The sequence below is a fragment of the Cornus florida genome, unplaced genomic scaffold (assembly GCF_030987335.1).
Source record: "Cornus florida cultivar Cherokee Brave unplaced genomic scaffold, ASM3098733v1 CherokeeBrave_3.0.0_Hap2_Chr11, whole genome shotgun sequence".
Lineage (NCBI taxonomy): Eukaryota > Viridiplantae > Streptophyta > Magnoliopsida > Cornales > Cornaceae > Cornus > Cornus florida.
In genome coordinates, this window is record NW_026775581.1 from 114469356 (window position 1) to 114612565 (window position 143210).

The window sequence follows — 143210 nt, forward strand, 5'->3', positions numbered from 1 at the left end:
TAGAAAATGTAATGGGTGTGCAAGAAGCAATGGATGCCAATTTAGTGGGTAGGCAGCACCTTGATGAATTAGTGTTGGCATGGAGTCAAGAGTTGGATGATTCTAGAAATGAAAATTTTGAAATGGATGTACTTTGCAAGCTACAACCACATAGAAACCTAAAAAAGCTCAAAGTTGAGTTCTACGGTGGCATGAGTTTTCCAAGGTGGATAGGAGATCCAACGTTCTCTAAAATGGTGAATCTAAGTCTCAGTTGTTGTTCAAGATGCAAATCTTTACCACCAGTCGGACAACTACCCTTGCTCAAAGACTTATTTGTTGGAGGCATGCACGGAGTTAAAAGTATCGGGGCAGAGTTCTGCAAATACGATTGTCCATCAGAATTTCCAGCTTTTCAATCACTGGAGAGGCTAACGTTTGAAGATATGCCGGAATGGGAAGAATGGTGTTTCTTTAATAATGGGCCGGAAGAAGAAGCTACAGGAGAATTCCCTCATCTCCGAGTGCTTACTATACGGAAATGTCCCAAGTTGAGGAGGGTTTCAATTTTAAAGCTTCCCTCTCTTTGCAAATTACACCTGCAAGAATGTGATGAGGTGGTGTTAAAAAGTTTTACTGATTTGAACTCACTTATTACTTTTAAAGTCACGAGTGTTGCAGGGCTATCTAAACTCCCGGAAGAACTGATGCAATTTTTGGCGGCACTTGATTTTCTTGAATTTAATAAATGTGAGCAACTGGTTACTTTGTGGGAGAACGGTTTTACATTGGATGACGAAGATATATCCCCAGTGCCCTTTTGTAAACTTCGGACATTGAAAATACTTCACTGTGCCAATCTGGAGAAGCTACCAAGTGGGTTGAACAACCTGACGTCTCTTGAGTGGTTGACTGTGATTGGGTGTCCAAAACTTGTGTGCTTTCCAGAAAATGGTGTTCCATCCAAGCTTTCGGGCCTTTGGCTGGAAGTGTGCGAGGGTTTGAAGTCCATCCCTGATGGCATCTCTCATCTTGAATTTTTGTTTGTCCTAAATTGTTCGTCTTTGAGTTCATGGCCGACAAACATGTTTCCCACCATACTCAAGCATATTATTATTGATAATTGCATGCAATTGGGGTGGGTTTCAGAAACAATGGTATGCGAGAGCAGCAGCAGCAGCAGCATGTCAGCACTTGAAACTATAATCATAAAGAATTGGACAAATATGGGAAGGTTAGTTGGGTACCTGAACCATTTCGCAAATCTCAAACTTCTGTCCATACACAATTGCGATAGTTTAGAGTGTTTCCCAGAAAGAGGTTTATCCATTCCCAACCTCAGAAAACTAATAATCCACAACTGTGTGAATCTGAGGTCCTTGCCACCATTCGACCAGATTCAAAACCTCTCAATCCTCCTATTACGTCATTGTCCAAATGTTGAGTTGTTTGGAAATGGGAATTTGCCCCCAAAACTTGTTGAAATTTTAGTTGATGGTGATTATGGAAAGCCATCCCTGTCAGAGTGGGGCCTGCACAGACTCACCTCTCTGGAAAAATTCTGCATCTTTGGTGGGCTTTCAGAGATGGTTCGCTTTCCTGATAATGATGAAGAAGAGTACTTGTGTGTGTTTCCTCCAAGTCTAACCCAGTTATTTATTGGCAATCTCCCAAATGTGGAATCCATATCGTCAAAGGGGCTCCGGAACCTCACCTCTCTTCAACATCTAATATTGCTCAACTGCCCTAAGCTCGAGTCCTTGTCTAAGGAGGGGCTGCCTTCCACGCTTCAAAGGCTGGAAATAGTTTTATGTCCAAAACTAAAAGACAGGTGTAAGAAGGGCAGAGGGGATTATGAGCACATCATCGCCGACATCCCCTGCGTGGAGATAGACAATCGTTACATTTATGAAGAAGAATAAGAGATCCCCTGATCGAACAGAGTTCGTTCTTTCTATCAGCTAAGGTAAGGTAAGGTCACTTCACTCACATCCAACTCTTTTTCAATTCCAATTTCCTGCATTGCCAAACCCAAACAATCCTCCTTTCCATCATTTGATGCTTCTCTTGCCTAATGAACTAGCACAAACTCTGTAATTCACCACATCTCTGAAAGTACTTACAAATAAAGAATATATACTTTTCTTTCTTCTATTTTTTTTCCTTTTAATATCTCAAGACATGGATGTTCAGGAAAGTTTTTCATGCATTATTTTCATTCAGTTGTAAAATTGTCTTTCAGCACTTTCTGATTAAAATGATCCATAGGGAGTGTTCGGCATACTGGGCACACCGTCTATTATGCTTAGTTGCCCTAAAATGGCGTATATGTGTTCTTATATTCATACTCTGCATTCTGTTTTGCTAATGCTTCAATATACTTCTTATATTATTGATTTACTCTATGTGTTAATGTGTATGAACTGTTCTTCTTTTTTCTTTTCTTTTCGTTTTTTTTTTTTTTTTTTTTTTTTCATAAATATGCTCCATGGTGACTCTTATGCCTAGTTTTAGGTATTCTTTGTTCTGCACTGTGTGTCCAATATCCCTAGTTGCTGTAAAACGCTATAGGTGTGTTCTTTTGTTAATGTTCTACAAATGTTTGAATATTGTCCATTTCAAATTTTCTTGTTAGTATGGTCTTACTATTTAATATTGGTTTGCCCAAAACCATGGCCTTGAGTAGAAAGGAATGAAAAAATAGAAATTCATGTAGCCCAAAGTGGATCCGATATAGACAGTTTTAAAATGAATACAATCAAAAGGTAAAATTGTGACCTCTTTTTTCTTTAGTCTTTGTGGTTTGATAGTGTAGACCTTTTTAGCATCCATGTTTGGTGGATTTATCTGTGTTAATGGTAGAAATTGTTGTCTCTTGCTCGTATTAGGTTTTTAACAAACCCTTTTTTTTTTTCTTTTTTTTTTTTTTCTTTTTTTAATGGGATTATCATTAGTCATGATCTATGTGGCGTTTATGTGGAGAGATCTTACGGCAAACAATTAGGTTGTGTGAAGAGAAATCCTTGGCTTGTTAAAGTCAACTTTTTTCATTTCTTCTAATATTGCATTTTGATGTCTTGGGTGCTGATTATATTCTTGATTAGTATATATGTTCATTATCTCTTTCAACAGTTTGGCTGTAACAAATCTAACCTTCGGTTACACGGTGAATCATTTAACGAAGCATATGTTAAGAGTTACTGTTTTGCCTTACCAATATTAAATCTGCATATAACAAATAGAGTTGAAAATGAGCTTCTGGTTCAATTTGCAGCTCTCTGTCAGAAGACCAAGTTCCACGAAGATCTGTGTGCGTTTTCGGATTAGAGTCTTCTCAGGTGCTTTGAAAATTTTGACTTTTCCGTTATAATTATTCATCTTTATGCGAATTGATGTATCAGCTTGGCTCTCTATTTGAGATCTCTGTGCCTGGTAAAATGCAGGTCAACCTGAATTTATCACACGAAATATAGGTTACAGATTATCAAGCCGTATCGGTCGATACGCGACGTATTAGCCGGTTCATAACATCTTTTCAGTAGTTCGTTACCATTACACACTTCTATGAACTGGTTGGTTTGGCCGGTTTATATCGATATTCGTCTGAGTTCGTTACATTGCGGCCGCGACTACGAACCATGGTTACGAGTGAGAGGTTTTTTTTTTTTTGAATGAATTGTACTGCAAAACAGTTAAGGTTGATGGTATTATTATTTGATGCTATGGAATGAACCAAATACAACCACAAATCACCCACATAAATTCAAATTGATGTAAATTTTATGAGATCAATATGGAATGTTTTGTTTAACTCAGAGGAGTCAAAGAAATGTCTCTTCTCCACAGCAATTAACACTTGACTCTTCTGATCCTGTTGTTTTGCAAAATTTCAAGACATAGAAAGTTTTCTTTCGCAATATCTAAATTTGTCTGTCAAATTGTAAGGATTTGGTGGCTGTTGCCTATGATTTTCTTCCAAAAAAAATAATCCATTGAAACTGTTCTGTGTAGTTTCTGTAATATTAAATGTTTTGCATATATGGCAGTGTGTCTTGATGTAATTCGATGCTGTACAATGATTCACATCGCTATACATAACTTCTTTTCTTTTTTCTCCGGATTTCTTTCTTCTTCTTTTATTATTATTATTATTCAAAGCCACGCTCTCTCTATCCATCCTTCACGCCTCTTTACATTTTGAATTAATAAATTTGACGAGGCTTAATGATCTAGTAATCAAACTTTGTTGTTTTATAAACTTTAAAATTTACTCTTTCTTAATTGTAGTGCAAATTTCATTGTAAAGTGTGTTTTTTTTAAGGGCACAGTACAAAAAGTTCCCCTCAACTTATAATATTTTTCCAATAAACTCCCTTGTCCAATTTTTTTTATCAAAGAACTCTCCTCAACTATCTGAAAGGAGTAAACGAGTTAATATTTGGACCAAAATGTTCTTTTATTTAAATTTTAATTCTTCCGAACTTCAAAAATTCATATATCACAAAACATATATTTAAAAATTGTAAATAATATATGCACAAAAAACTTTTGAAATAAGAATTCCAGAAATATAAGATTTGTGTAACAAACCTTCATAACCAGAGGAAATAGGAAATATAAAAATTTACTCCAACAATCTTATTTTATTTTAAAAATACTCGAGATATTTGTAAAAAAAATTTCACGAATTATTCATTTACATATGGAAATGAATATATAAAAAATTTAGCCCCAACAGAGATTGATTTAATGAGATATCATATTTTGCCTCAAAATATTTTCATTCTTTTATAGACTCGCCATTTAAAAAAAAAAAAAAAATGAATAAGATTATTAAAGTCTATTTCTCTTTGGTTATGAAGTTTAGATAAATAAATCTTATATTTCTAAAATCTTTGTTTTATAAACTTTTCGTACATAAGTTATTTGTAATATTTGGATGTACAGTTTGTTTATGATATATGAATTTTTAAAGTTCGAGAAAATTAAGATTTAAATAAAATGACATTTTGGTTTAAATATAAACTCTTTTACTCCAAAATAGTTGAGGGGATTCTTTGGTAAAAAATTAAACAAAAGAGATTTATTGAAAAAATGCTACAGATGGAAGTTTTTGATAAAAAAAATTAGACGAGAAATTTTACTAAAAAAGTTATAAGCTGAAGAGAGTGTTTTTGTAATTTGTCCTTTTTTTAATTAGATTTTTTATTTATAAATTTGTCTAGTAATAAATATGAATCTCAATTTGAACTAAAAACGAAAAAAGAAAAAGAAAATGTATTAAGTTGATTAGTCATACCATCCATTGAAAATAATATATTAAGAAAAAAAATTGAATTCATGCCCTAACAATCCTCACACACCCCTATATATAGAATACCCTATCCTTTCAAAACCCTGCGCCGCGTGCGCCGTGGTCGAGTCATTACTCCACCAGCACGCCCCAGACTAGACGCGACGGTTCTTCTCTTTCACTTTCCCAACCCTAATTTGCAAAAACCTTCGGCTTCCACGAGTCACTAGCTCAGACATCCCAGTCTCCGAAGGATGGATCCATATCGGAACTCGCAGGTAGGGTTTTCAACCTCCTCACTCTGAATTATGTATTGATATCTTCGATTTTTATCATTGATCGGCTTTCGCTATTTAAATGACATAACAAATCTATTTTTTCTCTTTTTGTGTTTGTATAGTCTCGTGATTATTGATCCTTTTAGTATATTTGTGTGTTTTTAATGTGTTTGAAAATTGCCTAAACATATGTATGTTGTTTCACTTTGATATTTTGATATAGTCTCTACCTGATTTATTAGTCAGATCCGGAAATTTATTTCTAGTTAAACTAATACGTGGAATCTGAAAATCTATGTGTAATCTAATTTTTATTATTTTTTATTTTTATGTAAATGTATAATCTCTCTAAATCAGAAATCAAGCTAATATTTGGAATCTAAATATATATTATGTAATTGGACCATCTGAATATTCAGTTCTTACCTTTTAAATATATGAGATGGCTCAACCCTTATTGTTCGAGCTCTCTCATTCTCTCATTCACACTTCTTTTTCTTTTTTGTTTTACTGCTTTTTAGTGTGCTTTCTTTGCTTTTGAATACTCTGCATAAAGTTGGGAAGCTCAACAGTCTGTGTACATATGATAGCAGTTCATTTCATGGTAGACACGAATGAAATTTTATAAGTGGCATGGACAAGTTTCTTTCGACAGAGTTCAATCTCTTGTAGTTGGGAAATAGTTTTACTCCTTGCCAACCTTGGATTTGTTAGTTGCATTTTTTGACGACGGGGGATTCATTTTCTAAAAAGCTGAATGTGTTTACTCTTTGTACAAGTTTATAGTATTCTGCCATATGTTTTCTAGATTTTAGATTATATTTTTTTTATAACCTTGTCTTATATTGTACTGCTCTTATTACCAAAGCCTTTGTAGCCTAAACTAGTAGCATTTTTTAGAGCAGAGAAGTTTCTATTTTATATATATATATATATATATATAATATCAGAATTTAACAATTAAGAGACGTACAAGATTAATGCTAGTAAAATTCAAATTCGCATTTGATTACCAAAGTTCAACACTTTCATTATTTGAAATTATTAATTATTTTATATATATTTAAGAAAGTATTTTGTATACAGGAGCAACTCAGCACTAGGACATTCAACTTTTGGGGACAAAGCCCTTTGGAATGGTTTACACTTTATACTAACATTTAAAACATGTTACACATATATTCTTAATTAGTTATTTATTTATGTTTATGTCTTTGTGTGTATGAGTAAAACTATCTCTAGCATAATCTTCTTTGGTTATGCTAAAACATATTTGTTTTATACTAATTATTTTATATATATTTAAGAAAGTATTTTGTATACAGGAGCAACTCAGCACTAGGACATTCAACTTTTGGGGACAAAGCCCTTTGGAATGGTTTACACTTTATACTAACATTTAAAACATATTACACATATATTCTTAATTAGTTATTTATTTATGTGTATGTCTTTGTGTGTATGAGTAAAACTATCTCTAGCATAATCTTCTTTGGTTATGCTAAAACATCTTTGTTTTATACTACAGGCCCTAGTCAATGAAAAGCTTAAAAGTGCTGAGATCGATGGATCTCATTTACCTGTCACTTCATCATCATCCAAACTACTTCTTCCATTGTATCACAATAAAAAATTTCCGAAGTTTGAAAGTTTGGCATTCAAACTAGCCATGTTAGATCCTTTAACTGCTCGGATTCAAATTTTCACAAGGTCTTGAGATTCCTTAGAGATGATGATGGCCACGGGGTGGGAATCATCAGGATATACGGAATGGCGGGAGTAGGAAAGACAACCATCTTGAAGAAACTCGACAATGAACTTGCAAATCAGTCATATGGCAAATTTGATGAGGTGATATGGGTTGTGTTGTCCAAAGGTCAAAATAGTGTGGAGAGCATTCAAGATAAAATTGAAAAAAAGCTAAGTTTTCAAGTGGACAAATGGAGGGATTCAAGCCAAGATGAGAACAAACAAGAAATCTTTAGAATTTTTAAAATGAAGATATTTGTGTTACTTTTGGATGACATAAGGAAGCAGATTAATCCTCCTGAAGTGGGAATTCCACTTCAATACAATCAAAACAAGGCCAAGCTAGTATTCACCACTCGTTCTAAGAAAATGTGTCGTCTTATGGAAGCTAAGATTAAAGCAGAATGTTTGGCACGGCAGGAAGCTTGGGATTTGCTAAAGATAGGTGGGAGAAGAGACCCTATCACAGAAGATGTTTGCAAAGAGTACGGCGGTTTTCAATCGGTGCTGGTTACAATTGGATTAGTTCCAATGGAAAACAAATAATATTTTGTACACAGGAGCAATGAGCAAGAGGACATTCAACTTTTGGAGACGAAGCTCTTTGGAATGGTTCACACTTTATACTACCATTTAAAACATATTACATATATATTCTTAATTACTTATTTATCTATGTGTATATCTTTGTGTGTGTAAGAGTAAAAACTTTCTTTAGCATATTCTTCTTTGGTTATTCTAAACATCTCTGTTTTATACTACAGGCCCTAGTCAATGATGAAAAGCTTCAAAGTGCAAAAGCTTCATAGTGTTGAGATTGATGAGTACATGTACCATGAATCTCGTTTAGCCAACACTTCTTCATCATCTTTTATTACTTCTTCCATTGCATTACGATAAAAAAAATTCAGAAGTTTGAAGGTTTGACACGCGAACTAGCCATGTTAGATCCTTCAGCTGTGACCAATTGTAACTACTGCCAATGGAAAACCGTCACATTCTTTGCAAACATCTTCTGCGAGCTTCAGTAGTAGAGGATCTAAATTGAGGGTCTCTTCTCCAACCTATCTTTAAACAAATCCCAGGCTTCCTGTCATGCCAAACATTTTGTTTTAATCTTCTTTTTGCTTCCATAGGACCACACACTTCCTTGGATCGGGTGGTGAATACTACCTTGGTCTTGTTTTGATTGTTTGAAAATGGAATTCCCATTTCAAGAAGATCAATCCGCTTCCATATGTCATCCAAAAGTAATACAAATCTCTTCATTTTCAAAAGCCTTGTTTTTTCTCATCTTGGCTTTGATCCCTCCATTTGTCCTCTGAAAACCTAGTTTTTTTCCAATTTTATCTTGAATGCTCTCCACACTGTTTTGACCTTTAGACACCACAACCCATATCACCTCATCAAATTTGCCACGTGATTGATTTGCAAGCTCATTGTTGAGTTTCTTCAAGAAGGTTGTCTTTCCTACTCCCGCCATTCCGTATATCCCGATGATTCCCACCCCATGGCCATCATCATCTCTAAGGAAGCTCAAGACCACCTGAAAATTTGAAGGCTAGTTTGCGCGCCAAACTTTCGAACTTTGTAAATTTCTGATTGTGATGCAATGGAAGAAGTAATAAAAGATGCGGATTGCAGTACTGATGATCATATTGGTAGGGAAGGAAGCATATTGGTAGGGAAGGAAGTTTTGAGTGTATTCGCAAAGCTACATAGATTCTGCTTCACCTACGAAAGCTAAAGAGCACCTACGGTCATCCATTGCCCTTACCTACCTTCTATGATTGAAGTCGAACTAAATTACTGTCTGAAGCTTAACAAACTTCCTTTTCACTCAATCACTCCAATAGCAGTGTTTGGTGGCTGTTGCCTATAATTTTCTACCAAAAAATGCTCCATTGAAACTGTTGTGTAGTTTCTTCAATCTTAAATTTTCGCCTACTTATGTCTGATGGTTGGATGTTTTGTACAAACAGTTTCCGTAATCTTAAATTCTTTCATCCTGGCTGTATGTCTTGTGCTTAGATGTTTGTACAAACAGTACAATGTTGTAAATGTATTCCTTTTATTAATGCTCTATGTTCCATTTGCTACTATCTGAACATTATTAATTTTAACTCTTCATGGTTTGTTAAAATGTTACTTTTGGCTTAACATATTTTAAATTTTATTTTATCATCTCCTTGGCTTTTGAATATCCTATTGGTACCTTGATACTGCAATTGATACATGAGGTGGAATTTTCTGAAACTTGGTTGGACTTAATTTTGGTTGGTAAGACTGATTTGTCTTTGAAATTACAATTGTTGAACTTCAGCAAGTTTTAGACTCTATTTTGAACTTGTGCAAGTTGCATTAAATTATTATTATTATTTTGTAACTGCAAATTCTAGTATTTTTCAAACACAGCACGCACAAAGTAATTTATCTTGTCCCAACATACTTAGGTAATTTATTGGGAATGTTATTGTATATTGACGAAGATAATTGTTGAAAAATTATGTCGGGTGGTTTGTGGATCTCATTGCATAACAAAAATAGTTCGTGGATCTCATTATAACCACTTTATTTGTAACAGACCATCATTGGGTTGGGTGTCATCAGTTATCACCTCATCAATGCTACTGATATTATGCACCCCCCCATTACTGGTATGCCTTTTGTTTTGTATGACAGCTTTTCTATTGGGATCTATATTCCTACTACTGATTTGGCTTATTATCAATCTGCACATGGCAAAGAGAATTGAAACTGAGTTTCTCGTCATCAATTTGCAATTTGCAGCTCTTTGTTGAAAATTTTCTTTCATAACCTTCCAGGAAAAATAAGAATTTAAAAATCGTATCATAATTGATAAGAATTTAAAAATCGTATCATAATTGTTCATATTTTATCGCAAGTCATCTGTTTTATGTGTATTTGGTGTATTGGCGCTTATTTTTAGATCTCAGATTTGCCTAATAAATGTTTGTCCGGGCGGTGTTGGTTGCTTTGGCTGCTCATATTGTTTCCGGTTAGAGTGATTGAACTTTGTCATTGAGCTGCATTGCCCACAGGTAACAAGTGACTAGTTTTTGCTTTCAATGAACTGTTTTCTGCTACTCGACAAATGCAACCGTAGACCATCTGTATGAGTTGCAATTGTGGTAAAAGATATAAAAATGACCAAATACTTGTGTGGTTCTATTTTTAATGTCAGTGACCTATTATAGATGTTGGGTGCGGGCGCGACATGTTATTAGTGTATTAGTCAATCATAATGCATTACGTAGTATTTTTTAAATAATTGATCCACCTATTTATAAAATTAGTGATAACGAAATAATATGTGCATTCCAATATCATGATTAACAATATTTAAGAGTGTTAATATTTAAGAATGCATTACCTAGTATTTTTGAAAAAATTGATCCACCTATTTATAAAATTAGTAATAGCAAATTAATATGTACATGGTAATTGGATGAGTACATTAATGGCATGTTAATATTTAAGAATAGCATTACGTAGTTTTTTAAAAAAAATTGATCTACCTATTTATAAAATTAGTGATAACGAAATAATGTATGTGGTAATTGAACGAGTACATTAATGACATGTCGCAACTGGCACATCATATCATGGTTATATTTATAAAAGTGTTAATGTTTAAGAATGTTTTGGTGTACCAATCAATGTATGTAGTTTGTCAATTTTTCGGTGCAACACGCTGCCCGCCCCATTCCTGAGTTCCAATGTAAGTCCATTTTATCATATGGAGTACATTAATTGGGTGCATTATCAGGAAACAATTACACTAAAAAAATCATGTCAAGACTTTCTTTTAATTTAATTAATTTAAATTAAGCCATTTAAATTTCGGATGCTTGCTTGAACAAATAATTAAATTCATCATGTAAAAATAATAATAATGAGACAAAAAAAAAAAAGAAGAAGCAAACAAACAAATTTTACTCACATCACGATTGGAGATCATATCTAATAGCTTCTCCAGCTCTCAAAGGTTTTAGACCTACCACATAATTTAAATTTAATTAATTATTTTGTTTTCTATGAAACAGCTTGATCTCTCACATTCGGGCATAATGGTTGTGAATTGAGTTTTCATTAATTAAATCTGAATCATATTATAAGAATTGATACAAGAATTGTGCCACGAGTCATATCTAAGTCAATTACTGGACCAAGGGTCGGCCTCAGGTTAGGAAAAGAAACCAAGTCCATATTAGCAAATATCCCATATACAGACACAGCTCACTCCCGCCCTTTCAAGAAGTTGAGAAGCAGGGGAAATGGAGCCGTGGGAAGCATTGGACATTGACGATTCTGACCTCCCTTCTCTCCTCCCTCCGAAGTCCGTCCTTGCAAGCGTCAAAACCATTCCCTCAATCAAACAACCCAGAATCTCTCTCTATCATACTAGAATAAAGAATAACTGAAATTTATTCAATTTCTTGTTAATTACCTTAATTGAATGAATTATAAAATAATATATTTAAAATAATAATAATAATAAATCTCTCCACATGGTCTCCATAACTAAATGGACAAAATCTGTACGCGTTCAAAATTTGTGATATTGGAAGATCCTAAAACTACGCACGAGGAATTGGTGATCGAAATGGAGAGATCCTAAAATATATCTCTCCATAATATTATGTATGGCAATGCTGGATGAGAAAGCAACATAATGGATGTATATGACCAGTACTGACGTAGTATTGACCGATAATTAAAACAAATTTTTTTTATTTGCATGGGAAAGCAGAACTCGTGGTTGTGATTTTAGTGATGTGTGTTTTTTGGGATGATGATAATCGTCCTCATCTAACATTTCCCTCTGCATCTGAACAATGAGGTTGGGCCTTCACACCAAAATGATGTGTGTCATAATTAACCCAACAAACAGCGTATAAAGCCAGTACTCTGTTTCACTAAACCCTAATTTGATCATTTTAAGTTTGAATTTGAAAATTTGTCCAGATTCGGTAAAGTGAGTCCTGGATCTAATAGGATCTCCGGTCATACATTATGGTCCATTTTTCGGCAGGTGAGATTGAGAAGCATACACATGCACTCTTTATTTATTTTCAGTGAACCATTGAGTTGGGTCATCAGCTAAGAAACAAATATACTTAAAGGTGATGTGTCCGTAGGTGAATACAGCTTAGACATATATGAAATAAATAATTTTCAAATTAAATATTTTATTTTCAAATTGAATGACACGCAAATAAAAAAAATAATAATGATAATTAATACACCCAACAAGCATTATATAAACCTAGTACTCGATCTTATCTTACTACCAAAACTCATCACAACACTAGCACTTCCTAGACAGGTTTAATTAGGCCTTTCATTTTCATGGAACCCTCATTCCCTTCCCAAAGAACCTCATTGGACAAAGAGGAGGAATCATCTCCAAATGGCCATGAAAGCAGATACAGAGACATCATCTCTACTCTCCCTAAAGATGATAGTTGGAAACCCTTAGGCTTTCATTACCAATATCAAGGCTTTTGGTATTTTCCGGCCACCTTCTTAGAAGGAATCATGTCTGCTCAAGAACAATTCGAGGCTCAGCCTAGTGACATACTGGTGAGCAGTGTCCCAAAATCCGGCACCACCTGGCTTAAAGCCTTGACTTATGCTATCGTTACTCGAGCTCGTTTTGATCCCTCCACCACCAGCCCTTTACTCACCACCATGCCACATGAATGCATCCCAACGGTGGAGGGTGACCTCTTTCACAACTCAACAAACCGAGACCCTCAACTTCCACTCGTGGCCACACACATTCCCTATACATCCTTACCAAAGTCCATTATGGATTCGGGTTGTAAAATTGTTTACATTTTTCGGGATCCCAAGGATGCATTTGTTTCACTATGGCATTTTGCTGGTAGGTATATTGCTCCAAAGGACCATAGAGAAGAATATTGTCCTTTAGAGGAGGCTTTTAAGTTGTTCTGCAAAGGAATGTCTTTCTATGGACCCTATTGGGATCATGTTATAGGGTACTGGAAAGCGAGCTTGGAATGGCCCGGGAGGGTACTCATCCTGAAATATGAAGATGTTATGAGAGACACCGAATTTCATGTGAAAAGATTGGCCGAGTTCATGGGGTATGGTTTCTCATTAGAGGAAGAAAAGGAAGGTATGGTGCAAAAAATCATAAACTTGTGTAGTTTTGAAAATTTGAGCAACTTGAGTGTTAACAAGACCGGAATGCATCGCTTACGTAGCTCTAGCTTGCTGGAGATAGAAAAGAGTTCATTCTTTAGGAAAGGGAAGGTCGGGGACTGGAAGAATCATTTGAGTGCAGAAATGGCGGAGGAGATGGATCGGATCACTGACCACAAGTTTGGCAGCGTAGGCTTGCGTTGAAACGATGAGTGCAGAGTTGGCTGAAGAGAAGATTGGCAATTGTGGCTTGACATGCCGTTAATTCATCGATGGCATAACCATGAGCTCATTTAGCTTTGGGTTCTTGCGTGTATATCAACCATTTTTCATTATTATGCTGCATTTATTTTTTATTTGTAATGTTCTCCAATCTGCTTTAATTATGTAACCAAAACAATTGGTATTTTGATGTTTACAAGTGTTGCTTTGCGTGTTGATTCAATTACCTAAGCTGCTTTGATCCGTATTACGCAACTGGTATTTTGATTTGTATTGTCCCAGCTGCTTTGACCAGGTGCTCGAACCTCTCACCTTCCATGTGAGAGAAGTTGTTATTATACCGAGTTAATATCCCGATGATAGCTGTTTTGATCTTATTAGACTATTAAAGGGGTGAATGCAAACGTGAGAAGATCTTTTCACAATGACAATTTGTGCCGAAGGGTGATAGAATTAAGAGTAGGTAAATATCTGGAATTAATTTGCCCGGCAATTCTTATTATTTTCACATTATAAACTGGAAAATGCTTCTCAAACACCAAAGCAAGGGTTGTTACCTTAGTGATATTGATGTCATTGGCACGAGTTCAAGGGGTTTATTTCGATGTAAAATATTTTTTTAAAAAAATATTATTTTATTTTTTGATGTTTAATTATCGTAATTTTACGATATAAAAAATATTAAAACTTAACAAAAGTAACTTACTCATTAATTTTCAACAAATTATTTTATACGTCATGTCTGATGGACTCGACCTGAACTTCTACCTACACTTTTAACAAATACCCAAAAAAAACATAAATAAAGAAAATATTTTACCTATATAAAAAAATCTTATCTAAAAAAATATTTATTTCGAAACAAAACCAAATCTCAAATCATTTCTCACTCCAACACCCTGTTGAAACAGATAATTGCCTTTTCTTCATTACCAAAACATAAGCCTACTAGTTAACAACAAAGTGAGATTGGGAACGGGAGCGGGCACACAGTGTGGAATGGAAATGAGAGCAGCAACACATTTTTAAGAGAATTGTGAGACTTAAGTTAATATAGAAAATGGATATGCTTTTTTTAAAATTAAAGCAAAATGGATATTAATATATATATTATTTACAAATAGAGGGGTTGGGACATATATTAGGGAGTACCTCTTTTGAGTTCTGCCATGTCTCATCCGTAAAGCCATTTTCAATTTTACCCTGTGCACGTACCATAATTCTAATAGGTCGACAAACCAGAATTACCCATGAAATAACAGAACTTTTTTTCAAAATCACAAGACATTGATAAATGCACAAAACTTTATTACTTTACATTTAAAAATAAATATTTGATTTTTTTTTTTCTTTTTCTTTCAACGAATTAGTTTCGGTTTAAACACCCCACTCAAAAGAGTGATGATACCATCATAGCTAAAATTAAAAATATAAATAAATATATATTTTTTTAAATTCTATTGGACCATGTTAGTAGACTTGATAGGTGTTATAAGTGTGAACTTGTCATGTTAAATCTGGATGAAAAGTAAAATTAATATAAATAATTGGGTTATTGGGTATGCAACACGACTTTTTGAATAAACGGGTAAACTATCAAAGTCCAGACACACGGTCACACACCTGTGACCTGATGACAATGAAGGCTTACGAGTTCGGGTGGACAGTGGATACCGCCCAGTAACTTCAAATTTTTTTTAATCAAAAGAAGCCAATTCCATATGAGCAAAATCCCATATACGGGAGCTCACTCCCGCGCTTTCAAGAGGTTGAAAAGGAGGGGAAATGGAGCCGTGGGAAGCATTGGACATTGACGATTCTGACCTCCCCTCTCTCCTCCGTCCTTGCAAGCGTCAAAACCAATCCCTCAATCAAACCAATCACAATCACACTTCTCACTCTCAATCAGTTCTCCAACCCTGTTCTCGCTCTCAACCCACTCCCAAAACCCAATCTCAAACCCTAGGCTCTCAACATTCTCTCCCCCACTTCGACCTCCCGCCGTCTCCGCCACCCTCCACCTCCCGTCGCATCATTCCCGGACCCGCAGGCGCTGTTCAGGCCGCCATGCTCCGTAAGACCCGTGACAATCAGAACCGCGGCGGGGAAAATCCTCCGATCCCTACCCAGGAATACATAAGGAGGGCGGTGGAAGAGGGAAATGAGGATGATGGTGATTTCAAGTGCAATCCGTGGCTTTGCGCTCTTGAATTTCTTCGTCGTGATGGTACTATCAATGCTTTTTCATTTTGAATATTATACATATTGTTTTGGAATTTCTATTGTTGATTAATTTTCTTTTCTTCTTTATTTTTGGGGAAAAGTAGACGGTGTCCTTCCTATTACACCTCTGAGCTCTATCAAGAAATGCCTAGACATTTCTAGGGTTGATCAGGTACTTTAAATGCTGAATTTGATATGTATTTGTGTGCACCATATGAGTGTGTGTGTTTTTTAATGGTTGGTGTATTGTTAGGTTGTTGCTGTTATCAAGTCCTGCACATCAAATGGTCTTGGTGATCTTATAGTAACCCTGAAGGTATAACTATGATGATATGGACAATACTATAGTGGATATTTGGTTATAATTGTGATTAATTTGGTTAAATTTCTGTTTTAGGATCCTACGGGAACAATTGGGGCCAGCATTCATCGCAAAGTTCTTACAGAGGGTGAGTTCGGAAAGGACATATCTGTTGGCTCGGTTTTGATACTACAGAAGGTCTCTTTTCATTCCTCTACGGATTGCTAAAATATTACAATCTAATGCTTTAGGTGTCTTCTTGTGATTGGTACCATATACATGTTCTAGTTCATATTTTGATCTCAAATTGAAGTTTATGACATTGTTTCCTAAATTTGATGATTAATAATAACATGGTACTTTCAGGTTGCTGTTTTTGTTCCTTCACGGGCAGCACATTATCTCAACATAACAAAGGGGAACATGGTCAAGGTGCATATTTTCCCCAATATTATGATTAGAGATTTCTAGTATGCCAATGCATTCTAATCCAGACTGCCTTGGGCATTTAAACATTTGATTTATAACCATGTTTATGAGAAAAAACTGTTCCAGTATTTCTTAGTGGTTGATATATATATATATATATATATATATTTGTTTCACCGATATAATAATATGTGAAAGAATACAAGCATTTGATAAGTATGAAAATATATACTTAATTAATGGAGGATTCTTAAAATTAAGGTCATGAATGGCTCATCTCAATAATCAATTAAACCCTTGAATAGTTCCATTGGTCGAGAGAACACCCCCATGCTCTCATGTTGGTGATTGGAAATTTTAATTGAAGTGTCCATCTTGAACTTGAAAAGAAATTTATTGATATTATCTTATGCCAAACCCCAAACACCACTACATCTTCACTGTCATGAAATAAAGTCTGCTCTAGTGAAGAATACGATCTCAATACATAATTGGGAAAGGTGGCCTAAAACCAATAAATGTACATTTTAGCACAAGCTCCATGAGAATGAGATGGCATCATGGCAACAAATAAAATTTGATAGAGACACCTCTGCCTAAATGATAAATTCATCAAAAAATGCACTAATTTCATGATGTCAGTATAACAATCATATATCAACACTCTCGGCCATAAGCTATGTGTCTGGAGCAAGAGGAAAAAAAAACCACAAAATGACACCAACATGCAAAATAATGGCAAGAAAATTTTCAAATATTTGCCTTAATTCTTGGAATAAATTGGAGCTCAATCAATATGAAACTGTTTGGAGCAACAAAAAAAATAAAAAAAAAATGAAATGAGACCAATGTGCAAAATATTGGCGAGAAAATTTTCAAATGTTTTCCTTAATTTTTGGAATAAAAATAATATGAAACTAGCAGAAGAAAAAATTATGACATGATTTGATTATCCCTCTCATATACCATGATATCAACATCTTCTCTAAAAGCTTACGTTTTATATAAGTTGGATTTGACTTTGTATAAGAGGGGGTCAATCGGTCCTAAATCTAAATCTCATCAACACCTTCATAAGTATGTTTAATGACATGTTTGACACCTCATGGTCAGAATTTTGGTCACACTTGAATGGCATATGATTACTTAGTTACATCCTCTCTTACATGTCAAGCTTTTAGAGCAGATGGATGTGAAGACCAGAGTACCTAAAAATATGACTTCAATTGTTGCCAGACGTTGAACTTCAAGTTTAGGTCGAATTTTGGTAACTAAGCAAGCATAATTAATTTGTTTAGGCTTAATAGGAGAGAATTGATTATCATTGAAAGTCCAAACAGTGGTTCTAGTTCTGTAAAATATTGAAACTTCTAACTTGAGCTAAATTTAGTATGGCTATCAATGTTTCAGAGTTGCTACACTATTTCTTGGTTAAGTTTAATTCATATTGGCGCTGGTTGACTCCTGAATTATGCAAAAGTTTATTGTTGATCTAAAAGTTCATCTCAAGATGGAAGTTCAGCGGAGCTCCATTCAAGGTGATGAGAGAGGCCATTCAAAGTAGCAATAGGGGAGAAAGATCAAATTGTCTTATTTTTTTTTCCCTTTTGAATTCTAGGCCTACAATGTTCTTGGCAAGCATCAACTTTGTAGGTTTATACCACCATAATGTAATTCATATGCACAGATAACCTACTAGCCATTCAATATCCACCCAAATATCCAATTAGATGACTATCACCCTGTCATCCTTTGGCTGCCTCTTTGGACCACACCCTTTATGTTTTGCATAGGTCATACTTGACCCAGCCAGGTCAGGCCAGCCTTTGGTTCACGTAGTAATGAGAGGACAAGATGCAAAATACAATATTTTTCCTGAAAAACTCGAAATAATTGGGAAACTACAAGCAATCATATTCACAGATGTCCAATTTTGTGATTGCGGTAGCAGTTTATTGTAACATTTTCCAGAAATGCTCTGAATAACCACTTTGCTGTTTCTGATATAAATTGTGATTTGATTCATAGGTAATCTGTAAGGACACTGGACCTCTTTTGAAACAAAGTCATCCTGCATTGGCAGTCAAACATGGTGTTCCTGGTAATGGTGGGTCACCAATCTCTTTTCTCAATTACCATGCATTGTAGACAAGTCAAGTTTTAGTATGGCAATCCCTCTAAAGCAAAAATTGTCATGCACTAGTCCCGTGTGTGGCTTCTCATGCAATTAGATTACAAGACACACTTCAATTCAAATATTGCATTGTTGAAAATGAATATATTGGTTTATCCTGTTGCTGATATCCTTCTGCATCATCAGAGTGCAGGGGACAAACAGGGATGCCACAGAATGCATTTTCTGTGGAGCTGGAAACAACTGTCATGGATGAGGTCAGCCAATGTACTAATTTGAGAGGGAGAACACAAATCGATAAACAAATGGAAAAAGAAAATCTATTTTCAGAAAGCAGCCGCTGCAATGGTGGAAGTAATAGAAACCATAATGTATCTGTTGGGAAGGAGCCCATGTCAATGAGACAAGATGTAGCCAAAAATATCATAGAAAAGACGTCCAGAAATGATGTCAATGCTAATAACCAAGTGACTTTGAATGACTTTGGCAAACAGCTGAAAGGAGATGACACATCGAGCAGCATTCAACCCAACAGTGTGGTAGTAAACTTGGTTGAGAACCATAATGATCTAGATAGTCAGAGAATAATTGGAGTTCAGAAGGAAAGACAACCACCAATGCCGAAAGCCGAGCTCCCACTGTGGACAGATGAGCAGTTACATGAACTTTTTGCCACTGATTTTGAAGATGATGGCTCTCTATTCTGATATGGCATTTAGTTGATTGTTTTCTTTATATGGTAAAAATGATCCATGGCAAAAAATTATACAGTGGAGTTCTGTTTTGACGTGTTAGCTTGTATAGACAGGTTGTTATGCTTGGCAAAACTGAAATATACAGGTCTCTAGTGTACAAGAGAGATCAATGAACTTAAAGAAAATGGTTGATTTTTGGTGAGTTCTTAAATGCTTTAACAAAATGACTTTTTATGATGGGTAGAATGCATCAATCAATGTTCAGGAATTTGGCAGAATTTGATAGAGCAAAGGAGCATATTTAGTTCACATGTTATATGAGTACCACTTTCTCCTGCAAAATTACTTATGCCCTCATGTATATTTTATAATTCGATTTTTCTTACTGTCAAAATAGTCTCCATTATTATCACTACATAATCTTTTAGTTCAATTTTTCATATCGAAATGAGGGCTAAGGTTGGGTTACAAAGGAACCAAACGGATTATTTTCTTTCTATTCTTTTTGCTATGAAATGGGTGACTTGACAAGATATTTTTGTTTGTACAAAGAGCACAAACACAAACGCACGATGACCCACCTGGAGACTTGGAGCCAGATGAGCCACTAGAGGGAACTGATTCCCCTTGTACCTTTATCTGTCAATATCAATCACCAATCTTGTGCTCGGGAAGGTTCCACATTGCCAAATAAAATAAAATAATAATATTAATATTAATAAATGTGCTAATTGGGACTTTTCATAAAGAAAGACGTTATAAATATACAATTTCTTTTAACAAGTATTTACATCTTTCTGTGTACACAATTACTATCAAATTCAAGGATTTTTAAAATATTTTGTAGCGTAAAAATCAATAATATTAATGTTTGTATAAAATTAGTATCTTAAAATTAAAATTGAGGAAAAAAAAAAAAAAAAAACTTGAATTTTAAATTAAATTTGATTTAGTGTTAATTCTAAAAGGTGACCAAGGCAGAGCATAAAAGTGGCATGCCTTGAAGGGTTGGGTCAACATTTACGAATGTGTCTATAGAAAAAGTGGCATGCCTTTGAAAGGGTTGGGTCAACATTTAGCCGAGCCAAGGAAGACTAAAAGTCAGGCCCTAAAACCCTCCGGTTCGGTGTGTATAGTTTTCTTAATCGACATAAACCCTTCCAAGCTCGAGGTAATTCCAGCAGCACGGCACGGCATTTAGAGAGAGAAACAGAGATCTGAACAATTCTCTCATTTATTTAATATCATACCATGAGAAGAGCTTCGACTCTCGCTTCCTCCGCTTTTTCCCGAGCTCTCCTCCCATGGCACGACGGTTGTGCGGCCGTCCAACACAGGCTCATCCAGGCGGCGTTGTACGGAACCGCCTCTTCTTCCTCCCGGAGGCAGTGGTTCTCGAAGACCGGCAGCTCGGCCAAACACGCGTCTCTCGGACTCGCCGGAGCTCTTGTCTCCCTCGCTGGAGCCACCTCATTCTTCCAGGAGGCGTACGCCAAAGAGCCTCCCTCCCCAGAGCTCATCCCCAAGGAAGTTGTTCTCTATCAGTATGAAGCTTGCCCTTTCTGTAACAAGGTTAAAGGTAATTTTTTTGAGGTAAAGATGTATCAGAAAGCGTTCAAAAGGATAATTAAATTTTTATTACTGAAAAAGAAATGATGCTCTTGTTGAATTCTATAAAATGTAGTTTTTGGTTTTTTTTAATGATATGTCTTAGCCTTTTTTTTTTTTTTCCTTTATATATATTTTTCTTTTCTTTCTTTTTTTTTTTTTTAAAAGGAGAATTGTATAAACGTGTGCCTTTTACAGTCAACTTCATTAAGTGATTAACATTGTTTCAGTTGATTAGTGAGACAGTTGTAACATAAGAATTGTGCAAGTATTTGAATGGATGCTTTTATTACTTTCAAATTAAGTTAAATGTTATATCTGTTTATTTTAATTAGGAGCAATGATTAATTTTAATTGTTTTACTGTTTATATATATATATATTGATAGATAGATAGATAGATAGATTTGTCAGAGGTAGTAGATATGCACTCTAGCTTGGATGCATTGTTTGATTTCCATGAAAGGAAAATGAGCAATTTAACAGATGAATTTTCTTGGCCAAATCCAGGTCTATTTGAATCCATTGGTTAAAAAAAAACTGTCTGATGCAACATTGATACATTGATAAGACCAGGATAAAGAAAGGAACATCTATTTTTAAAATTTCTATCATCTATTAGAAACCAAATAGGTCGGGTATACTTTTTGGATCCAAGTTGATGTGGGGAATTGTCTGCCTGATTCGGTTGCCAATAGGGTTTGCTTTTGTGTTTGGCTCCTAAAATGCCCACCCAAACTCAGCTAAATTAGTTTCTATAATTGATTATCAATTTTGAAATACTACTTTATAATAAATTTTGTTTTTATCATTTGATTTCAAAGATAAAGATGTTGGAAGTTGAACTTTGGCCCAACAACAAATGTGTTGGACTAGGTTTGAATTTTTAATCTGATTTAAACTTGACTTTACTAACCCATTGCTAGACCTAATAAGAATTTGTCAACATTTGAACCTATTATGGATTGAATTTTGACTTGAGTTTTGCCCATGTAGTTGGATATGCACATGTATCTGTGGATGTGTAGCATACTCCACAAATTTGAGGGAAACAAGAGAAGAATGCCTGACTAATGGTTCAGGTTGATACAATTAAGCAAGTTTTACATTATTTACATTTGGGACGGAACATTTCAGTTTTATGTTTTAGGTTATCATTAGGATAATATGTGTGCGGGTGTGTGTGTGTATCGATAAGCAAGTATGCTCACATGCACATGGCCCACTGGGGCTTGAGCCATCAACCTTCCCTTTTAAGGGAGGTGGAGGAAATACTGCTCAAGCCAATGCATTGGTATCATTAGGATAATAATTGCAATAAGAGTCTAGACTATCTAGTGAACATATACACAACAATGTTGATGGTGTTAATATATGAATAGAGGATAGTTGGATGTCCTTCTATTGGAAAGGATAATAAAACTATGGTTTAAAATTCAATATGTTGAACATATATATATATATATATATATTTATATATATATATATATATATATATATTTATATATATAAATTGACCAAATCAAAATTTGTACTGAGATACCTGATACTTGCGTGTTGGATTTTTTATATTTGGTTTGGAAGAGGGGGTGGGGGGCTCACTTTTCCAATTCTTGTTGGAAAATGGGCTGAAATGAAAATTATAGGTTTTTGAGCGAGGTAAAGAAATCAATAAATAAACTTCTTATCTAATGAACTTAATGCATGAAGTTTTGTATATAAGTGATAGAGTGAAGATAAAGAAAATACATTGGACTATAAATTCTTAGTTTTTCTTCAAACCCACCAAATAATAGTTCCCTTCGCTCGTATAAAATAGTCTTGAATATGGATCCAAGCTACTATCAATGTGACTTTCAAAATAATGGGTTGGGGCCCTTTTGGTTTTGCTTTATAATACAATAAGCACTTTTTTATGCAGAGTTGTCAAAAAGGTGTTGTCTCTGGAAGATCAAATAGTGTTTTTGGTAATGTAGTATGGAAAACAGATTTTATAAATACTCTTTTTTCAGAAATAGACTCTTTCTATATATTTTTTTACTTCCACTTGCAAAAAGTGTCAATTTCTAATTTCAACTAAAAGCGCTACTATATCTACAACTAAAAAAAGTTTTTTTCTTTTTTTTACCAAACACATCTAAAAGAGAATTTTGAAATTAAAAGCACTTTAAGTCTCTCCAACAGCAATGCCAAACGGATAATTGCTATTATGGTTATTGGGTTAGATTAAAAATATATATATATATATATATATATTTTGATAAGTGATTAAAAATATATATATTACCCAATATGTTCCACAATGATTGAGAGTGCTGGGGGAGACCAATCATTCGGCATTATTTGCATAAATTGGAGTTGAACCCGTGTAATTTTTTTTTTTTTGGATAAATAGAATTGAACCCATGTACTCAAGCTTGGCAATCCAAGTTTGTGCCACCAAATCACCTAAAGATGACGGCTATTGATTTATTTTTGAATGTATTATCTTTTATTATGATATATTTGCAGTTGGTTTGCTCAACATTTAGATTTGTCAACAAGCCAGGGGGTAGCTAAGTTAGATTATGTTTCACATGGACTGTTTCTTTCCTTTGCATACCCGTGTTGACAAGAATGAAAATATGAGTATGAGATATGTGTCCAACACGTGTACCCATATCGGACACTATGAATCCCCAAATGCTATAATGGAAGAAGAAGAAAAAGTTTCCAAATTGTGAGATTGAAGGAAACCTCATTTTTTCACCACGTTCTATTTGAGTTAAATTCAACAATCACATCATTCATAAGAATATGTGTAGCATGTATTGCACATGCAGAGAATGTTTCCTTGTACTGATAGCCAATTTGTTGGACACATTTCTTCGTATCCTAAGATCTGAGATCTAACTGACACTTAAACACACATTTGCACTCGATAATTGTGTTCAACTCATGGGAACCCTAAGTTTTTTCAATTCCAGTGTCTTAGGGTGATTGCGAGTAACCGAAAGGATTAGTCCTTCCTCAGGGGTGGCACCTTCTGTTACCAAAAGGGGAAAAACTAAGGATATTTCAACAAGTTATGCAACTAACTTGCTTGCTTGCCATCACACATTCAAATGGTCCAAACATAAATCCATGCTAGATGAAGTTGTACCTTCTTTTCTTGCATATGGGCAAAAAAATGCTGCAACTTGAAATTGTCTTCGAAGCCAATAAAAAAGCGCAGTTTATAAAATTCATATTGACTGGTTTCTCCAGCAAGCCAACAAAGACTTAGGCTTTTTTGTCTCAACTTAAAGTTGTTCATAATAAAATATTTAACAACAACATCTACGTAAAGATCTGTTGATCTTGATGGATTTTGTGGTGAAGCATAGGGTAATGTCCCGTCTCCTTTGTTGGATTGAATACATTTATGTAATTGAAATAGTGATGAGCATTTGGTTGTATAACTTGTTAATTTTGTTAGTTCTTCTTTATTTTTTATGTATTTTTATCTCATTCGGTTTGATATCTTGATATTATTGATATAATCTGGGTAAAATAATTTGGCACAAGAGATTGATTCATGGGCAAGTTTAATAGATCATTATTATGCTATTGCTACTTCACTTTTTATGCTGTTTTTGTTAAGTAGTCTTTTCTTGCCATCTCAGCATTTTTGGACTATTATGATATACCGTACAAAGTTGTGGAGGTCAACCCAATTAGTAAAAAGGAAATCAAATGGTCTGATTACAAGAAGGTGCCAATATTGATGGTTGATGGTGAGCAGCTGGTCGATTCATCAGGTTCTTACAATCACCATTCTAATTAAATTGTTTTTCTTTTTCTATATTATAATAGTAATTCTAAGATGCTGCATGATGTCAAGCAGGATATGATTTTTTTCTCAGTCAGTAAGATCATTGCAATTAACTAAATTAGCATGTCGACTTTTTGCAGCTATTATTGATAAGTTGGGCGGCAGGATTCATCCTCAGAAATCTATTGATTCAGTCCCAGATGATAATGAAGAGAAAAAGTGGCGCCAGTATGTTTTTTTAATTTCCTTTGTACCTAATGTTCAATTTTCAGACTCTGATATTTTACCAAAAGATCATTCTTCTTAGCAGTTGATCTATTTCACAACAAATGATTACTTAGAAATCTGAGAGGGGTGCAGAATTTCTTTTACCTTGATAGTTTAGCATGCTGGGACCGGATCGTACCTTGATCAATTGATTTCTCTCTCTCTCTCTCTCTCTCTCTATTTATTCCAGTTCGGTATCTGTGGCTTAAACTTTTTGTAGTTCAGTTTGCATATTCTCCCACATGTTAGCTGCTAACCGTTCAATACTCCAATGGATTTTAGATTGCTGCAGTTGGACCATTTTTTTTCTTTAGAAAATTAAGTTGGACCTTGGCATCGAAAGTTAGTTTGGTTTTTCATGTTGCTAGATGAATAACAATCTTAAAAAGGTTTAAGTAGTGAGCTGTAGGTAGTTGGTAAAAGATTTTTAAAATTTGGGAAGAGTATTATACTTTAAAGAGCAAAAATGATTTCAACTTTATCAATAAAAGATGCATTACCAGTTTATATCCCATCTATGCTGGGTGCTGGAAGAGGAAAACTGGAGACAGGCCTCAGCTTTAGCATAATTTTACACAGAATGGTTAAGTTTTTACTACTGCACCAGGTAATAACCCCTAATTTTTTTTTTTCCCTAGTTGGTAATCACACACGTCTCTACTGAGACTTGAACCCCTGACCTTCCTTTGAGAAGTAAGAGGCTAATACCGCTAGGCCACTGCCCGTTGGTAATAACCCCTATTTCAACTTTATCAATATGATTAAATAATTTTTATTGGCAACACAGTTAAATTTTATTGATATGTGATTTTATATGTAAGAACTAGATAAGACAAATGCTTTATGAAGAAATGATGCTACATGTTACCGGTATTCATTTGGCAAATTCAATATTTTTACAGTTATTAACTAGGACTGTTGTAGTGAAACTGCATCGTATCATTGACAGTAAAATAAATTAATATTCAAATACATGCATACAAAAACGTTTCTGTGATGTACGTCTTGTTATTGGTACGGGTATCTGCAATTGATTATAGGAAGGTTGAATTTATGGAACCACCTGTAGATTTATAATCTAAAAAGGAGAAATAAGGTATTTGGCCTAACAAGTACATGAGATTTTGAGAAGTGTGTTGGGTTTTAAAATGGGAAACAAGAACAGCGAATTGGATGTTAAGATGGATGGTAGGAAGTGTGAGGGAGAAATTCGTAGTGATGCCTATAAGTGATAAAGTAGGATAAAGTAGATTTAAGTGGTATGAACATATACCAAAGATGCACCAGTAAGAAGAGGAAGATTAATTTGTATAAAGGGTAAGAGAGAGGGTGGCTGAAATTAACATGAGAAAGTTAAATATTATAGGAGAGATGGCTTGTAATAGAAAATAATGGAAAAAGAGAATTCATGTGGCCAACCCTATTCATATAGGATTAAGGCAGGGATGGTAACGATGAGGTAAAAATAGATGAGATTTTGATTAGGCTAGGATTTGAGAAATAAATAGTCAGAATCTCAGAGTATTGTGGGGCAATAGCATATGCTTAGATTCTAACTCTGTCAGGAATTTTTATGGCCATTTATTAATATCATTTACTCTATTATGTTTTATGTTATCATTGCTATTAAGACTGCTGTAATATTTTACTGGAATCGAGTTTCTGAAACATTCATTGGTTTATGATTTATGTTTTCGTGATACAGGTGGGTTGATAATCATTTGGTGCATATGTTATCACCAAACATCTACCGAAATACTTCTGAGGCCCTGGAATCCTTTGATTATATCACCAGCAACGGTAAGATATATGTGAATCTTATACTTGTATATGATAAGCATTTGTGTAAATCTTATCACCAAGCCACTACAGAGATATAGTTCCAAGGTTTTAGAGTTCATGTGGATTTATATATAAACATGTATTTTAAGAGTTATTTTCAGTGAGTTTCTTCTCTTAATCAAGATAGAGCAAGACACGGGAGACATTTGTTAATTTTCCTTTTGCCTTTTTCATTTTGTTGATTTCAGTATCTGACACTATAAGTAATGTCTTGAGATTCAAGTTTTGAGCTTCTTCTTACAACTTTGACTCTGGAGAAGCAAGAAACATTTATCGTGTATCATTTCATCTGTTGAAATCTGTATTTGGTGCACCTTCTGTAATGTCTTGATATGCAATTCACACTATCTTGGAGAATATTACTCATTGTCGCCTTCCTTGTACATGTATTATGTGTTTCTTGCATATATGTGAATTTTATTGTGTATATATTGTATAATGTTATCCTTCAGTTAGTTGTGAGACGTAATTCTGGTTAAATTTTGGTATGAGTCTTGATTCTCATTTTACCTTATGGACTTGTAGGTAATTTCGGCTTCACAGAAAAACTTACAGTGAAATATGCTGGGGCTGCAGCTATGTATTTTGTTTCAAAGAACTTGAAGAAGAAATACAACATTACTGATGAACGTGCAGCCTTGTATGAAGCTGCAGAAACCTGGGTGGATGCACTAAATGGGCGGGAGTTTCTTGGTTTGTACTCTTGATATCATCTTGCCACTTGGATATTTCATAAGTATGGCATACACAGCTGACAATGCACGCTAACACACACAGTGATGGGCCTGATGGCAAAATGTCTGCATCATCTATGGTTTTGTTGTTCGCTATGAACTTATATATTGTCCTCGGCTATTGCATCAACTAATTCTGTCAAATCCCTGCAACCATCATAATGATTTTACTTATTGAATTCAGTTCACTCAAATCACCACAGCCCTAAACTGTTTAATGATTTAGTGAGCCACAACGGTATTTTAAGTCCACATAAAAAAATATTATTGAACTACCAAAGCTAGACTTCTTCCTGGTCCATGAGGTGAACGTAATAAGTATGAAATACAAATTTTGAATGTTTAGAAATACGACATTATAAAATGTACGTAGATTATGAATGATATTAATGAAAGATTAAAGGGGGGAAAAATGAATTTATTAAACTTGAACGGAATACTGCAGCACTTAGGTTTATCTTTGATAACTTTCGTTTGCCTTCTTAATGTGATCGTGACCTCATAGTTACAGTTAGACCAACATAAGAATTTGCCTTGGTTTGCTGATATTGTGAATTATCTCGCAATAGGCAAAATTTCTTTATCTTGGTCAAAGTAGGAAAAAGATCAGTTGAAAAACTGTCTTGCAAATTTTTTGGGGGTTTAAAAGGGAGATTTGATTATTAACTTATCCGAAAAAAAAAAAAAGAAAAAAAAAAAGGGAGATTTTATTATTAAATTGTACTGTAAATTGGATTATAAACCTTTGTGACAATTCTTGAATAAATCGTTCAGTTCTCTATATTTTGTGTAAAATTTTTGTGGAGAACAAAACCCAATTATTTCTTTCATTCAATAATTAGTTATTCTTCACAAATATTCCAGAGATTTGAGCCCCCAAATTTCCGAAATCAGCTAGCAGTAGTGATCTTTTAATAATTTATATTAGGGTAATTACACTTACCTTCCTTGACGTTTGTCATAATTAGAGGGACCTCCCCTTTAATTTGAAAAATAACATTGACCTCCCGTGCCAGTAGCTTCCATTACTTGCCATTAACTGAACTTGTAAATTTACAATTTTGACCTAATTTGTTTTAATATTTTTTTAATGAAAAATTAACATAAAGAAGAAAGACTATTATGCTACCTTTAGTTTCTTATTTTCTTTTCAATGCCCATCTACTCTCTCTCTCTGCAATTATCTCTTCCCTGTCTCTAAATCTCTCTAAACAGTAGATAAACATTTGGTACTTCTAACTATCCACAATCGGAGCCCTCACACCAACATGACCACTTTGATGGTGTTCAAACAATTTACCAGGCTTCTGTAATTTGGGACATGAGAGAAATAAACTAAGGGATCTCTGTGTGAAAATATCCACCATGATCTGGTTTGGACCGCTGCTCAATAACGTTGCAACCTTTGAAGCCTGTGCGACGTGGGGAATCAAGCTTCCCTTAGCACTCTCATCACCAAGCACCACATCTGCCGGAAACTCCCTATCAATAGTTGACGGTGAAGATCAACAACGTGTGTTTACAGCTATGTACAGATTAGGACAAGGATTTCCAGCACGGAGAGAAAGAGGTGTGAAAAAACTTTAGGGTTTGTGAAAAGTACTTCAATCTTGGCTTGTGTGTCATGCAAAGGGGAGCTTTATGTTACGTTCGGTAGGAAGGAAGGAAGGAAGGAAGAAAGAGGGGTGGAAGGAAAATAAGAAGGAAGGAACAAACTTCCTTCGTTCGGTAGAGATGATATAAGGAAAGAAAGGATAATAAGATGGATGAGTCATCCTTCCTCTTTTACAAATTTTCATCCGTCCCAATATGGGCGTAAGATAGGAGAGAAGACGAGTGGACCTATTATAGAAGTTTTAAATTTTTGCATCATCCTATATAAATATTTAATGAATCCCATAAATAAGGTAAGTGATGTGTTTAATGGTAAAAACAACTTAAATATCTATCTTTCCTTTTATCTTACCGATCAAAGTAAATTGTCAATTTCTTCTCCTCTTCCATCCAACCGAACAAAAAGAGGGAATAACATAATCTCTTCTCTAGGGATGTCTCATTTATCCTTTCTTCTCTCCCTCCCTACCGAACAAAGCATTAAGTAGCGAAACTTTTGTTTGATGACTTAACTTGGCTTTTGGTTTATGAACTTGCTTTGTTTGATGATCTAACTTGGCTTTTGGTTTATGAGCCTCAAGAACATGACTTTGCTCAATCTTTGCTGGTATATTATGCAAAAGGTAGCTTTAATTTGTGAAACTTGTGTTTTGATGAGTTTAGTTGGCTTTTGCTGTGTTCAAGAATACGACCTTACTTGAGTAGAGTTGTAACTACTAAGGCATAAGCCCACACATCCTAGGACTGCAGCTGTGTGACAACTCTTCTAGTCATTTTGCTGTTGTGACCAAATTTCTGACTTTCCCTTGTTGTCCATTGCTTCAGGGGGCTCTAAGCCTAACTTAGCTGACCTTGCTGTTTTTGGGGTGTTAAGACCTATCCGTTATCTGCGATCCGGCAAAGATATGGTGGAGCACACCCGCATTGGTGAATGGTACACAAGAATGGAGAGTTCTGTGGGGGAGCCTTCAAGGATGAAGGCCTAGTAGACTGGTATACTCTGCTTGATATTGAACTTGAAGGTTGTCACCATCCAAAGTATTTCTTTTTAAAAAAAGGAGGAGAAAATGGAAACTGTTCTGTTCTTTTGATCCTTGAAGATATTGTTGCATCAAATGGATGATTATAAATTTTATTATGCATAATATTGCTTTTGCAAAACATTGTTTCTCGATCAAATTGTGATTACAATTATAGGTAGAAATTTTTGAGCAAAAATTGATGAATAAAGAAATTTCAGATGCAAGTTTTGATATGTCAGGAGGATCTGTATTGTCATTGTGTTGGAGTTATTAATATTGAAAAAAAACTTCAGACAACTTCTGAAAGGTTGATTTTCTGGAATTGTGATTCCTGTAGCTGTTGAATACTATATTTTTTCCGCCTTAATTACAATCATTGCAAAGTCCTCTAGATGTAGTTTTGTATTTTTTGTTTATTTTCCTCTGGTAATCCAGTCTGGAGATTTTGAGTGTTCTCATGTCTAGTAGTGCTTATGTTTTTACAATGGCTCTAAAAGAAAGCTTCCAATTCTTTCTCATGTGGCTTAACCTCATCTTGATTTAAGCTTAATTCTATGATAGTGGCAAAAGATCGAACAAAACATTGTAAGCTGTAACACATTGAGTTCTACGGAGTAAAAGTTTTGGGTGTGCATATAGGTCCTTTATGATGTAGGCTCAATTTCTGTCTGATATATAGTTATTATTGACATATGATATTTCCTCACGAGCTTTATGAGACGTTTGCTTGTGAAGATTGGTGGTACTATAGTTCTAAAAGTGTTGGTACTGATGTTGGCTTAATTTCTGGAGAAATTTTTAGATGATCCTGACCAATCACCTATTGGACACGGAAGCATAAAGTTGAACAAAAATTTACACATTTCCGACTAATTTGTCGGATGGTAATGGGCCTGGTATATACTTAATATTGACATGTATCCTCGTGAGCTTCACGGATAAATTGTTTGTGAAGATTGGTGGTAGTATAGATCAGGGTGTTCAACTCTGATCATTGCTATAAAAAAACACTAGCAAGTTTCATGAGAGCCAACTGCTTTGATTATTGAGAATTAGCCTGTGCCACCGATGTGCTTAGGTTCTTGTTTTGTAAAAAATTGTAATAATATAAGTCACGAATATGAATATTAAATAAAATAAACGATATATGGTAGGGAATCTAAACTTGTGAAGTTACCAACTATGTATTTACTTTTTCATTTTTAAAAGTGAGTACATCTTAATGGAATATAGTCGTAGCATCAATTTAATCTTAAAATTTATCAAAAATAGTTAATTTTTCTCAACTTATTATTCTTACTGTGCTATTGCGAATCCAAACGGATGATAGACATCTAATGTTGATTTTGGACGTAATTTTTAAATTTCGTAGCCTTTTGACTTAAATTGATCAAGTAAGTATCATCTATCCACTTACATTTCCAAACATAACTAAGGTTATTTTTGTAATTCGATAGACATGAATGCCAAACGATTTATATAATATATATATACATTATCTCGATTTGAGGTAATCGTTATCCATGTTTTTGGTGTCAACAATGTGAAAACGCTTTCTTAAATGGTAACTTTTAATAATTTCAAGAATATTTTAACCAAAAATTTTGATAAATATTTATTACCACAATAAGAAGTGCCACTAAAATTTCAATAATCAATTAAGAGTTAATCCTCTCAATAATCTTCCAAAAAAAACCCTCTCAATAATCTTCCAAAAAAAACTAAAGCATGATTGAATACATATTAGAAATCAACTAGTATAGTTTATTAAATTCTATAATTATATATAAAAATTATTTCTGAGTTTAGGATAAATTTAAAGAAAGAATATCTAACATTACTTACTTCTCCACAAACTTTTAATTTCTATACAATTTAAAACCATAATCAAACTATTTATCTCTACGATATTACATTTATAAAAATTATTTTAAATTAAAAAAATTAAAAAATAATATAAAAAATGATGTATTTACGGAGTATATCGCACGGCTAAGCCAAATCTCACGTGCTCTAAAGATAGTCCGCCAAGCTCCGAAAGCTACCTAAATATTCCTTCCAGTTAGGTTTCCTCCATGCTGCTGCTGCCCGCTGTGTTATCCTCTCTGTCTCTCTCTACTCTCAAAACTCTCTCTCTATCTATAGAATCCTTGATCATATTCTAGGGTTTCAGAAGACGCCCTCTGTTCTTCTTCTGCTTCAGAGATGGCGTCTTCGTCAGCCAATTTGTGGGTGTTACTGGGTTTGGGATTGGCTGGAATACTCCTGATGACCAGAAAGCTGAAGAAAGTGGTCAAAGAGGACTTTGGCGCTTTTATAGAGAGGTTTGAGCTTTTACCACCGCCTCAACCCGCTCCTCCCAAAGCTCCTCATCCTCTCACCGGTCTATCCTTCGCTGTCTCCGATGTGTAAGCGAACGTATTTTCTATTTTTCATTCTCTGTTTGGATTATGAGAAACCGTTGAAGTGAAAAGAAATTTGAATTTTCAATTTCCAGTTTTTCCGTATTGGAGACCTGATAGAATAACTCCTCCACCTAACTGTCCCAACACAATTATTTGGCTTTACCTAAATTTGAAAAAAGGGGTTGTACGATTGTATCTGTTAATATTTTTGATTTGATTTGGTGATGTAAATTTTTTTTTCCTTTTTTTATTTATGGTCTTTTTTGTTCAGAGTTTGTCTTGATGGTATGAGGAACTATGCTTCTTTTGTATGTTTGTTCTTTTTAGAGGATTGGGTTTTAATACTGAATAACTTTAATTGTGTAGTATTGGTCAGTACTACTATGAACCTTACATATACTGCAAAAATGGGCTTCATTAGATGCACACGTTAAAACCAGTTCCATTTAGCAGACATAACTGATTGTACTATTTACTCTAAAACCAGACTTTTTCGTACTTGACATTTGGTTGCTATTTTATATGATTTTCTCTGTAACCCCATTTAACCCTCAATGATTTTTCTTAGAAAAGGCAAGAAAATCCTAAATTTGCATTTAGTCAAATTCAAAGTTATTGAGTAGCGTGTTTGGTTTTAGAGTAGATAGTACAATCAGTTATGTCGGACATTTGGTTGCTATTTTTTTTATGATTTTCTCTATAACACTATTTAATCCCGGCAAAAAAAAAAAAAGTTTAGAATTCAAAGTTATTTCCTCCTCTCTTTTCAATGAAGTTTTGCAACTCTTTTGGCAACACATGTTGCTTGCTTGTTGTACTGCACCACACGTGATCTCAACCTGCCTGCCTTTTATTCTTTGTAGAATTCCAATTTGTAACCAGTTCATATGGGTTCATAGGGGTTGCTAATTATTTTATGCAACATAGGTAGATAGCTATGGTAGGCTCATTTCTTAGGCTTCTTGTCTGGCGATGAAGGTAAAAGGTTTTGGAATTTTTATTTACAGATTTGATATTGATGGATTTGTAACCGGATTTGGCAATCCAGACTGGGCAAAGACACATGAATCTGCTTCTCGGACATCTGCTGTTGTTTCAGCTCTTATTGAAGGAGGTGCTACATGCATTGGCAAAACAGTTGTTGATGAAATGGCATACAGGTTTGTGTATCATTCTTTAATTTCTGCAATTAACTTGTATGAATTTGGGATATAAATTCTTGCACAATGGACAAATGATGAATCAACACCTCTGACTTAAAGTACCCTTATGAAAATTCTTTTGATACATTCCATGTGGGGATTATAATGTTCTGACAAGATATAATCTAAATTTCTGTTCTTCTGATCTTAGTGTGTCATTGCACAAATTCCATTGTGTTGCTGTTTGAATTTTCTTATTATCTTTTGTTTCTGGCATGTTTTATTTCAGTATTAGTGGAGAAAATAAGCATTATGACACACCCACCAATCCTGCTGCTCCTGCACGAGTGCCAGGAGGATCCTCTAGTGGAGCTGCTGTAGCTGTTGCTGCAAACCTTGTTGACTTCTCCCTCGGTGAGTCCTCTTTTTATCTTGGACCTTCATGTAAGGTTATTGAATCAGTCTTATCATGGCATTGAACTTTGGATATTCTTTCCATTTCTCTTTCCCATATTGACTAAAATGCTCACCTCAGAGGCATATTTTGGTAAACTTCAAGAACAGCTTTTGGATGAAAAGATGTCTCTTGTAGCTATACTGACTTGTATTGGAAAGAAAAATATATACATTGTGTACAAATAATTGAGGAAGTTTATCTTTTTGGTGCATCATATTGTCAACCATTTATTTTCTATCATAGAACTCCCTATCGGGGTTTAGTTCCTATTTGCAAACATTTCATAATATTTTAAGTTGGTGGTGATACCCTATGATTCCGGTAAAGGAGTGTTATGATTTTTATTAAATCTTATTATTATGTGATACATGTATAAAATTTCTTTTCCTTTTAAGCTACATATGCACTTCTTAACGTCCAAAATAACATTGGGGAACTTGAAATAACTTTTTACTTGGCAGTTGCACTTGAAATTTGTCTTTCTTTTATTTTATTTTATTATATTCTAAAGGACAAGTTTTACCTGGAATATTTTCATCAAAACTAAAGAAGCCTTTGTCATTAGGTCCTTAATTTTTATTTGGCCATTGGATTTGCTAGAATGGTGACTGATTTTATCTTTACAGGTGGATGAGGAGCGGTTATTTTTTGGGTTAATAAAGATGGGTGTTTTCACTTCAATGTTTATAATTTTAACCCCTGCAAAATAATTTCTCGTTTTGGTTCTTTTAATTCCTATGCTGCTGGATGTCTCTGTCCCTGCAATTTTCTTTTTTTCCCTTTGCCTGGGAAGAGTATAATGTTTCCATTAGGTAAAATTTTTTCCATGTTAGTTCTTCTGTTACCTGGCAAAAGGGGAGAGCATATCCAACGGGCCATGTAGTGTAAGTGTATTCGGGCTCATTGTAGCCTTGTTTTGTCTACAAATTCTTTTAAATTGAACGAACTTATGTATCGTGGCATTGGGAATCCAAAAATGATAGCAAGAGAGAGACTTTTTTGTGGAGGCTTGCTTTTGGTTCAAAATTGTGCAACCCTACTTTTTGACTGGTTGCTAATCCCAAACCTGAACCCAATCTCATGCCAAGTGCCATTCAAAACCTAAGGCACTCACCAATTTGTATAATAATTAAAAGTTAAAACCAATAAAGTACCAAGTGCAGTATATTTAATTGCAAACTTGGAGGCAATATGCACTCGATGGGATGGTTTGATGATTGAGCTTAGGTGGGAGTGGACAGCCTAGTGTTACTGTTAAGGAATAATTGTAGTGAGTTTATACCAAAGGCTTTACGTTGTCTGGCTTGTGAATACATCATTAAAATGAGCAGACTACTTGGGTTTGTGTTAAATAGGCCTTATTCTAGCTTGTTTTTGAATTAGTCAAACCAAGTCTAATTGTTAATATTTCATTTATTTCCCAAGGTCAGCCTGAGAGAGAGAGAGAGAGAGAGAGAGATTGGACGTGCCTTCTGGAGAGAATACTTGGGTTTGTGTTAAATAGGCCTTATTCTAGCTCATTTTTGTGAGGTCTTTTTACCTATAGGAACTGACACAAACATACAAGCTGTCCTAGTTTTCCGAAATCATTAGAAGGAAATGGTTGTGGAGGGTCATTTTTAAAGAAACCCAATTAGTACCTCAGAAGCTTGTTTCTTGTAACAAGCTAAACTGGAACTTGCGCTAATTTTATCTCAATTTGAGTCTAGCTTGAGCATGTCTTCTGCCCAATTGAGCTGAGTCGTCAGTTTAGTTGGCTCACTAACACCTCCACTTATAGAAGTGGAGCTAGTTGTCCTTTCAACGACAGCCGTGGATGATAATTATGGAAATCGTCCAAGTCTTGCAACCTATGATTTGGCATGGTTGCATGGCTTGCAACCTTAATTCCCAATGGATGTGGAACAAGTGGTACATGACAGGCAAGCGATCTTTGTCTCACTTAGTTTCGGCAATATGCATAGCATTGTTCTCAAGAAGGTCAAGGGCGTGGACCACTTGGGCTAGTTAATAATGAATAACCTAACGTTGATGACAAGTGCAGAACTGAAGGAGCTTTTTCGGCCTTGTTGACTTAGATACGCATCAAACACCAGAGTTCCATGCTTAGAGCACATTCGAGGGGTAGTTGAGGACATATCATCAGTGAGCATGCCACCTCAGCAACTATCCCTGCGGTTGGTTCCACACTCGTGGGCATTTGTCATGGGGGACAGGTACCAGCTGTTGCTTGATTATGGCTAAGGTAGGGCTTATGCCACTTAGATTGCGGCTGCAATTTAGAGAATCTGGACAATGAAAAGGCGGAACAATGTGTTGGCTCTTGCGAGCTGCCACATAGCACCCAAGCACGCCTAGTTGACAAGCAAAATTTGTCCAAGTTGATCCCTGATGGATGGGTTGGTGTGATGTATACAATACATAAATCCAGAATAGTTTAGAAATACCAAAGGTAGTGTTTCGACTAGGTAGGATTATGACTTTTTCCTGTATCCGTTTTGCTTAGCTGGGTTGGATTTGCATCTACGTGAGATCTACCTGTTTATCAGGCCTTTACAAGCATAGTTGTTAAAGGCGCGCCTAGGCTCCAAAAAAGCCCCAGGCTCGTCAAGGCTCAGCTAGAGCGCCTCAACCTACTACAGGCCAGGCTCCTTCAATCAGACTCACATAAAGCCCTCGGGCTCACACTTTTTAGTAGGCTCCGGGCTCAAAAAAGGCGCCTTGTATTTTTTAATCATTTCATATCATTTTCTTATTTACTTATTGACTACTAAATTAAAAGGTTCTATATCATATACCGTATTGTTTATCCTTACGAAATATTTGACAAAATTCATAAATTTATGGTTCACTACTTACATTAACTGCAATTACAACTTGATTATGAATATATATAATAATATATGCATTATTATATACATGCGCCTTACTTCAATTAGGCTCACGCCTTATACTGCGCCTTGCGCTTAGGCTCCAGAAGGCCTTTGGCGCCTTAGTGCGCCTTGAGCCTTTAACAACTATGTTTACAAGTGAGCAGGTTAATTCTGAGAATGTTGGCCAATAGGATGTAGTAGGAAGTTCTGAGATGCATTGCTTGTGACAAATCAATCGTGTTATCCATCACTTAGTTTGAGGCGTTGATAGTGGTGCGATTGCCAGGGGTTTCTTAGTTGGTACATCATACATGAAGTGTGGAGCCATTGGAATAAGTGTTCAAGTAAAATTTTGTCAGTGGGGTGCATTGGCTGAATTGAGCTAGGGTTACAATTCCTTTTTTTTGGTGTCTATTTTTTATAAAACGATTTCAATTTCATTCTATTGGTAATTTTCATGTCAATAGAATATCTCATGTTGTGATTGTTATAACTCTTACTTATAAAACGAGCATACTTATTGTTGATGAATTATATTTTGCATTCCATTCTTTCTGTACTTAGCTGGTGACTATTATGTCTTTATTGTCTCTGGATCATACCTATTGTTGATAAATTATAACTTGCATTCCATTCTTTCTGTGCTCTGAGAGCTGGTGACTATTATGTTATTATTGTCTCTGGATCATTCCATGCGTGCTGTTTTGTAGTTTAGAAGTATCTATTTCATTACTAACAGTCTATGGCAGGTATTGATACTGTTGGTGGTGTGAGAGTACCTGCTGGATATTGTGGAATAATAGGGTTTCGACCCTCATACGGAGCTGTTTCTCACATGGGGATTGTTCCCGTTTCAACAAGTCTTGACACTGTTGGTATGTATTGTTATATTAATTGTTTATTTGTATTAAAAATATGTTAATTTGTATATGCATGACTTCACGTCTATGTTTATGGTTTTGGAATTTTGTTTATCTTTATTGTTTATTAATTTGTTTTTCTAATTAATATCAATTAAGCATCTCAAATTATGGAGAAAATGGTATTGATTTTACCATAACACACTCTATTTTGATGCTTTGTAGTTTGTATGATTCAATGAGTGATAACTGTTGCATGGAACTTCTTATAATATTTGCTCTCGGGGAGAATATACAAGTTGTTTGTAACAACCCACTCCACCACATGGTATGATATTGTCTGTTTTGGGCCTGGGCCCGCACAGTTTTTGCTCTTGGTTTTACCCCAAAAGGCCTCATACCAATTGGAGATGACACCACCACATATAAGCACTTCACCTTTCCATTACCCAGGCGATGTGGGATTTTGCACATGTAGCTCGCCCAATGTGGTAGCCTACCAGTGCCTCACACCGGCCCACAAGGTTGCCACATTGTATTCCAACTTTTTTGACTTGTACATATCGAGTGTGTTATTGTACCATATCCTAGTTTTTAATCTAAGAATAGGTAATTGTGCTATTCACCGAGAAACTCCTAATGGTGCTTGCTTCAAAGAGGTGTATATGTGCTATCAGCCCGATTGGAGTAAGAAAAAATGAAATGTGAAGAGAGAAGTTGTGCTCTCAAACCTGTGACTAGAGAACTTTTCACTAGTAATTTAATTAATTACCTGTTGCAATTAATGTACTTACCAATAATTGTTGCATTTAAAAGTACAATATTGACATCATGAATTTGTAGTACAAGAAAAAGAACATGAAGATTAATTAAATCAATCTGAAATGATAAAGATTTTTCAAGGAAATACATATAATTTTCCTTCTCAGAAAAATAGTTTCGTTCTGTAAAATGTAAATACTGGACTTATCATTATGTAAATACTGTGTGCAAGTTATCCATTATTATTTTTTATTTATGACATTAGTTGAACAACTTGTTGCATCATGAGATTAATTTTCCTTCACAGGAAAAAAAATTATTCTTACATTTACCCGTAATTTATGCTTTTATTTCAATTGTAGCCTTCCTCTTTATTTATTTTTTAATGCTTACCATGTGCTATTTAAAGGACTATTTGGCAGTTCATCCGTGTCCATGTATCCTATATTTTAGGGATTAGAATGATCTGATGCTTAGACATGCACTTGTACCCGACACCCGCACCGAAGGAGAAAATTAATTAACCTGATTCGAGATAAGAGAAGATAAGAATGGAAAAGCCAAAAATACCTTGTGTTAAGATGGTAAGGAAATATATGATAGAGTATTGTTTATTAAAATTATGACATTAAAAAATAGAGTGGTGAAATAAGATTTAGAGTGCTGACTCCAAATAGTAGGGGCAAGGCTCTTTTGAGTTTATTTGAGTTTTCTGTATAGAGTAGATTCATGGAGGAGATCCATGTGGCTTATCCAAGTTGGGAATGGCTTGTTAATTGAGCTATTTTCCCCATTTCGATCTTTGCTTTCTTGCATTTCTTTGTTGATTGAGTTTGTTACAATGAGCTTCTCCAGAATAGTTAGCTTTGAGTTCTAGGTATAATTTGTCCTTGCTAGTTTATATTATTATACTTTGAAAATTAAATTTCTTGATTCTGACACATTAAGTTAATGCCATTAATTTCCTAGTTTTTAATGAGTAAATTTAAGTTTTGGAGTGTGTAAAGTTGGTTTTATTTAAAATTTTCAGAGGGATCTACTTTCTAACTAATATTAATGTTTGGTTTTAGGCGTAGAGAAGCTTCATTTTTGTTTAACTAGAATGTCATTAGTATGTTATGCAACGTTCTTTTAATCTTTGTGTTTGGCCTCTAAAATCACTCTCACAGGATGGTTTGCAAAGGATCCTAATATACTACGTCGTGTTGGGCATGTGCTGCTGCAAGTTCCATTTGCAGTTCAACGCAATCCTAGGAATATAATAATAGCCGATGACTGTTTTCAATTGCTAAAGATTCCTGTTGATCGGGTCGCTCAGGTGGTCATCAAATCTACAGAAAAGCAATTTGGAAGTATGTTCTTTTGCTGTTTATATTTAGTTCGTTTTAAAAAATTTCAAGCATTTTCCCGCTTCCAACTATGAAATATTTTTTAATAACTTAAAGTGCCACTTTCCAGGACAAGTTTTGAAGCATGAGAACCTTGGAGCCTATCTTGATTCTAAAGTTCCAAGCTTGAAAACTTTTCATAGCAAGAAATCTAATGGTGAAGTAAAATCTTCTTCATTGAGATTGCTCGCAAATGTTATGCAGTTAATGAAAAGGTGAGGTTGCTAATGTGAAATCGTTATATAATAAAGCTAATAGAACTTCGGAAATTATTGATTTAATTCCTCTTATAATTGCAACTCGTTTTCTGATGTGTGGGTTGTGTTGAGGACATAGGTTTTTATTGTGGGGCTTGATTTACATCTAAAAAACATGAACACTTCCCTGAAGGTGCTGCATGTGACCATGTCTATGTCAGGCACAGTTATTATGTTAAAATAAATTTTATTAGTTCCGACACTAGGCTGACACATACCGAACAGTTGAGGCCGATACCTTCTATGCACTCCCCAACACAAGCCTTATTCATTGCAAGTGAAGCATGCAATGTAACTTTACATATATGATAAATATATTTGGTAAAGCGAGGAAGTGTTATCATATCTAATACAATAATCTTTACAGTATTCACATATCTTTATCTTGTAAATTTTGTAACTTTTTAATTATAGAAATCAAATATTAATTAAAGTTTTATAATTGTCTTACTCAATAAATGTATATAAATAAATAAATAATTGTTATATATAGCCATGTCCACGTTTCGTTTCCATGTTTGTGCTAGTTGCGTTTGCATGCTAAGATAGATAGATTTTGTAAAGAGGTGGGGGTAATGGGAAGTTCATATGGGGAGCTCCTATGCAGAGTAAAAACATTAGAATATACATAATGCATAGGAAGTCCCATATAAATTACAAGAAGCAAAATTAACCCACCCACCCCCCAAACCACCACCCCCACCCCACACACACCACCCCCCAAAAGAGAGAACCTCACACATGGAAATAATTATGTTTCCCTCTTCCTATATTTGGATGTGCCATAATAGATGTACCCTTTGAAAAGCCAACACAATTCATTTTATATCATTTTTTATATTCCCTTTTTATAATTAAAAAGTTGATATGCTACACACAAATCAATATAACATTAACCAGTCAAGTCCTTTCCGTCTTTGTTGTTGTTGTCCCAGTCATAATCCTTTAGAAAGCTATGACATGGTGTGATGTTTTTGCTGCGGCATTTGATTTTAGTGAGAAGTTTGTCCTGCCATATAATTCGATTGTGGTGTTTGATAATGTAATATTATGACAAGAGCAATCTCTACTTATTCCATTATTTGATAAACTACCCTTTACGATGTGTAAAAAGCTAAGTTATTTTCTCTATTTGACAATACAGGCATGAGTTCAAACATAATCATGAGGAATGGATCAACTCAGTGAAGCCTACTCTGGATCCTGTTATCTCAGCACAAATACGTGAAACGCTGGAGATTGTTGATGCGGAGATTGAGAATTTCCATGCAATTAGGAATGAGATGCGTTCAGCTCTGAACTCTCTTCTGAAGGTACTCCTTCCCTCTGTTTGCCAATTATAATTAGACCCAACCTATGCTCTTCTTCTTTGATGCCATACCAGTATTTTTAGACATGGTGATTCCAATTTTTCACCTTTTTTTTTCTTGCAACAATAACCTTTGTTTGGTTACAACTTCTAACTTCTGTGCAGCGTTGTTTAATTTTTTGTAGTTCGAGTGTTGATTTTTCAGTATATCTTAAACAATGTTCCCTTAGAACTGTCATGTGAGTACTTCTTGGTTGACATAATGTGCATCAAGTTTTTGAGATTATGTTCTGTTGTTCAATTTCTCGTATGTTACACATCTAGAAGTTTTTCTCCCTCCCTCCTCTCTTATGTTGGCTGGTTTCTTGAAATTTTTATTATTCTCGAAATATATACTTGCATAAGTTCAATTTTTATCTTTAACAAAATATGTGTTCCTTGTCTCCTTTGAATGCTAAGTTATGTGGGCCTAACTACCAATTGTTTTAGCTAACAGCCAAATGACACATCAGCTACTACCAATATGTAGGGCACTTCTCTCAGTTGACTATTAGTGTAATGGATATTTTTTTTGGCACTACACCTGTTTTAGAATTGAGTGTCCAACTCTATTAACTTAAAAGTTCCATAGGAAGTGTGTTGTCGTTATGCTGTGGAATTTCTTACATACTAGATAATTTTTTTCATTATTTCTCTCTGTGATTTGGACAGGATGACGGAATTTTAGCAATCCCTACAATTGCCGATCCTCCTCCAAAACTTGGTGGGAAGGAGATCTCCTCAGAGGACTATCTGATCCGTGCATCTAGTCTGTTGAGTTTAGCTAGCATATCAGGTTGCTGTCAGGTGATCTCCTCTCTCTGGTGCAGTAAGGCGAAATAAATTTACATATCCTACATTATTATTATTTTTTTATTTTTTATTTTTTTAAATCTTTGGTCTATTTCTTGTGGAACAATAAACTCATACTGCTCTTTATTTTCTATGTTCTTTTATCATTTCACTGTAGGTCACTGTACCGCTGGGATCACATGATAGGTGCCCTGTTTCCTTGTCCCTCATTGCAAGGCATGGGGGTGACAGGTTTTTATTAGATACTTTGCAGACCATGTATGCAAATCTACAGGAGCAGGCTGATATAGCGGCAAAGTCCAAATTATCTAGTAAAAGTTTCAGCCAAGAAACATCTGCAGAGACTGCTAAAGAAAAGGTTGACTACTTTCTTCTTTTTTTTTCTGTAAATATTTATATCTTTGTAGCTTGTTTGGATAATTTTTGTAATATGGCTTGTATTGGATCTACTACATAGTTTTGTTTAGTTTCTGTAATTCACTTGAGGTATCGTTCTTTTATAATTCTGATGTTATTCGTGAGACAAAATTTCTCATTTTCTCGATTTTGGATTCAACATGACCAATTAAAATTTCCATTTAGAAAATGTTGCCTTCTAGAAGTATCTGCAACAAATTCTTTCTGTTAACATCATCAGCAATAGGAGGTGATCAATGATGCAGGAGCAATAACAAGGGGATAGCAATTCTCTAGCTATTGCACACATAAAAATTTTTATGATACATTAGTAATTTTAAAGGATAGGAGTGTTTGAGTTCTAGGTATAGTAATTTTTTTTTTTTTTTTTTGCTAGGTTTTGTTATTTCCTATTCTCAATCAGGATTAATTGCATCATTCTGAGAGTTATGATATGAGTTGGGTGTGCACATATGTGGTCAAACTCAAATATGAGAATGGCATTTCATGTACCTGTTATCATTATAGTCTACAATTTTTATTTATTTTTTCCTTCCGTTTTTGGTTGGGAACAAATTGGCATCATTTCCTTTTTCTTTTGGCTTCTAGTATTTTTTTAATGCCAATCTGACGTGCTCTTCTGTTTTTCGGCTCATGTTCTGTAAGAGAAACACGAGATAGGATATAGGAGATACCCTAAGAAGAAAAGGGGAAAAAATGTTCAATCTGTTATGGAAAGAAAATTAGAAAATGCCAGTAAAGCCTGAGTTCAAGTGCTGTGTGTTTTTCCTTGTATATACACTTCATGCATTTTCTCATTATTATCTTCTGTTTACTGATTCTTTAAATTAGGGTAACCAAGCATACAAAGATAAACAGTGGCAGAAGGCCATCAGCTTCTATACAGAAGCTATTAAACTCAGGGGCAACAATGCAACATACTATAGTAACAGGGCTGCGGCATATCTAGAATTGGGAAGGTACTGTTTACTTTCTTGGGAGTTTACTGCCTCAAATAATGTGTAACGTGTTTGACAGGTTTTCTTTTGTTCATCCAGCTTCCACCAAGCTGAAGCAGATTGTACTAAAGCCATCGATCTTGATAAGAAGGTGATTTCATTCTCAATAAGCAATTCTGTTATATATTGACTTCTGTTTGGTGCTAATTTTAGGCCACTGCAAGGGTCTATAGATCTAATATCACACATTATATTTGTTTTTAGTCAAATTGGAAAAATCAAAATAATCTGAAACCAAGTAAAGTAAGACTACCATTTTTTTGAAGTTCTGGAGCTTTTGATCCAAAATGGAGGCTCGAATTTTGTTTGTGCCACAGGATAGGTCTATATCAGTCTTTTCCTTGCAGCTCCTTGCTTAGGCAGGATTGACACTGGATAATGGCTTAACTATAAACTTATTTTCTGTGATTCTAAAGCCTGCAAAGAGCATGTGTTTTCTAGAATAAGTTGCCAATTTGTTTACTTGTGATTCCAACTACCATGTTCACTAGTTGCACAATGGTAATTTCTGTTGGGTTAATTTAATTTTCTTACAACAACAAACAAAGCCTTTTTTCCCAACTACTTGGGAAAAAAATTGTTCTGAATGTTTAGAACTTTCTAGAGAGTATATGCATGTGCAATTTTCAGGCGCATTTGCAATCCACTTGATTTCATGTCAATAAAACTATTGGAGAAAGAGTGTCTAATGTCTTGAGCAAATAGTCTTGTGCCTGATACTAGTCTTATTTTTGCTAGGAGTTACTTTTTAGATTCTAGTATAAATCTGTTATCAGTGCACACTTCTTATTCTGTGCTGTGATTAACCATTCATATTAAAAACAATTTTGTTTCTGCTTTCCAACCCACAACAGAATGTCAAGGCATATTTAAGAAGAGGCACTGCTCGAGAGATGCTTGGCTATTACAGAGAGGCAATTGAAGGTGAGGCTAAAAGTTGTATGTTTACTAATTTAATAATGTACTGTCTGTTTTTGTGCCATGTGTCTTCCACATTTGGCATATAAGAAAAAGAGTGCTAATTTTTCTGAGTTCAGATTGATTTGAAAATTATAGTGTACTTGAAATAGTTTTACAATAACTTCTAATAGGAAGTGGGGAAAAATATTAACATGTACAGGTTGAGATTTAGTTTTTCTATTTTCCTTCATTTTAGGGGAGAAATTTGTGAGGTTTCTTTAGGAATAGGTCTAGTCACTTAACATGTCAAGCTAATATTGGGCAGTAAGCTGCTTAGGCATGTTGCTAGTAAAACTGCATGCTTGCATTTGTTTCCAAGGGAAGCTAGAATGCCGTTTTCATCCCCCATCCCCAGTTGCCTATTCCAAGGAAACTGTATTGGTCATCGTGTCAAGGGCACGTCTTGCTTTTATCTGGTCCCATTTTCTTAAGTTAATGGAGTGATGGTTGTTTGATCCTACAGATTTCAGATACGCACTTGTTCTCGAGCCAACAAACAAAAGAGCATCTCTTTCTGCCGACAGGTTAAGAAAGCTGTTTCAATAGGCGATTGAAGTGTAAGCACGCTTCAGCATGGCTGGACCACAGAAACATTTCTTTCTTTCAAGCCGTTCTTAGTTTCTCTACATGGGAAGGGCCCATTTTGAAATTTTAAAGCATGCCCTATGCCTCCAAAGTCTCAAAGACAACAATGCCTTCCTTTTGTCAGAGGGCATCCTGAGGTGGATTTGAGGAGAAATTCTTGCGACCTGGTAACGATTTTAGCTGCTATGGTTTATATTCATTGCAAGAGTTTGTACGTATAGTCCGATTTTGTTCCTCTTATGTGTATTTACGCTCGAATTGTAACTCAAGCATTGAGTTGAAGTTTTGTGCTCCTTTTTCTTTTGACATTAATTTTTCGCATTGATAATTATTTTGAGACATTGAACCTTCTGTTCCTTGGTTTACGGTGCTGAGTATTGCAGTCGTACCATCTTTGTAAAAAAAGATACTCCATGAAAGAGTAGTAGAAGAGATCAAACACGAAAGTCTGAAATGAGGTCGAATTGGCTCGACCTTTCTAGTGCGTTAATTACATTTTTCAATGTGTTGGCCCTGATATACAACTCTATGTATATGTATGTGCATATATATTATCACATGCATTCTAATATTGTTGGGTAAAACCTAAGGAGGTCTATTAGTCTAGCAGCTTGAATTAAGCTCAATTAAGCAGCACGTTATTGCTTAATTCATAAGTCATTACCATGACTTGTGCACGTCATGTTAGGGAGGGTTGGATCTTGAATGGATGCTGATTCATGTTTCAATAAATAAATCATGTCTTTTTTTTTTTTTTTTGGTTAGTTGGTAGTTGGTACACTCATGCCTTCACTAGTTCACTGAGGTAAAGTAACCGGTAAGTGCTGGCCCATTGGTATAAATCATGTCATCTTATTTGGATAAGTTTTTCTTTATTTTTTTAATGAATAATGAATGACAAACAAATTTCAATGAACTTTCCTCAGCCCCAACAGTTTGGTTGATGAGAGCATTGGTGCCTTGGGAATTTTTTGTGGAAATTGTCCTGTCATTAAATACATATATACTATTTCTTAGTTGGAAGCATGTAATAATCGGTAACTTAGTAAATACACTCAATCTTATTGTCTTGTTTTTGAAGTTTGGGATGATAATGTCAAACTAACGAGTGCTAACATTCATTCATGCCAACAGTAAAATGGAAAGGCTACACTTGAAATTGATTTTGATACCTTTCAAGGTCGATGGTGGCTATCTCAGTGGAACCGGATGCTTAGGAAATGAGTGAAAATGCAGAAGATATTTGTTAGCTTTTTGGTTTGCAAATGGAGAAAGCCAGAAATGCATGGGTTCTTTCTTAATCATAACCATTGAAGTTCTTGTGATACTGTTCGTCAAGCTGTTGATCAAGCAAGTTTCAGGCCGCCCAATTTGCTTTATTGAATCCTCGTGGTTGAGGGAGTTTGTAAATTTGTTCAACTTAGACCTCAATCCCTCTTGTCAACTGCAGTGGTGGCAGGCATCAAGCAATGGTGAACCTCCCTCATTTTGAATTCTCCGTGTGCTCAGCTATCTCACACCTTTTTTATCGTCTATCTCGTAGGTGTGACCGTGACGGTAAATTTTGGTAAATATTTTTATTATTTTTAATTTATTTGTTTTTTGCACCGCTTCAAATTTATGAGTAAACACAATTATAAAACAAAGAAACCATTTTTCAAAAAAATTCAAAATAAGGTAAGTCTGTACTTGAACGAGGAGAGTAAAATTAGTCACTATTCTTATAATTGTGATTACATCTCTCAATATAAATAATCTCTTAAAATTTTCACATTACCGAAAACATGCAAGTTTATAATCTATGCCTTGTCTTTAAATTTTAAGTTCACTGTTGTGATAACTCTACACACACAAATGATACCTTCACCTATTTATAAACCTTTATGCCTTACAATCAATGAGTATGCCTTACAATCAATTAGTATGATTTAATCTCTAGAATATCCCTACAAAACTGTCATAAAAATATTTAATACACTACAAATCTCTGCAATCTCTGTAATATTCTAAAATGTTATTACAATATAATATTTGAGAATATTTTAACACTCTACAACCTCTCCATTTTTTAGAAGATTATAAGAAGTCAACTCTATTACGTAAGCCAACGCAATTACAGTTTGCACTGTGTTTGAAGGAAAGAAATAAATAAATATATATATATATATAAATGAATTTACTTCTACAACTTTCGTATTTAATAAATAAATATACAAATAAGAAATAAAGACAAAACATAAAGTAAGTGTCATATTTAATGATTAAATATTCAAGTAAAATATAAAAAATGTGCTAAGCATCATCATTCAAATCGAAGTAAAATCTTATGATATATACTTCATCATCTTTTAAAGTAGAAATTAATACTTTAACTCATGGGTGCAAAAAGTGAATGTGTGAGTGTTTCTATAATTAAAAAAATAAATAAATAAAGAAATAAAAATAAAAAATAAATAATCATTAAGCTCTATTTGTTTCGACATAAAATATTTTTTTTGAAAAATATTTTTTTTTAGTTAAAATATATTTTTTTATTTTTCCTTCTTCGATATTTGATAAAGGTTTTGGTTGAGGTTAAGGACGAGTCCATCGAATTGGGCATGTAAAATAATTTGTCAAAAATTGATATGTAAGTTTTTTTTTTTTTTCTTAAATATTTTACAACAATCAAATATTAAAAAATAATAATATATTTTACATTCAAAGTCCAAACAAACGGAGCCCAAAATAAATGTGATATTTTGAAGCTTTCCAAATCCCTTAAAATAGAAGCCAAGGCTAAGGATGGATGGTAATAAATAAACATTACAATAAACTTTTTTCAATAAAAAATGCGACTTGCTAGGTGCAAACAGGTTTCCTTGGTATTAAAATTAAAAAGAACTTAAAATCTTTTATTTGTACAATTTTGTTTCTTTTAACTAAAATTCAATTAATATGTTGTTACTTTAAAATTTTTAAAGTGTGTCAAAATTAGTTTAATATCTATGATATTATAAATCATGTAATTTTTATTTTACACAAATAATATAAAATTATAAATTTGTCTTGTACTTCTACTTCTTATAATTAATAAAAACTTTATTCAAACAGAAGTCCTTCTTGGTGTGCTTAGCTCTCTCACACCGTGGGAGTGGGAGAGTAGAAGAAGGAGGAGTCGATGTCAATATTGCAGTAAATTTTGGTAAATATTTTTATTTTATTTATTATTATTATTATTATTTTGGTACCAATTTCAAATCTATGAGTAAACACAATTATATAACAAAGAAACCACTTTTAAAAAAATTCAAAATAAGGTAGGTCTATACTCGAAATCAAGATTAACCGACGTGGAGTTCTTAGTTGGGAGAGTAACATTAACAAATGATTAATAAATATATTATACCTAAAACATTTATGCCCCGCCTTTAAATTTTAAATGCACTTTTGTGATTAACACAAATGATACTTCACCTATTTATAAACATTATGTTTTACAATCAATGAATATGATTTAATGTCAATAATCTCCCTACAAAAGTCTCTAACTCTTATAAAAATATCTAAGACACTACAAATCTCCGCAATCTCTGCAATATTCTAAAATGTTGTTATAATACAATATTTGAGAATCTCTTAACACTCTACAACCTCCCCAATAATTTAAAAGATTATGAAAAGTCGACTCTACTATGTGGCCAACGCAAATGCAGCAAGCACTTAATCATGTATGAAGGAAAGAAAATATATATATATATGTATTTAAATAAATTTACCCCTAGAGAACCTTTCATATTTAATGATTAAATATACAAAAAAGAAATAAAGACAAAATATAAAGAAAGTGTCATATTTAATGATTAAATATCATATCTAATGATTAAATATTCAAGTAAGAAAGAAAGACAAAATATAAAGAATGTGCTAAGCATCATCATTCAAATCAAAGTAAAATCTTATGATCTACAGTAACTAATCATCTTTTAAAGTAGAAAATTAATACTTCTAAGTCTCATGGGTGTAAAAAGTGAATGTATAAGTGTTTCTTGTAATTAAAAAAAAAAAAAAATCATTAAGGCTTCATTTATTTTGACATCAAATATTTTTTTGGAAAATATATTTTTTTTAGGTAAAATGTTTTTATTTTTATTTTTTCTATGTTTCGTAAAGGTTTAAGTTGAGGTTAAAGACTAATCCATTGGACGAGGTATATAAAATAACTTGTCGAAAATAGTTACGTAAGTTTTTTTTTTTTTTTAAACCAATCAAACACTGAAAGATAAAAATTTATTTTACATCCAAATAAACAGAAACCTAAAACAAAAGTGATATTTTAAAGCTTTCCAAATCCCTTAAAAAAGAAGCCATATAATAAATAAACATTACAAAATACTTCTTTCAATAAAAGTGTGACTTGCTAAGTTGCTAGGTGCTGACAGGTTTCCTTGGTATTAAAATTAAAAAGAACTGAAAATCTTTTATTTTTACAAATTTGTTTTTTTAACTAAAATTCAATTAATATGTTGTTACTTTAAAATTTTAAAGTGTGTCAAAATTAGTTTAATATCATATTATAAATCATCTAATTTTTATTTTGTACAAATAATATAAAATTATAAATTTTTCTTGTACTTCTTCTTCCAATTAATAAAAACTTTAACTCAAATTCCGTCCAAAACTAAACCCCCCAATCCAGTAGATCGTCTCAAATATCCCTCGCTTGTTTCTCATGACACTTTCGGGCGGGTCTTAGTTGCTCGGTTAAGTACCCCCAACTCGCACCCCAAATTTGTACCCTTGCCCTCTACCAAATTACCAAATGTGCCCCTAGATATATACTCGTAATAGGTAAGTATACAGATCTGCTAGGGTTACTATAAACCAGTACACACGCCGCTCCCTATTCACGATCCTCCAGTCCTCCCAAACCCTCATCGCCGCCCTCAACCACACTCTACTGCCAATATCAGACAATTAAGAGCTGACGATCTTCAACGGCCAAGAGCCGGCATATTTACGATCGTTCGCCGTTGAATATATGTATATATAGATATATCTGGAAGTTTGAAAATCGAATGGAAGAAGGAGGAGAGACGAAAGAAGGGAGGCCTACGCCGATCTTCAGAGATATAAGGCGGTACAACTGCGACTATTGTGGTATCTCTCGCTCTAAGAAGTCCCTTATTACCTCTCACATACTTTCCGTTCACCAGGTCAATTTTCCTTTCCTTTTCCATTCCATCTCTCGCTCTCTTTTCTTCATCAATTCTTTTGCTTTTCTCTATTATTTTATTTATTAATTTATGTGATTGTTTTATCAATTAGGATGAAATGAAAGCGCGAGTAGCAGATGAAGAAGGTGAAAGCGAGGGAGCAAAGTCAAATACGTGTGAAGATTGTGGTGCCAGTTTTCAGAAACCTGCTCATTTGAAGCAGCATATGCAAAGCCACTCACTTGAGGTAATTTTATTTTTCTAAGCGTTTATTTATTTATTTTCATTTTATTCTTTGTTTTGTTCAATATATTTTGAGGTAATATTTATTTAGTTCAACATTTGGAATTCTATAAGGTTGAGTCTGGACTAAACTGGGTTTTGTACCGTTCAAGTTTTATGGCCAGGTGCTTTTTTTTTTTTTTTTTTTTTTTTTTTCATTACTATGTTATTTCTGTGTTCACTCATTTTTTTGTTGGATGGTTTCTAGAAGATCCTCGGCTGTAGAGTTCATATATAAGCTTTTATATAATGGATGTAGTTTATGAAAAAAGTAGTAGTTTTTGCAAAAAGGTCTGTGTTGTATGCTTCGGATTCTCTATCTATGGCATTTTGTTCTGCACTTAATGGAGGAAATCTCATTATGTATTCAATTTAGAACAGAAAGGATTTGCTGTAGATTATAACCGATTACAAATAGGGTTATGATTTTATTTTTATTAGTTTTCAGATAAGCAAATACAATATGTACAAACATGTTCCAAAAGATAGTATAGGAGAAAACCTTAATACTGTAACATGTTTGATTTTCAGAATACTATCTACGGCCCCTTCGTCTATGGAGTAGTCTGCGTTAAACATGATAGAAACGTTTTTAACTGTATCATATAGTTTTTAAACTGTTAGATCTATCTTAACATAGACATAGTATTGGTAAAAGAACCATAGGCTTTTGGGGTTCCTTTGCTTATCTCATGAATGATGAGATTTGGAATGTTATAATTTTCTTTGAAGTTCTAGGCTGAAGTTTTTCAATATATAGTTATTAGTTCTTTTAATCACTACTTGCAGCAATTGAAACTATATGATCTTGCAGGTCTGAAGGTATTTTGAATGATTAAAATAATTTTTCAAAATCAACGGATGTAGTCGTGTGAAGCATTGGATCCCATGTAATGAACTCCAAAATGCGAGAGGCAGCAATATCTACCTTGAATGGATCAGTACCAGGTAGGGGGACCTCCTGAGAAGCTCCATCAAGTGAGCCTCAATCACGCTTATTTCAGTCTGGAGGTTTGAAGGTTTTTTATTTTTTTTCATCTGTGTGTTGGAATTTAGTTCTGATATCGTCATTTACTGTATGTTATACTCTTATCGTGTCACAGAGGCCATTTATTTGCCAAGTGGAGGATTGCCATTCCAGTTACCGAAGAAAAGATCACTTGACCCGTCATCTTCTTCAGCACCAGGGGAAACTGTTTCAGTGTCCTGCTAAGAGCTGCAACCGTAGATTCACTTTCCAAGGCAACATGAAGAGGCATGTGAAGGAATTTCACGATGAGGAGTCTCCCTCCAGCAATGTTGAAGGTCAGAAAGAGTACATCTGCCAAGAAATTGGGTGTGGCAAGGTGTTCAAATATGCATCAAAGTTGCGAACACATGAAAATTCACATGGCAAGTTGCTGTCCTCACCAATTCTTTTATATTCTTTTTTCAATAACTTAAGAGATGTAAATTGATATACGCTATCTACACTCCTTATATGAGAGTGGTGGACTCCATTTGAAAGCTCCGATGACAACCATTGCTCTTGCAGTTAAGTTGGATACAGTGGAGGTATTCTGTTCAGAACCAGGCTGTATGAAACATTTTAGTAACGAAGAATGCCTCAAGGCCCATCTCCAGTCTTGCCACGTCCATATAACCTGCGAGGTATGCGGGACCAAGCAGCTGAAGAAGAACATCAAGCGGCACCTTCGCATGCATGAATCAGGGGGGTCATCTGAGAGAATGAAATGCAACTTCAAGGGCTGCCAACACACATTTTCAACTGTAAGACACAAATACCCTTGCAAGAATTTTAATAGTAACCTATGTAATAATTTATAGTTAATATATTTATAATTGTTTTTCTTGCTTTTATGTGAAACCAGATAAATTTCTACCTCAAAAGCAAGAAATGTTTTTCTAATTTGTTAGCCAAATGGTGCTAACTATACAAGTATATGAGATGAAAGCCGAGTTGTGTTATATGGTTGTCAGAAGAAGAAATTGCAGTTAAATATCAATTTGCTTTTACTGATATTTTTTTCACTTAATATATGTGTGCAGAAATCAAATCTCCGTCAACACGTCAAAGCTGTACACTTTGAACTCAAACCTTTTGCCTGCAGCATTCCTGGGTGTGGCATGAGATTTCCATTCAAGCACGTGAGAGATAACCATGAGAAATCTGCGTTACATGTCTATACTCGTGTAAGTTGCTCGAATCTATCGGTCACTTTAATGCTGTTACATGACAGATTTTGCGTCTCTATAAGGGTAACATTCTTTTTCCAAACCTGGTGAGAAAATGAAATGATGTTTGGGATGTGCAATTGCCTTTGGTTCAGGGGGACTTTGACGAGTCTGATGAACAATTCCGACTGAGGCCAAGGGGTGGACGGAAGAGGAAGTGCCCGACTATAGAGAGTCTTACAAGGAAGAGGGTTATTCCACCAAGTAATTCTGATTCTATTCTGAATCAGGGGTCCGAGTACCTCTCTTGGCTGCTATCCGATGTTGAGGACGACTATCCTTGAGTTATGATGGATTTGGCATGTAAATTTGATATTTTTTAGTCTGATATATGACTTTTCCAAGGGATCTCCTTCCTAATTATATTGTTAGTAGGTAGATGTATTGTAAAAAATGATCATGAGAAATGCATGATATTGTATGTATAAAATATATATTGTGGTTGTGTTCATTAGACATCGACGACAAAAGCCTTGTAACTACAAAAAAATATATCATACCCAGTAGTTTAAATCATTAGGTCCTTTACACGGTTTCTCTCAATGAAGATAAGTGATTTTGGGGATCAAGCTCCTCCCTGAACAGTTTGAAGTTCCAATGCAATATTTTTGAAATGTTAATGCAACAACTTTAAAATAACAACACAATTATAAATCTTTAATGCAACAGCTTTAATTTTACAATTTATGTTGCATGACGATGTGATGTAGTGTGTTGCGTGAGTGATATACGATGATGAACTGATGCTTTAATGGTGCATTAGATGGTAATGGTTAGGATGAGCTAAAAGAGAATTTCGGTGACTTGGGTACATGATTTGATGAACTGATGATTTAATAGTGCATTAGACGGTAATGGTTAGGATGAGCTAAAAGAGAAGGTAATGGTTAGGATGAGCTAAAAGAGAAAATTCCAGTGACTTGGGTACATGATTTGAATGTGGCGAAGTTGGCCCAGAGTTTAAATGAGTAAGTAGTGAATATAAAAATTTTAAATTAGTAAATAGTGCTGTGGGTCATTACTAAATTCATTCTTACCTAAACTCGCTTTAAATTTTTAATTATTTTCCTGTACTAATCGCAAACCCATTTAGGGGCCACTGATGGCTTTCAAATATTTCGAAATTAAAATTGTTCGAAACATGTAATAACGGGTTATTGTTTCTCAACATTCTAAAGGGACGAACACGATATCCAACTCACCTTTTTCCATACATAATTTTTTTTTCCATGCATAAATTTTGTTGCAGAAAATATGGTTTAATCAAAGGGGTCATATGATGACGTGGCGACTTCTAATTGGCAAAAGTGGGCTACACTTGACGTGGCCAATAAACATGTAATAACACTCTATAACACCTCTTTCTATCTCTTGCTCAAACATTGGTTAATTCACGGTCAGGTCACCAAAGCCGAACAAGAGAGAGTCAGATGGTAGATATACATATACGTATACAATATACACACCTGTTAGAGAGAGAAAGAAAAATGCGACACCCACAACGAAGAATTAGCAAACTCTGCTACGCCCTTCTGATCTTCTCTCTCCTCCCTCTCTCTGCATTCGCCCGCCCATTCGTCCTCGTCCTAACCCAGGACGACCTCACCGACGCCGCCGCCTCAGCCGCCGACGGCGACCCCACCGGCGCCAATGACTCCGCCGAGTGGGACGAGTTCGGCGACTCCGACGCCGTGCCCGAGGACGAGCTCGACCCGGGCTCGTGGCGCCCGATCTTCGAGCCGGAGCCCGAGACGGCCGATCCGACAACCGAAGACGAGGCGCTTTACTACTCGGGCGTGAGGAAGATGGTGGACGCCGTGAGTTCCGGTGACCCGATGATGATGGAGGCGGCGGCAGCGGAGATCGAGGCTGCGGCGGCCGCAGGGCACACACACGCGCAGTCTGTGTTGGGGTTTCTGTATGATATGGGGATGATGAGAGAACGCAACGGAGCTAAGGCGTTTGCGTATCATTACTTTGCGGCCGATGGTGGTAATATGCAGTCGAAGATGGTCAGCGCGTATACTTACTCCCGGCAGAATGTACGGTGAATTTATTTCTTGTTGGTTTATTATATGTATGTATACGTGCTTAGGTCTATGAACCCTAAATCTGAAATTGTTAAAAAGTTTAGTTCGATTTCTTTTGATGTATGTATGTTATAACTGTGGATATCTTTTTGTTGTTCTTGTTTCTTTTTCTTTTTCTTTTTCTTTCTCTCTCTCTCTCTCTTTTTTTCCCTGATGGTGGTGAATTTAGATCTACAAATTATTGGAAGGAGGTCAAATTTTTAAATGTTTGGGAACACTATTTCTAGATATTAATTTTTTGCGACGTATGGGAACACTAGATTGTGGAATTGTATGATAAATTCGAACGTGTTTAGAAACTTATGAAAAAGAAAAAAGGCCAAATTATTCTTCATGATGTATGGATGCTTGGTGTTGATACTTCCTTTAATTCAGTTTCTGAGAAACTGGGAATGAAAGTTGATAGATTTATGAACTTTTGTTTTATATTCAATTGGTTTCCAGAAGTTAAAATTTTAACTGCTGTATAGCTAAATAATTGCATTAGATATATTTCCATGGAGCAAATAATGAATCTTAGATCAATTTGTTTTTGTTCCTTCTATTACTTAAACAATGTGGCAGAAGGTTCTTGTAGAAATTTCAAAATTTCTGGTTTATGGAAATTTAAATGTGCAAAAACGAAGCCCATTCTTTGATTAATATAAATCCCTACATATAGAAAGATTGTGGAAGTTACCAGTTTCCTATTATTGTTCTTCTTTTATGTAGGTTATAGTTTGATAAATGGCCATATGTTGTTCGACTGCAGATGTATGAAAAAGCAGTTAAGCTGTATGCTGAATTAGCGGAAATAGCAGTTAATAGTTTCTTGATTTCTAAGGACTCACCAGTGATTGAACCGGTTAGGATCCACAGTGGTGCAGAGGAGAATAAGGACGCTCTAAGAAAATCACGAGGGGAGGAGGATGAGGACTTCCAGATCTTGGAATATCAGGCACAGAAAGGGAATGCCGCAGCAATGTACAAAATTGGAATATTTTACTACTTTGGATTGAGAGGAGTGAGGCGTGATCATGCAAAGGCATTGTCCTGGTTTTCGAAGGCTGTGGAGAAGGGCGAGCCGAGGTCAATGGAGCTTCTCGGGGAGATATATGCAAGAGGAGCTGGAGTTAAGAGAAATCACACTAAGGCATTTGAGTGGTTCAAACTTGCCTCCAGACAACATCTTTATTCAGCTTATAACGGGATGGGGTATATGTATGTCAAGGGCTATGGAGTGGAGAAGAACAACACCAAGGCAAGATCATTTTAATTCTTTGCATATATATATATATGTATGTTGCCGTTTTGCATGTTTCTTCATATTATATGTTATGTGTTGGCTTTCTTATGCTTGCTTGATTTAGTCTACTTGTGTTTTCTTTATTATTTACATCTTTTTAATCTCCTTAATTTTCCTCCCCCTCTTCCTATATTACTGGCCGTAATGATTAGAGCTACTCCTCCTGATTAGTTAATTATGGATACCTGTTTCCATATATTCAGATGAACTTATTAGTGTGTGTGTACTTATAAATAATAATAATAATAATAATAAAACTTATCAGTGTGTGTGTGTGTGTTTAGATGTAAAAACTTCCACACTAATTATCTATTTAATTTTTTTTATTATTATTACTTGGGAATATTGCGATGTAATTAATGGTAGAAAAAAGAATATTGAACTTGTAAATTTGATTTGTTAACCCCTTCAACAGGTTTTAATCTCAATATTCTTATTCTTTGCCTTAACAATACTTAAACAGCAAAATTGTTCCTGAATACTGAAAGATGAACGACAGTATATTTCTTAAAAAAGCTTGGTGTTAAACACAGTGTGATGCTGCAATCCATGAAACATTTTAATGTGTTGGAGACGACATTACCCGGCTCTTTTTTGGCTAATGGGGAGGAAGTGAAAAGAAGAAATTGGTCCAACCAAAGTAAGGGGCACAATGGATGAATCTTAGAAATAGAAGCATAGAAAATAGTGGCCTGCATTTGTCACCAAAGCCCTTAAAAGAGAACCAACATCTGGGTCTCATAGAAATGCTTACCAGTACAGAGTTCCATAGTCAGGGAGGCTTGATGAGGCTCTTAATGAAGCATTTTTAGGCTGTTCCTGAAAACAAGTAACATATCGTTTTAGCAAATCACTGAATGATTTAAATTTGTGGATTGTTTGCTTTGCAACTCCAATTCTTGTCATCACTCTTTCATTCTGGATTTCTCCCGTCATCTTTCCATTTGTTCTTCCTCCCTTCTTAAAGGTAAAACATGGCTGGCTGGTTACTATAAAAGAAATGTCAGGGTGAGCTGGGGCTGTATTTTTCATTTTTATTTGTGTGGTGGTATGATTTGTATCTTATCATTTGGACTAATAATATAATCAATTATTAAGAAGAAAGGTAAAATTATGGGAGATGGTATTAATCATCATTCTTGTAGGATGCTATATTTAAAGTAAAAACACGTAACTTAACTTTGTGCTTCTTGTTTCTTAATGTTCAGTAAAAATTTACAATATCATGATCACAAGATCAAAAGGATTATGATAACAAATTCATATTCCCCAACTCGTGTTTTTCAATCAATGATAAATTGTATACCGTATATAAAAGCAGGGAATAGATTACGATGTTAGTTCAAATGTTTACAATGTATATACATCAACTGCTTGAGAGGGTTACGGTGTTAAATCATTTATAAGGATTGATATAGGGTAATTGGGATGGCTTCATTTATGGTTAGCAGCATTTCTGCTGCCAGATCTTGTTCTTCAATAGTTTGATTATTGTTCTTGTTGTTATTATTATTATATTCTTGGAGGGTGGACCTTCTGCTCACCTCTCATTCATATATTCTCTCTTTTTCTTTTTCCTTTTTTTTTTTTTTTTTTCACAAGCTTGGGGTCATTGCTTAGTGCACTGTTAAATTGCTTGAGTTGTTAAGCTTGAGAATGCGGGTTTACATTGTAAGAGCAGCTTTGTGTATTTAATCCCAAATGTTAGGTTTGTATTCAGTCTACCCTACCAATGCCCTCTATTAACAGGGATTTCACTGGGTAATGACCCTTTTTTTACAATTTTCTTTTCTCATTATCATTGTAAAGAGCATAGAAAAAGATTTGTTGAGGACTTTAGCTAGATTTCCTTAGGCATCATCATGGCAAATTATCATATTCTCTTGTCCTCCAAGAGCTTTAATTATCACTGAAGAAATATGGAACATTCTAAGGAGTGTCTGTTCTGGACATTGACATTTATTGGTCACTCCATACATGTGTATTACACATCTTTGATTTTTCTATAGTTTTAGAAATAAACTTCTTAAATATTATAACTTCTCTCTAGAATTGTTAAAAGTATAATTGTATTGAAAAATTAAATTAAAGATTTATTGAAAAATTACAAAAATTTTGATCATATTTTAAAAGAAAAGTAAGATATAAGAAGGTTATATCAAATGACTTGGCATGGGAAGAGAAAATAGAGTAGTATACTTATGTTTACTTACACATATGCTTATCTATGTAGATGAACATGCAATTATGGATAGAGATGTCAGTTTTATGTTGTTTCCATGTGACACAAGTGTTTATTGATTATTATGTTCCACTAGTTACAAATTTGTTGTCATAACTAGGCAAATTTTATTTTACTCTATATCATATAATCTTTAAGTATTGAGAAATCTAGGGACTGAACCCTAGGCACTCTGCACAAGATCGTGACTTGTGATCTAGACCTAGAGGGAGGGTGAATAGGTCAATAGTTTTCCTGAAAACTAATTTAGTATTTTTATTATTATTATTATTATTATTATTATTATTTTAATTTAGACAAATATAACATAAATTCAAAAGTTATCTAACTAGAAAGTAAGTAAATAAAGCCATTCCTCATGATTATATGCTTGTGAAGGCACAAGAGTAAAGCAATCAACCAAAAGATGCAACCACAGATTTTTACCTGGAAACGCCAAGGAGAAAAATCTCATGACCTAGTCCTAGCGGATTGAATCCTCTACGAGAAATAACTTAGAACTAGGCTACAAGATTCCTAAACCTAACAAATTTCCTAGTTACCCTTGAGCCAACTTACGCAATACTCTACAGTCAAGCCCTTGCCGTTTTCATCCATTTCTCCTTCAGAATTTTGATCTCCATGGCTAGTCATTCAAGCTTGTTTTCTTTATGTGGTTGAACCCTGGGTGTTGAATCTTCTGATAGCATAGAAAATTAGATGCCCAGCACATGCGACCTACACTCACCATCTAATACAATAATGATGTATGAAAGAAATAAGAACTAGCAATATGAATTTGCTAGCTTGCACTCCTTATGCTCTCATTTATTGCCTTAATATGCTCTTCTGAGGTTTTCTGGAGACAAAGGGGTCTTTATATAGTACTTAGAGATCCATAAAGATTAGGTTCAAAAGAGATTCAGTTTTATTTGGAAATCAATTTCGCTGGTCTCCATCATTGAGAGATGTGTTAATTGACTGACATATGGCCATTGGCCTTCAATGGATCCTTCAATAAATTGAAGAGCCCTGTCCTTGTAGAATTAGGATTTTTTAAGGAAAATTCCCAAAACTCTTGTACATGCACTTGAAAGGATTTTTATACATCAAATCATGAAATTTTAGAAGCCCTAATTGTATAAATGCATATTTCAATTTTGCTGGTATCCATTGTTGAGAGATGTGTTTATTGACTGACATATGGCCATTGATCTTCGATGGGTCCTCCAATAAATTGAAGAGCTCTGTCCTTGTAGCATTATGATTTTTTGAGGAAAATTCCAAAAACTTGTTCATGCACTTCAAAAAGGATTTTTATACATATAAATTATAATCATGAAATTTTAGAAGCGTAATTGAATAAATGCATGAAAACATGAACCCTAATTGGTGAGTGCAATAATGGGAGTTTCAATTACATTTTTTCCGTTGTATGTAGCTTTGACTTCCAAATCTTCCCTTGGATTGAGGTAACACAACAAACTAAACTAATTATTGAGAATTCTAATCGAAAGCTAAAATAAAAATATAGATTGCAATTTTTGAACGAAATTTGCGAAAATAAGTCCTATGAACCTAACATGTATAAGATGCACTTTGTTGCTGTGCGCTCATCATGCATACGTCTTAATTTTTAAAGATAATGTCTGTTCACTTTTCTATTTTGTCCTGAACCTATGTCCATGCTTCATAGATTGTTACAGATGGAAAATTCTTATACCGGTATCCTTTGATTTACAGCAAGAACATGGATTAATGCAGGTTCTTGGTATTCCCTTAGTATGTTTGTACTAGGTTTTAGAATAAGGATTATGTATTTGAGGTTTGAATTTTCAGTGCAATGGAAAGAAAGTAATGTGACACATGTTACATGTAGGCATTGAGGTTGGTTTCTTTCATAGTGTTGTTCAGCAAGTCTTTTAGTCTCTTCTTGTCAAGCGTGTCGTTGTACTGATAACAAATAAGTAGAATTAGGTTTTTTGAGTCATGTATGATTATTCATTCAAAGCAATATGCATGCACAGATTTCTTGATTGATTGATCCAGCTTCTAACATAATTCCTTGTGAGCAGGCTTCTTATTAAGTTGGATCAGTAACAGCATAATTGAAAAGTTGCTACTTGAGATATTGCTTAGTTTGTATGAAGATTTTTGCTATTGCTTTTCACCTCTGTGGTACTTGTGTTGTTTTAGATATATCTAATAGGTTAGTTTTAGGGTGCATACAATAACCTGATTACTTTTTGTTACAGGCAAAAGAATACTTTGAGAAAGCTGCTGATAATGAGGAACCTGGCGGGTATTACAATCTAGGAGTAATGTATCTCAAAAGGATTGGGGTAAAGAGGGATGTGAAGCAAGCATGTAAATACTTTATAAAAGCTGCTAATGTAGGTCAACCTAAGGCTTTTTATCAGTTGGCGAAGATGTTCCATACCGGTGTGGGGCTCAAGAAGGACCTTCATATGGTAAGTCTAGTTGGATCATTTTCCCCCGTTCCTGTTTGTTATGCTTTTACTTATTGAAATAACTTATGTTATTAATTGATCCTACATACTTTTTCCCTGTTGCTATACCTTTTATCTGCATCTCCTTATAATTTGGTATTCTTGGACATGTTCCTTTCGGATTATTAGACCTCGTTTCTTGGGTGCAACAGATTCTAGACTTAATGCATGTAGCATGTGGATTCTAGGATTTGAAGTGGATTGCTAGGGCCTATATGAAAACCAGACATTGAAAATTTATGACAATGTCAAATGAAGCTTCCTTATGTTTTGGTCCATATAGGCTTTAGTTTGAAATGGAGGAAATGGAAAAAGAATATATTATGCGTTTATCCATCGTGGTGAATGGTGCTCTATTGGGTATTTTACGAGTTCTTGGGGTTGCACAGGGTGATGCCCTCTCTTCTTTCCTTTCATTATGATGATGAAGGTTTTGAGTAGGTTGAGTCGCAAATAGCCAAATAGTTGAAAAGAGGTTTCATGTGGGGGTTTGAGGTGGGCAATGTGGCATGGAATCCTTCAGTGGTTTCTCATCTACTGTTTATCAATGACATTTGTGAGGAGATGATGTAGCTTGAGACAACTGTGGCGTGTTCTCATGTATTTCGAGATATTTATCTCTTACAAGAGTCTAGTTTGGTGGTAGAAATTTCAAATGGAAGTGATCAAAGTGAAAGTATGGTAACAAACCACCTCAACCTATTCACATGTTGCCTGCTCCAGTGAAAGATAGTGAGACTAGTTGTAACTTTAAAAAAAAAAAAAAAATGTTTCACCATTGCTGTTTAGTTTGAGCTGATCATATTAGTATTACTTGACATTTTTTGCTTTTAATATACCCATTGTACATTCTCTCCTTTGAATCTTTAAAAGAAATTATATATTATTAAATAAAGAAAGAAACTAATTCAGTTAAAATTGTTCAAATATGTATACAGGGTCTCGATGCCTCTACCATGGTTCTTCTCCTCTTTCTATACGTGTGTGTGTGTGTGTGAAAGCCTTTTGTTTTCTCTCTACAAAAGTGAATATAGGTCTTCCTTGCATTCATGATCTACCAGAATTTCATGGCTGAATTATTGTCTAGTATTCTTCAATTTTACTACTGTAGCAAGTGTACAAATTGCATGTACGTAAGTGGGATGATGAAACGAAAATTTAGAAATTCACTTGACCTCAGTTTTGTGTTTTTACTCCTTGCAAGTGTTCCACAAATAACAAACACTTTCTATTGATTGAATAATTAATATAACATTCCTATGGGTGGAAGCTTTTAGTTCTCCTATGGATCATAAATTGATTCGTGAAGCTGACTTGAAATAGTTGGGATTAAGGTGTGCTGGTTTTTGGTTTAACATGTAGTATTTAGTAATTTTATATCTGTTGGTTTTGTGCATATTCTTAAAGTGATTAATATCTACGCATCTGATCATGGTTGAGTCCTGGTGGGTTGCAGGCAACTGCGTTGTACAAACTAGTTGCAGAGCGCGGGCCATGGAGCTCCTTGTCTAGATGGGCACTAGAATCGTACTTAAAAGGTGATCTGGGCAAGGCATTCTTCTTGTACTCGAGGATGGCAGAGTTGGGCTATGAGGTGGCACAAAGTAATGCTGCATGGATTCTTGACAAGTATGCTGAACATAGTATGTGTATGGGAGAATCAGGATTTTGCACGGATGTAGAAAGGCATCAGCGTGCACATTCCTTGTGGTGGCAAGCTTCTGAGCAGGGTAATGAACATGCTGCTTTACTGATTGGGGATGCATATTACTATGGTCGGGTATGTTTATCTAAATGAAGTTATGTGGATGCTTTGGGTTCAAAATATATGGCTTTTGAGACACACTTGAATCTCTCTCATGTAGAATTCCATGTAGTCCTCATCTTGTTTTATTCTGTTCCATTTCTCAGGGTACTGAGATCGATTATGATCGGGCAGCAGAGGCTTATATGCATGCTAAATCACAGTCCAATGCACAAGCCATGTTCAATCTTGGATACATGCATGAGCATGGTCAAGGACTTCCATTTGATCTTCATCTTGCCAAGCGTTACTATGATCAGGCGGTAGAAATTGATCCTGCAGCAAAGTTGCCCGTAACACTGGCCCTTGGTAGCTTGTGGGTACGAAAGAACTATGCCAACAGTTTCCTGGTGAGTTTCTTTGTTTAGCCTATCTGCCTGATTCCTACAAGAATAATGCAGAAATGAGATGGAAAAATATTGCAAATTTTCAAACCAGATATACTGTTCTATCCAGTGTGAAAATGCCACATATGCATGTCAAGAGATGGCCTGCTGGTTTCATATTTCCTCATAAATCCCATTGTTCTCTGGTTGGATGTACTTCACGATTCTTGTTTTTGAAAGAGTTGGACTTTTAAGGTTGTTGCCACTACCAACTTCCCAACGCAGCTATTGGAATGTTCAATCAAAATCCAGTTTGTTAAACCAGCACCTGCCAAATTATTATAATGGTGGACATCCAAATCAATTTCTAATGTCACCGAAAAAAAAAAAAAAAAAAAAAATTAGAAATCAAGTAACCTTAAACTTATTAGACAGAAGATCTGGAGTAAAGCCGATGTAAAGACCGAATGTGTCAAGTGACCCAAACTGTGGCCAAAAGACTTAATAAAATGCATTCTGGCCTATTTCTAGTAACATTACTTTTTTAAAGCATGCTAACACTCTTAGATATTGTGAAAATATAGTTTCCCAAGGCTACTTGGGAATTGGATTAATAATTTGATCTCTCTTGACTGCTCCTTGGACTTTTAAAGTTTGTTTCACTTTTTTTATTCACTCATCACATGTGCAGAAGTGCTTGATGACTCTCCTAGTCCTAGATTTTAGTGGTTGAAGAATTATCACATCTTCTAGCCCCACAAATTTTCATGATATCCTTACAAAGAAGAAATTCATGGCTAGTTTCATTTGGTGGGATAATAATTCTTACAACAAATGAGGTTTGGGGTCTGCATTTTCAGACTTCTTGGACCTACACTATTTTCTTGCCATGCAGAGGACTTGTGTGGTTAATGTTAATTGCCATGTCTTCTGTGTCCTGTTACAAACAGTTTATTTATTCATTTTCATAGGCAAGACCTTGACACGCCCAACTTGCGCATACCCAATATTGCCCCTAATGGAAATTTAAACCCTCAACCTCCTATGTGAGAGGAGGAGGAGATACCACTTGAGCTGAAGGCTCAGTGGTCAGTGGTCCCTGTTACAACCATGTTGCTTCCCTCATCTGATGTCTCTGACTTCAAAAGATTGATCTGAATGATGGAAGGGAACAATAAAAAAAATTGAAGTTGCTTTCCAACAGAGGGAAGAAGAAACTGAAAGTTAAATAGCTATTTTTTCCCTCGTCAGGGACTCCATGTAGTTGAAAGCCTGTAGATTCGCTGCCCTTTGAAGAACAGTTAGTCTTGCAGATTGTTTGGAAAAGCATGCCTCGGTTTACCCATAGATTGCTGATTATGGAAGTTTTATTCTGGTTATGCAAATGTCCATTATGTTATGAGTGGTTTAAATTTTAGAAATGACCGTCTCTTTCTTTCTGTAGTTCATACTTGATATTATGGAAGGAAATGTATTTTGGCTGTCATTATTCATAAAGTGTCGTGCCTTTTATATATTTTGGATTTTGTTCTAGGTTGATATGATCGATTCATTGCCTGAAGTATATCCAAAGGTGGAAGCATGGGTAGAGAATGTTCTTATGGAAGAAGGAAATGCAACAATACTCACTCTATTTGTCTGCCTTCTAACAGTTCTTTACCTTCGTGAGCGGCAACGTAGAAATGCTGCCGCCCCTGTGGGGGAGATGGTCCCCCCACACCAGCCTAATGTGCATGTCGCTCCTGCAGCAAATTAATCGGTGCCATCTATATTTGTGAAAGGGTGAGCTTTGTATCAAATCATGTAAAGTTGTTTCTGCTTTCCTTTAGGTTGGTGAGAAAGGGGCAGCAGCCTCTTTTGTTTTTGGTTACTTTATAGAATAGAGAGGCCTAGGGCATGAAACGAGAAAGGGGCCGTATTTAACATATTAGCAGATGTCATTTTCTGTCGTCAAATTCACCATGAGATTAATGTTCTCTTTTTATTAATTATGTACACGACGCAGTGAAGAGTCGAGACATTCTTGTGATAATAAGTGATTTTTACGGGCATGCGACATATCACAGTAGAGGAATTGTGGGTAGCTAGCACCCCTTAACTTGGATTTTAGATTCAGAGGATGTTTTAAATTTTGAAGCCTCTTCTTTTTAACTTGTACAAAAGATGTTATGTAACGGGTTCAAATCTTTGTGGACTTGTGATGCATCTCTCATCATTATATTTGTTTTTGGAAATCAAAGTAATTACACACACTTTACCTCCACCGATGTTCGAACTCCCGACCTCCCTTTGGCAGAGGAAGGGGTGATACGGACCTGAGGTGATACCGCTGGGCCAATTGATCGTTTTGGTCATAATTATATTTTCTTCTTCAAATCTTTTAGTAAATACATGTATGTGTGTGTTGTTGCTATAATGGATTAAATCCATGATCCTAGTGAGTAATCGAAGCCTAGAAGTATGGACCATAAAAGGAACAAGAGAGCATTCGATTTGTAGCATTTTAGAATTGGACCACTCCATATTGGAGAGGTTGGTTGTCAAATGAGAGTGGATAGATTGATGTTGAATTATATAATACTTGTGATTTAAATTAAGAAACCTAAATTTGGCAAGTATAATAACAATTCCTATCAACTGAACAAAAATCTAAATACAAGCCGTGCACATCTTATAATGAAATTTCAAGATTGCAGTTTTTTCCTCTCGACCTTTTTTTTTTTTTTTTTCACATCACATATGTGGATTCTTTGGTATCTTTCTGTCTTTTCTAAAAGTGAACGCGAGTACATCACGGTTATAAATTCATTCCGATACCGTGGAATTGGACTGTAAATTGACCAAAGTCTATGGTGAGAGCATTTTCAGTAAACACAAAAATGTTGATTACCCTTCAAATTGCATCCTAAAATTTTAGAAATTCTAGGTGTATCTATTTTAATTAAAAATATTAGTGAAATATAATATGTCATAAAGGTCCGTTTGACATGCGTTTTGTTTTTGTTATTTTTGTTTTTGGATTGTTACAATATGGATGTTGGCAACAAAAGCAAGTTTGGTGGGGAAAACACAAAAAAATTTTTTTTCTTATTTTGACAATTGTTCAAGGCCCATAACAGTAGACAACTGTTCATTTCCAAACGTGTTTTTGATTTTTTTTTCCAAAATACCAAAAACAAAAAGCATGCCAAACAAACCTTTAGTGATCCTTTTGTTTTTGTTTCTGAGCCAAACAAAAGCACTCGGCACTTTGCTTGGAGACACGGGGATTTCCGAATGCCATTAACCAACCGAACTTCCCTTCTGTTGTTGTTGTTCAACCGGGTGAGAAGTACAAGCACAGCATGTTATACGAATTTTCGGTTGAGTGAGTTACTAGACTCTGAAGGAGTATATAAATGAATAAAGTCTTGCCTCATGTTGTTTTCAAGGTTTATGGGTTTATCTGAAGATGGATGATGATACAAACCTAAAATAATAATATGAATCTTAGACAAGGTTTTTTGAGATTGTTTTTGTGATCCAAGTGTAGAGGATTTATTCTTCGTATGAAAGGTAGCATATTGACCGGTATAGTGCACCTATCTCAAACTTTACTGGTTTCTTGAAGTTCTTCACAAGCATGTTACCCTTTTTCGTACAATATCTTCAACTTTTCAAATTACAAAAGGAAATTGAATTTGATATACAAGCAAATCCCAATGTGGCACTGTGGGCAGAACTTAATGGGATTGAGTCATGAGTTGACTAGTATTTGAACTTGAATGATTTTATCAAACTATGTTAAATTTGGACTCGTTTGCTTAGAAAACTTGTGTAATTAATAACGCAAACTTGATAGAAGTTCGTGTATCTGTGTCATTTGTAATGATTTATCATTCAATGAAGGAAGAATACCCAACGTTCTCCAATAATTATAACAACTGAGGCAATCAAATTACTATCTATCATACCCCTTTCAAATGGAATAACATACATCTTTACAGTTTCCACTACCATCCTTTCCCAACATCGCGCGCGCACACCCCCTCCAACCCCACTGTCTTTCCACCATCCTATTCCTCCCTATCTGTACTTCCTTCCCATCCACACGCTGCTTTATCCCCCTACCTAATCCTTCGTGGATTTTACCCGACAACCCTCTTTGCATTTTGTGCAAAACCAAATCCCTGGCCCAGAGACCATTTTTCACGTCTCGGGTCAAAATTTTGCACTTTATTTGGGTTGGGCGCGCCAGGCCAAGGTCATACCACGACGCCAATGCCTCTGAGCTGACCCCCCCCCCTACCGCATTTTGGTCAGCAGTTGGCCCAGATACAATTTTTACGTCTCTGGCCCAAAATTTTGCACTAGATTTGGGTGGGGGTGCGCCTGGCCTATTTGGGTTGGGTGCTCCACGCCAAGGTCATACTACGACGCCGACGCCACTCATCTGACCCCCTTCCGCATTTTGGGCAGGACTGGCCCAGATACAATTTCACGTCTCTGGCCCAAAATTTTGCACTAGATTTGGGTAGGGTGAGCCAGGCCAAGGTAATAGTGCAACACCAAGGCGACGCCCGAGAACCCCAGCAGCAAGCTACTGTGATGGGCCCTCCCCCTCAAAAAATAAATTTAATATCGTGTGGGCCATTGGCCCACGTATCAGATATTAAACTGATAAGAACAGATACTACACTTGATCTTAGCCAAAAGGCCGAGAAAGGTATGAATTGCTTTGAGCTGGGCCTTCCATTTTATAACCAGCTCCTCTCTCTCCCTTTTTATTCATAAGCGATGTGGGACAAACATATTTAGTAAACAAAACTCCCTGTCTATTTGTCTTCAGAACTCAAAAAGTGCTGTGCCGAACATACCGTGAATTCACTCACCATCATTTGCTCTCTCTAAACATCTCTGAAGGCAAGAGTTGGAGACAATCCAAGCTGCACATGGCAGACTTCGACGGTAGCAAAGGATGTGATTCGATGGAGAGAATTGGGGATGGATTTTGGCGTGAACTGATTGGAAGATGGTGCCCAACCTCATGGGGTTTCTGATCGTGAAATTGAAATTGGAATTCCATGCTCCCAAACTAACATTAATCTAAAATCCAATAATTTCTATACCTAAAATCTGGGCTGTAGGCTGCAGCTTGTATTCTGATTGATGAATTATGGTTCACATACAAGTCAATGTGTACATATGTGTGTGTGTGTGTGTAGACGGGTATGAGAGTTTAAAAGCCAGATAATAGAACCAGACGGACGGGCAGTCTAAAGTTGCCATTGATAAAGAAGAAAGGTCTTTCCATCCAACAAGATTCATCAGAAAGGGTCTGAGCAAATGCACAGCAACACAATTTCCTTATCGAAGTGTATATATATATATATACATATATATTCACAAATAAGATAAAATGAGTTCAATTCCATCTCTTGCAAACCTTCTTTTTCCATATTGTTTACTGGAGCATTACATGATAAAGAAAGAACTTGTCACGGGCTTACCATAATATGTAAGCCTATAAATAGTCTCTCTGTATTTTTCTTTTTCTTCGGTTTTTTTTTTTTTTTTTTACCAATCTCAGCATCAAGCCTTGCAGCTACCGGTAATGGTGAGAGATAGAGGTTACACGTTTGAGGATATACAAACACAATATTGAAAAGGAATAAATAATTCTCATCCCATTGCTTAAAGTGACAAATTGCATAACTAATGCACATCAAAGTAATCGCCATTGTCCTATTCGAACAGGTGTTGTGGCTAAATTCATGTGCAAGAGTTTTTATCCGATTTTCCGATCTTCAGGTAGGAGAAGTTTGAGGAGATGGTATCACTTTGTTCGAACCAATTCCAGTGGTACACTTTCCATTGCCAGCTGAAATGTGATGATAAACTATTTTAGATACCACACATAGATGCATTATGAGTGACTACAGAAACTGATGCTTACCCACTGTCTGGGAGTTCTAGGATCGGATTTAGGATGCAATTTGGACAGCTCTGACTGAAAGGTAATGACTAGCGAAAGTTTGAACTCGACGGAGAAGGGACTGCAAAAATTTAAGTAAACCATTACACATTCATTATTGCCCTTGTGGACTGACCAAATTCTATGATAAAAAGCAAACCATCCACATTATAGCCATAACAAGTGAGAGTTCATGTTATTTAAAGAACTGGTAAAGTAAAAACTATTCGCTTATAATAGTACTTAAAAAGAAAAAGAAAAACGGGGGAAAATGTCGAAGTGTTCCATCTAATGACTGGCATACACAGAAAAGTCCTGTAAATAGATATTCCATTTAGAAGACAAAGCCACCAATTTGGAGCCAGGTGAAATAATACAAAAAGGGTCAAATACTTGCACAAATAAAATTAATTACCAGCAAGCCTTTCACCAATAGCAAGATAATCGTTCTTTGTGAGTGATCTCTTAGATAAAATGGTAACCAAAACTGAGAGATCTTGTGTCAGACCACAAGTCCATGTGAAAAAGAAAGATTCAACAATTTCATGAATATAGCAATCGAGAGTTCAAGAAGTATCGAGGCCTTAGTAAGGAGTTCAATTATAATACTCCCTGTTTAATTAGGGACTGCAGATGAATGCTTCTCTTAACTTATTTTTGGCGCTTTCTATGATCCAATAATCTTGGAACCCTCCCCAATTGACAGACTGAAATTGAACTTTAATGATTCTTCACTTAGAAACCAAGGCACCATTGTGATTGATGGCAACTTTGGAGATCATATATCCCACATTATTCTAGTTTATTCTGTGCCCCATAATTGGGGCAACATGGTTGAAGTGAATATTTGGAGCCTTTTGACCAGTACAATGGATGCTAAACATCTCAATTGTAGAGATATTTCATATTTGGTCAAAGGCATCTCCCAACCATTATCTCTTGCACAAAGACAGCGAGTGAGTTGGGTTTATGTCCATGGATGAAATGAAGGAAACTGAGCTATATCACTAGGTACGCTGCCTAAATCCTTCCATCGACGCTGTTACAATTTTTTTTCTTCATCAATGACTCTTTTTAAAATCATTCTCACTTTCCAATCATGCATGAAACTAGTAATCTAAAGAAAATACAGAGGTTGTACGCATGCTTATGAGAAACAACTGACAAATTTTTAATAAAATAGGACGGTAGTGACGGAGAATCTCACCCAGCAAAAATGGTCGGACAAGTCAATATACGCTACCTAAATCCTTCCATCGACAGTGTTACAACTTCTATTCATAAATGACTGTTTTTTAAATCATTCTCACTTTCCAATCATGCATGAAACTAGTAATCTAAAGAAAATACAGAGGTTGTACGCATGCTTATGAAAAACAACTGCCAAATTATTAATAAAATAGGACAGGAGTGAAGGAGAATCTCACCCAGCAAAAATGGTCGGACAAGTCAAAAGCCGGGGAATTATGATATAGATAGGTAGACTCATGTTACGGCAAACATCACCATCTGCTATCTAATAAATAAAGCATTAATAAAGAAATTAAATGATATATAATAGAGACTAAAAATGTTTGAAAAGATATAAAACATTACATGCCTGAGTAGTCTGAATTAAAGAGGTCTCAGTTACAATCTTCTCTCCAACCAGTATTGACTCCATACGGAGCAAGTGGATGTCGATGGAGTGAATAGGAACTGCCGATGATTCAACCGTAAGCTCACCACTAATAGGATCTGACAATGAACATTGCGTGCAGATTTTGCCGGTTACACGGAAACCACCTACCCAGCAATAAATAAGTCAAGAAGGCCACAACTGAATGCATAACAATGATATTCTGTGTTTTGCTAAAATGTAATAGTCCCTTTTACTACTAATTGTAATATAATAATCTCCATGCTTATGGGAAAAAAAAAATGAAAAACCATATAAATATGAGAATTTGTTAGAAAAGACTAAAACATCATGAAATGTGGAAATATTGTAGTTTGACTTAAGATAAAAATAAAAAATAAAAATTAGAGAAGGGCGAGGAAGAAGGAGCACAGGAAGCCACCGGATCTTAGTTCAGGAAGTAATGGATGTCTTTGTGTGTCCTGAGTAATATAAAAGATGACCCTTTCAGGAGAAACTGCTTGCTCCGGAAGATTAGCTGAAGAAAATATAATAAAATATAGGAGGCTGTTCACCGAATTTATAAAAGAAATTAGAAAACAAAGCATAGACTCCTACCTTTTTCAGTTTCAATTATGAACTCCACTGTAGCAGATAATGATTTATGGAGATATCCTCTCAGTATATCTACAGTTACCAGATACTATTATGGAATTTATTAGACATCAAGCACGAGATCAATGTTAAAGGGAAACTAACACCGCATTAAAGGGCAGAAATCCGGTAAAATAAAGAAAGATCAAGTTGTAAAGAAAATAAATACCTGGATGCTGATATTTGCTCCATGGTAGGTTTCATAAATTTTTTCCAAATTATCATCTCCTGGATGTCTGAGAATCATGGAAAATGGTATCTGTCACAATAATAAAAGAACTTATGAAATTACAGAATGAACATTAGAATATTGCAGTCAGGTAGAGAAAAATCAATATTAGAAGGTAACTTAAAGAATGATAACCAAGGCAAAGTTGCACAGCAATTTTATGGAACTTTTTAAATATTTTATCAATGCTCCATATGCAAATTAGATGCTATTGTTTCAATTGAAAAAATTCCTATGTATGCTTTTTAATTAGTACTCCTCTTGTTAAGGAACCCTCCTTTTGTGGCTGCTAGTCTTTAAACTTTGTTGAACAAGGATCTCCATAGCTCACTCGAGTCCTGTGGAGGGTAAACTGAGCTGGTACTATTCATTAAAAAAATCTACTTTTTCATGCTGTTAACGGTTTCTTTTGTCATGATCAAACAGTTCTTTGTCCTTGTTGGCCTTTTTTTATCATCCAGTTGATGGATTGGAAGCTTTGCCTGCCAATGTTTCCATGATCAGCCCACCTTCATAACACTTATTATTATTATTTTTTAAATCTAATATGTGAAATACTTGCTGGATTAAAAGAAAAATTATGACAGAACAAGGGTAACTATGACACATAAAAAAAAAAAAAAAAAAAAAAAAAAGAGAAAGAAAGAAAGAATAAAAATATGATGAAATGCCAAGACTTGCGTATGAACAAACAGCACATAAGTGAAGCCACGGATACAAAATCCTATGGCAAAGACTTGCATATGCTTAGGGTAAAGTTCAATTCCTGTACACATAGGACCTGTCGTGTTATCCAATATCCAAGACCCATCAATTACAATAAATTTCATTCATACTCTTAAGTATCATTAAGTTGTAAACCATTCTATTCTTATATCATACCTCTGTTGTACCTGAACCTATCCTGCCAGAAGATGCAACCTGAATACTCTTCTTCCTATAGTCAAGTGAAGAAAATAATCAAATAAGGAGGAATAGGAACAGAAATGAGTAAGAGTAAAGGTTCATTCATACAAATAGCCAACAAGCCTAACATTTATAGATTAAAAGGATATTGGAAGCAGATAGTGACTCCAAATTTGGAAGAATTTCAACTTACAAGAGATGACCTCTAAATTTTGAGATGATGCCTCAACCATTGTAGAAAACCTTACATTTTGATTATCTTTGTCACTCCCAAAGTCAGAGAAGTCATAAACATTATAGTTGGAAAATTATGAAGAAGCCTTATTCTTGAACAATATATAGAGGAGAGCTGCAGAACTCTTTAAAGGAAAAGTGACACAATTGAATAGATCACAACTCCTGCAGAGTTAATAAAATAATCACTAACAAAAATCTTGGGCTGTCAAGCATGAACACGGTTTCAAGTTTGAGGACAATCATTTTGTGCATATAATGTCCAAATTTAGGTCCATACTTAATCTGCCCCTTCCAATGCTCTAGATTAGTGAGGCCTAGACTATGAGGCATGGAAATAAATGTGGGATACGAACATGACACAAACACGCTGACATGAAAAAGTCTTGAAATATATGATATGGTACGGGCACGGACACGTCTATATATATGTACACACACATATTTATAAAAAAGTATGTATAAAAATTATGATATATGCATTCATATATAAATTAGAATAATTTATTGTTTCTCATGGGGTGGGTGTGTGTGTGTGTGTGTATTTCTATCCTTTCTATATAATTTTTGGTATATATATTTCACTATCCTTTTTATTATGAAAAATTATAACAAACAAACTAAGAGTTCTATTGCATAAACATAATTTTGGACTTCTAATTATATCCCAATTCTTCCTTTTCTTAAAAAATTCTAAATATTTGAAACCCTTATTTTAAAAATATCTAAGAAGTATTGGACACGAGTTTGAAATAAAATATACATATGTATTCAATTATGAATAATTTATTAAGTATCAGACATGTTATTTTTGAAGGTCATGGGTTCAAAACGGTAAACGGTCTCCGTGCATGCAGATGTAAGGTTGCATACCCCTAACCCTCCTCAGACCCTACAATGACAGAAGCCTCGTGCAATGGGCTGCCTCTTTTTTTCTTTTTCTTTGTTTTTAATATTTTATTTTAATATTATTGACTATCCCAAAAAAAATTGTAATTATCATACTCTTTTTCAAAAGCCACATTGATCACAACATTTCAAATGAAGTACTTCCAATGCGCTTGCTGAGGAAATTGGGGCTAAGGAAAAAGAAACATGATTCCAAATCTCATGCTTTATGTTGTTTTGTAAGATAATTTCTCTTGTACCAAGGAGCCAAAGACGATACTATTTTATCTAAACGTGAGGTTTGAACTGTTAAGTGACTTTTACATTCCAGATAAACAAGAAAAAATGTCACTTTAGTCAGAACCAAAAGCAATGAAAATAACATACATGAACCAAAAATTACAGACCAAATAGCAATTAGAAGTCTACTTTATATTATCAGGCTTAGTTCAATTGCCAATTGTTTCAGTTTCTCAAGCCCTCCTAGATCATCATCATTATCATCATCATTATCATTGTCATCTTTGCCTTTATCCCATATGGATGGGGTCGGCCACATGAATTCTCCTTTTCCATTCTTTTTTATTGTCTTATCTTCAAATTAAAGTTTTTTAGGTCGTTTTCAATTACTTCATCCCACATAAGCTTTGGTTGGTCTCTTTGTTGCTTACTTTCTAAACAAACAATTTTTCCTCTTTTAATAGGTGCATTGTCAAGACTACGTTGAGTATGACCATACCATCTAAGTCTACTTTTCTTAATTTGATCATTTATAGACGTTATACCTAATGTTCCCCTTATACGTTCATTATTTATCTTGATTTCTATCATCCAATGTAGCATCCTCAAAATATAAGATTCAAAGTACAGATTTTTTTCTTTTCTCTGTTTCCTACATTGTCTTGGTGGTAGTGTTCACATTATGAAATAAAGGGTACCAATAAGTACACCACTCAATCACCCAAATTATAATGAAAACAATTCTTGTTCATTTCCTCTTCAAGTCTAAATCCCAATTAATTTCCATCATATATGTTCAATTTGTCCCAATTACATAGAAGTAGAATGGAGAGAGACTTACACAATAGGGATAGGCTTGACAACACCATAAAGAGACTCTACCACTCCTGCCGATCCTCCACGTACCTAAATAACAAGAAGGAATTATCGTATTTAATTTGCAAGCAAAGATGAATTATGCGGATCAGCTTAAGCTGTGTGTGATTGCTTCATTAGAAAATGAAAATATACATATGTTCATGAGAAAATGAAAACATATACACAATATATATATCAAAGAAACCAAAATTTGGAAAATTTTAAACTAGGGCTACAGAAAACATAAACAACAATACACAAAAGAATCAGACTTCTACTAATCTCCTTACTTATTTCTTATTTACTTATTTTTATCTAAAAGCAAACAGAGTACAAACCAAAACCTGTAAGTTGACTGATCCATTGACAGTGAGGCGAATTCCCTGGTGGGAGATTGAAGAAGAAAGTTTTGTGATGATTTTGCCTTCAAGAGCTTCCTGAAATCAATTAATAATTACAAACAAGGCAGATCATTTTAGAGATGTATATCATACAATACACATAAACATTTATGTGTGTGTGTAAGTTGTTGGGAAAGAGAGAGATTACATTAGGGCGATAGATACGGTTTGGTCGGGAAAGTTTGAGCTCTACAGACATGGCGATGAGCCGATGGCAACTTCTTCTCGGCTCAAGAAGCACCACAGTCGAAGCTAGGGAATTGACCCGAAGACAATAACCGGTTTTAATCGGTTAACCCGTAGTGTTTTTTTTTTATTTGTTTATTTATTTATTTTTTATGCCTAGTTTATCCGTTTTTGCTGGGTGAGATTCTCCGTCACTACCGTCCTATTTTATTAAAAATTTGTCAGTTGTTTCTCATAAGCATGCGTACAACCTCTTTATTTTTCTTTAGATTACTAGTTTCATGCATGATTGGAAAGTGAGAATGATTTTAAAAAGAGTCATTTATGAAGAAAAAAAATTGTAACAGCGTCGATGGAAGGATTTAGGCAGCGTACCTAGTGATATAGCTCAGTTTCCTTCATTTCATCCATGGACATAAACCCAACTCACTCGCTGTCTTTGTGCAAGAGATAATGGTTGGGAGATGCCTTTGACCAAATATGAAATATCTCTACAATTGAGATGTTTAGCATCCATTGTACTGGTCAAAAGGCTCAAAATATTCACTTCAACCATGTTGCCCCAATTATGGGGCACAGAATAAACTAGAATAATGTGGGATATATGATCTCCAAAGTTGCCATCAATCACAATGGTGCCTTGGTTTCTAAGTGAAGAATCATTAAAGTTCAATTTCAGTCTGTCAATTGGGGAGGGTTCCAAGATTATTGGATCATAGAAAGCGCCAAAAATAAGTTAAGAGAAGCATTCATCTGCAGTCCCTAATTAAACAGGGAGTATTATAATTGAACTCCTTACTAAGGCCTCGATACTTCTTGAACTCTCGATTGCTATATTCATGAAATTGTTGAATCTTTCTTTTTCACGTGGACTTGTGGTCTGACACAAGATCTCTCAGTTTTGGTTACCATTTTATGTAAGAGATCACTCACAAAGAACGATTATCTTGCTATTGGTGAAAGGCTTGCTGGTAATTAATTTCATTTGTGCAAGTATTTGACCCTTTTTGTATTATTTCACCTGGCTCCAAATTGGTGGCTTTGTCTTCTAAATGGAATATCTATTTACAGGACTTTTCTGTGTATGCCAGTCATTAGATGGAACTCTTCCACATTTTCCCCCGTTTTTCTTTTTCTTTTTAAGTACTATTATAAGCGAATAGTTTTCACTTTACCAGTTCTTTAAATAACATGAACTCTCACTTGTTATGGCTATAATGTGGATGGTTTGCTTTTTATCATAGAATTTGGTCAGTCCACAAGGGCAATAATGAATGTGTAATGGTTTACTTAAATTTTTGCAGTCCCTTCTCCGTCGAGTTCAAACTTTCGCTAGTCATTACCTTTCAGTCAGAGCTGTCCAAATTGCATCCTAAATCCGATCCTAGAACTCCCAGACAGTGGGTAAGCATCAGTTTCTGTAGTCACTCATAATGCATCTATGTGTGGTATCTAAAATAGTTTATTATCACATTTCAGCTGGCAATGGAAAGTGTACCACTGGAATTGGTTCGAACAAAGTGATACCATCTCCTCAAACTTCTCCTACCTGAAGATCGGAAAATCGGATAAAAACTCTTGCACATGAATTTAGCCACAACACCTGTTCGAATAGGACAATGGCGATTACTTTGATGTGCATTAGTTATGCAATTTGTCACTTTAAGCAATGGGATGAGAATTATTTATTCCTTTTCAATATTGTGTTTGTATATCCTCAAACGTGTAACCTCTATCTCTCACCATTACCGGTAGCTGCAAGGCTTGATGCTGAGATTGGTAAAAAAAAAACCGAAGAAAAAGAAAAATACAGAGAGACTATTTATAGGCTTACATATTATGGTAAGCCCGTGACAAGTTCTTTCTTTATCATGTAATGCTCCAGTAAACAATATGGAAAAAGAAGGTTTGCAAGAGATGGAATTGAACTCATTTTATCTTATTTGTGAATATATATGTATATATATATATATACACTTCGATAAGGAAATTGTGTTGCTGTGCATTTGCTCAGACCCTTTCTGATGAATCTTGTTGGATGGAAAGACCTTTCTTCTTTATCAATGGCAACTTTAGACTGCCCGTCCATCTGGTTCTATTATCTGGCTTTTAAACTCTCATACCCGTCTACACACACACACACACACATATGTACACATTGACTTGTATGTGAACCATAATTCATCAATCAGAATACAAGCTGCAGCCTACAGCCCAGATTTTAGGTATAGAAATTATTGGATTTTAGATTAATGTTAGTTTGGGAGCATGGAATTCCAATTTCAATTTCAAGATCAGAAACCCCATGAGGTTGGGCACCATCTTCCAATCAGTTCACGCCAAAATCCATCCCCAATTCTCTCCATCGAATCACATCCTTTGCTACCGTCGAAGTCTGCCATGTGCAGCTTGGATTGTCTCCAACTCTTGCCTTCAGAGATGTTTAGAGAGAGCAAATGATGGTGAGTGAATTCACGGTATGTTCGGCACAGCACTTTTTGAGTTCTGAAGACAAATAGACAGGGAGTTTTGTTTACTAAATATGTTTGTCCCACATCGCTTATGAATAAAGAGGGAGAGAGAGGAGCTGGTTATAAAATGGAAGGCCCAGCTCAAAGCAATTTATACCTTTCTCGGCCTTTTGGCTAAGATCAAGTGTAGTATCTGTTCTTATCAGTTTAATATCTGATACATGGGCCAATGGCCCACACGATATTAAATTTATTTTTTGAGGGGGAGGGCCCATTACAGTAGCTTGCTGCTGGGGTTCTCGGGCGTCGCCTTGGTGTTGCACTATTACCTGGGCCTGGCGCACCCCACCCAAATCTAGTGCAAAATTTTGGGCAAGAGACGTGAAATTGTATCTGGGCCAGTCCTGCCCAAAAATGCGGAAGGGGGGTCGGATGAGTGTCGTCGGCGTTGTAGTATGACCTTGGCCTGGAGCACCCAACCCAAATAGGCCGGGCGCACCCCACCCAAAGCTAGTGCAAAAGTTTGGGCTAGAGACGTAAAAATTGTATCTGGGCCAACTGCTGACCAAAATGCGGTAGGGGGGTCAGCTCAGGGGCATTGGTGTCGTGGTATGACCTTGGCCTGGCGAGCCCAACCCAAATAAAGTGCAAAATTTTGATCCAGGACGTGAAAAATGTTCTCTGGGCCAGGGATTTTGGTTTGCACAAAATGCAAGAGAGGGTAGTCGGGTAAAATCCACAAAGGATTAGGTGGGGATAAGCAGCGTGTGGATGGGAAGGAAGTACAGATGGGGAGGAAGAGGATGGTGGAAAGACAGTGGGGTTGGAGGGGGTGTGTGTGCGCGATGTTGGGAAAGGATGGTAGTGGAAACTGTAAAGATAGGAGTATGTTATTCCATTTGAAAGGGGTATGATAGATAGTAATTTGATTGCCTCAGTTGTTATAATTATTGGAGAACGTTGGGTATTCTTCCTTCATTGAATGATAAATCATTACAAATGACACAGATACACGAACTTCTATCAAGTTTGCGTTATTAATTACAAAAGTTTTCTAAGCAAACGAGTCCAAATTTAACATAGTTTGATAAAATCATTCAAGTTCAAATACTAGTCAACTCATGACTCAATCCCATTAAGTTCTGCCCACAGTGCCACATTGGGATTTGCTTGTATATCAAATTAAAATTTCCTTTTGTAATTTGAAAAGTTGAAGATATTGTACGAAGAAGGGTAACATGCTTGTGAAGAACTTCAAGAAACCAGTAAAGTTTGAGATAGGTGCACTACACCGGTCAATATGCTACCTTTCATACGAAGAATAAATCCTCTACACTTGGATCACAAAAACAATCTCAAAAAACCTTGTCTAAGATTCATATTATTATTTTAGGTTTGTATCATCATCCATCTTCAGATAAACCCATAAACCTTGAAAACAACATGAGGCAGACTTTATTCATTTATATACTCCTTCAGAGTCTAGTAACTCACTCAACCGAAAATTCGTATAACATGCTGTGCTTGTACTTCTCACCCGGTTGAACAACAACAGAAGGGAAGTTCGGTTGGTTAATGGCATTCGGAAATCCCTGTGTCTCCAAGCAAAGCGCTGAGTGCTTTCCATATTCGGCACCACCCTTACCAAAGACTCCATTCACATAGTTAGCGGTGTAAAACTGCATACCAGGGGCATTGGTCCATAAGTTCAGAACCCTTGAGCTTGATGGGTCCTTCATTTTTGCAGCATGTTTCAAGCCTAATTTCTCGTCCCCGCAGTCTAGCACATAATTGTGGTCATAACCTAAGCCAACCTCATGGATAGAGCTACCAATCTTCTTTTCCGTAGTGAAATCAAAGGGGGTGCCTTTAACTGGCATGATTTCACCAGTTGGGACTGTGTTCTGATCCACAGGAGTTACATGCATAGCCCATATCTGAATTGAATGGTCAAGAATGTTGCCGGAGTTGTGGCCAGCTAAGTTCCAGTAGGTATGCTGAGCTAAATTGATCGGGGTGGGCTTATTTTTAGGCACAGCTTCCATGTCAAGCCTCATTGTTGTCTTTGAAGTAAGCGTATACATCGCAGTTACTGAGACATCGCCTGGGTAACCTGCTTCCAAGAGAAACAAAGTTTTAGCTCTGTATGACGGTGTGTGCACATGCGCGAGAGAGCGCAAGCACGAGAAAGAGAGAGAATACCTTCCTCGCCATCACGACTGTGATATCTGAAGGTGATTGATGGATTTTCACCCTTTTTATGTTCAACGACTTCCCAAACCACCTTGTCAAAACCCTTGAACCCACCTATATCAAAAGAATAGTTCAGAAGTTCAAAGTAAATGGTAACAGAATATATTTTCCAGGTAAGCTGCAATTGTTTGCACAGCTTCAACAAGCTGGTTACAAACGCCAAACAACCACTTGGGCAGGTACTTGGTACCCATGGACAGGTACTTACCATTTCCTAAATCTCATCAATTATTGCCAAGACAGGCAGAGATGGTATAAGCACTTCCCGCTGGAGGTCATCCAATTATAAACTTTATTTCTTTTCTTTCATATTTTAAGCATCTCAAAAAAAAAAAAAAAAAAAAATTACAAATCCACTTTGTATAGCCATTTAGCCTACATGAAGAGTACACTGATAAAAGGGAGGCTTCTTCACTAATTCATAAGGGCAAGTAAGAGTGAACAATTTGATTACTACAAGTCTACAACTACTACTGCTGCAGCTACTATAATGTTTTTTCCCTTCATGCAAGCAGCTCTAAGGTAAACTAGGAAGCATAGCACCTACCCAAAACCTTAACATGATGCATCCTGATCTATGTTCATTACTTCATTCCATAAAGTGGCACGCGCAGAGACAATTTTCTTGTTCATCTGAAACGAGAGAGATCCTGAAGAAATCTTTTCCTCTTCTCTTTATATTCTCACTTTCCTTTTCTTTTAAATAACCATATCGATGAGCATTACTTTTCACATGAAAGACTGCAAAAAAAATCTAAACCAATCGAGATAACTATTTTTACTTGATTTTATTTTATTTTGTTATCATGAAGGCAATCATTTTAGTTATGTATAAACAATTAAAAGGAGAGGTGAAAAAAAAAAGGATTTGTATAACAAACCAGAAATAAATGAATCTAGATGGCTGAATTTTTCAAAAACATGATTGAATCACAAAAATAAATGAAATATTCTCTCATTTTCCTTAGTGGTAAGAACCTTAAACACCATTCCTTCCTTCTATATGCCATAACTGTTGTACCAAATCTTTGGCATGAAGCACGCTAGTTAGTTGGCTGAATCTAGTTAGCCTATGACACTATGTAACAATAAACTTTAGTATAGAATTCGCCAACATGACATACAATAAGAAGTAATATAGATGACATTATGATGACTGACAGTTATCTGATGGAGAGGTCAATGGTTCTGTCATTTTGATGTCAATGGCTACAAAATAAAAGGTGGGCACTGCCAATGCGTAGAACTTTACCGTCATGGGGGAGTCAATGATTCCATGTCACTCTTTCTTGGCATAAGTTTCCAAATAAAGATCCACAGGAAAATTTTAGTCTTGGAGCACAATCTTACAACATAATAGTTACTTATGACTTACGATGACAATTCGCACTCGAACCGGGAACCGATGGGAACCACTCCATTTATGACAAGAACTCAGTAAGGGAGATATCTGCTATGCAGCAGCATCAGTCAACAGTCTGGGCTAGTTGTATGATAGTAGTAGGTTGGCTAGCCTTACCCAATTCCTTCCCTTTCCAGGGCTGGTGGGGTGACTCTGTCTATATAAAGGACAGTCTTCAGAACTCAACCTCTACTTGCAACCTTCGTGAAGACGCAGGATTGCTTTGATTGTAGCCATGGGATGGAAGCAAGGAATTTAGCCTAGCAGACTAAGAATTTTCTCCTACATCAAGTTTGACAGAAAGTGCAGTTTTATTCATTTGATTATACAAATACAATATTTCTCTTCACATCAGTTGGTTACTTGCTTGAGGAGCTGGATTTCTTTGGCCTGTGCGGCCCTTTCTCAATCGATCTTTTTAGTGGGGGCTTGGTGTTACTTATGAGTTACGATGACAATTCTCACTCGAACCGGGAACCGATGGGAACCATCATCCACATAAATAAATACAATATGATTGCCAGATATTTGACACAATAATGTAGTATGTAAACAACCCAACTTTCACAACTAATCATCAATCTTTTATACCATGCCAACATTGTTCCAGGGACTACTATTAACCTAACATGCCCCTACAAGGTTGCACATGTGAAACCATTACCAGCTTTAGTCTCCACAGAACATTCATAGTAGAATGAACCATCCCCCGATATGACCAGGCACGGGCGCATTAATAGCCCAGTGGGGGCAATTGCCCCCACTGAACTTTTTTTTTTTTTAGTATTATACCCTATCATATTTCTCATTTTGCTATATATATCTATAAAATCACACTATTGTCCACACTGAAATTACTAAAAAGCACCCCCCCCCCCCCCCCCCCCCCCCCCCCCACATTAATGTGGGTCCATCCCTGGATATGACAGACTTTTTACTCATGGGTAGCTTACATAAACTTCACTACAACTCAAAGCTGCAGCAATCATTGCAAAACAACAAAGCTAGAAGCACACAGATGCAGTTAATTCAAACATTAAAAGCTCAAGCCAAGGGATCTTCAAAGATAAATCCTGTTTAAAGGAAGATTTGAAGTTTAATTTTTTTAGTGGTGGGGCAGATATCGGGTAAAACTCTTATTTATTTCTAACTTTAGTATCTCAGGTTCAAAAAAGTTGTCAGGGCTTTGTACTTTCAATTCTATATAGTAGAACCAAGGCCAGTGCTGCCTCATTAAGGATTAAGTGGAATTAGGGATCCTTAGCTTGGTTGACTATTTTATATTTATCACTTTACCTCGTGAACTTAGGCATCCTTAGCTTCGTTATCCATTTTGCATGCTCATTTGTTAACTTTATTTTTTCAGACTTCAAAGTTCACTTTATTTTCATGCAAGGGGGATAGCTTAAGTTACGTAAACTTAAATGTGTTTCTTGAATGCAGATATATGTCTTATCAATATAAGACCGCACTTAAATATTCAAATTCTTTATAAAAAATTTGCGATAAAGGCAAGGAAGATGATGATTCTTCAAAAAAAATTATATAGTGAATTTTATGCAACGTAGATTGTTTAACATGAACACTTCACTCTTTTTAAAATTATAATGCAACTAAAGGAGCATAATGCTAGAGTTTATCTACAATTATATAGTAAATTTGAATTATTAGTATGCATGCTTGGTGCATGTCCAACAAGCACATCCAACAAAATCTCATACCGGAACCTAGGTGCTGTGTATCTAGCATGGCATATGCTTAAGAAGGGAATTTTGTATAATTGAGCAATGCCAAAACACAAAGTCAACACCAACTCCTTCAAAACTAGTGATTTTCTCCTACCGAGTTAATTACTGGATCAAGAAGTCTCCAAAGTTCTTTCTCCTACCGAGTTAATTGCTGGATCAAGAAGTCTCCATTCTCCTACCGAGTTAAATGACATGCACCAGCATAATGAACAAAAAAAATCAGTTTTTCATCTTGCTCGTCAATTAATTCAAAAATGGCTGGAAGAAACCAAAATGTGAATGTTGGCAAGAGTGTTTTGGTGCCAGTAGGGGAGGTGCCTGAGTTAGCTTCGCTTGCGGGCATTCTTGGTTGTCGTACTGGCTCTTTTCCTATCTCCTGTTTAGGGCTCCCTCTGGGAACTCCTTCGAGGTGTGTGGGGGTTTGGGATCCTGTTGTGGACAGATTTGAGAGGAGATTGGCGGGTTGGAAGAAGCAATATCTCTCTAAAGGGGGGCGGGTTACTCTGATTAAAAGTACCCTTTCTTTTCTTCCTACTTATTTCATCTCACTTTTTCAGATTCCTCTCTCTGTTGCCGAGAGAATTGAACAGTTGCAACGCAATTTTCTTTTGGGGGGAAGAGGGGAGGAGTTTAAGTTTCATTTGGTTCGGTGGGAGCAAGTGTGCAAGCTGATTTGTTATGGTGGGTTGGGCCTTCGTAAATTGGTGCCTTTCAATAAAGCTCTCCTTGGAAAATGGTTGTGGAGGTTTGGGGTGGAGAGGCACTGGCTCTAGCGGAAGGTTGTTGCTAGTAGATATGGGGAAGGTAGAGGAGGGTGGTGCTCTCTTGAGGTGCGTCGCCCGAGGGGTGTGGGAGTTTGGAAGTCTATTCGGAAGGGGTGGACCGTCTTTTCCACTCATGTTCGTTTCAGACTTAGGGATGGCAGGCGGATCAGTTTTTAGGAGGATGTTTGGTGCGGGGAGGTTTCTCTTGCCCTCGCTTTCCCTCGGTTGTTTAGGATGGCTTCGGATAAACAAGCCAAGGTGGTTGACTGTTATTGTCTTAATAATGGGAGACTGGTTTGGGATGTTCGATTCAGGCGTCCTTTTCAAGATTGGGAGGTCGAGGATGTCACTCTTTTGCTGGAGGCGTTGTATCGTCAGAGCGTTATGGCTGGTGATTCTGATTGTTGGATTTGGAAGCCAAATCCACAAGGTCGCTTTGAGGTTCGTTCCTTCTTCAGGTGTCTTACAGCTGAGCCTGGAGGATCCTTCCCGTGGAAGTCTATTTGGCGCTCTAAGGCTCCTCTCAAGGTGGCTTTTTTTGCTTGGACCTCTGTTTTGGGTAAGATTTTGACCCAAGACAATTTGAGAAGGAGGAATCAGGTAGTGGTTAATCGGTGCTACATGTGTCTTCAGGATAATGAGACAGTGGATCATCTTCTTCTTCATTGCCCCGTGACTAAGGAATGTTGGGACTTGATGCTTTGTTTGTTTGGGTTCTATTAGGTTATGCCTCGCTCTTCTAGACAGATGGTTGAGGCTTGGAGAGGGTTCTCTGTAGGGGCCCATGCTCGTGATGCTTGGAGGGCTACGCCTCTTTGGAGGAATAAAAGATATTTTGAGGGAAAGGAGAGGCCTATTTCTTTTCTTAAGTTCTCTATTCTTTCCCCTCTTTTTTGTTGTGTTTCGGGTAGAGATTTTAGATCTTCTGAGGATATTGTTGTTTTCTTGGCCTCTTTGAAGGCTTAAAGGGTTGTTTTGGCCCTGTGTTTGTTCTCTTGGGATGCGTTCCCCTTTTGAACGCTTTCAATGCGTTTTTACTTATCAAAAAAAAAAAGTAAAGTCAATTTGTGGAAATTTATCAAAATTTAAGGACAAACATGATTATCATATCAAGAAAATAATTTTAGATTCAGGAAAGTAACTACATCATACCATGAAGACTATTTGGGGGCTTGTTGATGGGCAAAGAGTATTCAGTCCCATTCAGAGTAAACTTCCCATCTTTGATCCTGTTCGCAACCCGACCGACAATGCAGCCAAAATAAGGTGCAGCACCTTTCTGATCAATCCCAGATTACCCAAAAACACAGATTTTGAATAAAAATCAGAACAAAATTCATCATCGCCCCAGTCCAGTATTCAACAGTGATTTTGTAACAAATTATCAAATGGGTCATTTTGTTTTCACTAAGAAAAATATATATATATAAATCCATGGAATTTCAACAATACCCATGATCAATTTCTTGACAAAATCACAACAAGAAGAAGAGAAATCAAATGAGGTTCCAGTAAAAGCTGAAAGAACCCACCAGATATGGTTCAAGAGAGTCGAATCCAAGAACAACATCAGCTAATTTTCCTTCAAAATTAAGAGAATCCAAACTATTAGTAAATCGATTGAGGGAAAAGTAAAGAAGGATTGTAAAGAAAGAAATGGTGTACCATCTTTGTCGGGTACAGACAAGGAGGTGATGATGCAACCATAGTTGGTGACCTTGACCTGCATGGTCCCATTGTTGAGTTCGAAGAGCTCTGGCTGTTGCTGTTGATGATCGGCCATTGAAGTGATCTGTGTCCTTCGAGAAAGATTGGATCAATCAAACAGAAGTTTAGACAGATACGGGTTTATGAGAGAGAGTTTGGATTGTGTGTGTGTTTGGTTATGTAGAGGACTCTTATCATGGTAGAGTGACATCATCCTCCGAGTTTAACTTTGCGTGCGTACGGTCAACTTATTCCAAATAATTGTGTTAGTGGCCTATATTGTTGCCACCCGGCATAAGGGCTCAGATGGTAAAAGTACAACCCAAATATTTGGGTCGGGCCATTGAAGAATTCGGAGGAAATCACCCTCTGGATTCGAAGTCAAAAAACTGTATTAGTTTAAACTTGATTTAAGCGTGTTTTTGAGTCTTTTTAGTTTGTTAAAAATGTTTTTTTTAATTGTTTTTTTATTTTTCTATATATAGTATTTTTGGGTTAATTTAATTTTTGACAATTTATTGGCAAATAACTCAAGTGTAGAATTAATGTATTTGTAATTACTCTTTCTATATTATGTTTTGGAAATTATTTACCAATAATTTGTCAAAAGTAAATTAACCCATAATTCAAACCAAAAACTCAAAGTCAGTCGATAAATAATTCAATCCAAAGATAACCTAGTACTTTTAGCTTTTGGAATTAAAATTAGAGGAATTTCATAATAAGCTTTGAACTAAATTTCATTTAATTCTAAATTATGACACTGATTCAATACTCTCAAACATATCATTCAATTTATAGTGCAAAAAAGAGTTATATAAGAACAGGTTTTAGAAAATTCAGAAAACAACCCAAAGTTATTCTCTAAAAATCTGAACTCATTTAACTCATATCTCTAAGAACAGTTTTTAAAATACAGAACCCAAGTGGACCAATTTAGGAGTTTTCATTTTTTTGCAACCAGCACTAATCCAGGCAGGGCCATGGAAAAAATAGTTATATTATCCAGCTTATTTGGGTAAATGATAGGGCTTGAGTAATGATAATAGAGATGACAAACGTACCTGCATTTTTTGTGTTGAATTTGATAGAGATGTTTGTCAATAGCAGAGGTGAATTATTAAACCTTATGACTTTATCCACTGCAAAGGTTTTTTTTTTTTTTTTCGATCTGATACTTTATGAGACACCATAGTTAAGTGACTTACCACTTGAACCAACCCCTTGGGTTAGCTGTAAAAATTCTCTTGATAAAAGTTTAACTTTCTTATCTTCCTTTTTTAAGAAAGGTCAAAGTGGATTCGCGAATCCAAAAGGGGAAAAAGCATAATAGGATCTAGCATCATATTTGCCCAAAAAAAAAAAAAAAAAAAAAAAAGTTGAAGATATCAATCAAGTCAAAAGGAAAAGAAAGAATAAAACAACATATAATTACATAATTTTAGGTTGAATGGGTACTTGTTTACATATCACAGATACAATATATTCTCATAAGGGAAAAAGCAATATGCCAGCATGATTTGGTTGCTTCCCTATGGTTTTAAGTTGCAACTTCCGCAGCAGTCTTTTCCTTTTACGAAGTGACTAGCAAAGAACATTCAACATGATTTTCCGGATGAGCCAAAAAGGCGCATCTTCTCTGCAACCACAGCTTTCATGGCTTTCTTTGCAGATTCCATAACAGGGACAATGTCTTTCTCAGGGTTTCTCAGTGAATCCATGTAAGCCTTCCGGACCTCTGTGTTTACGTTGAACTTCCTTACACCCAGCTTTATGCATTCCTGTTAAAAGCAGTCGAGCAGTTAATGTATCTAGGAGGGTCTATGAACATTAAAAAAAAAAAAAAAAAAAAATATTGACGACATTTGAAATTCAATATCATTAAGAATTGATGATATTTGAAATTCAATAGCACTGTCTTGTGAATAGATATACCTTGATAAGTTCCTCGGACAATCCAGAAGCTCCATGAAGAACAATATAAACTTCTTTCTTCGAACTCAATGCATACAGATCCTGGACACAGAACAAAGACTGTAATGGGCAACATGACTGATATGGATGCATCAACACTTTTATCGAAATGACTTTATCCAAGGCAAATTTTTTTCAAAGAAAAAGACAAATTCCTATTCTAGAGGACAAATTTTAAATGTGTGTTAAGAACTTCATAATTGAGAATAATAAGTTTGTGAGAGTGTTGTCGTAGAAAATGAAAAGATGTATGTCAGTGATCATTCATCTTAGCCAAAGTGGGGAAGAGTTAAAATTTTCTGCAATTCATTTCCATTGTACAATTAAACGTAATTTTTAAACATTATGTGTACTGGATATGTCCATCAACCAAGCTGTCTAACAGTAATCAGGTGATAATTGATGCACATAAATCAAATAATAGAAATCTCAAATTTAATAAAAGGTTTATAAGAAGAAATACAAGTATGACTATCTGTATCAGACCTTAAGCAAATCAAGTCGAAGATTCGGGCCACTTGCAGGGTATTTTCCATGGACATTTCCAATACAGACTGCCAAAGCATCTATCCATGTCTCATCAATAAATTCTTGAGCCTGGAAAACATAGGGAACCAAATATGATGATATTGTCAATGCAAGAACGTGAATGGAGATCTGATATTAGTTAAGTGACAAAAAGAACCTGATTAACATCAGTTAGCCTTGCTTCATAATCTTCCACAGTCAAGTCATCTTCTGTTCCTGACAATCTCCCTAATTCAGCTTCCACTAGCATATCTTTTAAGTGTGCCAAGGATGAAATATGTTTCGTGTATGAGATATTGTCCTTGAAAGGAAGGTGTGAACCATCTACCATGACTGAATCAAATCCCTGCATGTTTCAACACAGGAATAAACAAAAGCTAATACATTAAAAACTCTGAAGATACGATTTGAACATCAGCAACTGTTAATCACGAGATGAGACAAATATATATGTCCCTTAAATAAATTAAACAAGCTAACATACCAACTCAAGAACTTCTTCTAACTCTTGCTTGGAATTTCCATGATCAAAATGAACCGTGATGGGAACCTGTCATGAATGCATGGGTATTTAAATTTAAAAGTTAACTAGCAGGTAAACAGTGCATAAAATGACGGTTAATTACCTACTATATTTTAAATACATTGAATTGAACAAAGTAAGAGACATGGTTAAACAATCTTCTGTAGATTTGGCTCAAACATCTAATTATCCCAATATTATATAAAACTATGCAATGTGTGAACAGAAAAGAACATTTGCAAAATGCAAACTAAGAAGTGGGACGTTGACAATTAGACTATAGATTTTTCATTGGTCCAACTTGCAGGTAGACCAACGGGCTAGTGGCCTAGCGGTATCAGCCTCTTACTTCCCAAAGGGAGGTCAGGGGTGGTTAGGGGTTTAAGCCTCAATGGAGGCATGTGTGTGTGAGTACCAACTACACAAAAAAATAAATAAATAAATGTCTTGCAGGCAAATAAGCGGGCAGAGTCGCAAGCTAGCTTTGTAGAAGCAAACATTTGGAAGTCACACATGGCCTTCAAAATTTGAGCACATCAACTTCGTTTACAGAAATTCTGCATTAAGCATTCTTGGCCACTGAACCTCTTCACAGTGAATTATTTGTTCACTAGGAGACCAAATTATCACCTTGCTATTCTTCCTGTAACATTCTAATTTGCCCACAGTTCAACTTGAACAATTTCAAATGCATCTATTGTAAAGGGAACAGCCTTGTCCTATACCAAACATTTCACTGATGCTTCATACCGGTATAGCTACTAATACAAAATGCATGATTAAAAATATAAAGATTTTTCGTTTCTTCTTCTTCTTCTTCATTTTTCTTTTTTTTTTTTGGTTATAACTTCTAGAATATTTCTAGTGCCACTTACACTTGCTTGTTCAGCAGCAGAGATGCAACATGCAACCAACGGAATTCCTCCTTGCTTCAAAGCACTAGGATGGATCTGGAAAACAGAGTGTTTTAGTAAATTTGCTAAAAATATTCGATCTATGAAGATTAAGAGATCAAGTTGTCACAGTTTCAATAATCAAGAGAATGAAATTTCAGGATTATCTTTGACATAACAAGTGAAAATATGTTGCAACTGTAAAAGGTAGAATACTTTTGCAGTGTATTTACATGAGACTAAAGTTTTGAGAATCAGCTGCTTTTAGACTATTCATATATTTCTGAATTGATTGCTTCAAACCTGTAAAATAGCAGGACTTTGTTCCTCCTCTGCCGCAGTGACAACTGCCTCAACCCCTTCCAAATTATAAACATTGAAAGCTCCAACAGCGTATCCACCTTTTTCTGCATTCTGTATATAGAATAATAGTCACTCTCTGAGTATGGGTAAAGTCTAAAATTTTGATTTAAGAGTACTTACAATAAGGAGCTCCTTTGTTGATGAAAATTTGACTGGACGAGCCCAACATTTCACCACTTCTGCCACAGCTTTGTTGTCGCCAACATTCCCTAAGAAAGGCATATTTATACGTGAAACATCCACAGGTCGATTCCTACTAGATTTTAAAAATATTAAGATGAGATAAGACCTGAATTGTACCTGGGAAAACAATGTATGGAACTCCTGGATGTCTACTTTCAGGACCTAGCTGCCACAAGGGAACACCGGCCAAGGCTTGTCCAACTACTTTTGCACATTTTGCTTCTAGAGCTTTTGTAGCAAGGTCAGATGAGGTGATTCCACCCTGAGATAAGAAAAGGTTAGATAATGGTCAAAATGTACATGTCTTTTTTATTTGCATGGGGGTTACTGAAAATGACAAAAACAAATTAAACACAAACAAGAAAATATTTGCAACATATATATATATATATATATAGATTCACTATTCCTAATTTCCACCCATCCTCACCCCCTCTTGCCCCATATAGACCCATTTATTAAAATTGTATGGTTTGTAATTCAGCATATTTAAGCAAACCTATATGGCTATACGTCTATAAATCAAAAGCAAAGGACTTTAGACCTGTTAGTTTGACTAGTACCTAAAGTTCTAGCATTGCATTTGAGAGGTGTCATTGATGGTGTGATTTTCAGAATGCCATTGTTGGAGGTCGCCAAATTCTGGATTCTGTTTTGGTTGCTAGTGAGTGTGTGGACTCTACGCTGACTAGTGAAGCGCCAGGTGTGATTTGTAAGCTGGATGTGGAAAAGGCTTATGACCATGTGAACTGGAGTTTCCTGGTGTATGTTTTGGAGAGGATGGGTTTTGGGACGACACAGAGGAGATGGATATGGTTCTACATTTCTACAGTGAGATTCTCAGTCCTAGTTAACAGGTCCTTAATTGGGTTCTTTGGCAGCTCGAGAGGTTTGAGGCAAGGGACCATTTGTACCGTTACTATTCATTATGGTGATGGAAGCTCTTAGCAGATTGATGAGGAGACCTGTGGAGATGGGATTCATCAGAGGATTCAGAATGGAGAGAGAGTCATTGAATCAGATAGAGGTATCCCACCTCTTGTTTGCGAATAATACTATTGTGGTTTGCGATGTGGACAAGACACAACTGAGGCTTTTGAGGTGTGTTCTGACGTGTTCAAGACGGTTTCGTGGTTGAAGGTGAATCTTGGAAAGAGTGAGTTACTCTTGGTGGGAGTTGTGGTCGAGATAGACACTTTGGTAGACATTCTAGTGTGTAGAGTGGGGTGATTTCCGATTTCTTATTTGGGTCTCCCATTGATAGCTCCTTCAAGGAGGGTGTCCATTTGGGATCCTGTGGTGGAGCACTTTGAGAGAAGGTTGGGAGGTTGGAAAAGGAAATATGGATAGACAGATTCTTTAGAGGACGGTAATTTGCAGAAAGTTTGGTGAAGACACAGAAGGGTGGTGTTTGACAGAGGTGAGATCGCTGGTAGGAGTGGGTGTTTGGAAATTCATCTAAAGGGGCAGGATGAATTTTCAAAGCATATTTGTTTCAGGGTGAATAGGAGATGTGTTGGCTTCTGGAAAGATGTGTGTTGTTGGAGTCTACCTTTTCGAGGCTCTTTCAGATTGCGGTGGATAAGGAGATCTTGGTAGCTCAATGTTATCGTCTTGATAGCAGGAGGTTGTTGTGGGATGTGCAGTTTGAGAGATCCTTCCAAGATTCAGAGCTTGGAGATGTGTGTGAGTTTCAGGCTCTGTTGTATAGGCAGTAGGTGATGGGTTTGGCTGATGATAAGTGGTGTTGGATGGAATCCAACCATGGGAGGCTTATGGACAGATCAATTTATCGGTGCTTGGTGGATGCTCGCAAACCTTTTTTCCTTAGAAGGCGGTGTGACATACTAGGGTACCCCTTAATATGGCCTTTTTTTGGACGGACAATGGTGCTGGGGAGGACTCTGACTATTGATAATCTGAGGAGGTGGTGACAGACTATCGTCAATTAGAGTTGTAAATGCAAGGGTGGGGAGGAGCCAGTAGGTCACCTTTTGCACTGCCCAGTGGTGAGGGATAGATAGGCCATGTTGTTGCCTTATTCGGAGTCTAGTTGGTTATGCCGGAGTCCCCAAAGAGCATGCTTGAGGCTTGGAGGGGCTGTATAGTGATGAGGCAAGCCCATGATGCTTGGAGTGTGGCGCTCTTTGTTTATGGTGGGGCTGCTGGCGGGAGTGGAAGAGGCGGTCTTTTGATGGGGAAAAGGTTCCGATTTGGGTGTTGAAATTCTCTATACTTAGTTCTTTATTCTTTTGGGTACAGGGGTCAAATAGTAAATCCGTGGGAGATATAGTAGATTTTGTGGCCGTGTTGCTTATATAGTGGGTGTCTTTGCCCTTGCGTAGTTCTTGGGATGCACTTCCCTTTTGAAAGGGGATTCCTACATCTTCCACTATGAACACAAAATTTGCACCCTTTCTTTCTAAAATCTTCGTACATTACATCAAAACAAATAAAACATTCAGCCTTAAGTTGGTAAACAAAATAACAGATACAAGGACAAAATTGACTGAAGAAGAACTTCCACTAGACGTAAAAATCATGAGGAACAAAAGATGGAGAGTAAGAAATTGATATGAGAATGCAAAGGATATAAAGATGAGGCGACATGCAGGTGAACTGTTCAGGTCTGCAAATTCCTAGTTTTACTTTAAAAATTGGGTAAATGATCTCAACTTCCCCAAGGTTTGGCATGAATAGAACTTTGAAAAAAGACAAAGTCAACTGCCCCCTGAGATTTCATTAACTTTCAGATACCTACCCTACTGGTAAAGAACCGTTAAATCCATTAAAGAAATTTTAGGAAATGCCAATTTTTCCCTTCAGTTGGTTAAAAATATTTTATGTATAAGGGCATTTTCATTTAATATACATTTCATCACAATTTCATTTAAAATTGATATAATTTATTCTATTAAATTAACGTAATGAAATTAATTATACATAATTTGTTTCCCTAAGTATTATACATGCTTAATACATATAACAGATTTTACATAAAATAAATTACACATTATATACATATATTACATAGCAACAAATGGTGATAAAAAAAACCCATTAATCCCAAATAACAAATTAATTCCAAACCCATTCTTGTATGAAATATTTCTTTGTTCATCATCTCTTTCACCAAGAGAAGAAAAAATTGCAAAGAACAGAATCAACAAATAATCTCTCTCTCTCTCTCTCTCTCTCTTCATTGCCACTCCCTCCTCTTCCTCTCTATCTCTCTCTCTCTCCATAGCAATTCAATGTAGAGAGACAACAATAACACTTAGGTGTGAAAACACCACTTTCTTGTAGAAACAAAAAGGAAATTGAAACAATGTAATTAATTGATTTTTACACTTTTTTATTACTTAGTAAACATATTCCAAGATTTTTATATTTCCATAAACTAAACAATAACAACCATGACAAAGAGTATAGAGCAAACGAGTACATGATAAAACAAAATGAAGATCATTATTTTCCTTGTTGAGTAAACCGGGGAACAAATGACAACTAGAAGTACCTTTGCAAGAATATAACGAGGTTTTGTAGTTATCCTCCTAACAATTTCCACCAGTGCAGAGCTCACTTTAAAATTGATCTCCAAACTCTCAGAAGGAGCTGTCAGTGGAAAAATGGGATGAGATATTAGAATAAGAAGAAGAATATTTCTCAAGTATTAACTATGTTCTTGGATTCAGTTCTGCAATTTTTTTCATATTGAGGGGTTTTGGAGAAGATAATTTTTTATCCTGAAAATTATATATGAATAGGCAGCTCGGAAAAAATACAGCAAAAATATAAGAGAAAACTCACTTTTTCCAGTGATGAGCTCTCGACTGGTCACTATTAGAGTGTCTTTACAAGCCCTAAGGAAAACATCTGCCATCTTAGATGTTCGATTGATTTCCTCCTCCCTCTCTTCTAATGACTTCATGGCAAGTTTATCAACAGAAATCTGTTCATACGACAGGCAAATATGTTCCTTAAACTTTGTGTAAAAAAAAAAAATTCAAATTGTTTTGCAACAATCTCATTTTTTTCGTGAAAAGATCCATTATCAGGTCATTCCTAATATAAAGAAATGTTTAGCATCTGAATCACCTCAATAATTCTTAAGATATGGCCACATTGTAATTTCAGTTCTTCCACCTATGGAGTACAAAAATTTTAGTTATGACTTCAACAAATAAACATACAGAAATATTAGGTGAGAAAAGAATTACAAGAAACTTTTAGAACAATTTTCACCTGTTTCGTTGTTTTTGGAACATATGAACCCACAACAATAAGTCCACCACTCCTCCCTTTATTTATCCCAAGATCCTTGGGCAATATTGGAGATTTTGGAATGATTCCAATCCGCGCAGAAACAAAACTAGCAGCAGTGCGGCATAAGAAATTCTTTCCCTTCAGTTCTGCCTGCATATTGAATTAAAAAAAGAACTTTTCAGTTCTGTCAGAGACATGACAGAGTATAAGAACTACAACAGTGAAATATAAAAGAGAGAGGAAACCTGGATCATTCCAGCTGCAAATACAGCCATGTCTCTTTCACTGGCTGCATTAACTATACATGTTGTCCCCTGTTTCACCCAATAAATTAAAACAAAAGTAGAAACTTAATGTTCTGACGTGAAGCATGTAATAGAATACAAACTGATAGTAAGGACCCCAAGGATCTGAAAGAGTCGCACAAAGCCCGTGATCAAGACCCAGAGGGGGTAAATAGGTCTTGTAGAATGCATATCTAGCTTTCATAACCCTTTAATTATGACTATTTCCGCGTGTGCAATGTGTTACATGTAAGTATATTTAGGAAAATGACCAGAAAACATCAACATCACAAATTCAAATAGATAGGCAAGCAATCAGTTGACTGCACAATGTGTTGTACTAGATTATATGTGTCCACAATTCAACTAAGCAAAGACTTAAATTTCAACTATCTAGTTCCTACTGAGATATATGTTTCCATTTGAGGTAGTGTGCATGTGTATGTGTGCATAAGCCTGACATGTAAGCTTAAATAGGAAAATAACCAGAATGAACTACCAACTGCAGCAATAGACATAAAATGCTAGCCAATAAAATGACTGTAAAATGATCTATGAACAGGTTTATGTACCTTTTCAAAACTACAAAGTTGCTCACAAACAGCATTTGGTCCACCTTTCCTTAACAGTTGGATAGAGATAGATTTCACACTGCTGGCTGGTATGCGGCCTCTAGTTTTCTCCTCTACCCACTAGTACAAGACACAAAACTGAAATAACTCCTCCTTTCTTTTGGAGTATTCATGATGTCATGTGCTTTGTTAAGATAATTGGAAAAAGAAAAAACAGAAGAAAAGAAAAACCTCGCGGAGATTTGAAGATTTGTAGCCAAAAGCTGCATCTTTAGCAAATTCTGTGTCCCCAGCAGGGACAAGCCTACAGACACCAAGATCATTAAACAGTGTAAGTGATTTAGCTAGTTGAAGGCTGTGATTCAGCAGAAGAAAGAATAATACCGATCAGAATCTGCAACATAGTGCACATCTTCAATGGTATAGCGGCCTCCTTGAAGAAAAAAGGGGCAAATGATCCACGCATCCATCTCACCTAATACTGAAACAGCTGCATCTGCTTCCTGGCCAATATAGATGGTATTAAGATATGAAACGAGTTAAAAGGATATTGTTAAAATTTACTATAGTATAATTTTATTAGAGGGTCCCTGTCCTTGCCTCTGGAAAGTGTCCTCGTAATGTTGAATCCCCCCTCAGAACAACTGTATATTCAATGTTTTCAACAGATTTAGCTGCACTACGAATGTTTCGGCAGATATCTTCTATTAATGCAGTGGCCTGTAAGAAGTCAAATTTATACTCAGAGATTAAAAAAGAAAATAGTAAAGTGATTTCTCTAGTGTATATAGTTTTTAAACAAGGATCATTTTCTTTTTATTAGGAAATAAGCATTAATATCAAAGATTTTACATTTAGAAAGCTCCTTACCTTCTCAGAACTCAAGGACCGAGAATTTGTTAAAATGAAGAAGCATTTAGGCCTCTTTTTAAACTGTTCAACGAGTGGCTCAATATTCCTGAAAACATTAATGTACAGTCACTAGCCAGTAAAATAGAATTTTTTATAGAACTAAGTGATTCTCTTTTGATGAACTTGCGTTTAAGGTGCTTGTTTATATATGATAGAATAAGGATATCAGATAACAAAGTTACAATAGGCATGGAAATGAAATACGGCAACTTTGCTTTACAGCTGGATACAATATTTATTCATCCCAGGGTGGATAATATTGTCTTCACCAATGATCTGGCAAAGCAACAATATAATGTAATTAACAAGAGACTTACCATTCTGTTAATACTTCAACATCATGAACAGTTTGTGTTCCAGTTGGATCATCATCCAGAACAATCAAAGTTTTTGAACTGTTTTGATCCAGCTTACATATATCCTCAATGGGATCCAAAGGCCATTCAGATGGAAGAGATTGAAAAGCAAGTTCTTTCCTAAGAACAGGAAGTTTTCCTTCAACCTTGACACCTGTGAGTGCCTCATAGACCTGTGAGAATAAGAACAGACTGCAAATTAACCTGTAACCACTCAATTTTCAATCATGATCTTTATGTATTGGCATGCTTTCACCTACTATAATATATATTTTGTATGTTCATATCATAACGAACAATAAATATTTTAAACTACAACAAGAGATTTGAATGATAAAAACATAGTTCGCACGTAGGAGAAATGCAGTTAAAATTCAATTCTGAACTTAATATCATGTTTATGGGTCCAATTTAAGTAATCCATGCACTCCTTAACAAATATATTCTTTCCTTTTTGTTTCTTCCTCCAATTGAAATCCAAACATATACACAAAGAGTCTATACCTTAACTACACCAGCATCATCTATACGACCCCATCCAGCAGCAGAACCTGATCAATAGAATGAATAAGTCTGTTATGACAAACGCAATGAACCCAAGACAAAACCAAGAATCAGGACAGAAAAGTAAACACACCAAACAAAGAGCACAAAGATTTATAAGTGGTTCAGCAACAACCTACGTCCACAGTTGGGATCCGGGACATCCAGCGAAAGTCTTCACTGTGTGTAAAATCGAAGCTTACAAGTTTCAGTACGATTTTCAGTTTCTGTACGATTTTCAAAGTCTCTCTCTCTCTCTCTTCCCCACTCCAAACCCTAAGTGCCCTTATATATCGAGTTACAAGAGGCTAATTAGGGTCCACGGTCCATGAGCAAAAAACAGGACAAATTTTGGTGGGCTGGGGCCCACACAAAGCTCATCCAACGGGTCGTTGGATCGCACGCGACCCGCACCAAATTCGGGCCACAACATCACAAAGTCTGTCACCTATAACTCCAAAGGCCCAAAGAGGGCAGCACATCTCATATTATGACAAATTGTAGAGGTTTTTCTAGATATGCACAACTGGTATTGAACCAAAAATTGTCAGCTTTTGTGATAAAGAAAGCTAAGGCATATATTATGTGATCTCACTTTTTGCAAAAACATTCTTCTGCGTTGCGAGGATGATCAAGCTAATTTTCATATTTCTTCATCTTCAGACTTAAGTCTTTATGTCCAAGACAAGTTCCTCTCCTACATGGCAACCAGCTACAACAAACTACTTTTGTTGTTAAAAAAGAACTGACTTCAGCTATCATGCAGATAATTTAAGATAAAATTGCATGAGACCGCAAATAAAGTATTCAGATTATCTTCTTGTTTCACATAAAGGCTAATAATGAAACAGTCATAGGAGTGGCCATTACTACTGAAAGCACTTTCAATTAGATCAGATGTGTGATTGATATATGTGTGTGTATGTGTGTGAAGAGAGAGAGAGAGAGAGAGAGAGAGAGAGAGAGAGAGAGAGAGAGAGAGATGGTGTAACTTTAATATTTAAATCCTCTAACACGCCCCCTCATGTGTGGCCTTCTTTTGGTCCAACACGTGTTTTCAATTTTAATTATTTAGGTGATGGTGAGGTTATCCTCTAGCACACCCCCTCACGTGTGGCCTTCTTTTGGTCAAACACGTGTTTTCAATTTTAATTATTAGCGTGACGATGAGGTTTGAACTCAGAACCTTGCCTGCTCCGGTACCATGTAACCAACCATCCACTCTAAAAGCTTAAACTCTTAGAGAGGGTGTAACTTTAATATTAAATCCTCTAACAATAGAAGGGGTTGGAATAAATGTGGAGAATAAATTCTACGATGATAAAAATATCAAATGATTTCCTATGACAATAATGAACGTGTCATCTATGATAATGACAATATCCATATGTCCTCATCCATTTCTGGATGAAATACAAACCATGTAAGGAAGCAATCACATTCTTCGGATATTTGGAGAAAGTTTGAATCTCGTCTAATTTTTACGTTCTTTATTCTCCCCATTTTTTGTTTTAAATTTTAAGCTACCATTGTGGCCCCAAAGAAGAAAAAAATATGAGGGGAGAAAGAGAAGAAGAAGACTTCTCCAAGACCTAATTTAATCATCAGTCTTAGCTTGCACTAACCTAGCAGTTACAAATTGGGGGTCAACGCAAGGGTCAAATGTTATATTTTTCTAGGTTTTTCCAAGTTTTAGAAACTGCTTTTAGTTTAACAGAAAATTTATGAACTGCAATAGAAGTTGTAACATCTTAGTTCAAAGGATGGAATGGAAAGTCAAATAGAACTATAAAGTTTAGAAGTTAAGGAAAAGATCTTCGCTAATCGGACTGCACCTGATAAGAAGAGTTGGTGTGCAACAGTAGAAACATTAAGCGGGACTCCACGGGATGTGCATTCACGAGAAACAATACCCTGTGGACAATCACAACCATAATCTATAACAAACTTAAAGTAATTATAAAAAAACAACTTTACAGCAGTGCATGTGATGTCAGTCTAACCAGATCCTTCACAAATATGTCGAGTGCAGATAATGGTGTATAATCATTTTCCACCATATGTGGAGCACGATTCTCAAACATCCTGCAACAGACTTCAAATTTAATCACTACATTGTTGTATAAAGGTAAAAAGCCCATAACATAATGCATTTCTGACAAATAACAGATGCATATAGTTTTGTTTTTAGGGAGTAAAGCAGCATGATTATTGTAAAGGATGTAATATTGCGAAGAGTATGTGATAGGAAGCATTAGTAAACAGATGTAAGAGAATGAGTCAGTATATGATTCCAATTGTAAGAATTTTTTGGCTCATTAATAACTCAAGTCAAATTTGATGTTTTATTCTAGCCAAGATAGGAAGTCTCTTCTTTGCATTATCATGAAACTAGCAAGGTAGGTTCTGTAGTAAATCAATAATAACATTGACAATTAAAACCACGTAGCACATGGCTATTTATTACATATGGTAGGCTCAAATCAGTGATGTACAGGTTATGCATCACTGTTTAATTTTTCTCCATGTAGACTAATTACTCTTTGGACAACAACATATGAAGAGATACATTTTTTGGACCCGAATACGAGGAAACATATGGGCTTATTTCAACAGTGTATCCTAAGATTTTAACTTAATTTTGGACAATTTCTTATTTCAAAATCAATTTTTAATATCTTTCTGTAAGGACAGTTATGTAAGTTTGTTGTTCTGCTATCAGCTACATGACAGGATTATTTGTAAATCCTCTATAGTTTAGGGAAGCTTTTTGAAGTTCAGGGAGGTTATTCGGAAATGCAGTATAATTCAAGGATTCTTTTTCATTTTCCCTAAAAGTAATATTTATGAATTATAACAAATATAACAAAATTACTCTTAATGGAAAAACAACAATTATGCAATGCATCATGCATGATCATACCAAGAAGTTCCTCCACTATTTGTGATGGCATCAAACAAAAATCTTGTATTTAGCCCCAATCGAGCACCAAAGGCCATTGCCTCAGCTGCTGATGCTATATGAACTCCAGCAAGCAATTGATTAACCATCTTTACACCACTAGAGAACAAAACATAGAAAAAAGATATGAGTGGTATTTCCTTCCCAGTAAACTCAAAACACTAAATGCATCACAAAATGAATCAATATACTTTGTATCACAGATAATATATTGTGCATCTAGATGCATGTACTTGTACAAGCTCTCATGACCCAGTCAAGAGAAAATCCAAACAAAGAGACTAAGATCAACTAAGAAGTACCTTCCAGCTCCACAACCTCCTTTGATAATATAGAGCTTCTCACTTAACGCTATTCACAAGAAACACCCAAGGATCACTTAATTAGTCAATCAAATAAATTTCAAGATTCTTGAAACGAATAATTATAAATTCTCCCTTTAAACTTTATCCAAAATGTTTACTACCTGAGAGAACCAAACCAGAATGCTTTAGAGCTTCATTCGAACCTGATGCCATTATCTAACAATAACATGTTACTTCAGTTAATAAACATTGCTAACAGCTGTTTTCATGGAACTAAACATAACAATCTCTTAAACCAAGACATTGGTGAAAGAAAAGTTTAATTTCCCCACCGTAAGTGTTCCATCGGAGGCCCTCTTAACACCACCAGAGACAGGAGCATCAACCAATTTCAAATCCTTATTTTCATCTACAAAATTCACAAGTGAATTATTTATGGTGAGCACAATTAACATCAAGTACGGGAACATGATGAAGAAGAAAGTTATAAGAGTCGAATAAAGAGCAAATAAATGGCATGCTATGATGAAACTTGAAAGTATTACAAACATAACTACATTAAGTGTCCTAATGAGGAGAAACTATAAGTAGCCTCATACTCATTTGACAGGCACTTCAGCTACAAGCTATGAGTTCAAATTGGTGAAACCTGCCCCAACAAGAAGTGGTATACGATCTGTAAGGTTGCATATAAAAATGGAATATATTTTCTCCCTCCATTATAAGAGTCGAATAAAGAGCAGATAAATGGCATGCTATGATGAAACTTGAAAGTATTACAAGCATAACTACATTAAGTGTCCTAAGAAGGAGAAACTATTAGTAGCCTCATACTGCTTTGACAGGCACTTCAGCTACAAGCTATGAGTTCAAATTGGTGCAACCTGCCCCAACAAGAAGTGGTATACAATCTGTAAGGTTGCATATAAAAATGGAAAATACTTTCTCCCTCTCTCAGGGTTGGAGAGAGAAAGGTATTGAGGGTTCAAAAAACAATGGAACCTACCCTGTGAAAAGTGGTATAATAACTGCACTGTTATGTACAAACGGGCCTCACTCTATCTATCTAGCTAGCATTTTTTATAAAGTTTATGGGGTAGAAAACAGTACAACTTGCCCTTCAGGGAACTGGTACATTATCTATGATATTGCATATAAACAGGGAAATTAGTCTCTATCTCTCTAGGTTGGACAGAAGGAGGGAAGTTTCAAAACAATGCAACCTGCATATGGAAAGGGATATACTGTCTGTGGTATTACGTAAAAACAAGGAAAAAACTCTCTATTACCTTATTTACTTACAAATTTGTAATTGGGGGAACTTCGCAATGCTAATTTGCACTTCTAAGGGCTAGCCCAGTGCACGAGGTTCCCACCATTACCAGGTCTGGGGAGGATTAAATGTATGCAAACTCATGACCTCCAGGTCAAAATGGAGCAACCTTATCATTGCTAATTTGCACTTGTATGAATGGTAGTGTCTTAATTATGCTTTTGCGTATTTGATTGTTCCAACAATGATGCTAATTTGCAATGTTTTCCCCCTATATGTGTAAGATTAATGAAGAGACTGTTAATAAGTTGCTTATCCATCGGCTGGTTATTGGAGAGTTGTAGACTCTTCTTCTTTTCTTCTGTAGATTGTAGTGGATGCTCCCTTTGACAGTGTAATGAGAAGATTCTTTATTACTTTGGCCATGTGTTTTGAAGGGGAGCAACGGTGAGACCTTTTGATGGAATGGAGAAAATTATTTGTTAAAGATGAAGCATTTTCTATTGAGGCCCTTGTACCATATGCTTACGGAGAATTCTACGCTTGTTAATAATTCTTTTGTGAAGTTTTTGGGTGACAAGGGTACAGTTTTGTATAATTTTGCTTTTTTACATTTCGTGTGTACATAAGTTGCACCCCCTGGCACCTTTTAGTGGATAGTTTACCTATCAAAGAATGAACATTGTCTTTAAAAAGAACGGGCCAGTGGCTTAGCGGTATCAGCTTCCTACCTCCCAAAGGGAGGTCAGGAGTTCAAGTCTCAAAAGAGACAACTGTGTGTGAGTACCAACTAGGAAAAAAAAAAAAAAAACATTGTCTTTAAAGTATGCATGGAAATATTTACCTAAAAAAAAATATGTATGCTTGGAAATTTTATTCTTCCCTTATTTCTACAGTCTCCAAGAGCATTCAAAGCTACCCATAAAAATTATATATATTTCAAATTTGGTAAGGAGAGAACTGTAATCTAATAGAAAACCTTAAAGAAGAAAGTCCTCTTCTTTTTCAAATACAATACTTTGTTATCTTTCTAGTGATAAGAGATCTCCAACTATCACTAAACTGGTAGTCAAACTATTTAGTTGTTAACAAACCTACTTTCAACTAAAATTTGCATAAATTAAAAGACTAGGAATTCTATGAAAAATGAATAATAATAGTCATAAATGAAAACTTCTCCAGGGACAATAGTGATTAATTATCCTTAACAGATTTCAAGCTACATCGATCTAACATAAGACCAAAATAATAGCAAGGAGAACAAATTGAGGAAAGAAACGGAGATAACAGAATAAATAATAGTAAAGAATAAAATGAATTCATGATATTAATATCTAATGCACAAGCTAAAACTACCAACTGCATTACAAAACAAGGGGCAAGTGTAAGTCAGATAGAAGAACCTACTTTGCAAGCGTCGCTCTAGCTGGCTCACAAATGCAGGAGAAACCGTAGATGAAAGGATAATAGATGCTCCAGGTGGAAGGACTATATAACACAGACAAATAAGATCAGTAAAACTCAAGACATTTTAAATGAGATACTGACTATTGTACCTGAAACAGCGCCAAGATCTCCATATAGAATACTTTCAGCTTGAGATTCATTTGTTACCATGATAACAAGCACATCTACATCTGGAGGAATACAAGTGTTAATAATGTTTCTTGCTCTGCAAAGAGATCATTTAACTATTGGGGTATATTTGTCCACAAACATATGATAAGAAGTCAATCTACATATACCAGGATTTGCTATTACAGTAGATCTTTACAGTAACTGCAGATATGTTCATAAATTTCACAGTTATAGTACAAAATGGAAATAGAGAAGAGAAAGAGAAAGAACATTCTAATGTGCAGTCATTTTATCCACTCTAGTTTCTTCTCTCCTCTTTCTTCTTTTCCACTTCTTTCTTGATTATATTTGCATTGAAGAGGAAATCAACTTAGTATGGACAGCATGGATAAGAGAAGAAAGTGGGTTCCTTAGTCCAAAAAGAGAACGTGGTTGTTCTCTTGATGGAACTTAAAAAGAGAATGTGGTTGTTCTCTTGATGGAACTTGAAACGTAGACCTTTGAACTTGACAAGAATTACCCTTAGATACTTCAGATGGAGAGCTCCCAATCAAGCCACCTGCACTTGCAAATCTGGAAAGAGTTGGCTTATACACCTACCATCCAAATAGGATGAAAATATCATTAGTTTTGAAGTAATAAAAAATTCCAACATTTATTACGTATGATATTATGCTCAAAGCCTCCAAGACACGCAAGTGCGCACATGTAGAATCATAAGGAAATTGTTTATACAATAAAATGAACCCAAAATTCATATTGAATACATAAACATATATATGCAGTACAAACTTATAACTACAATAATATAACATATAACAAATATACATACTTAATACAAATGAAAAGCCATTTCTATGTTCATGTTTCCAAGACATACACAACGAGATAAAATTGAACAGGTGATTATCTCATATTATGCGATCTCGACCTTAAGAGGAAACAGACAATTGGAAAAGGAGAAACCATTACAAAAACAAGAGGCATTACGCCTTTTTGAGCAAAATCTTCATTTAATTCAAGGTTCACAAGAGATCTCTATCTCTAACTCCAACAAATGGCAAGACATTTTAGTATTTATTACTTTCATTTTCTGAAAGCAATAAAGAAAACCCATCAACAGCTCTGGTTCCCACTGATGTTGACATTATTTCTGACCGTTTTAATATTTAGTTGAACTTGGAGTGAACTGCTATCTAGAAGATTATGGAACAACTTTTGCTAATACTGCATGAAAATGGCAACATACATCGTAAGCAATAACGCAAAAATTTGATTTTAGTAGGTGAGTTGCCATGCCAAATCCCATTGCTCCAAGACCAATGAATCCGATTCGATTTACAGGAGTTGGTGTGGCAGTAATTTGTTTTGCCAGTTCCTCAGGGTAGTAAGGTTCCGCATTGGCTGCATCCATAATATTCACTCCATGTACTTTTCCCCACACCTGTGCAAGAATAGTTGTGTACAAGGAAAATTACAAAAATGATAATAACATAAGACCAAGAATTTTACAAATTAATTTCCTTGTAAGATGGCATCAAAGCAAGACACAAAAACTTGCTAATTCAACTTGTACTAGAAAAAGCATCGAATATAAGCACAACCTTGGCCAATGTGGCATCATCAGCATCCCCACGACCATGTGTAATGCCTGTTAAGGAAATGTTCGAAGCAACTCAGCAGGAACCAGGTTGCCTCCAAGCATAATTGAGTCACCTACAGGCTAAAAATATAGATTTGAGAAACTATGATATCCATAATTCATACCTGCTATGAGTTGTTGATGCGCAACTGCCAAAAGTGGCAGAGGAAATGTAAATGATTTAGCCATATCCAAAACGATCCCCTTCAATTCAAACAGAAGTCCATTAGGCTCGTGTAAACTTCAATTAAGGTAAGTTAAGGTATCAAGAAGACAATAATGAGGATAATATATGAGGGTTCAAAAATAAAGAATATATTGCTTATCAAAAATATATAAATAAATAAAGAATATATTGCTCAACCTATTTGAGCCATCTTCCAACAATACAAGACCCCATGCAAGAAATTAAATCACAGAGTAGCAAAAACTAGTAGAAAATAGCTTTTATTTCACATATATAAAAAGATTTAACAGGAACATATTCTTAAAAATATTGCAGGTACTAATACATTCATTAAGTTGTAGTCAACATAAGGCCGATACCTAGTATTTGTCCCACCAACATTGGGACACTAGAGGAGGGGGTGGACTAGATACAAACTACAAAATAGCTACTCTCAGACTTATCCATAACCAAGGCAGAAAGATGTAAGTTTATTGTTGACCCTTGATGTAAGCTTACAATAATTGAAAATTCACTTGTTTCCACCACAGTTATCCTAACTACAGTCACACGTGCATCATACATGTCTTTTATGACGTCAATAGACCTTTTGTGAATCTATTTTTCCCTAAAACCCTCCATATTAGACATTTAGGTACCCTATCATAGGCTTTCTCTAAATCAATAAAAATTGTGATGTTGTGGGGTGCCAATTCGTGTTGGCGTGTCGTGTTCGTGTCGACACAATTACGACATGGACACAATTAGGGTTGACACGAACACGACACGATTATTAATCGTGTCTAAGACCCTTGACACGAACACAACATGATTATTATACGTGTAACACGACACGACACGCATAACCTGTTTAATAAAGGGGTCAAGACTTGACACGACACGAAAAGACACATTTAAGTCATTTTTGACCCAAAGACGACATATTTATTCTACACGTTTTGCTAAATGGGTCATTTTTTACATGAACACGACACGTTTATCTGACACGTTTAGTTAAGCGGGTTAATCGTGTCATAATCGTGTTTACAAGGTCAGACACGAACACGACACGTTTAGTTAGCGGGTCAATCCGTGTCGACACGATTATGACACAAACACGATTAGCCCAAACCCAAACCCGCTTATCTCGTGTCGTGTCAAATATTGCCACCCCTAGTTATGGCCCAAATTTGGTGACGGATTGCGTTGCGACCCGACGATCCATTAGATGAGCTTTTTGACCAGTTTTTGCTTGTGGGTCGTGGACCCTAATTAGTACTATCTTGTAGCTCGATATATAAATAAGTTTAGGGTTTGGAGTGCGATATTGAGAGACTGGAAATCACAGAAAACAGAGTAAGAACGAGAGCTAGGGTTTGGAGGTTAAAACTTGTAATCTCCAGATTTTCACATAATGAAAAGTTTCGCCAGATCTTCACCATAGATGTAGGCTTTGCCGAACCACGCTAAAGCTTTTTGTTCTTTGTATATGGCGTGTTTACTTTATGTCGTGTTTCATGATTGTTGCTTGGGTTCGCTGCGTTTGTCATGACAAAAACCATTTAAGCTATTTCTTCAATTCTCGATATCTTTTCATTGGTCTCCACAACAAATAAAGAGACTCCAATTTGGACCTCTCCGCATGAAATCAAATTGACTTTCAACAATATAGTTTTCCATCTTAGTCATTCTTCAATCACTCTCTTCCAAATATTCATAGTATGACTCAATTTAATACAACGATAATTAGTCCAACTTTGTATGTTACTTTATCCACTCGTCAAACATTCTTAGTTCTTGTTATTTCTATTTAACAATTTTATTACTCAAGATACCCATCAAACCCTAAACACTCCCAAACCTCAATATACGATCTAGGCTTAAAGTCCTTCCTGATTTCATCTTTCTTAATGCAATTTTAACCTTGCACTCCTCGATCCTACTGAAAATTATGTTATCCCTAGTTTACTATATTCCTCTAAGCCTGAACTTCCTATATGATTTTCATTTAACAATTTCTCAAAATAACTTTTCATCTTTCTTCAATTTCATCATCTTTTACTAAAACCCTTAAATCTTCATTTTTGATGCATTTCATCTGACTAAAATCTATTGCTTTCTTCTACCTTATTTCAGCAAGTGTACATATACTTTTCTACCCATCTTTTGTGCCTAATTTAGAACTGAAATTATCATATGCTTTATATTTAACTTATCTTACTACTTTTGCAACTTATTTATTAACATTTTTAATACTTTTTAAATGTTGCTCTAATTTTAGGGCAATCCAGACATATATTACTCTAACCAAGAAAGCCCTTTGTGACTTTTCCTTCAATTTGTTATTAGTTATTTTTCTTCTTTTCCCTTCCTTCCTTTATTCTCCTAGATACCATAAATTGCTTTCAAGTAATAACAGACATGTGAGCTTGATAACATAATTCCAGATTAAGGGGTAGAACAAGATACATATTACAGAATCATAGTTACAAAATAAATTTTCTCGCAAACAAACTGAGCAAATTAATAATCTACAGAATTCTTGATCAATCCAAACAAAAGCATCAATGCATATGTACTAACCTCTGCAAGAAAAGGTCATTGCTCATTACTTATAAAAACTTTTTACGTAGTATGCATGAGACACATAATTTGATAGATGGTCCTATGTCCTAACAACATAACTATTGAAATCTTTCACAAGATACAAAAGAATAGATGGAATGAAAGGATTCACTAACACTTTTAAGACAGTGTCACCCAACATCACTAATTGAAGTTAACATCAAAATTTAAAACTGGAGAAGTTCTTTATAGAACATTCAAGCAACTTAACCTATACATAACCCAAAGGAATCTTACTGCATTTTGAACAAAAGTATTCAGGAAATGATGTTTGCCATCCTTTAGCAATTGGGGAACATGATTCTTGAAAACCCTGCAAAATTGAACCCAAAAAGAAAAAGAAAAAGAAAAAGAATAGTAAAAATGAGGAAATGTCAATGTCAATTTGGAAGGGCACAATATGGTGTACAACAGAAAGCACAAAAGAAAAAACAGAAAAATGCTCAAAAACTATTTTTTTAAAAAAAACTTCATGAAAAGCTAATTTATAGCATCTCGAGTTAATACATAAATGCACAACTCAACTTAACAAAGCCTTAATTAATTGATGAATTAATACACACAGGCACACAAAAAGACACGTGTACACACGCACAGAGACCCAATACACAGAGCACCCTACGTGCTTGAGGAGAGATGCTGAATAGACAATGAAATGCCGAGTATGTGAACTAGTTTGGCCCAAGACGTATAGGTATTGAAGTCAAAAGAACAATTTCCATTGATATATTCAATGTTCGCCAAGCAATCATTGCTCCCGTCCAGCACTCAAGCAACAGGGTTAATATGTGTCATTGCCACGTCGTTTTCTTTTTCTTTTTCTTTTTTACGTATTTATTGCCACACTTGCAGGAAAAGTAATCTAAGATTTCAAAAAATATCTTAAGCCTTTTCTTTCCCCAAAAAATGAAGTAGCAATGATATCAAATGTTCACAAAATGTGAAGAGCTCGGGTCCTAGCTCAATCAGATACTAAGAAGCCAAAATATCTCTCACTCTGTCCAAACTAATAATACTGGACATCCCCTATAATCCAGTAGTCAATTATAGCAGTTTTTCTTCTAAAGTTTTGGCAGATAGTTATGGTCATCATCAAGAGGAAAAGGCTTTGCAATTATGAAAGTTCAAGGAAAAATTAGCAAAATTAAAAGAAATTTTGAAATATCCTCTTTTATAAACCTCATGTATTTACTAGTCAAGGGGCCAGATATATGCTCATTTAAATCAATAAGGTAGTTGCTAGCGAATAATTTTCAAGTTATCATAAACAATAAATAAGAGACTCAAACAATTAGCACATATTTATGAAATAAGATACAGCTAGAAATAAAGACGCACACATATGATTGCAATTTATTAACATACATGTCCCATTTTCATCTTAATATTGTTAACCTATAATCCTACTTTTTCCATTGGCAAGAAACATACTCGCACCCCCACAATGCCCCTACAGGGACTTGAACCCTCAACCTTCTATTTTGGTAGGTGAGGAAGTACCACTAGGCTACAGCCTTTGGTGGTAACCTATAACCCTACTTTGTAGGCTAGGAAGCGCAACATTCCACTTGATGGTTCGTAGGATTCCAGAAGTGTGATTGTAGTGGCAAGAGTGTTTTTAGTACTGTAAAACACTCAATTTTCACATATTATCTGCAGGCATCAACCAAGACTATGTTAAGGCATTGAGTTTTGAAATTGACAGATGTAAGGCGTGCTATGGTTTGTTAGCCCAATCTCAGAGACAATTAGCTTTTTCCACCTCTCCTCAATAAATGTAGGCACGAGAAGTATAGCTTGATATGGGTGTGTATTTGTTGATTTCTTTACTACTTCTGCTTTCGAATTGAAGTATTTGGTCTCATTCAACTGACTAACTGTAAGGGATAAATGATTCAACAAAACTATAAAATTTTGGCACTTGATCTATGATTTGAGCCATTACTACAAACTGAACATTATTGAAAATTTGAGGTTTCAATTCAGTTTTGACCATGCCCAAAATTGACATAAAAATCAAAATCTAAAGGTATATGAACCCACAATGAGAAATGAGAACCTGATCTTTAACTAAATAACACCTGGCTGAGTGATGCATTACCCGACCATTTGGACTAGCAACAAGAATGTTAACACCTAATTACTATAATTTTTCAGAATGCTTAATAGCGATCTTCTATGATGCACTTATTTGAACAGAAAATATAATCATTAAAAAAAGAACTATTTAGTGGTAACAATTAATGCAATCACCATGAATTTCCAGCAGCATTAGAAATGATGTCATAGAGTATCATTGGATGAATCCCAGCTTGAACACCAAGAGAAATCGCCTCAACAGAAGCAACTAAATGAATGCCCTCAAGCAAGTTGACTACCATTTTAATTTTACTGCAATGGGAGAAAAGCAGATGTCAAAAGCATAAAAGTTTGGCCTTTAGATGCCATATTATAATCCCTAATACCAATAAACTTTGTTTTAAAGTGGCACAACCAAGATACAATTATATTTATGATCTTAATTAGTATGTCAGGCAAGAACTTGAAGTTTTTTACACAAGTTTTTCATCATTTGTCAATATAATTATATGAAATTTTGATTGAAGAATATTAAATTTAACATCATTCTAGACATGACAAGGAGACGGGAAGAAAGCAGACCTTCCAGCGCCAAGCTCACCCTCAAAAACGTATAATTTGTCACATGTGGCTGTTCACAGAACAAAAAAGTTGCACTAATGAATGATATAAATAGATTCAAGAGTAATAATTATATAAGTGATTCCCCATCAAATGTGTCCAAGTAAAAACTGTGCGAACTGTACCTGAAAGAACAGGCCTTGCCCTAGAAATGGAATCTGACCTTCCTGAGGAAATAATCTGAAGATCATTGAAAAAAAATCAGCACTCTACCCACCAGAAACTAAGGAAAGAAGACAAGCGGACCTCTACATACACATCTATAAAAGATTAAGAATGAAATCTTACCATGAGTTTTCCATTCAAAACGTCTGACATTCCCTTAGAGACATATGCATCAACTATAAAAGTTCTCCCATAGTCCTCTGCAAGAGTACAACCAAGTAATATTAAAAGACTTCAAACAAATTCAATTTAGATGCAAATTTGCTAAGCTTAGCGGGATTCTTTTCTTTTCTTTTACTATGCCGGAGTATGGGAATCGTGTTATGTACTAACACTAAATTCCTGAAGGCATGATTGGCCATTTCCCTGTCTTTGTTGGCATTACTGGCTGAAAACAGACCTAAAAATTGCCATTATTATGCACTAAGGGATTGTGCAATGGCCCTATGTAGGCATGTAATAGAAAAATTAGGATTTAATATCCTAAATTAATAACTCATACTAACCAACATATCATAGCATTGTGGAAAGTAGAACAAAAATTGGGGTGAAAGTGGCAAAATCTAATCAAAATAATTTTGAACTGCGAAAGTTCATAAAAAAATGGGGTGCAACTCTAGTGAGTAGGGCAGGTTGAGGATTCAACCTAATCTTATCCAAGGTATCAAACCCTCAACCCAACCTCACACCCATCTTGGAGGGCCTAATCCAAGCTTATTTTCTTGAGCTCGGGTTAGGCTCGGATGGTCAGGTTATGCTCGAGAGATCAGGAAAGGGTATAAACTTTTTTTATGCAGATGGCAATGATAACTATAAGAATGGTGTAGACATACTAGTAGATCAATATATGAGAGAGAAAATAATAGAAGTTAGAAGACAAAGAGATATATTAATAGCTATTAAACTTGTATTGGATGCAAATAAATATTGAATATAAGAAGTGCATATGCCCCACAAGGGGCAGTAGGTGAGGATATAAAGAAGGCATTCTGACAGTCAATAGATGAAATGATACAAAATATACCAAGTCATGAAGGTATATTCATATGAAGTGACTTAATGGACATTTAAGGGTTGATCAAACAGGATGATCACGTATTCATAGAGAATATGGCTTTATAAAGAGAAATGAAATAGGTGAAACACTATTAAAAACTGTGAAGGCGTATAATTTAACTAGCATTCAATTACATTTAAGAGTGGCATGAATAAAACACTGATTTTTTTTCTACATGTTATCTCCTTAGGTGTGAAGAAACTAGACTTAGATGGTATAGAAATATTCACCATAGACCTCTTGATGTGCCGGTAAGAAAGGAAAGATCGGTTTCTGTATAGAAGGCAAGAAACAAAGAGGTCCACCAAAACTAATAACATGGAATGAGGTAATTAGAAATGACTTACAAAAGTTAAATCTAATGAAAGAAATGGCTTATAACAGAAGACAATGAAAAAAGGGAATCTATGTGGCCGGCAACATCTATAAAAAATAAAGGCAATGATGATGATGTTGATGAGTTCTGGACTGGTTGGGTTAGACTAAGGTTGTCATAATTAGAAATAAGGTTGGAGGCATTGCAAGGGTTTGTCATAGTTTGACGGATGTCCTCGTCCCTTGCAGGGGAGGCCAGTGAAATTATCCAAAATATGGGGAATATCAGTCTAATTATGACAAATCAAGGGAAGTCAATGTAATTTTTCCAAAATATTTAGACAATGTTTTCTTTATGAATCCTTACAATGCCTTGATTTCCTAATGACCAAAACTTCAAGAGAACTCCCAAAAGATTTAGACAATGTTATACTTAATTACTAAACTAAGATCGACCAGCTTTGAGTGATGCAATGTTTCCTTCATGAACCCTAGCAATGCCTCCATTTCCCAATGACCAAAATTTTTTGAGAAGGCCTATCAAAAAAATTGCCATATAGAACAAATAATATAAAGAGATAAGTTGCCTGTAAGATGCTTCTCCAGCTTCTGAATATGTGCAGGTAATATGGTAGAACGAATAATGATTACTGCATCCTTTTGCAACCCTGCAAATCCAGAAAAAGATATTTATATTTTTGTACATTAACCAAGTGGACCAATTATTAATTTAAAATCTGTGTTAAGAAGATTCATAACAACCTCTTAAAGCACTCTCGTGACCAGAAAGAATATCGTTTATCTGATCTGCATGAGATATCAATACAATCAAAGCTGCAACATCTGCAAGCAAAAAAAATGAGGGAAGAAAGTGTCAGAGAGTCAATTTTGAGGTCTTGAGCATAGGAACACACTCCATAAAAGAACACAGGTTTGTAAATTATGGAAAAGTAGAGAAATTGCAAGAAGGAATTTACTTGGTCAAACATGAAATGACACTCTTTAGACTCAGTAGAGACCCAAGTTCTTAACTTCCCCTAAGGGTTTATCCTTAGTCACTTATGAACTGGAAATTAGTTTAACTTTATACAAGTTTAGAGACATTAATAAATGGAAACTGATGGAATTAAAAATAATCCTTAAGTCAACACTACTCGTTCTACCAAAAACAGTGTCTTAAAAAGAGTTACTAAAAATCAGAAAAATAAAAATACAACATTGTGTTTCACCTCTCCCTTCATCTATAGAGCTACCACATTTTGTTCCCCCTAGCTTTGAAAAGTCGTCCATCAAAGGACTGGATGTCTGCAGAAGAAACAATTGCAATCTAACATTAAAATTACGGCTAACCAGAAAATAATTACAGTTACTATAAACCTGTCAACAATGTAACAAATATATGCAGAGTGTACAAATACAAAGGAAAACATATTCATATATGTAATTTATGGACATAAGAAATGAATATTTCAGCTTCAAATTGGATATACGCCAGAAGTACGTGTTTGTCACCGTTATTTTTCAAATGAAGTATTCCAATCAAGTCAGAAATTTTCCACTCTATAAAAGAGAGAAGAAACTCAAATGTAACTTCATATTATAGATATCTTCCTTACAAACACCAACAGTTGATAAACAAGTGAGTGCCATAACATTTATGAATTCTAGGAATACCAAATCAATTGTAGGAGATAGAGACAAATTTGGAATTAACCATAAAGAATGGTTAGCATTTTGAAATTAATAAAGTAAAAAAGCATTAAATTTGGAGTTAACCATAATGTATGGTTAGCATTTTGAAAGCAATAAAGTTACCAAAAGAAAAACAGCATTAATAGAGGCTGTTCAAATAATGGGTTTGCGTCAATAATATAAAAATAAATAAAAAGTCCCTTTTTTTCTCAATCTTGATTCGCATAGAGATCCACAAACTATGATCCTACTGAAACCCAGAACAAATATTCACTGATAGTACTTCATATGTTAAAAGATTATATAAAATAAAGAGTTATAGGATAACTGAAGTACCAAAATCATTCAAAACTTTCAAAAGAATTAGAAGGCTAATGAAGCCCCCATATTGATGCAAAACCAAACTACAAAATTTCTTTATCCTTCAAGTTTGTTCTTCATAGGCCTCTTAATGTTTACATTCAAAGAATTCAATCCCTTATCTTCCTTTCAACTAAATAAAGTGCTCTGACCACTTGTACTCCTTTAGATCAAACGGCCTAGTCTATCAAGATCTTGTTTTAGCTTTAATCTAAGGAAACCATAATCCCGTGCATTCTTAATTCTCACTAACAACCAACTGTACACCAGTTTCCAGATACACAATTGTTTTTGTTCCTTTTTCGATACATTTACATTTTCTACAAAATTAGGGAAAGCAATTTAAAATAGGGAAATGATAAAATGCCACTCAACTTTTGAATAAATGCACTCCTTTTTTTTGTTTTTTTCTTAACCCAATGACGTAAATGCCCCTTATACTTGGATTCTCATTACTAGAATCTTGTCTTAGGTCCAGAGCCAAACAAGTCCAGATCAAGTCCTTGCTACTAATTTTTTTTTTTTTTTATCCCAACCTAAGAAACTTAATCTCATTGATTGAGTTCAATTAGTACCATTAACTAACAGTTACGATGTTAAATCTCAGAATATTCATCTTGACAAGAAAATTATATAAATCATAAAAATATGTATCACAAACACTCGGAATATTTATGTCCTTTCACATTAAAAAGTGTGCTGTATTTATTATAAAAAAAAAATGTACTACATTTTTCACCTCCCTGTAAAGAAGTGTCATATTAACAAATTCAATTCTGAAAAGACGGAGAAGCAAAAATAGAAGAAGAAAAGGCAGAGATTGGAAGCGAAAACAAACCTCGAAAGCTTGGACTGCATAGCCAGAGCGAAGCAGAGAAGCGGCCAATTCCAAGCTCAAATCATCCAAGCCAACGAAACCAACCACGCTCTGAGACGCCATTGGCTGCGAATTCAGACGATTATGATCTTACTCTGAATTTGAATATAATCGTTGCGACTCTTGAGCCTAATGAGACTCTCTTGAGTGGTTTGAATATGGGAATCAAATTGGAGTGTAGCATATATATGTATGTATGTATGAATTGTATAACAGTTTTTGGCATATATATATATATATATATATATATATATATATATATCTATGTATGTCTTGTCTATGAAATATATACGCATGCGGACGCGGACACAACAGCTAACGTGTACTAGCACCATTCTCGGCCTACCTCTGGAGAGGGCGAGGTGGTCAAATTTTTATCAAAAACACTGTAAATGGGACTTATTTACGATTGTTAAAACTGATTTTGGACATAATAGTAAATGTTTTTCTCAGTTTTTTTATATTGAATATTAAAATTGGTTTGTAAAAGAAAATACTAATTACCCCCTTCAAAGGACATAAATTTTTTAGTTTTGTTTTTCAAAATTTAAATTTATTAAATAAATGTTAATAATTATTGTAATTCTTTTCACAACATATTAATACTCTTATATATATATATATATATATATATATATATATATATATATATTGTTACTTCCATTTTGCCCACAACCCAAACTCAAGTTTATTATTAGCTGTCAACATTTATTTTCTTCATATTTTTTTGTCGTATTATTTAAAAAAATATACATTAAAAAATTACTAATAATATGTAGAAGATATAAATAGTCATACGAATTTATAAATTATAGTATATAATTTTACACTTCATCGCTGTAAAAATCTGGGCCTACCGGCCCTACCCTCTGGAGCATGCTAAACACAATGCGCAATTGCTTTTGACTTTTTCTTGCGTTCTTTTTATTTTTATTTTGTGAGGTTCAGAAAAAAGTTAGACGTTATTTCAATTTGAGGAGATTTTTAAAAAATCAAATAAATCTAGTTTGACAAAAAAGCTTAGACCACGAACTAGTGGATGGAGCAAGAAAAAGAGCATTTGATCACTGCAGTTTAGAACAATTGAACGGCTCATATGCAGGACAAATGTTACCAACTTCTTTCTTTCTATATTTTTTTTAATAAATAATGCTAAATCAGCCGCATTTAGTGCACTTTTAAAATAAATTACTATTAATTTTCATTTGATATTCTCTCACGAGTGCGTTTACAAGTGGGATCCAGTCTTCCATTTTGGGTCCCACCACATGACTGCGAACGTGTCAATGATGTGGATCAGCTCTTTCATTAATGGAAACCATATCCAAAATCTATTTGATTAATTCAGTTACGCAATCCATATCCAGTGTGCACGATATTAAATGCCTTAATGGGACTATGACCCCTTTTTCTATGCTTCAATAAAGTTCATTAATTCACAAAAAGAAAAATTAAAAAAAAATGGTGTCCTCTTAAAATGGTGTCCTCTGAAAGTTCATTAATTCACAAAAATAATAATAATAATAAAAACGAACTCATAATTATATCACGAGATCCCACTATATAAAAATAATAATAATAATAATCAAAATATTATAAAATAAAATTAGACGGGACTGACAAGATTAACAACATTTTACATAAATAAATATAAAAATTATAATAAAATTTGAATAATGCTACTACAACGTCTCTCATGATATCTCCTTTAATTAGTTTATTTTTGTCCAAAGAAAATAATGTACAAATTATATCACCAGATTTATCTCACTATATAAAAATAATAATAATAATCAAAATATTATAAAATAAAATTACTTTACGCAGCTTCGTTTGGTTAGATGAATCAATTAGAAAAGAGAAAATGAAAGAGAAAATTTTTAAATTTTTTTAGAGTTTGGATATATTGAAAAAGAAACATAATGAAAATTTAGTTTCCACACTTTCCTATCTTCTTTCAAAACTTTTCCTGCACAAAGCACGCGTAAATAATATTTTCTCATGAAAGAGTGTCTTTTTTTTTACATTCCTATTTTACCCATTAACTTAATTGTGTAAAATAACTTCTTTCTTTTTTTCTTTTTTTACTGGATTTCAAGCATGCAAGTTATTTGCAAAACAACTTTTTATTTGTTTTTCCACAAGTTCATATATAATTGCCAACAAATAACATACAATCAAATCCCTCTCAAAAATTAGTATTGCCATCAGTTTCTTCGTCTCCTCTTTTTAAAAAAAAAAAAAATAGTTTCTCTTAAACTAATCATTAATTCTATTTATATCTAAGAAAATATTACAAAATCTTACTTTAAATATAAATAATTATATTATTAAATTTAATAATCCATCATTTTACTATTTCTTTGTTAAAAATAGACTTCATTAAATAAAAATTCATTTATTTTTTAGTATTTGAAATCATAAGAGTAATTTTGATGTGTTCAATATATATTCACGCCTCAATATTTATACATAATCAAGATAGAAAGATACCAAAAAAAAGTCATTAGATTATTAGATAGATGGCATGATGACAATTTCACACATTTGATTCAAGCTTGTAACATACCTAATATTATTCCTAAAGCCCACAATCTTGTTTATTGTGAAAATTTAGAACATTTCATAACTTACTCAAATTACAAGTATTGTGTTGTCCAAGTAATTGAGTTGCTCTCTGTGTTTGAGAGTTTGTGTTTCAACCTTGTACCCTCGTATTCTCATTTAACTACTAATCACTAACTCTTAACATTTTTTCCTTAAAAATAATAATAGTAATTTGCTCAAATTTCATTTAAAGATTATATTTAAATTAAAAAGAACAAAACTTTACATAATTTAGGTTAGGTCATGTATTTTGACGAAGGAAAATGGGAATTTTCTTGTATCATTGGAGTAAATTAAATTGTGTAGCATGAGACAAGTTACGACATTGATGGCCTTGTATACATATACATACACAAATTGACAGGTTTGGTGGCTCAATAAAGCATGTAATGGCCAATGCCTCGACTTGGAGCATCATTTTTGTCCCTTTTGCCATTTTAAATACTAACACTCCTGAATTGCTTTCTTTTGTTTTTTTGTCTGGTTTTTTTTTTTTTTCTTTTTTTATTTTATTTCATACTACACGTCAAATCACTTTGCTTTTCAGTTGTGTAAAGGAGATGATGGAGTTTGTTCCTTTCATGCTTGAGAATAGGAGTGCTAATCCAACCATGTTGTGACATATGAACAATAAGTAATAAAAAATTAAGTCCACGAGTTTATCATTTTGTCCAGGGGCGAAGTTACTAAGGGATATAGTCCAGTTAAAAAATAAAAATAAAAATAAAAAATTTAATATTATTATACATCACTTCACAACTTGATCCATACGTAATACTAATTTTTCTCTTAACCAACTTGGTCCATATGTAATACTAATCTTTCTCTTAACCCAATCCATATGTAATACTATTTTTTCTCTTACCTCAGTTCACTTTGCAATCCTAACTCCGCTTCTATGTCATGACTTCTTGTCTCATGACCAACCAAGAAGGTCGTCATAAACATATAAAATTATTAGCACCACATAATATTTTAATTTTTTTAATTTAGTTATAATAAAAATACTTGAACGTGTTTGGGTCATTACTGAATATTCTGTTGTTAGAAAGGACAAAATCATAATGAGACAACGGATTCTAATAAGGAGAGTTTAAGACATATAAAGTTGGGTCTTAACACCACTATCAACTAACACGCCAGCCTTTATACTTCCATCATTTCATGGTGTACACAAAAAAAAAAAAATAATAATAATAATAATAATAATAATATGAGAATCGAGATTGACCCCTTAGACGAACTATTTTGTAACTGGTCCTCCTGTCAAGAAAGTGAGAATATTCTCAAAGGTTGTGCAACGAAAGATTGATACGGGTGCGAGTTCACTGTGAACCCACGTTTATTGTATCATTTTTCAAGAAAGACAGCTCAATACAATGGTTCATAAAGAAAAGAATAAGCTGGGAAACTTCATTAGTGCTAGAAACAAAATAGAGGGTGGTTAATTAACTTGTATGATTGCCGCACTCCAGCTTGGAGAGGAAAATTTTAAAGAAAGGAACGAGCTTGGAAACTTCATTGTGGCAATGGGTACAACTTCCGAAACCTCCTCGTCAGAAAGACAGAAGAAAATAAACTAGTGTAAAGATCAGGACCGGGAGGGAGGCAAGAATAATATTTTTTAGCAATTAGTGATAAAGAAAATAATATTCAGGAAACAATTGCCCCGACCCTTACATAGATCCGTCCCCGTGGAGATCCAAGCTAAGTTTTAATCACTCTAGATAAGTAGTTTTGTACCTGGTGTTTTTAACAAGAGGCGTTACACAATGTATACCGCGTCCTTTGCCATTACATTACTTATATAATAATATCACGCTATTAATGCAATAAGAAGGTCCTACTGTCCTAGAAAGGTTGCGACTTCTAAAGCAATTGATTAAAATGATCCTTCTCGAAAGGAAAAAAATGTCAACTTATTATTCCACTCTTGGGAGGATTTATGGCCGGTCCGGACATATCCTCCAAAATAAGTTATTAGTATGAAATTTGGATTCTCGGGATCTTGTGCATCAATCTTGTTGTACATGAATCTACACGTACAACAAGATTCATGCACAAGATTGTGTAACATACATTCTAAGTATAACATATATATATATATTTATATATATATATAAAGAAGTTGCATAAGTGTTATAGTTGTTGCAGAAAATATGTGAATTTGCATAAGTGATGTAATGAGCCCCACACATATCAAATAATGAAGTGGCACGAAAAGAAATCCGGGTCCATTAAGTAGAGCATCCATGGGGAATTTCATTTGGGGTTTCTACTTTTTTATTTTGAAGATCCACGCCAGCATGGCGATCTCCTTTATTTTCTTTATTTGGAAATTCATTCATTTTGTTGTGCAACTCACTATTCCGATCTTCATATTATTATTTTATTATTTTTAATTAATTTATTAAATAAATAAATAAAATTTTTAAATAAATTTAATTTTTCAAAGGCTATATTCCGAGTCGATAATCACATAAAAAGAATAATTGTTTACTAAAAATTTTTTTTTTTTTGGAAACTTAGAGAAAACAATATTTAAATTAAGAAATATGATATTTAATTGAGTGAATTGAATGTGGTATTTATAAAAATAATATATATATATATATATATATATATATTTTTGTGAAAAGCCAAAGTGTACGGCTCTTTAAATAAAAATAATAATTAAATTATTTTGCAAAGAATAATTATTATGCAAAAATATTAATTAAATTAGGGATTATTACATATAAATGGGATTAGGGCACCATATTTACTTAGAGGCTGAGTCAAAGTCCCATAATTTCCCTAAAATGAGTTTGACCCAAAAGCTGAGGTGGCACATGAAAAAATACTGTTTAAAATTTGTGTTACCTAAAATGCCCTTTCCCATTTTTTCTGTGTTGCCTAAAATATCCTTTTCTCCAAATAAATCACTCTTATTCTCCCTCCGAATTTTTCATCTGTCCTCACCAATTCTTCTCTTTCCCCGCGACTCTCTAAACCAAACCTCCACTCCCAATTCCTTCGTCCATCCCTCATGGTTCGTTCTCATCTTCCACGGTGTCGCGGCTGTGATTTCCTACGCCATGGTTCTGGGTTGCTTTTCTTTGCCGAGTTTGAGTTGCCGAGTTTGTGAATTGCCGTGTTCTCTAGTGATTCCGGCTGGTTCTTCTCTAGCGATCACTGTTGGGTTGCGGGTTCCTTCCGGCGAGCTTTTGAATCGCCGGTTTCTCCAGCGATTCCGGCTGGGTTCCTTCCGGTGAGTTTCTGAATCGCCGTTCTTTCCGACGATTTGGGTTCTTTGTGTCGCTGTTCTCCAACGATTTCGCTGCGTTGTTCTTCTTCGGCGAGCTTGTGAGTCGCGACTGGGTTCTTCTCTGATCGCGGCAGGGTATTTCCGGCGAGCTTGTGGGTCGCCATTCTCCGGCAATTTTTGACCGTTTTCTTCCAGCGAGCTTGTCGGCTGGCTGTTCTTTGCTTCGTTGTCTCGCCGCCGATTTCGGCTGGCTCTTCTCCAACTAGTTGTGGGTAAGTGCTGATTTTGATAATAAACAAATAATAATAATAAATAAATAAATAAAATTTAAAAATAATAATAATAATAATTGAAGCAATTAAAGAATTTTTTTTTTTGGTTAAGTACTGATTTTGCAGCAAATAAATTTTTTTTTAAAGCAATTAAATTTTTTTTGAAGCAATTAAATTTTTTTAGGGTAAGTGTTGAATGTATGATGGTTGTTGGCAGTGGTTTGAATGGTTGAATTGTTGATTGGGTACTCTTTTGCATGTGAATTGGGTTCCCTTTGCAATATACATTGATGATAAAAAAAAAATAAAAAAATAAAAAAAAAAAACATGAAAAAATTTCACAGTGGCCGAATTGGGTGTTGGGTTAGGTTATTGTTGGATTTAGATTGTGCATAGGGTGCTTGATTCGGGTAATTATTTAGAGTTGAATTGGTGATTGGGATAGTTGGTTGTTGAATTTTGCGGATTTATTGATACGAATTTTGGTTTGTCATTGCAGTAGAATTGATGCACTTGGTTGAATCTGCAGTTCATTACAAAGTGGGTGTTGCCAGTCTCAAAACTTTTTACTAGAAAGCCTGAACTCTACAAAAATGACTCATGTTTCTTCTTCCAAACGTTTCAAACCCTCCAAAGATACTCCAAAAGCCCCGTGGCGTACCAAACGTCTGGATTTTGAGACTACCTTCGACATTGAAGGTACGTTTCGCCACAATGACACGACTGAATGGGCAGTGTTAAAATTTGAAATGAGGCATTTGTCAAGCTTTTTTAGACCAGCTGCAGAGGTTCCATATCCCCGTATTGTGCGCCTGTTTTACCAAAATATGGAATGGTTTAGCGATGCACCGGAAATATTAGCTACAACCATTGATAGTGTCTGAATTCACTTTGGTGTCTTGGACATAGCCCAAGCATTAGGGTGTCCGCATTTGTGCCCCACTGACTTGCTAACAGAGAATAGGGAGCTTCGTTTTGGCAAATTCTCGGAAAAACCTACTGTGCATTCTATTGTTAAGGATATGTATGCCGGGAAGTATGGTGACAAGAAGAAGAAGAATTATGCCAGTTAGTCCTCACTACCTAAAGATATGTGGTTTTTCGATCAGGTGCTGAAACAGAATGTTCAGCCAATAGGTCACAAGGTACTACGGGGGCAAGAGTTCTTGATAACGTTGTATGCTACCCACACTGGAGCATGGTTTTCTGTTCCAGCTCTCATCTTTAACCAGATGCATAAGTATTGGAAGCATTTAGTGGCGAGTGGGGATCCGAATGTGAGAAAATGGAAACTCCCGTTTCCGTATCTTATTACCCAGCTCCTTGTCCTTCGGCACTTCGTGGTTAATAAGGATGAGATCTCTGAGGCTCAACGGGAGAATTTTGGGATAACACAGTGGAACTTAAGCCTTTCTCATATGTCTAGTGCCAAGAAAGAAAGTGATGGCATGGTAGCAGGTGATAGAGAGGATGTAATTGCATTGGCTGAAGATTACGCCAATCTGTCCAAAATTTTCCACTAGTTATAACTTGATTTTTGAACATTTTACTTGACCGACTTGTTGACCTCCAAAAATTCCAAAAAATTCCTGATTTTTAATTCAGTAAGTTTAATTTCAAAATAAATTATGTTTTCTCAATTTGGATGTCAAACGAATGTTCTAAAAAATATTGAGGTATCCGCTGGACCGCTGCCCAAATTTTCTTCGAACAGGGGGCTGTTGTCCCATTTTACATTCTAGCACCACTTTGGTTATTTTGTATCATATTTTCAATGCCATCTATTTATTGTGATCCTAAATCAGTAAATTATTGGTCCCATTGACTCTTTTAAATGGAGTAGCATATTCTACTGGATCATTTAAATGGATGATTTTTTATCACTCATTGTTGTAGGGCAAGCTTAGTAAGAATATGTTTTTGTAGTGGACATGGTTGATAGCTTAGTGAGTGCAAGAGATTTGGTGGCATTAAAATTTTAAAATGATAGAATGGATAGGCCTTTTAATGTTGAAAATTCCTGAAAATTGAAATGAACAATTTTTGTTGGTAGCATTTGTTTTCTAAACTAATATGTGTATAATGTTTTAACCCTAGACTCAGGTATTTTTAACACTCTTTACCACCCATGGATAATATGGTCTCATTCATACTTAAGCTATCTTCCTAGTCTTACCCTTAATGTTTCTTACAAACCTCATTTCAGCTATGGTGAAACTATGAACAAGTTTATTATTTGTTTAGTAAAAAATGTTTCATTCTAAATTTTGCTGGTCTTATTGTTGGCTTACAAATATTTCTTAATTATCATATACTACGTCTAAATAGTTGGTATGGTAGATTTTTCTTTTCGCACCATTTTAATCGGCAAGGCTGTTTAGGACTTATGAATAACTATTTCAATAATGCAATTGTTAAAGTTTGTCTACGTTTTCAGTTTGGTACCTTCACCTTTTTCGTTTCGCCTACTTCTTTAAGGTTGGTTAATTTTTTCATTAATGTGATACAATTAAAAGTAGTAACATTTTTTTTTTTTTTTTTTGACAGTGTGATTGGAGGATCGATTCTTGCCATCAAGACTTTGTATGGATAAGTGGGGGCTAATATTTCAATCAAGACTTCGTATGGACAAGTGGGGGCTAATAAATGTTCAAACTTAATAATTGTGTTCTTATTTTGCAAAAGATGATTGCTTACTTTAAATTTAGTGATTTAGTTTTTTATTTCTTGTTGACTTTATTAGATTGGATGGATGATAACTTTTTGACATTCGTGGTGACTTAAAGTATTTTGTAGACATGGTACTTAACTTGATGGTTTTGATTTAATGAAAAATAATGGATTTTGGTTGTTCAGTTTAATAAATACATATTAGGCTCTTCTATTTAATAAGAAGGTTTATAAATTTTTCAACAGTAGTGCTAGAAAATTGATGATTTTCTTGACAAATGGATTTAGTTCCTGTTTTGGAACATTGATGAATGGTCAATTGAAGTAGAAAATTGATAAGTCCCTTTTGCCAAGGTACCACGTTTTTTAATTGAACGTGCCACTTTTTAGCCTCCAGGTACCATGTAATAGTCGAAAAAAATTCAGTGAGGCCTTAGTATAATAAGCCATACAATACTAATTCATGAAAACCCAATGCAGAGTTTTTCCTTGGAACGGAGAAGGATTAGGCAGCTGCAGAGGCCCTAGTGTAATACAATTTTCAATTGCAAAAAGCGAGTGTTTAAAAAACATAGTACCTAGACGCCTTTCTAAAGGAACTTATTTTTCCAATTGAAAATGGTATTAAACCCAAACCGCTAATTAGGTTGCACATTACATCTATAAACAGCTCCATTAGGGCCATGAATAATACAAAATATTCTCCAAGCTACCTAAGCGAGTGTTTAGAAAACATGGTACCTGGACGCCGAAAAGTGATACCTTTAGTTCAAAAACGTGGTACCTTTGGGAAAAAAATAATACCTTCACAAAAGGCACATATTTTTGCAATTGAAAATGGTATTACACCACACATCGCTAATTAAGGAGCACATTAGATCAATAAACAGCTCCATTAGGGCTATGAATAACACAAAATATTTTCCAAGCTAGCTAAACGAGTGTTTAGAAAACATGGTACCTGGACGCCGAAAAGTGGTACCTTTAGTTTAAAAACGTGGTACCTTTGGAAAAAAAAAGTGGTACCTTCGCAAAAGGCACTTATTTTTGCAATTGAAAATTGTTGACCTTAAGGATTTCATCCAATGACAATCTAGGTGTTTTGATGAAAACAAACCATTAATGGTGTTTAAGGACTAATGTTTACATTGAGTGTTATATAGATTATTCACATTCAAAGAATGACCTCAATGAAGCACTAAAGATCATTCAAAGTATTCCATTATTCAAGATCACATCAAGGAAAGAAATGGATACAATGAAGACATGAAGTTGCAAGGAACAAAATGCAATGTCCAAAGATAGCTTGGACTTCAATGAGTAAGAAAGCAACTCAAAGGAAGAAAGAAAGCAATACTACCTCAAGCCTAAACGATCATGGACAATGCATGAAGAAAAGGGGTAGATAGGATGGTGAGTGTTTTGGATTCAATGTTAAAGTATTTATGAATCCATTTGAAGCTCATCTCTATAGGATCATGCATATTATCATCATTCACATATTCTTATATCCTTAGTAATAGACTTTGCACTTCATTCATAGATATTGTCATATGAAGTTTTTGCTAAGAAAGGGTTAGTTCAAGCTTGCATAAGCTTTGGAAGAACTCGCAACTTAAGCTAGAAATGCTAGGACCATGCACATTAATCATAAGATTTACTTTGGTGTCTAGAAAGAAAAGGAAAAGGTATTGAACTTAATATTTCATCTTTAAAGCCTTTGTTGCCATAATTTAGTAAATGACTCTAAGACACAATGAACTTGATATTTATCATCCTTATATGTCCCTAGACTCTTAAAAATAGGTCTTGAACTAAATTGAACCATTCATCAAAGTCCTAGGTGCTAGAAAGATGGTTATCTCAAAAGAAGCAATTTTCAGCCCAGAAAATTTCCAGACCAGCCTATGCTAAAACTGCTATAACTATTTTTGTAGTTGGAATTTTTAAGTAAGGCTAGGTGCATTAGAAAGCTGACTTCGATCTCTTGAGTTTAGACTCAAATTTCACCTAAAAAGGATTTGAATTGAATGAGATATGAGCATTACAAAATGCATATCTCTGGTCTGCGAAAATTCTGACCAGGTTGCACTAAAATGACCATAACCATTTCTGTGGTTATAATTTTTGAGCAAGACCAGTGGATTTAGAAAGCTGACTTCAAGGCAATAAATTTAGACTTAAATTTCACCTCATTTGGAGTTTCATGGACTGAGTTATGTCCATTTGAAGTCATGCCATTTTCTGTCAAAATCCAAAATAAGGTGTTGCCTCCATGAAAACTAAAGCAAGCACATTTTATCAATTGGAGCCGCCTCCCAATTATAGAGCCGCCTCTTTGCACTCCAGTAGCCAAATTGTGTGTCGTAGAATGCACTTTGTGAATTGGAGCCGCCTCCCAGTTATTGGAGCCGCCTCCCATTTATTGGAGCCTCCTCCAATTTTTTGTAGAGCCGGCTCTTCTAAGTTATTTGAATCTACAACGGCACTTTTCTGCATTTAAGTCTTCTAACTACTTCTAACAGACATATTAAGCTACGGCTGTCTATATAAGGAAGGCTCATTTTGCTGAAGCAAAAAGACCACCATTTTGAGAGACATAATATTGCATTTCAAGAGAGCTTTTGTTCTCTCATCTTCTCATCTCTCTCATTCACTCTTATTCTATCTTGAGAGATTCTAGCAAAGATTAAAAGGGCTTTTGCTCTTGCTTTAATCTTCATAGAGTTTTTGCTCTATTATTCACTTGAGAGATTATAAAAGCTTACATTCTTCACTTATATCATCTTCTCTCATTCATATCATTTATAGAGTTTGAGCTTCACTTATATTCATATATACTCTAGTTGAGAGCTAAAGTTTGTACATCAATCTTTGAGAGATATTTCTTGTGAGCTTGCACTTGTATATCTATCTTGAGAGAGATTCAATCTTGTATTTCAATTACAATCTTTTCTAAAAACTTGTAAGGGTTGGTGTGACCCAAAAGAAGCCTAGGAGAAGGGTGTTCTCCTAGCAAGGAAAAGAAGCAAGGTCTTGCTTCATGTAAAGGTTTGCTCTCCACCCGCAAGGAGAAGCTATATTGGATTGGGAAGTCTCAAGAGGGATCTTGAGCCGAGGAGTAGGAGTTTCCGAACCTCGCAAAAATCGCCGTGTTGTAGTTTGCAATTTCTTTTCCCTTATCTCTCTTATAATTATGTTTTAATTGCTTATTCTATATCTTGATCTCATATCTTGATTATTACATAATTACTTAAATTGTTGAATAGAAATTGTATTTCTATATATTGCGAAATTTATTTATTGTTTGGCATTGACTCTATTCACCCCCCCTCTAGAGTCAATTCTTGGGCAACAATTGGTATCAGAGCCTAACTCTAATTAAAGGACTTAATCGTCTTAGAGTACGATCATGGCCAACAATGGTAGTATCACCCACTTAGAAGGACAACCCAATGATAAACCTCCTTGTTTTGATGAAAATGATTATATCTATTGGAAAATTAGAATGAGGGCATTTCTAAAAAGTATTGATATTGATTTATGGAAAGTTATAGAATATGGTAGTCATATCCCAACCAAAATTATTGAAGGGATCAAAATTCCTAAATCGAAAGAGGAATGGGATGAAAATGACCATAGATTAGTTAAATGTAATGATTTAGCCATATGTTATCTTTATTGTGCATTAAGCAAAAATGAATTCAATAAAGTTATCTTTTGTAAAACGGCTAAAGAAATTTGGGACTTGCTTGAATTAGCCTATGTTGGATCAAGTCATGATAATGAATCAAATATAAATGAACCCTCTTGCATAAATGAGATGCATTGTAGTTTTACTAACATTACTAATCATTTGAATGTTATTGGTAGAACTAACTCATCCACCTATAGTGAAGAAAGTGATGAAATGCAAAAGAAGAGTATAGCTCTCCAAGCTTCTACCAAAGAAGCAAGTAACATCAAAGAGTTGGTTAATCATTGTCTCATGGCCAATGAAGATGAGGTAAATTCTAATCATGAATCCTTTGATTTAGAAACTTCCTATAATGAATTAGTTGATGAGCACAATGAATTACTTGATGCGTTTAAAGAGTTACAAAGTGTGCTAGAAAATATGCTTGTAAAATGTGCTTCCTTTAAAAAGGAAAACCATGATATCATTCAAAGACATGAAAAAGTTCAAATAGAAAATGACTTTTTGAAAAAGAAAAATCATCATCTTGTGCAAAAATTAGAAAAGATTCAAATTGAAAATGAGTCATTGAAAAATGAAATGAAATGTGTATTTTCTAAAGAATCTTCATCAATTGATCTTATTCCCGAAAATGAGTCTTTAAAGAAAATAATTCATGATCAAAATGACATGTTAGCAAAGCTTACCAAAGAAAGGAGAATTTGAGTACTATACTTAGAAATCAAAGAGATGTCTTTTTCAAAAATGAGATACAATAAGATCCTCACACTAAAGATGCATGTTTGTTAAGAATAAAAAGGCCTTTGAATGATCACTTTGTCAAGAGTGGTACCCAATCCTCTAAATGCAATTATTGTAAAAGATTAGGACATAAGATTCATGATTGTCCATTTAGAAAGAAGTTGAGGTCAAAGAAGATTTGGGTTCCAAAAGGAACTTATGTTCCATTTCTTAACTTATATGGACCCAAGAAAATTTGGGTACCAAAAGAAGAATATGCAACCCTTTCTTATAGGGTTACTTAAGGGCATCAATTAAGGATTATGAAGGAAGCATCACTCTTGGGAACAACTTCAAGGGCAAGGACAAGTGGATTCTCAAGTTGGTGCCTAGAGCACAAAAGAAATATCATGCCAAGAATTTCTCAATCACAAAATGGAAAGGATGCATCACATTGAGAAACAATTCCCAAGCTAATGAAGTTAGCACCATGGGTAAAGAATTTCTTTCTCATTAATGTGCTATTATATAAAGAATTCAATCGTGAAATTCTAAGCATGACATTCTTAATATGCTACTAGTTGCTAATAGATGTAAAAATGTACATGTTATAGATTTTGATAATTTTGCATGAAAGTAGTTTGTTTTGGCATATGAGTTATGAACATGCTAACACGAAATGATACTCTTCTTCCAAATAATGTTTAGATTAAGTATTCTCAATCTTTGTGAAAGATTTACCTTTTGGAAGATATGCCATCAAAGGAAAGCATACACTATCTCATGAAGACCATTAATGCTATTTCATTTGAACCTTATCAAATCTATCAAAGTAGCAATGTCTAAAACATCATCTATATGCCTTTGTGATCTTAAATGCTTTATCCGTTTTATTATGTCACTTCCATGCATATAGAAAATGAGGTTGTTCATCTTGAAAAGGTTTAGTTGGACTTAACAAAATAAGAAATCAAATAAGTCCTCAATTGAAAATCTCAAGGAACAAAACTCCATGGAAGAGTCATCTCATAAAATCTAAGAGTGAGAGTTTATAATGCCTTCCTAAGAGTGTTTAAATAGTTCACTTCATTATTTTGATCCATTGGAGAACATTCTATATGTGCTTGATAAAGATCTGATTCTCTCTTAAAGTTGTAAACTTTTATCTATGTTTCTTTTCATTCACATCATGATAGTTAACGTGTGTCATCATTGGCAACTAGGTTATAATATCACTCCAAGTCTTCAACCTTGAAGAAGGAATTGAATGAATGACTTTGTGCACATGTGATTTTGATTAAAGGAACAAAAATGCTATATGTTTTTGCATGAAATGATTTTTATCAAATGCATTTTTAAGTGACTTTAAATTCAAATGTCTCTAAAAATAAACCACACGGATTTAAATTGCACTACATGCTTAAAATGATCTCTAGCCTATGTGTTTAAAAATAAGCTCCTAGAGCTCCTTTCAAAAGGCTTTGTGGTTTTCTAAAGAATGATGGCTTTTGAACAAACTTAATATCTTCATATATTATAGCTTTCAAAACCATTGCTGAAAATATGTTGATTGCACTTAAATTTTATCCTTGAATCAACATTCATGATTTACGCAAAGATGTTTACCACTAGCATGCAAAATGATTTAACTTAGCATGTTGAGTAAACATGATTTCTTCTAAGGATTAAAACTCCTCAAGTTCATAAAAATAAAATTCACATATTTATTTGACAATTTAGTCTTGGGAATAAGTTATTCAAATAACAATTTGTTCTAGCTTAGATGACTAATGTGATAATTCAAGTGTAATATGCATTTCTAAAAATCCTATTCAGCATTCAAGGACAAAGCATATAGAAATTAGATACCATTTTCTTAGGGATCATGTTTCTAAGGGCAATATTGATCTTATATTTGTGACTACTGAAAAGCAATTAGCTGACATATTCACAAAACCACTCCAAGAGGAGAGATTCTGTCTACTCAGAAGAGAAATTGGAATGATCACGGAGCAGAATGTCATGCAGTGAAGTAGCAGCAGCAGAGCCGGCTCCAATCTAAATAAGAGCCGCCTCTATAGAAAACAAGAGTCGGATCTTCTCATTCAAGAGCCGCTTCTCCAACCTGCATCCAAGAAAATCACAAATCCTAACTCTAGGTATCTCTAGAGCCGGATCACCAAATTTCATGAGCCGGCTCCCCAAAACCTGCATCCAAGTCCTAACTCTCGGGATCTCTCAAAACTCATCAAGAGCCGGCTCCAAAAATCAAGAGCCGGCTCCAAAAAGCTCTTGAGCCGGCTCCAATTTCCCATGAGCCGGCTCCAATCCATTGTCCCTCATTTTAATACCTCGGCAGTAGGCTTTTTTTTTAAATAAACCATCTTCATTCCAGAGAGCATTTTGGCTAAGCAACATTTCATCTTTCTTGGGCATCTTCACAAGTAAGTTTCTTTCATCAAATTTCCTTCAAAGTTCTTGTGTTCTAGCTTTTTAGATGAACCTTCAGTGATTAATTTTTGAAATTCATCACTTTTAATCCATCATTCACTAAACCTTGGTACACACTGTAGCTTTTCTCTCTCACATGTAAAAGACTCATTCTAATGAGAATTGGTTAATCTATGGTTTCAATTACCTTTTGAAAATTCCAAATTTCTAGTATTTATGCAAAAACTACCATGTGTCTTTTGTTTAATCTATTAATTCATTATATATAGATCATATTTTAGAGACATATTGCATAAAGTTTATTATCAAACCCCATCTGTTTTGAATTTATCTTTGAATAAGTTATAAACATGTGTTGTTTATGGTTCATTTGGGCAGTGTGCTGCAAGGTTCTATTGAATTTATATGCTTTTGTGATTCTAATTGCGTATCTACATTTTATTGGTATCACTTCTTGCATATATGAAATGAGGTTTTTCAGACTTAAAAATATTTATATGGACTTGAGATAATGAGAAATCAAATAAGTCCTCTGTTAAGATCCTCAAGGATAAAATCTTCTTTGAAGGGCCATTTCATGAGAAGTAAGAATAGGAATTTATAATGCATTCCTTAAAATTGTTGAAGTCTTCATCACTTTAATCAATCATTGGTGAATATTCTATAATGGCTTGCTAGAGAAACCAATTTTTTTGTTATGTTTTTTTTTTTACTTTGCTCTTATACTATGAAAATCTACATCATAGTAGGTATTATGGGTCATTCTTGATAACAATTGGCATAATTATGATTATCCTTAGGCATAATTATTTATTATGATAATCTCATCATGATACTCATCTTAAAATTGTTTATATGAAGATTTTCATAAAAAGTGGCTTGTTTTGGATTATGTGATTTGAATTTGCTAGCGTGATTCAACTCTCTATCTTATCACGTTATGTCATTGCTTCATTGTTCCATTAGTTGGACAATCATTGAATAATATATGATGGGAGCATGTTCATAGGGGGAGATTATCAATAATCTCTTATGTATAAACATTACATGGTATACTAAGCTTAAAGGACTTATCTTTTTTTGTTAAACATGTCTTAAAATGACTTATTGGTCATTATATTCATTCCTATGAACTTTCATGATTTTGATGATATTTCCCTCTTTCTTGAGGATATCAAATGTGAAGAAATATATTAGGGTAGAAGTAGTCTTGAGTTCTAAAATTTGCCTCTAAAAGGTTGTTTGCCTTTAGGCTTATTCTAGTTTATGCTTCATTTTTGTTTCACGTTTGATTATGTATACTTTTGTATATGACATGAACCTTAAATGATGATTCGAACTCATGTTGTCAATAAAATTGGCCTCTTATGATATAATTGCTTATATGTTTGCCAATTCTTGATTATCATTACGTCACCATGTCAATTCTCTATACTAAATGATTAATACTAAAAGAAGATGTCCTGACCTCCCACCTTTTTGAGATACCAAAGGGGGAGAGAAATGTGATGTGTTAAATGATCTAAAATGATTTATGATATATCAAGCATGCCATTTTATAACATTATGTTCAATGAATGCACTTTGATAGGGGGAGCATTTTTCAAATGCTACTCCATTTGCTTATGAGCATGCCATTTTATAACATTATGTTCAATGAATGCATTTTGATAGGGGGTGTATTTTTCAAATGCTACTCCATTTGCTTATGAACACATCAATGTTTTGTCATCATCAAAAAGGGGGAGATTGTTGACCTTAAGGATTTCATCCAATGACAATCTAGGTGTTTTGATGATAACAAACCATTAATGGTGTTTAAGGACTAATGTTTACATTGAGTGTTATATAGATTATTCAAATTCAAAGAATGACCTCAATGAAGCACTAAAGATCATTCAAAGTATTCCATTATTCAAGATCACATCAAGGAAAGAAATGGATACAATGAAGACATGAAGTTGCAAGGAACAAAATGCAATGTCCAAAGATAGCTTGGACTCAAAGGAAGAAAGAAAGCAATACTACCTCAAGCCTAAACGATCATGGACAATGCATGAAGAAAAGGGGTAGATAGGATGGTGAGTGTTTTGGATTCAATGTCAAAGTATTTATGAATTCATTTGAAGCTCATCTCTATAGGATCATGCATATTATCATCATTCACATATTCTTATATCCTTAGTAATAGACTTTGCACTTCATTCATAGATATTGTCATATGAAGTTTTTGCTAAGAAAGGGTTAGTTCAAGCTTGCATAAGCTTTGAAAGAACTCGCAACTTGAGCTAGAAATGCTAGGACCATGCACATTAATCATAAGATTTACTTTGGTGTCTAGAAATAAAAGGAAAAGGCATTGAACTTAATATTTCATCTTTAAAGCCTTTGTTGCCATAATTTAGTAAATGACTCTAGGACACAATGAACTTGATATTTATCATCCTTATATGTCCCTAGACTCTTAGAAATAGGTCTTGAACTAAATTGAACCATTTATCAAAGTCCTAGGTGCTAGAAAGATGGTTATCTCAAAATAAGCAATTTTCAGCCTAGAAAATTTCTAGACTAGCCTATGCTAAAACTGCTATAACTATTTTTGTAGTTGGAATTTTTAAGTAAGGCTAGGTGCATTAGAAAGCTGACTTCGATCTCTTGAGTTTAGACTCAAATTTCACCTAAAAAGGATTTGAATTGAATGAGATATAAGCATTACAAAATGCATATCTCTGGTCTGCAAAAATTCTGACCAGGTTGCACTAAAATGACCATAACCATTTCTGTGGTTATAATTTTTGAGCAAGGCCAGTGGATTTAGAAAGCTGACTTCAAGGCAATAAATTTAGACTTAAATTTCACCTCATTTGGAGTTTCATGGACTGAGTTATGTCCATTTGAAGTCATGCCATTTTCTGTCAAAATCCAAAACAAGGTGTTGCCTCCATGAAAACTAAAGCAAGCACATTTTATCAATTGGAGCCGCCTCCCATTTTTATTGGAGCCGCCTCCCACTTATAGGAGCCGCCTCTTTGCACTCCAGTAGCCAAATTGTGTGTCGTAGAATGCATTTTGTGAATTGGAGCCGCCTCCCAGGTATTGGAGCCTCCTCCAATTTTTTGTAGAGCCGGTTCTTCTAAGTTATTTGAATCTACAACGGCACTTTTCTGCATTTAAGTCTTCCAACTACTTCTAACAGACATATTAAGCTACGGCTGTCTATATAAGGAAGGCTCATTTTGCTGAAGCAAAAAGACCACCATTTTGAGAGACATAATATTACATTTCAAGAGAGTTTTTGTTCTCTCATCTTCTCATCTCTCTCATTCACTCTTATTCTATCTTGAGAGATTCTAGCAAAGATTAAAAGGGCTTTTGCTCTTGCTTTAATCTTCATAGAGTTTTTGCTCTATTATTCACTTGAGAGATTATAAAAGCTTACATTCTTCACTTATATCATCTTCTCTCATTCATATCATTTATAGAGTTTGAGCTTCACTTATATTCATATATACTCTAGTTGAGAGCTAAAGTTTGTACATCAATCTTTGAGAGATATTTCTTGTGAGCTTGCACTTGTATATCTATCTTGAGAGAGATTCAATCTTGTATTTCAATTACAATCTTTTCTAAAAACTTGTAAGGGTTGGTGTGACCCAAAAGAAGCCTAGGAGAAGGGTGTTCTCCTAGCAAGGAAAAGAAACAAGGTCTTGCTTCATGTAAAGGTTTGCTCTCCACCCGCAAGGAGAAGCTATATTGGATTGGGAAGTCTCAAGAGGGATCTTGAGCCGAGGAGTAGGAGTTTCCGAACCTCGCAAAAATCGCCGTGTTGTAGTTTGCAATTTCTTTTCCCTTATCTCTCTTATAATTATGCTTTAATTGCTTATTCCATATCTTGATCTCATATCTTGATTATTGCATAATTACTTAAATTGTTGAATAGAAATTGTATTTCTATATATTGCGAAATTTATCCATTGTTTGGCATTGACTCTATTCACCCCCCCTCTAGAGTCAATTCTTGGGCAACAAAAATGGTATTACACCCCACATCACTAATTAAGGAGCACATTAGATCAATAAACAGCTCCATTAGGGCCATGAATAACACAAAATATTCTCCAAGCTAGCTAAGCGAGTGTTTAGAAAACATGGTACCTGGACGCCGAAAAGTGGTACTTTTAGTTCAAAAACGTGATACCTTTTGAAAAAAAGTGGTACCTTCGCAAAAGACACTTATTTTTGCAATTGAAAATGGTATTACACCCCACATCGCTAATTAAGGAGCACATTAGATCAATAAATAGTTCCATTAGGGCCATGAATAACACATAATATTCTTCAAGCTAGCTAAGCGAGTGAGACTTATTTTTGCAATTGAAAATGGTATTAAACCCCACACCGCTAATTAGGTTGCACATTACATCTATAAAAAGTTCCATTAGGACCATGAATAACACAAAATATTCTCCAAGCTAGCTAAGCGAGTGTTTAGAAAACATGGTACCTGGACGCCGAAAAGTGGTACCTTTGGTTCAAAAATGTGGTACCTTTGGAAAACAAGTGGTACCTTTGCAAAAGACACTTATTTTTGCAATTGAAAATGGTATTACACCCCACATCGCTAATTAAGGAGCACATTAGATTAATAAACAACTCCATTAAAGCCATGAATAACACAAAATATTCTCCAAGCTAGCTAAGCGAGTGTTTAGAAAACATAGTACCTACACACAGAGACAGAAAGAATGCATGTCCATCAAATACACAAACAAGAGGACTCTTAGTAGGACCACAGAAAGGAAAAGAGCCATAAATTGGTTTACCACAGAACAAGGAAATACATACCTGTGCTTGCCCAATTGGGAGCTAGAGGAAGTGGGATAGGAGGATCTCAGAATCCAAAAAGTACTTGAAATGATGTGGGATATGGGACATTTGTAATGTTAAACAGTGTTATTGTATATATCTATGTACAGAAACTATATTTAAATAAAATACAATTTTTTAACCTTCCATAATTTTTACTATTTATTTATTCAATTGGAGGAAATTATTACACTATGTAACTGGGTGATTCTTCACCAGCCACATATAAGAGCATATCCAATGCTAAAATCTATTTTTGCATGCCAAATCTACATTTTAGCAATTATGCTCCAATGGTACATTTTACGCAAAATGCTATTTTTTAACACAACCACTATTCTTTTTCAATTACCATACCCACCATTCATATTTGCATCAGTAATATTAATATTAGACACATTCCAAGTCAAATTGTAGACATTAGAATGAAACTAAAATTAAACCTAATTAAAAAGAAGTACAAATCTAAGATATCTGGTCAAAAAAGGACCCAAAAAAATAATTTTTTTATAATTTTTTTACCACTATTTGTGAATTAATTTTTTTATATAATTTTTTTTTTCAGAAATTTATATATATTATATATTATATATAATATATATGTATATTATATCAAATTGTAGACATTAGAATGAAACTAAAATTAAACCTAATTAAAAAGAAGTACAAATCTAAAATATCTGGTCAAAAAAGGACCAAAAAAAACAAATTTTTTATAATTTTTTTACCACTATTTGTGAATTAATTTTTTTATATAATTTTTTTTCAGAAATTTATATATATTATATATTATATATAATATATATGTATATTATATATATAATATACATATAGAGATGCGAGTGGATGATGGCTGGTGAGAAACGGCACCGTTTAGGAAATGAGAGACTTGTCAAAAAAATTTAACAGCTGCCATATATAAGAAGAAATTTAAGAATCTCAAATTTTGAGAGCTCAAATAAGAGCCCATTGAAGAGTCCCTTTTTTACCCAACTCTCATATTTTGAGTTTGAGAGGCGTTGAAGTTGCTCTAATCAGCACTCTCTTGCGCCTCATATAAGGGCGGGCGGTTCAATGTAATTTGGGCCGTTAAAAGAAAAATAAAAAAGAGCCTTTTAATATCATTATGTGTAATATATTAATATTAAATAATATATATTTAAAAATCAACCTTCCTAGTTTTTGAGATGCAAAATTACTAATTAGATTATTTTTCAATAGATAGTATAGCCCAATTCACTAATTTTTTTAAGACATAGTTGATCGTAGATATGATTTTAGCAACTTTAATTTTGTTTTGTTAATAATATTATGTAAGCAATGCAAATAATCTAGTTTTTCATATGCATTTCATACTTTTTAGTAGACATATTCAACAATATAAGTAAAAATAGTCGCAACTCATTACACAAATTTATAATAAAAAATTAATAAAACTAAAAAATAATTATAGAAAGAAACAATAGAACCTAATTTTAAAAATCCCAATTTAATGCTCCTATAAAATTTTCAATAAAATAATAGTGTGTTCAAATTGAGAGTAATATTGGGCTGAGAAGAAAGAGAGTAATAAGTTTGTAATTAGATAGGAGAAAGATGACTTGTTGAGAGAGAAGAGAAAGTACACTGAGGACTTAAAAAATATATAAAAAATAAAAGTTAGAAAAATAATATGGAAAGACGAGGTTAAACTCATATTTAATATTTACTAGGAAAAAAAAATAGTGTTGTTGTAAAAAAATGTGAATGAGAGAGAAAGAAAGAGAAAAAATAATAATAAAAAGTTATTTAAGAATATAAATTGTTGGGCCCAATATTAAATTTGTGTTCAATTAAAATGGTGAATAAGGAGGAGAGAGAGAATAGAAAGAAATATATATATTTTTTATTTTAGGATGTAAATTTTTGCGACCCAATATTAAAATTTTGTATTCATTAGTGTTTATTAATTTTTAAAAATAATTATAATCTAACTTATATAAGAAAAAATAAAAATTTTGCAACCTTCTTATTAGTTGGGGCTTAGGCCAGCGGACCTTGCTGAAACAAGCTTAAGAAAATGAAAGCAAACCGAGTCCGAAGTATTTCAATAATTTGATTTGTTTGCAGCCTTAATTAACTTCGAATTTTTTTATAGTGATAGAATGTGAGTGTTCCAAAAGAATTGTTACCAATTTTCTACCGAAATGGAAAAACTTTTTCGCAAAATTCCTTCCGACCATGCTGCCAAGGTGGGACCATTTGCTGGTGTGATATGGAGATACCCCATGATGCCATATAGATACAGGACAACGCATTAGTACTATAAATTTGTTTTCCTCACTTAAACAGGCATACGCATAAGGACAATACTTGTGTCCTATGCATAATTGCATACACAGAGAATGAGACGTAGACTAGTAGTCTTTTTAGTCAACTCATGTGGAACCAGGGCTCACCAATTTGCTAGCCATATGAAAAACGTCTTGTCAAATCTCTCTGATCACTGTACGTTTTCTTTTATTAAATAAATGTTGTTTTAGATAGATTTAAATATATGTTCTTACAAAATCTTTTTTTTTTTTTTTTTTTTTTTGGTATTGTAAAAAAATTATAAGTAAGAATTTCACATAAAAATTATAAATATATATATATTTCAAAATTTATAAAAATTATAGAATTGATTAATGTTATTCATACTATATACAGTGTCACTATAACAATCAAGAAGCTTCCTTTAGAATTATTGATTTGGGCCTCAACTTCTATCGAGTCCATCTTGTGTGGGACAACTCACATAGCACACACAGAAAGATTGACTTCTAAAAATAGTTTTAGAGATGAACAAATTGGCAAATAGGAAAAAAATACGAAGTTTTTTGTTTTTTTTTTTTTCAAGGAGAAAAATATGAAGTGAAATAGTGGAAAAAATATTATTTCTGCTTATGTTGAATTGAAAAAGAAAAAAACTAATATGCCATTTTCTGACTTTCGAAACTTAAATAAAGTACGTTGCTAATAATGCTATATGGGCCGAATTGGCCCGATCCCAAAAGAGAGAGAGATGGAGTACCCTTCGTATTTACATTTCGGTAGGGACGAATAGGCCCAAAAAGAGCTTTCTATTCTTCTATTAATGGGCTGTTTGGATCAAAGAGAAGAAAATACAGAAATTAAGAAAGAAATAGAGGGGTAAATCGGACTTAGACATTAAACCTAATCCATTCTGATCCCTGGGTAAAAATTGAATCTAATATCATGTGTTGCTTTACCGATTGGATTATATCAGATTAAGCCTTTTTATGGATCGGATCGAAATGATGTTACGAATTGATTTTTTTCCAACTAATCCAATATTATTATTTTTAATCATGGCTCAATAGATGAATTCTCAACTGTGCCTAAAATTTAAAAGTTAGTGAGTTCCTAGGGTTAAAAGTTAGTAAAACTTAAAATAAGAAAAGAATAAAGAAAATAAAAAATAGTGTGTAAATATATATTTTTATATGACTGGATCAGTTTTTTTAAGACCAATTCATGGGTGGACTGCAAATTCCTTATTTATTAATCGGTAACTTAATCTCAAATTTTAGATGCAATCGATTTCACAAATTAACCCCTCTGATAAAGAATAACAAAATTTTGGATCCAAATCCTCAATTGACATCTGATATCGTATTACTCTACAAATAAATTAGAGACACAACACTGTTTAACACCATTAAATCAAAGTGGATGCAATCAATTTCACGAATTAACACCTCTTATATAGCGGTTAAAAATTTTAGATCCGACTCATCAATAGACATGTGTAAAATTGTACAGGGATGACAATTTATCCCGCCCCGTCCCGTTTAAAGCGGGTTTAGAGAATCATTTATTTAAGTGGAGTGGGGATGGGGGTTGGGAAAAAAAAAGTTTGGCCGGATTTGGGCGGGGGTGGGGGCGTACTCCCCGCAACTGTGCCAATTACATATGAAATTACTCCTATTAGACCCCACCATGTTATTGTACTTATCGGTTTAACATATTATATATAAACTTTTAAATAAAACCCAACTCATTCCTATCATCTAAAGCCGAGCAAGGGGTTATGGGGATTAGAGAAAAAAAATAATAATCAGTTATTAGACAATTTTTGAGATGCCAATTTAAATAGAAATAGGGATAGGGATGAGAATGGAGAATGAAAAACTCGCCCTGCCTTTCCAATACTTCCAGCGCTGCTTAGTGCTTAACACCATTAAATTAATGATGCAATCCTGTTAAATCGTATATGTTGCATTTTTGGAGTAAATAACTGGGCCCTGTTTAAGATGTGAAAGGAGGCTATTTTATTTGACTGATCATGAAACGTTCACATTTCGTATCAATTTTCTATCATGACGTGAAACACGGTGTGGGATCTATTATTAAAAGCCTTGTAAACAAGCAGAGTAGGATACGATCTTTATCCCACATTTTATGTTTTCCAAAACATTGGGGTTTAGACTTTAGAGAGCTCATTAATCAATAATGCAACTACCTTCTTAAAACTCACACTCCTCTCCTCGTCTCTCGTCATTATTGTGACCATAGTTTTTTATGAGAAAAATTCAACATTAAAAATTATGTTTCTCTAAAATAGAATTGTATATTTGTAATACTCTCGTCTCAAACAAAAAAAAATAAAAACCTTTAAGAAACCTTAATTATTTGAATATCAACACTAAAAAAAAACCTCATCAAAAAATAGTTCAGGCAAAAATAATTATAAATATGTCAAATTTAACCGTTCATAAATACATGAAGTACCCCTAAGTACTTACTAAAATTTACTAAATAACCCTTCATTTTCCATCTCATATCCCTACTTTACCAATCTAAGAGCCAATTTGGGATTGCTTTAGAATGTTAAAAGCGTTTTTAATAGTGGAGCTGTTATAAAAGTGCTGTCAGTAAAACGCCATTAAGCATTTGGTGACACTGTATAAAGCACTTTTTATACTTGAAGCACTTTTAAATTTGTTTGGTAATAATGTTGCTTAAAGCACTTTTATTACTAATTTTACTATATTACCCTTACACTAAACATATAGTATTAAATATTATAAAATTTCATTGAGTTCAATAATTTATAAAGATCAACTTGTATTGGTTTTTTATTTTTTATATATTTTTTAAATGTCACATAATTTGTTTATGATATCGAATTTGTATTGAGTACTAAAATATAAATAAGTTAAACATATTTTAATAATGATTAATCTGTATCTGATTTGGGATTTTCCAATAAGAAAATAAGCAAATTTGTTCATATGCTATCTAATAATGAAATTTAATAATATAATATTTTGCAATATAGACAACATTTCATAAAATAAAACTAAGCATTTTAACCACAATTAATAATCTTATTACTTGTTATGTAAGATAATAGTATAAATGTATTATAGTTATTTTAAAAACAAATTACAAATCATAATTTATTAAAAATTAAACATCTAACAATTATATAATTAAGAGTTCCAAAATAAACTGAGATTAGAAGGCTAGAGAGTCCCAAAATAAATTAGGATTTTTGTTTGTTACAGAGTCCAAATTTATTATTATTTGTTTGTAAAAGGGATACAATTATATTTATAAAAAATACAAAGGGATTAAATTATCTAAAAGAAAATTAGTTACCTAAAAACATGGACCTATGCCTTAACGCAATTTTAAAAGCTAAGATTCCTAACTTCACTTAAACGCGCTTTTCAAACCTAACCTCTACCATCTATAAAAGATTCTTTTTTTTCTTTTCTTTTTTTCACCAAATACATTGCACCGCAGTTTTTTTGAATAGAAGTGTTTTTCAGTAGTAGAGAAGCAATCACAAACACCAACTAAGAATCATTACTCCTTTTTGTCATCGATCTCCTTTTCTTTTGCAAACTTAGGGCAAATCACTCAGTTGCTCAGTTACTCTTCCATCACTCAAACCGGATTACATCGCTCAGTTGATCAGATTATTATATCTTTGTTGACCTTGTATAATACATTTGTTAAAGTTATGTTCCATTATGATTTACTTAGCATCTGTGTCTCATTTGGTTTGGAATGAGGTGGAGAAATCTATGGTTGTCATTGCATTTTACCCTTGATTAAACCCTAATTTTATGGAGGTATTTCCTATGAAACTCAAGTATGGAAAATGTTCCTATAATACTTAAGTGCATTGAACATTTTACTTTGTTTAAGTGTGAGTTTTACATTCTTAAGTACAAGTTTTACATCATTCATTAATGTTGCTTTTGATGTGTAGGAATGAAATAGAATGGAATGCCCATTCCAACCATTCATTTATTTAGTATGCAATTTAAAGTGAGAATGACCATTCAATTGGAATGAAAATCCATTCCACAATTAAATCTATAGAATGACCATTCTATTCCCAAGTAATTTTTTTATAAAAATTAATTTCCCAAAAAACCCTTATATTCCAAGTCCAAAAACCATCACTATTTCCACCACAACCTCATTCACCTTTCCCCACCACAGCCTTCACCTTTCCCCACCACCATCTTCCACCACCGACTTTCACCATTGTCTACCGTTTTCTACCACCACCACCTTTCACATCGCTACCGCCACCACCTTTCACCACCACCACCACCACCACCATCATCACCGCCTTTCACCTTTCACCACCATCGTTACCACCTTCCACCACCATTAGCGCCATCGCCTTTCACCACCGTCACCACCTTCCACCACCACCGTTTTTCACCATAGCCACCGCCTTCCACCACCACTGCCACCTTCTACCATTGTCACCGCCTTTCACCACCATTACTACCTTCTACCACCATCATCGTCTTCGATCGCCACTTCCTTTAAATGCCACCACCGCCTTCCACCACTACCGCTTTTCACCGCCGCTTTCCACCACCTTCCATCACTACCTTCCACCACCGCCACCGCCACCGCCACCGCCTTCCACCGTCGCCACAATCACCTCCATTGGCTTCTACCACTGCCACCTCTCACACTACTGTCTATAATACCCCTAATTTTAAAATGATAGTCTCGGCATTTTAATTATGGTTTATTATATTTTTGTTTGATTAATTGATTATTTGCTAAATTGTTTAATTATTTTATTATTTATTTTATTTAATTGCTTACTTGTGTATTTAATTACATTTTTGTTTAATTGGTTGTTTAATTGAATTAATTGTATTTTTATTTTCATTAATTGACTAATTGTATTTTTATTTTTCATTATTTGAAATTACATGTTTTAATTAGTTATATAGTTTATTAGTTTAGTTAATTTGGTTTCGATTAGGGTTATAAGTTTTAATGTTAAAATTTGGTTTTATTCTTTTAGAAATCACGTATGGGCCGACTAGGGTTTAATTTAGGGTTTTAATTGGACTTAGGTTTTGTAATTACCTATAAATATATACGTCATATGTCTATCTAGGGTTTTAGAACCCTATTCACGGCACAGTGAAGGCTGAG

The 143210-nt window shown here is 34.8% G+C and overlaps 10 protein-coding genes, 2 long non-coding RNA genes and 2 other non-coding genes across 20 annotated transcripts in view; 10 read left to right on the forward strand and 4 right to left on the reverse strand.

The window, feature by feature from the left end:
• LOC132285444 (putative disease resistance RPP13-like protein 1) overlaps positions 1-4226 on the forward strand; it is a 7910-nt gene extending 3684 nt beyond the window's left edge. Inside the window, exons 1-3 of one of the 2 annotated variants that reach the window (XM_059787641.1) lie at positions 1-1945; positions 3254-3317; positions 3423-4226. The exon at positions 1-1945 is cut by the window's left edge and continues 3684 nt beyond it. In XM_059787641.1, coding sequence (XP_059643624.1) covers positions 1-1901 — 1901 coding nt within the window. In that variant the 3' untranslated portion in view covers positions 1902-1945; positions 3254-3317; positions 3423-4226. Of the gene's footprint in view, positions 1951-3253; positions 3318-3422 lie in introns of both variants that reach the window. The other variant, XM_059787640.1, reaches the window with a different exon arrangement.
• An 826-nt stretch (positions 4227-5052) lies between these two features.
• LOC132280772 (uncharacterized) lies at positions 5053-9401 on the forward strand. 2 transcript variants are annotated; one of them, XR_009471699.1, is made up of 3 exons: positions 5316-5550; positions 7079-7911; positions 8064-9401. It is a non-coding gene; the product is annotated as an uncharacterized LOC132280772 (long non-coding RNA). The 2 variants fall into 2 exon arrangements; XR_009471698.1 differs by having other exon boundaries at positions 5053-5550; positions 7079-9401.
• An 886-nt stretch (positions 9402-10287) lies between these two features.
• On the forward strand, positions 10288-13936 carry LOC132280771 (flavonol sulfotransferase-like). Its single transcript, XM_059782507.1, has one exon. It carries the CDS (start codon positions 12673-12675, stop codon positions 13693-13695), a length of 1023 nt encoding a protein of 340 aa, XP_059638490.1. The 5' UTR covers positions 10288-12672; the 3' UTR covers positions 13696-13936.
• Positions 13937-15384: 1448 nt separating this feature from the next.
• LOC132284127 (uncharacterized) lies at positions 15385-19768 on the forward strand. The gene is made up of 7 exons (XM_059786197.1): positions 15385-15940; positions 16041-16108; positions 16190-16252; positions 16334-16435; positions 16604-16669; positions 18695-18773; positions 18987-19768. The coding sequence occupies exons 1-7, from the start codon at positions 15499-15501 to the stop codon at positions 19505-19507; spliced, it is 1341 nt and encodes a 446-aa protein (XP_059642180.1). The 5' UTR covers positions 15385-15498; the 3' UTR covers positions 19508-19768.
• A 738-nt stretch (positions 19769-20506) lies between these two features.
• LOC132284042 (uncharacterized) lies at positions 20507-30696 on the forward strand. The gene is made up of 6 exons (XM_059786102.1): positions 20507-21074; positions 24747-24881; positions 25036-25123; positions 26868-26962; positions 27530-27697; positions 30178-30696. Exons 1-6 carry the CDS (start codon positions 20747-20749, stop codon positions 30336-30338), a joined length of 975 nt encoding a protein of 324 aa, XP_059642085.1. The 5' UTR covers positions 20507-20746; the 3' UTR covers positions 30339-30696.
• Positions 30697-32400: 1704 nt separating this feature from the next.
• Positions 32401-48286, forward strand: LOC132284973 (outer envelope protein 64, chloroplastic). Of its 2 annotated transcripts, XR_009472404.1 has the most exons (14): positions 32401-32782; positions 33787-33939; positions 34211-34335; positions 38001-38126; positions 40043-40225; positions 40332-40476; positions 41663-41831; positions 42539-42673; positions 42837-43037; positions 43928-44055; positions 44134-44185; positions 44949-45018; positions 45518-45806; positions 46774-48286. XR_009472404.1 is itself a non-coding variant. In XM_059787118.1 (13 exons), the coding sequence occupies exons 1-13, from the start codon at positions 32580-32582 to the stop codon at positions 45598-45600; spliced, it is 1773 nt and encodes a 590-aa protein (XP_059643101.1). In that variant the 5' UTR covers positions 32401-32579; the 3' UTR covers positions 45601-45990. The 2 variants fall into 2 exon arrangements, 1 of the variants encoding a protein (XP_059643101.1); XM_059787118.1 differs by lacking the exon at positions 46774-48286 and having other exon boundaries at positions 45518-45990.
• A 2104-nt stretch (positions 48287-50390) lies between these two features.
• On the forward strand, positions 50391-53807 carry LOC132284974 (transcription factor IIIA-like). Of its 2 annotated transcripts, none has more exons than XM_059787119.1 (6): positions 50391-50834; positions 50947-51081; positions 52220-52508; positions 52651-52886; positions 53166-53309; positions 53447-53807. In XM_059787119.1, the coding sequence occupies exons 1-6, from the start codon at positions 50697-50699 to the stop codon at positions 53633-53635; spliced, it is 1131 nt and encodes a 376-aa protein (XP_059643102.1). In that variant the 5' UTR covers positions 50391-50696; the 3' UTR covers positions 53636-53807. The 2 variants fall into 2 exon arrangements, with proteins under 2 accessions (XP_059643102.1, XP_059643103.1); XM_059787120.1 differs by lacking the exon at positions 50391-50834 and adding an exon at positions 51931-52127 and having other exon boundaries at positions 50948-51081.
• A 919-nt stretch (positions 53808-54726) lies between these two features.
• LOC132283065 (ERAD-associated E3 ubiquitin-protein ligase component HRD3A) lies at positions 54727-65848 on the forward strand. The gene is made up of 6 exons (XM_059784947.1): positions 54727-55393; positions 56193-56681; positions 61203-61418; positions 62914-63237; positions 63369-63611; positions 65122-65848. Exons 1-6 carry the CDS (start codon positions 54782-54784, stop codon positions 65341-65343), a joined length of 2106 nt encoding a protein of 701 aa, XP_059640930.1. The 5' UTR covers positions 54727-54781; the 3' UTR covers positions 65344-65848.
• A 2252-nt stretch (positions 65849-68100) lies between these two features.
• LOC132287230 (U2 spliceosomal RNA) lies at positions 68101-68296 on the reverse strand. The gene has a single exon (XR_009472962.1). It is a non-coding gene; the product is annotated as a U2 spliceosomal RNA (small nuclear RNA).
• A 680-nt stretch (positions 68297-68976) lies between these two features.
• On the reverse strand, positions 68977-76031 carry LOC132283066 (uncharacterized). Of its 3 annotated transcripts, none has more exons than XM_059784949.1 (11): positions 75717-76029; positions 75512-75604; positions 75151-75215; positions 72924-72978; positions 71982-72071; positions 71777-71861; positions 71601-71696; positions 71137-71325; positions 70968-71049; positions 69523-69622; positions 68977-69447 (listed from the first exon to the last, which is right to left on the reverse strand). In XM_059784949.1, exons 1-11 carry the CDS (start codon positions 75765-75767, stop codon positions 69403-69405), a joined length of 951 nt encoding a protein of 316 aa, XP_059640932.1. In that variant the 5' UTR covers positions 75768-76029; the 3' UTR covers positions 68977-69402. The 3 variants fall into 3 exon arrangements, with proteins under 3 accessions (XP_059640932.1, XP_059640931.1, XP_059640933.1); XM_059784948.1 differs by having other exon boundaries at positions 70968-71056; positions 71141-71325; positions 75717-76008; XM_059784950.1 differs by lacking the exon at positions 71601-71696 and having other exon boundaries at positions 70968-71056; positions 71141-71325; positions 75717-76031.
• Positions 76032-76755: 724 nt separating this feature from the next.
• Positions 76756-77696, forward strand: LOC132283472 (uncharacterized). The gene is made up of 2 exons (XR_009472048.1): positions 76756-77158; positions 77234-77696. It is a non-coding gene; the product is annotated as an uncharacterized LOC132283472 (long non-coding RNA).
• A 682-nt stretch (positions 77697-78378) lies between these two features.
• On the forward strand, positions 78379-78574 carry LOC132287229 (U2 spliceosomal RNA). Its single transcript, XR_009472961.1, has one exon. It is a non-coding gene; the product is annotated as a U2 spliceosomal RNA (small nuclear RNA).
• Positions 78575-79496: 922 nt separating this feature from the next.
• Positions 79497-86282, reverse strand: LOC132282299 (uncharacterized). The gene is made up of 5 exons (XM_059783916.1): positions 86058-86282; positions 85925-85974; positions 85545-85671; positions 80428-80532; positions 79497-80338 (listed from the first exon to the last, which is right to left on the reverse strand). Exons 1-5 carry the CDS (start codon positions 86173-86175, stop codon positions 79716-79718), a joined length of 1023 nt encoding a protein of 340 aa, XP_059639899.1. The 5' UTR covers positions 86176-86282; the 3' UTR covers positions 79497-79715.
• A 1233-nt stretch (positions 86283-87515) lies between these two features.
• LOC132285119 (uncharacterized) lies at positions 87516-115409 on the reverse strand. Its single transcript, XM_059787285.1, has 42 exons — positions 115175-115409; positions 113514-113589; positions 113047-113127; positions 112872-112952; positions 111036-111112; positions 110873-110927; positions 110709-110757; positions 110301-110438; positions 108285-108360; positions 105382-105460; positions 105219-105265; positions 104864-105058; positions 104135-104210; positions 103593-103673; positions 103444-103524; positions 101096-101172; positions 100925-100979; positions 100761-100809; positions 100420-100557; positions 99500-99581; positions 99332-99410; positions 97458-97504; positions 96915-97126; positions 96556-96643; positions 96286-96405; positions 96070-96188; positions 95917-95989; positions 95686-95805; positions 95075-95143; positions 94809-94979; positions 94662-94709; positions 94374-94515; positions 94081-94178; positions 90681-90825; positions 90501-90589; positions 90321-90431; positions 90000-90074; positions 89086-89151; positions 88759-88947; positions 88560-88670; positions 88035-88115; positions 87516-87880 (listed from the first exon to the last, which is right to left on the reverse strand). The coding sequence occupies exons 1-42, from the start codon at positions 115274-115276 to the stop codon at positions 87698-87700; spliced, it is 4131 nt and encodes a 1376-aa protein (XP_059643268.1). The 5' UTR covers positions 115277-115409; the 3' UTR covers positions 87516-87697.
• Positions 115410-143210: the final 27801 nt, after the last annotated feature.

What these genes read in the sequence shown, in the direction of transcription:
- LOC132280771 (XM_059782507.1), top strand. Translation starts at nt 12,673, where the DNA reads ATGGAACCCTCATTCCCTTCCCAAAGAACCTCATTGGACAAAGAGGAG.
- LOC132284042 (XM_059786102.1), top strand. Translation starts at nt 20,747, where the DNA reads ATGAGAAGAGCTTCGACTCTCGCTTCCTCCGCTTTTTCCCGAGCTCTC. An exon ending in GAAGAGAAAAAGTGGCGCCA is followed by an intron (nt 25,124 to 26,867) that starts GTATGTTTTTTT and finishes TTCGTGATACAG; the next exon opens with GTGGGTTGATAATCATTTGG. An exon ending in TGATTATATCACCAGCAACG is followed by an intron (nt 26,963 to 27,529) that starts GTAAGATATATG and finishes ATGGACTTGTAG; the next exon opens with GTAATTTCGGCTTCACAGAA.
- LOC132284974 (XM_059787119.1), top strand. Translation starts at nt 50,697, where the DNA reads ATGGAAGAAGGAGGAGAGACGAAAGAAGGGAGGCCTACGCCGATCTTC. An exon ending in AACACATGAAAATTCACATG is followed by an intron (nt 52,509 to 52,650) that starts GCAAGTTGCTGT and finishes TTGCTCTTGCAG; the next exon opens with TTAAGTTGGATACAGTGGAG. An exon ending in CGTTACATGTCTATACTCGT is followed by an intron (nt 53,310 to 53,446) that starts GTAAGTTGCTCG and finishes CCTTTGGTTCAG; the next exon opens with GGGGACTTTGACGAGTCTGA.
- LOC132283066 (XM_059784948.1), bottom strand. Translation starts at nt 75,767, where the DNA reads ATGTCTGTAGAGCTCAAACTTTCCCGACCAAACCGTATCTATCGCCCT. An exon ending in ATGGATCAGTCAACTTACAG is followed by an intron (nt 75,216 to 75,511) that starts GTTTTGGTTTGT and finishes CTTGTTATTTAG; the next exon opens with GTACGTGGAGGATCGGCAGG. An exon ending in CTTTAATTCAGACTACTCAG is followed by an intron (nt 71,057 to 71,140) that starts GCATGTAATGTT and finishes TTTATTTATTAG; the next exon opens with ATAGCAGATGGTGATGTTTG.
- LOC132285119 (XM_059787285.1), bottom strand. Translation starts at nt 115,276, where the DNA reads ATGGCGTCTCAGAGCGTGGTTGGTTTCGTTGGCTTGGATGATTTGAGC. An exon ending in CCTCCGATGGAACACTTACG is followed by an intron (nt 100,980 to 101,095) that starts GTGGGGAAATTA and finishes TGTTATTGTTAG; the next exon opens with ATAATGGCATCAGGTTCGAA. An exon ending in CAACAAAGGAGCTCCTTATT is followed by an intron (nt 90,432 to 90,500) that starts GTAAGTACTCTT and finishes TTCTATATACAG; the next exon opens with AATGCAGAAAAAGGTGGATA.
- LOC132284127 (XM_059786197.1), top strand. Translation starts at nt 15,499, where the DNA reads ATGGAGCCGTGGGAAGCATTGGACATTGACGATTCTGACCTCCCCTCT. An exon ending in TGAATTTCTTCGTCGTGATG is followed by an intron (nt 15,941 to 16,040) that starts GTACTATCAATG and finishes GGGGAAAAGTAG; the next exon opens with ACGGTGTCCTTCCTATTACA. An exon ending in CGGTTTTGATACTACAGAAG is followed by an intron (nt 16,436 to 16,603) that starts GTCTCTTTTCAT and finishes TGGTACTTTCAG; the next exon opens with GTTGCTGTTTTTGTTCCTTC.
- LOC132284973 (XM_059787118.1), top strand. Translation starts at nt 32,580, where the DNA reads ATGGCGTCTTCGTCAGCCAATTTGTGGGTGTTACTGGGTTTGGGATTG. An exon ending in GTTATGCAGTTAATGAAAAG is followed by an intron (nt 40,477 to 41,662) that starts GTGAGGTTGCTA and finishes TTGACAATACAG; the next exon opens with GCATGAGTTCAAACATAATC. An exon ending in TTACAGAGAGGCAATTGAAG is followed by an intron (nt 45,019 to 45,517) that starts GTGAGGCTAAAA and finishes TTGATCCTACAG; the next exon opens with ATTTCAGATACGCACTTGTT.
- LOC132283065 (XM_059784947.1), top strand. Translation starts at nt 54,782, where the DNA reads ATGGTAGATATACATATACGTATACAATATACACACCTGTTAGAGAGA. An exon ending in TCAAGAAGGACCTTCATATG is followed by an intron (nt 61,419 to 62,913) that starts GTAAGTCTAGTT and finishes GGTGGGTTGCAG; the next exon opens with GCAACTGCGTTGTACAAACT. An exon ending in ACTATGCCAACAGTTTCCTG is followed by an intron (nt 63,612 to 65,121) that starts GTGAGTTTCTTT and finishes ATTTTGTTCTAG; the next exon opens with GTTGATATGATCGATTCATT.
- LOC132282299 (XM_059783916.1), bottom strand. Translation starts at nt 86,175, where the DNA reads ATGGCCGATCATCAACAGCAACAGCCAGAGCTCTTCGAACTCAACAAT. An exon ending in ACTCTCTTGAACCATATCTG is followed by an intron (nt 85,672 to 85,924) that starts GTGGGTTCTTTC and finishes GGGATTGATCAG; the next exon opens with AAAGGTGCTGCACCTTATTT. An exon ending in CAGTCGTGATGGCGAGGAAG is followed by an intron (nt 80,339 to 80,427) that starts GTATTCTCTCTC and finishes TCTTGGAAGCAG; the next exon opens with GTTACCCAGGCGATGTCTCA.